Below are 144,179 nucleotides of genomic sequence, written 5' to 3'. Positions count from 1 at the left end.
TAATGTCCGTATATGAGCAGTGGAGATTGTCCCACTGAGATTTTGTGCTGGATTCGCCGCTGAGTACAAGAATAAAATAAGAGAAAAACTAAAACAGAGTGGTGGGTTTTGTTTCCAGGGTGGTGAAGGGATAAGAAATGTTGGGGCAAAAGAATCGGTGATAGAAAATCTGAATAAGAAGATAAGAATCAAACAAATCCATCCCAATTCCATTGTTGGATTCATTGTGTAGGAAGATTAGGTTTGCAAGTAGTTCGAATTTTATTGAGAGATTTTGGTGATAAACGTGTGCTATTGCTGTTGATTTATGGTTGTAAAATTTAGGATGAGGGTTGATGGGTTGTTTCCCAATTAGTAATTGCAGGGAAGGAGAACGCTTGGAAGGGTTAGAAATCAATGTCCAAGATGCGCCTTCACCCCAAGTTTCACGCCTACAAACTAACCTGTCAGATTGACCTAAACTTTGACTAACAGGTCAACGACCCAAACACTATAACGGACTATGAGATACCAAAACCTAGGACCCAAATGCTAATTTGCGCTATAGCTGGTAATTTTATCAGTTTAGACCTAAGTAGTGAGTTACTGATGGATATTGATTGGATGTTACATGGATTCACATTAGGTACAAACAAATTTAGAATTATGAGAATCTGGTATTCATTGACTTGGTATGGGACAGAAAGAAACCGAAAAGTCATTAAACAGAAGAAAAATACATTACTTACTTAGTCTTAGAGGGGAAATATAATTTCTGTTTCGCTGGCTTGAACATATCTTCCCTTAAATTTGACCCCCTTTTCCAAATCTTGTACGTGTTTGAGGGTGCAATTCATGATATCAATGGAATGACAGAGCTATCGAAATGGAAAGTAATATCCATGTAGAAATCCCTCATTCTCTTCATAGCTCTTACTAATATTCGAGGCAAGCAACGGCACCATTTACCCAATGCTGGCCTATTATGATAGCAATAGAATCTTGTCGCTCCAACCATTTTCATTCTGCAAGCTCCAGTCTGCCCCTGCAACCATTTTCATCCTCGAAGTTGTATCGCGCAATTTGACAGCCAAGAAGTGTTTTCTGACCAGGGACATCCCGACAGTCGATTAACCTTGTATAATCTCTTGTGACCTTATGCAACTGACTGTGTGCATATTTTGAAATTGCTTTTCAAAATGCAAATCCAATTAACTCAAAATGAATAAAAGAAAATTAAAGATCTTTCTTCTTTTTTATGTTGTCCCTAAAATCAAGCAAACTAGTAAAAGAAGCAGTCCAATTCTACTCAAAATGGTAGTATATTCAGAGTAATAGTATTAAGCTTATGTTAAGGAGTCTGCAAGGGCTAGGCCCCTCTATAACTCAAAATCACCTGAAACATCTAATAGAGCAATTCAATCCAGAGCTAAAACAAAAACCATATTAAGGATTCCTTGTTGTGATTATTTACACCTTTGAATAGTATATGGTGTATCTACGTACTGCAAGCGGCTACTGGCCATTATTCTTGTTGGTTGTTTCACTTTAACCAGATTTCACTATTTATTCACTATTTATTCACTATTTGTTCCTTGCATCTATCACCTTACGCTAAGTTTTATGGGAGAGATATCTAGCTGCTAGATTGGCCATCCACGTCAGCTTGGACGACTTCCTAAGTCCTATAGGAGAGATATCTAGCTGCTAGATTGGCCATCCACGTCATCTGTGAGCGCCGAACCATTCGGTGTTTTGGTTACTTTTTGAGCGCCGAATGATTCGGCGCTTTACGTCTCAGCCGTTAGATTTTGTGATTCTTCTGAGCGCCGAACCGCTCGGCGTTTTGTTTTACTTTTTGAACGCCGCACCATTTAACTTTTTCCCCACACTTTTTTCATGATTTGCAACACTTTTTGGCCAATTTAGCCATCCAATCTCTCCCATAGGACTTAGCCTTACCAGCAACAAGGTCCTCAGGGGTTACAACCAGATCTTTTAGCCAAAGGGTAACTAAACTCTCCAAGAAGATAGAAACCACACATAACCACTCTCCAAAAAAAAGAAAAAGGTGACCCTTTTCATTGCATCTCAATACTACGAGTATCTGCTTGCACATTCAGAAAATCATTAAAAGAAAATAACAATCACTGAAACAAAAACAAGAGTAAAGTTCAAGTTCAGTAGTAAATGCTAATGAAGAAGCTCACTTAAAGAAACAACCAAGTCATTAGATAGCATTCAAGTTTAGTACGTAGTAAATGCAATATATGTTTAGTAATAACAGACTAAATACTATAGGAACTTGTCGTAGTTTGGAGTTTAGGAACTGTGCTAGAGAGGATATGAGACTTGAAAGGTTGAAGGAGATGATTATTCCAAACCTGAGACTAAAGGGTGATGAGAAGATAGACATACTATGGTCAGAGGATCTTTGTACTCCAATGTCATTGGATAAAGAAGAAGAGTTCAAGACTTTGTGGGATGCTGCTGAGTTTGATGAGAATGGTTGGAGTCAGCTGTATATGCAAGTGTGGGATAGTAGTGATGATGGTAGTAAAATTCCTCCACACAAGTACTTCACACCAGTAAAGAAGACACCCCTAAAGAACCTTGTATCAAAAATAGCATCAACAATATCTGAAGAAGTACAAGAACAAAGTCAAGAAGAAACTCAAGCAGATTCTAGTACACCAACAAGTTCAAGAAGAAGCCCAAGTCTAGCAGCATTGTTCAAGAAGCAAATAGATGTAAAAGCTAAGAAGAAGTTGTTTGTTGATATTTCTGATGATGATGAAGAATCAGAAGAAGTTGTATGTGAAGAAACTCAAGCAACAAAGTCAAATGCGCTTAATGAAGAACCAGAAGTTTATATTCCTCAATTCTGTGAAGAACCAACACATGCAAGTGTAGCTGACAACATGCCACATAGTCACAAAGGCACTTCACAAGCAACTATGGCAGAAGAGAATGTGTTTAATCATGATTTCTGGGTTGAAGCTGCAACCCAAGAAAGTGCAGTTGAAGATATTTACAAGTTGAGTCAAGAGTATCAGAAGAGTGATGAATTTGTAGTTCAACTTCCAAATATTGAAGAGGATGAGTGTCATCCTGATGAGGATATTAACAATGTCCCTGGATATGAACAAGAGTAAAAAGAGGAAATGGAGTATAGTAAGTTTTTGAAGAAGGTTGATAATGGGTATTTATCAGACAAGGGAAGTGACAGTGAGAGTGAAGGTCATAATGATGATGACAGTGTTGATGGAGATCCAGAATTTGGAGAAGTTGAGGTGGAGAATGACAAAGAAGGTAATATGTTATGTTTGTTGTTACTAACATTTAGTTTATGTTACTAATATGTTTTTGTTTTCTTTGTCTAATTGCAGAGGACCATTATGGGGACTTGCTAGAGTTTGATTCTGAGAAGGAACCTGGTGACCATTATGGGGACTTGCTATATCTGTTTATTATCCTAATTTTTGCTTACATACCAGGTTTGATGCATTGTTTACTTTTGTATTTGTATTTATATGTATTTTTTTCATGATAATTCAGATGAAGATGAACATGTTGGGGTGGAGCAGATTTCAGTTCCACCTGAGTGCAGTGGTGTTACTCATGAGAATTCAGAGTTTGAGAAGGAATATGCAGATCACTTAAGGGAAGAAGATGCTCAGGAAATGTTCCCAGCTGAATATGAAGAGTCATTGGATCCAAATGACCTCAAAGTTGGAAGTAAGTTCATGAGTAAAGATTCTTTCTACAAGCATGTGAATAATTACTGTATCATAAACAAACACCAGACATTTGCTACTAAGAGTACTACAAAACATCTAAGGGTCAAGTGCATTCATTGGAGGACTCAAGAATGTCCAATGTTCATTTATGGCATGGTCAAGAAAGGTGAAGGTAATACTTTCACACTTAGAGGCTTCAATGTCACCCACACCTGCAATGGTGACAAAGATGACTTAAACAAGCTTGCAACACCAAAATATGTTGTTGACTGGTACTATGAGAAGATAAAGACTGAGCTTGGAATTAATCAACCATTACCATGTCCAGATGACTTAGCAAATCAGTTTAACAAAGCCAGAAAGGTTAAAATAAGGTACCATACTGCATGGAGAGCAAGGGTGAAGGTGTTGGAGAACCTACATGGCAGTTATTAAAAGAGCTACTCAATGGTGCTTGCATTATTTGACATGGTAAAGGTATGAGATTTTTTTCTTTAAGTTAATGTACTTTTGTAATTTAAGATGAACAACCATTTCATGTCATATTGTTTGTAGGAGAGAAATCCAGGGAGTATAACAACTTTTTCTTATGGAATTACAGACAACACTTTTTTGTCCGTGACAATCTGCTTCAAAGCCACTATAATTGGATTCCTGTTTGGTTGCAGAAAGATCATTGGCCTTGATGGATGTCATTTTTCTGGGAAGATTGGTGGTGTGATGCTACATGCAACTGGTCTGGATGGACAAAATGGTTTAGTCCCATTAGGTATAATGATATGCAGACATGAAACAATAGAGAACTGGAAGATATTCTTGGATGATTTAAGCAAGCTTCTTGGTTATGATTTTGATTTTACCTTCATCTCTGACAAGCAGAAAGGGATTTTAGAAGCTGTTGACTTTTATTATACCTTGTTTGAGCACAGACAATGTGTCAGGTGAATTGTTTTTTAATCATTTTAGTTTATTTGTGTTTTGTTCTGTTTTAATCATATTGTTCTGTTCTGATGGTTTTGCAGGCACTTGATGGCAAACTTTAAGAAGTACTACAAGGGGTACAGTATCCAGACTCATCTTTGGAATGATGCCAAGTGTTATAAGATCAACCACTTCAATGTAAGGATTCTTTCTTACTTAATGCTTACATCTTCCAGTTTAATGTAATAATAACTTATCGTTGTAATGCTTACATCTTCTAGTTTTTTTAACAGAAACATATGGACTTGATGGCAAATGAGAGTGTTGATGCTACAAACTTTCTCATAGATGAAAGGCCTGAAACCTGGTCAAGATCTCATTTTCTAGATACCAGCAAGTGTGATCACATCAACAACAACTTTTCAGAATCCTTCAACAATATGGCCAAGAAGATTAGAGACAAGCCAATTTTCAAGATGTGTTTGATATATGGACAACTGGTTATGGGGATTTTTGAAAAGAGAAGGAATGAGGCTGCAAAGTGGAAAGATGGTGATCTGGTGCCAAAGGCAATGAAGCTGATTGAGAAGATGTGTGACTTGACTACCAATTTTCAAGTGGGTCCTGCTGTTAGGGGAGGGTATATGAGGTTACAAGTTGTCATGGAGCCATCTTTGTAGTGTATTTGCCAAAGAGGACCTGTAGCTGTAGGCAATGGAAGTTAAGGGGTTTTTTCTGCCAGCATGTTGTATGTGCCTTAAAGCCATTTAGACCTGTTTGGGCTGACTAAGTTGTCCTGCATTTGTTTTCAATTTTTTGTCTATGTCTGTCTTTTTATCCTTATAATATTTGTTTTATATTATGTGTTCTAACTCATTTATTTGTTTACATGTTGGGTATTGTTGTAGGTATTGTGACCAATATTATTGGGTTGATAGCTACAAGAGAACATATGCTCCAAAGTTCAACCCATTGTTGGGCCTAGATGACTATGAAAAGGTACAATTATATATGATTTTAAAAGATCCTTATTTTTTGTGCAATAAATATAGTATCCACATTTGATTCTTTTAGTGTTTCAGTCTTTCATTTATATATAGTATCATTATCTTTTGGTTTTGATTCCTTCTTCTTATCCAGACAGCCAAGAAAGAAATGATAAAGCCTCCAGTATACATCAGGAAACTAGGGAGGCCAAGGGGAAAGAGAATTAGAGCACATGATGAACCTCCACCAATAGGAAAGAAGACTAGAAAATGCAAGAGATGTGGATTATCAGGTCACTATGAAAAGACCTATGCTGGAGGAGCAGTTGGTTCAAATCCAAAGGTACCAAAGGATAGAACCTGTGTTGATGGTGATACTTACACAACTTATGAATTAGCTCCATCAAAGAGGAACAAGAAAGATGTAAAAGTTTTTCATGGTTCATCTGCAGGTCAAAGTACCAGTGTAAGGGTTGGATCTAAGACCAAATCCAATAGCCAGAGTATTGTTGGTGAATCATCTAAGCAAGTTGCTGCAAGATCTGAAAAAGGAGTCAAGGGAAAGGCAACAACAAAGGCTGGATATACTCAAACCAACTGTTTGAATCAGAATTTCAAGAAGGTTGGTTCAGTAACAAACAATGTCACCTTTACAGTGTCAGATCCAAAGGGAAAGAAGAAAACAAAGAAGTACATGAAGATATGACCTGGTATTGTTGATTGTGTTTCATTTTGTTTAAAAGAACAAGTTATGAATTGATTAAGTTTGGAACTTTGGATAGATGTAGTTTCATTTGCAGAACAAGTTATGAATGGATTACATTTTCAGATTACAACTTCTGATTTCATTACATTTTCAGATTTTTCTTGAATTCATTACATATTTCTAGTACTTTCCCTTTCAATGTTTCTTTTGTTTCAATTACAAGTGCATCTGATGCCCATCTGAAAGCATCACAGTCTTTCTTTTTGCATACCAAGTAAGTTATATTAAGATTGTGTTGATTCTTGCAAACCTTTAGTTCTAACTTTGAATTGCAGTTATGTTTGAAGCAAGGTTGATTGTTTAGTGGACAGTTGTTGAAGAAATGGTTTTCTTCTCCACAGGCAATGCAGCAATTTGGACTTGGAAGCTTGCTTTGAAGTGCTGTAGTTGGATAAGAAGCAAGATCAAACCACTCAAAGTAATTGTAGGTGGGATTCAAGCATTTGAAGAAAGCCCTTCCATTTGTTTGATCTGTTTTAGATCTCAACAATGCTCTAACTCCATTACAAGGTATATGTTTGCACCTTGAATATAGCCATGGACAACTCTTTGTTTCATGGTCTTCTTTGTCACACATATCACACTGCACCTTGAAGCTGCTGCTGCTACTGCTACTGTCGCAAATTGATGAAAGATGAACACCACCAACCATTTTTAGATATGATTGAAAAAAGAGAGAAGAAGATATGATTTTATTGAAGATTATCCTGCCGTTGGGTATTGAGGGGCCCACAATTTTATCCGCCACGTGGCAGAAATAAAGACGTATTCATGTCCACATGTTTACACAGTCAGCGACGAGTAGTTGCATAGAATTGGCGATTCAAAGCGAGTTTAATGAGTTGAGGGGCTAAAAAGTCTTTTCTTAGCACACTAACGGTTCCAAAAAGGTGGATAACCACCGTTAGCCGTTTTTTGAAGAAAAAAAACGGTCAAAACAGGCCTAAATTTGTAACTTTCCAAAAAACAGGCCTATGGTTGTAATCCTGAAAAAAAAATGGCCTACATTTGTTTATCACCCTTAATCTTATTACCTTGTCTTTTTTTGCATGCACCAACGAGCGATTGACGGACTCAGATTGTCTTCCTCCAATTGCAACCAGCGGAACATTTTCAAACCACGGTTTATGTTGATATCCCAACGGGTAAATAATTTCAGAACTATCTTCTTCGCTACACGGCGTAGTAGTAGCCAACAATGCTTGATTTTTCATACGCATCTTCTCCCTTTTATCCTCCGAAAATTATCCAACAGATGGAATTCTTTGAGAATTTTCCAATACAACTGCCATTGGAAGGATATGTAAAACTGAAATCTGCGAGACATGATAGAAAGAAACAGGTAACAAACTATTCCTTGGGGAAAAAGTGAATCTCCAGAAACATCGCATAATATTGCGTCAAACACAGGGAACATCTATCTGATTTCGAAGAGATGACAAAAAATAGTACTAGCAGTTGGATAAAATACTATCAAAATCAATAAGTACCATGAGAGTTAACTACTGTACCAAGATAAAAAAAAACTCTATATGCTAGTATTAGAAACAGTTGGCTTGCAGCAGCGACACACATATATGATTGTCTGATCTAGAAGTCTTGTGTTTTAATTGAAGTGCTTATGTTAGTAAATTAAGACAGCGATTGAGAAAATAAAAAAGAAGCAGATGATCAATAACAATTGTATCAGTTTCCTCTTATCTATTAGCTAACCGTGTTGCATAATATTATTTTGAATAGAAATTCGAAACCCTATATCAAAAATTAGGGGAAATAAAAGGGATTTAAGAAATTAAGATCTAAACAAATAGCATATTCGGGATTCGTATCGAACATACCTAAAACGTTGATCAGAAGAAAAAAATCTGATTTTTATGATCTCCTCTCCCTCTCAACGGAGCCTTAAAACCCTTCTTTCTTCGGTTGTTGTTTTTTTTTATTTTTATCAAAGCACAAGGGACACCAAAAAAAAAACTCTTCCTTTTAGAAACATTGTGGATACTAAAAACAATAAAGATTTTGTTTGGTAATATTGTGAAAAAGTGAAATTTACTTATGAGCCTATCTTCTTTTTGGATAATGTCTATAATAAAAAAGATTTCCTAAATAACCATAAAAAATTTCATCAATTTTATTATTCTAGGTTGGGGCCTATATGGATTATTTAGGGTTTATCACTACTTAACAAAATTAGGTAAAGCACTAAGGTATCCTCATTCTTAAATTCATTCCTAATCTATATTTTTCTAAATCTAAAACCATTTCAAAACTAAAACCTATTCAAATCAGTTTTATCATAAATTAAAATTCAAAATTCAAATTCATCAATTAATTCTAACAATGTTGATCGATTAAATAAAAAAATTCATCATCAACTTTTTCAAAAAAAAAAGAATAATCAAACCAAACATTGATAATTGTAACCTATATCTCTTTATTATACTTGTGATTTATTTTTCTATTCATAATTAGAAACTACGAATAATCTTGAATTATTGGGTTTAACTTAATTGGTCCACGTTCACATTTGTGAATTCCACACCCTTAAATTTGTTTATCTTTATCTTTATTTTTATTTTTATTTACCCTTCCTCTTTTCACCTTCGGATCGAATCACTTCATTTTTCATTTTTACGTCTGAATTTTGTTATTTCTTTATCCTTCTCTTTCGACCACCTCCATCACCTGTGCAACTACCACCACCACGTCCTCCACGATTAGCATTATTTTGGGATCATTATTCCTCTCCTTCTTCATTTTGTTTTCGGTATCAGATAAGATTTAGAGAGATCCAGAGGTTCAATTTTTAGGGTTCGGTCTTCTGATAGTTTTTGATTTTTAGGGTTCGTACTCTAATGGTTTTCGATTATTTATTGAAGATCGTGTTGATTAGGGATTTTGGTCTTGAACAATCGCCATAAAGATTAAACAGGTAAACAATCGATTATGTGTTTAAGCGAGTTTACATATCTTCTGATTTTAATTTTGATTTTGATTCAATCAATTCCAATAAATCAGTCTCCAATCTTCCATAATTTCTATATGATTTGTGTTTCAAATGTTTATTGTTAATGATTTAGTTGATTGTGTTCATCTTGTTTTATTTAGTTTTGACAATGATTTTGTTATATATTATTAATGGTAAAATGACTTGTTCCAGTTAATACTGGTGGAGGTGGAGGAGGAGGAGGAGATGGGTATAACAGAGATGAGAGCGGTGGAGATCATGGTGGTGTAGGAAGAGGTGTCTGTTAGTAGAGAAGATAATGATGAGGTAGAGCTTGTAAAGATTACTATATTCCTAATAAATTTTGCATTTTCAAATGCAAACGATAACAGGTGAATGGGTACGACTTGGTTTTTCTTGATTTTGGCTTTGATTTGTGTATTGATGTTGATTTTGTTTGAGACGGAGTTTGTTTTATGCTACTGCTATTGGTGATGAGAAGTAGTTGATAGAATAAAAAAATAACATTCTATGTAATTTAGTGTTCCTTGTCTCATTTGTGGTTGTAGTACGTATCATCCAGGCTAAAATACTGGAACTGGATTCAACCGACCTTGCGCCTTCGGCGTGTTTTTAGAAAGTATCTAGTTGCATATCAAAATGGGGATCGAAAAACGGGGTATTTGTGGATGCATGCATTAATGGATATTTGCATTTTGTTCATATATGAATTGCAGGTTACTATATATTATTGATATTTGAAGTTTAGTTTTTCAATTAAAAAACTTGCATCAATACAGTTAAATCCTCCCAATCCGGCATTCATATATAAGATTTGTTTTCATATAGTAATTCAAGTAACTACTATACCCAATATGATCGGTTCTTGCCATATTATGTAGTTGATTGAATGAATAAAATGATGTACTTGATGTCAGTTCTTGCACTGCATATATATATATATATATGTTCTAATTGAAGCTCAAAAATGTTGAATTTTCGACGCTAACAGTCATGTAAGTTGCTGAGGCTTGATGCTTCAGACAAAAGGTGATTTATTGTAGTCTCAAGGACCAACCTTGTTGCTTTGAATTGTTTTGTAGATTCTCATAGCTCTGACTCGTGGCTGTTTCGTGCAATATTTAGGGAGGAATTCAATCTTTTTTATTGTGAAGTCATTAGATTTGGAGACCTCTGCAAAGACCCCCAGTGGCACCAGCTGGGTCAGTGTGTTACATTAGTAAATTCAAAAGCTGGCATTTTACTGATGATGAAATTTTATTTTCTGGAAATGCTTGTTTGTCATTTCAGTTTAGATACAAATTTTGATGTACACAGACAACACTGAGACGAGGCAGAAAAGAGGATAAAAGCTCTTATGACATTAGCTAAGCATACTTTTGAAAATATACTTTTAATTTTCATTTTTGAAAATTTATGCTGGATCTGTACACGATTAATCTCACAGAAAATGTAATTTTGATTTTGTACCCATTAATTGTGGAATCTATGAATAATATTAATCATTTTCCTTTGAATTTCATTTTTGTACTTCCACGGTTGGGTTTCTATCTTTTATTAACAGTCTATTGAATCTAAAATTTATATGAGAGGGTGTGATGATATTATGTGGTGAGCTGATCTAAAATTCAAATGAACAAAACAAGTGTTTAGAGGTTCAGAAGTTCATGTCTCATTGTCTCCACAGAAATAAATCGGACATCATGCTGAATACACTAGAATTCGCAGCTATAGGGTTTAAAAGATTTGTGCAAATACAAGGTGGTTCAAGTTTTAAAAGACCATTTACAAATAAAATTGTCAAGAGCAGTTACAAGGAGGTAAAAATTGTTCAGGGAATCCTAATAATGGAGCGCAGGTATTACTATTGCCAACTTTGATTCTGATAGAACTAATTCATTTCAAGTGCAAAATTGGTACCAGAATACTCCAAGTCGTGGTATTATACCACAGCAATAGCCAACTTAAAAGTTACAAGTCAAAATCGAGCAAAATAACACCTAACTTAGCACAATTTCAGCGTGATAACAAAGCTGATTAGAACTAAATGATGTAAGTGCGGTATAAGCCAGCTACAGAAAATTCTGGTGGTCTCAAACAAAGACTATAAACTGTTGCTTAAGATGGATCAATAATCAGGTTGAGATGTCTAGTGTCTACTCAACAATTTGTAGGAACAGTTCAAAGCTAAAACTAGTTGTAGACTGTTGAGAACATATTGGGTGAAATACGTGGGTCAATGAATAAGCATCATCTATCTGGACATTCTTCGATGATCTTTGATATAAGTAACGCTCCCATTCCTGATCCAGTACCTCCTCCCGAGGAATGACATTTAAAACCCTACAAAAATTCAAGAAAAAAGATCATGAAATTTTGAGTGTTTCTAGTCGATATAAAATGAAAATCAGAAAATGAATTTTACCTTGTAAGCAATCACAATTCTGAGCTTCTTGACAAACAACATCAAGAACAGAATCAATCAACTCAGCATCTTTCAGTGTAATGACCTTCAGTCGGCCCAGATCTAAAGATTTTACCAAAAGGACCAGATCTAAGTGAATCCGTATATATTACCAGGTTCAAGATCTATTAATACAGCTCTTGATACATATCTACCAGAACTAGCTTCATTATTATAATAAACATCAAGTTTTTCTAACTGAAGATCAGAATCTCCATGATGCCATCTTCCTGTTTCATCATCTAAACCATGTTCTGCACATATTACTTCTTAGAATTTCCAATAAATGTAGATGACATCCACTGTCCTTGTAAATTGCTCATTAACTCTACTGAACATCACTTTGATAGATGTGGAATTTCCAAAAAATGTAGATGCCGTTTATAACCCTGTTGGTGGAATATCACAGACAGTAGACTTCACATCGTTAGGAATCCATTCAACAAAGTACAACGAATTTTTCCGAGCATTGATCATCTCCTAACCAACTTTTTTAGTGCTCATCTTTCCGCGGAACATAGCTGAAGCAGCTAGATACCGACAATGGCGGGGATCAGCATTGATTATGTTCTTGGCATCCCACATTTGTTGAGTAAGTTCAGATATTGTTAGGATTCTGTACTGCTGCGACCCCAGAGAGGTAAGGGGTGCAAAACCAACCATAAAGATATAGAGACGAGGGAACGGAATTACAGCTAGCTTGGGAAGATAAAAGTTACGTTGATCAGGCAATTGAAGACAGCAAGTTACCCCACTCATGGGAGATGGTTCTGCAACTGATCATATCCAAATCAACCAAACAAATCATCAGTTCCCAGAAAGGAAAATGTTTATAAGAGTTGTAGAAAAAATCAGGTGGCTAAGCAGTTCATATCACCCCAGAAAAAATTCAAGTCATAATCATAGTGTTGAGTACATTCGAATTTACAATTAAGATGTTAAAAATGTTTTTACCCATACAAGGTGAACACTCCTATCAAAAAGAAAAAGTCTCAAATGAACATAACTATAACCATTCCAGCAATGGAATGTACAAAAAAGTGTTCACGAGTTGAGAAGTTCATGCCCCCATTGTCTTCGCAGAAATAAATTGAACATAATCCTGGGGACACTACAATTCACAGTTCCAGGGTTTAAAATTTTGTGTGCAAATACAAGGTGGTTCGAATTTCAAAAGGCCAAAACAGAGACCATCCTATAACTATAACAGCGGTCAAGAGCAGTTAAAAGGAGGTTAATTTGTATTGCCAATTTTGATTCTGATAGAACTTAGTTCAATTCAAGTGCAAAATTGGTACCAGAGTATTCCAATTCATGTGTTATTAAGGCCCAATGGTAATCGCCAACTCAAAAGTTGAAACTTGTAATCGATCAACCAAATTTATTACAATTTCAGTGTCAAAAAAAATTGATTAGAACCAAATGATGTAAGTGGGGTATAAGCCAGCGGAAATGAGGCAGCAAATTCTGAATATCACAAACAAAGACTACAACCCTTAGTACCCAGGAGCGGGAACGGTGAGCGAGGACGAATACGAGAATCGTAAAATTTTAAAAAAATGAAATTCGAGGAGCGAATCAGGAGCTTAGACTAAGTTTCGTACATATATTAGTTTTCAGTGCCAATTTTTTTTTTATAGACGACTATTTTGTTAGTTTTCATGTCAGGTATACAGTTCTCAATGGCCAAGGTTTCTACTGGGTGGACTTAGTATATGTTAGGTTAAACTTTGTTGGGCACAATATAGGCTAAGATAGGCCCACAAGTAACTAATAGTCCTTCTGTCTTCTACAAATTCCGCCTCCTCCCTCAAGCATCCTACACCATTGATATCACAACAATGGAAAAAAGATGAAACTTCAACGTTATTTTTTCTTTCTTCTTCTACTTCCTCTCTAATCTTAATCCTATCTTTCTTTATTTCTTTCTTCTTCTATTTCCTTTGTTTTCTAATTACAAGTAATACTAAGCAAAAAAAACTTGGAGAAATTGACGGCTATTCTAAGTGACACGATTTTTGTTAAAAATGTAAACTTGATTTTTAGTTTAGAAGTGTCTAGAATTATCTAGGCCCAACTAGTCTATTGTAGATTAGTCCACAATACTCTAGCCCATCTAGAGACTTCATGGCTATTAGGGCCCAATCTTACTAGAATATTCATGAATGTACAAAAGCTTAAAATCTAAACTATCTAGAAATATCTAGGACATGTTGTAGTTAGTTGGGATAGATATTTCTCTAGGGAAATCCAGAGAATTCTTAGGTTGGTTATATCACCTATAAATAGGGAGGTAGTGCAACCAAGTGAAGGTGTAATTGAGTGAAAACCAAAGTTAGTGGTAAGGTGAGAATAAAAGTGAGTTTATGTAAGAAGTTGTATGTACAACTATAGTTTTGAGAGAGAAATAAAAATTCAGTTCTTTTTCATTGAGTGTTGTGAGCACATTTTCAAATCATTCAATACCCATTTAGCCCATTAACTCCAAAATCATTTCCAACAAAGTGGTATCAGAGCCATAAGATTCTAATGGCTAGTGAAATGTTTCCGTTTCATGTTCCTAAACTCACCATAGATAACTATGAAAATTGGAGTATCCAAATGAAGGCGTTATTAGGCTCGCAAGGTGCATGGGAGATTGTAGAGAAAGGTTATGTTGAACCGGATGATGAAGTGGCGCTTCCGCAAAATGAAAAAGATGCGCTACGCATTTCAAGAAAGAGAGACAAGAAGGCTCTTTACCTCATCTATCAAGGAATGGATGAGTCGTCGTTCGAGAAGATATCGAGAGCTGTTAATGCAAAGAAAGCATGGGAGATTTTGCAAAATTCATTCAAAGGCGTGGACAAAGTAAAGAAGGTGCGGTTGCAAACTCTAAGAGGTGAGTTCGAATCTCTCTCCATGAAAGAGTCCGAATTAATATCGGATTATTTTTCAAGAGTTTTAGTTGTTGTTAATCAACTAAGAAGAAATGGCGAGGTCATGGGTGATAGTCGTGTGATCGAAAAAATACTACGATCACTTGTTCCAAAATTCGAATATATCGTCGTTGCAATCGAGGAGTCCAAAGACGTTGAATCCATGACCGTGGATGAGCTCATGGGATCTCTTCAAGCCCATGAAGAAATAATGAGAAAGAGAAATAAAGAGGGAGCGGTAGAACAAGTTCTACAAGCTAAGCTTACTTTAAAAGAGAAAGGAGAGAGCTCTAGTAATAATGCTAGAGGAAGAGGACGCGGCTACTACGGAGGAAGAGAAAGAGGCAAGCAAAATAACGATGATCAGAGAGGCCAGAGGTCAAGCTCCACAAGAGGTCGTGGCAGAGGAAATAATTCATGGCGCAACAATAATAGGACAAGGTATGACAAATCTCAAGTTGAATGCTATAATTGTCATAAGCTTGGTCATTATGCTTCGGACTGTCGATCTTCTTCAAATAATGTCGAGGAGAGAGCAAACTACGCTAGTAAAGAAAATCAAGAAGACCAGACCTTGTTGGTGGCATGCAAAGGAGGTGACTATGATGAAAACTGTACATGGGTGCTTGATACGGGAGCAAGCAACCATATGTGTTGCACGAAGGAAAAATTCGTGGAGCTTGATGAATCAGTTTCCGGCAATGTGACGTTTGGACGTTTGGAAAGGAGGTGACTATGATGAAAACTGTACATGGGTGCTTGATACGGGAGCAAGCAACCATATGTGCTGCACGAAGGAAAAATTCGTGGAGCTTGATGAATCAGTTTCCGGCAATGTGACGTTTGGAAATGGAGCGAAAACTCCGGTGAGTGGTCTTGGAAAAATTTTGATTCGATTAAAAAATGGAAGCCATCAATTTATTTCTAATGTTTATTATGTCCCTAACGTAAAAATGAATATATTAAGTTTGGGACAACTCTTAGAAAAAGGCTATAGGATGAATATGGAAAACCTTAGTTTATTCATAAGAGATAAGAGAGGAAAACTGATTGCCAAAGTGCCAATGACGAGAAATAGGATGTTCTATCTGAACATTCAAAATGACGTCGCGAGATGTCTGACTGCTTGTGTGAAAGACTCGTCGTGGCTCTGGCATCTTAGATATGCACATCTAAATTTTGGAGGATTAAAGTTACTGTCCAAAAAAAATATGGTTAGAGGTTTGCCAAGAATAGACCACCCGGATCAATTGTGCGAAGGATGTTTACTTGGAAAACATATCAGAAAAAGTTTTCCTAAGGAAACACTGACGAGAGCCACAAAGCCACTGGAGTTAGTTCACACAGACGTTTGTGGACCAATAAAGCCAAGCTCGTATGGTGGAAATAACTATTTCCTCATATTTGTCGACGATTTTAGTCGAAAAACATGGGTTTATTTCTTGAAACAAAAATCGGAGGTTTTCTCCAATTTCAAGAAATTTAAATCCCTTGTGGAGAAAGAAAGTGGCTTCGAAATTGTGGCTATGAGATCAGACAGAGGAGGTGAATTTACCTCAAAGGAGTTCGAGTCTTACTGTGAAGACAATGGAATCCGTCGACCTCTTACGGTTCCATATACACCTCAACAAAATGGAGTTGCTGAAAGGAGAAACCGAACAATTCTCAACATGGCCCGGAGTATGCTGAAGACAAAGAAAGTGCCCAGGGAGTTTTGGGAAGAAGCGGTTGACTGTGCGGTTTACCTGATAAACCGATGTCCCACAAAAAGCGTGTGGTACATGACTCCTTTAGAAGCATGGAGCGGAGTGAAACCCGGCGTCTCACACTTACGAGTATTCGGAAGTATCGCATATGCTCATGTGCCGAGTCAGCTGAGAACGAAGCTGGATGACAGGAGTGCCAAGTACATATTTATCGGTTATGACTCTCGATCCAAGGGATACAAGTTGTACGATCCAATCAATAGAAATGTCATCACAAGCAGAGATGTGGAGTTCGATGAAGAAGGCATCTGGGATTTCGGTGTTCAAGAAAAGGATTACAATTTTCTCCCTATCGTAGAAGAAGAAGAAGAAGAACAACCACCAGTACCAGAATCTCCAGCTAATACACCACCTACATCTCCTCCAGCGATGCACCAGAATGATCCATCATCAGCAGATGAAAGATCAAGCGAGAGGCCCTTACGGACGAGGAGTTTAAATGATATCTACGGAGACAATATATCTCTATTTTGTCTCTTTGCAGATAGTGAACCAATAACTTTTGACGAAGTCGTGTAAAGTGAAAAATGAAGAAAGGCGATGAATGAAGAAATTAAGGCTATTGAGAAGAATATCACCTGGGAGCTTGTAACACTTCTGAAAGGACAAAGAGCAATTGGAGTAAAGTGGGTGTACAAAGCCAAGAAAAACGCAAAAGGGGAGGTTGAAAGATACAAGGAAAGATTGGTAGTAAAAGGCTACAACCAAAGAGAGGGCATCGACTATGATGAGGTGTTTGCTCCTGTTGCTCGTCTTGAAACTATAAGATTAATAATCTCTCTAGCTGCCCAGAATAGATGGAAAGTCCATCAAATGTACGTCAAGTCTTCCTTTCTAAATGGGCATCTTGAAGATACGGTATACGTCAAGCAGCCGCCGGGGTACGAAGTAAAAGGACAAGAAAATAAAGTCCTGAAGTTGAAAAAGGCTTTATACGGCCTAAAACAAGCACCAAGAGCATGGTACAGCAGAATCGACAAGTACTTCCAAGAAATTAATTTTAAGAAATGCCCGCATGAACATACTCTCTATGTGAAGGTGAATGAAAACGGAGATATGTTGCTCGTCTTCCTATATGTGGATGATTTGATCTTTACCGGCAATAATCCAATAATGTTTGAAGAATTCAAGAAAGAAATGACGAGACAATTTGAGATGACAGACATCGGTCTTATGTCATACTATCTCGGGCTCGAAGTAAAACAATGGAAAAATGGAATTTTTATATCTCAAGAAGGATATGCGAAGGAAATCCTTAAGAGATTAAAATGGAGGAGTGTAATCCTGCAATTACTCCCGTGAAATGCGGAATCAAGCTATCAAAGATCGATGGAGGCGAGAAGGTCAATCCGACTCTTTACAAGAGCCTTGCTGGAAGTTTGAGATACTTAACTTGTACAAGGCCAGATATTCTCTACGGAGTAGGACTAATCAGTCGCTACATGGAATCACCTACGGTTACCCATATGAAGACTGCCAAGAGAATTATGCGCTACTTAAAAGGTACGCTTGATTTCGGTTTATATTACTCGTCGTCAGACAAGTACAAAATCTTTGGATACAGTGACAGTGATTGGGCCGGGGATTTAGATGAAAGAAAAAGTACTTCTGGTTTTGTATTTTTCCTCGGAGATACAGGCTTCACTTGGAGTTCGAAGAAGCAACCAATCGTCACACTCTCCACTTGCGAAGCTGAGTATGTCGCAGCAACATCGTGTGTTTGTCACGCGATATGGTTAAGGAATTTAATGAAGGAACTAAAATGGAGCAGGAAGAACCGACTACAATATTTGTGGACAACAAGTCAGCAATAGCTTTAGCAAATAATCCAGTGTTCCACGACCGCAGCAAGCACATCGACACACGGTACCATGTTATCCGAGAGTGCATATCGGAGAATAAGGTACAACTGAAATATACAAAGTCTCAAGACCAAGTTGCGGACATATTCACGAAACCTCTAAAGCACGAGGTCTTTGTCAAATTACGAGAAATTCTTGGAGTTACTTCAAATCAAGTTTAAGGGCGGCTGTTAAAAATGTAAACTTGATTTTTAGTTTAGAAGTGTCTAGAATTATCTAGGCCCAACTAGTCTATTGTAGATTAGTCCACAATACTCTAGTCCATCTAGAGATTTCATGGCTATTAGGGCCCAATCTTACTAGAATATTCATGAATGTACAAAAGCTTAAAGTCTAAACTATCTAGAAATATCTAGGACATGTTGTAGTTAGTTGGGATAGATATTTCTCTAGGGAAATCTAGAGAATTCTTAGGTTGGTTATATCACCTGTAAATAAGGAGGTAGTGCAACCAAGTGAAGGTGTAATTGAGTGAAAACCAAAGTTAGTGGCAAGGTGGGAATCAAAGTGAGTTTATGTAAGAAGTTGTATGTACAACTATAGTTTTGAGAGATAAATAAAAATTCAGTTTTTTTTCATTGAGTGTTGTGAGCCCATTTTCAAATCATTCAATACCCATTTAGCCCATTAACTCCAAAATCATTTCCAACAATTTTGCCTTGTTTGGAGCACGGTTTTTTCTTGCTAGGACGTGATCCCATCACGATTTTCAGTGAGGAGTGCAAATTCACGGTTCTTACTGAGATTCGTGGAGGCTTTGCACGTTCCTGGCTACTAAGCTACAACCTGTTGGTTAGGATGATCATCGATAAAATGCCATCTATGGATCAAAAAACAGGTTGACATGTCTACTCAAGAATATGTAGGTCCAATAAAAAGGTAAAGCTAGTTGTAGTGTCAACTGTTAAGAACATATTGGATGCAATAGGTGGGTCAATAAATAATACTTGCACTTGCATGTGCTCCCCATGAACATATTGGCTAAAGAGAGCAACCAATAGACACCCCTTATATCAGTTAGGTTCATACTTCATACGTATACTACTCACACATGATCAAGGTCCAATCTATAAAAAGATTGTAATATATAATAGACTAATAGCTACTGAACTTCTCTGTCTTTTGCTTAGTGTTTATATAAATTGGAGGATTAACCAAATTTTTATTCCTAAATGAGGCAATCATTCAGATAGAATTTCACAAACAACCAACCCCTTGCTAGTACACTAAAGTATGTTCACAATAAAATACCCTCGAAATCAATACCACTTAATCCTATACACAAGTATCTAAACACTAAAGATCGCATCAACAAGCACCAAATAGTAATACCAACTACTGAAACTAAAGGGAATGCATTAATGTCATTTCCCTAATTTCCTTCTCAAACTGACAGTAATAATGGAAAATAGCTTTGGTCTAAAAAGCAATTTGAAACCGCCATTAGAGAGATGATACTTACAGATCGTAGCAGTAAGTCGATGAACGGAAATAGTAGCACCACAACGGTTGGGTGATGGAAACACCGAGAATTATTCTATCTTGATATTCTTCTCTAAACTTTGATACAGGTAACATTTCCATTCCTGATATCATATACCTCCTCCCAACCAATGACACTAACAACCCTAAAAATTCCAAATATTTTGAGTCTTTCCAATCGATACAAGATTGAAATAAGTTATATCTGGTAAGCAATCACAATTCTGAGCTTCTTGACAAACAATTCAAGAACAGATCAATCAACTCAGCATCTTCACCATAAGGACCAGATCTAAGATAGTAGCAGGATCAAGATCATCAATTACCATAAGGACCAGATGTTCATCCTCCATGATATCTTCGTGGACATACTATTACTAGCCATAATTTTGCATTACCACATTGACCTTATTGGATGTGTAAGATTTCTCTCATTTTTGATTAATTTCTAGGTTTTTCTTTTGAACCATATTTTGGGGATCCTCGTATTTTTGCACGGACCATGGTCTTATTAGGCCACGTTCTCCATAGTTATAAGGGTGATCTAAATTGTGGAAATGACTAATATATCTTTAACCTAATTTAATTTAAAACTAACGTAATAATCATATATATATATATATAAAAGACCGAGAAATTTTTTTACATTTTTGGTAACTAATCATAAGAATCATTAAGTTGTCAAAATTTTGGGAAAGTTTTTAGTGGTAATTAACCATTACCAATCATATTCTTCATTACTAATCATTAAATTCGGTTCTTGGTAATAAATTTGGGAAACCAAACTTTAAGTTCGGTCTGATTTTACAAAGTTTTAAATTTTTATTGTAACCGAACTATACAGTTCGGTTTGATCGGAAGGAAAATTTTCAAATTTTTGTAGCCGAACTTCTTACTGGTAACTAATCATTAAATTCGGTTCTTGGTAACAAATTTGGGAAACCGAACTTTAAGTTCGGTTTAATGTAAAAAGTCTTAAAAAAAATTTTAACCGAACTATATAGTTCAGTTTGATCGCAAGGAAATTTTTTAATTTTTTGTAGCCGAACTTCTTACTGATAACTAATCATTACTAATAATACTAGTCATTACTAATCATTAAGTTCGGTTCTTGGTAATAAATTTGGGAAACCGAAATTTAAGTTCTGTTTGATCGTAAAAAGTCTTAAATTTTTTTTATAACCGAACTATATAGTTCGATTTGATCGGAAGGAAAATTTTCAAATTTTTGTAATCGAACTTCTTAATGGTAACTAATCATTACTAATCATTAAGTTCGGTTCGTGGTAATAAATTTGGGAAACCGAACTTTAAGTTCGGTTTGATGTAAAAAGTCTTAAATTTCTTTTTGTAACTGAACTGTATAGTTCGGTTTGATCGCAAGGAATTTTTTTTTAATTTTTTGTAACCGAACTTCTTATTGGTAACTAATCATTACTAATCATTAAGTTTGGTTCTTGGTAATAAATTTGGAAACCGAACTTTAAGTTCGGTTTGATCGTAAAATGTCTTAAATTTTTTTGTCACCGAAACTATATAGTTCGGTTTGATCGCAAGAAAAAAATTTCAATTTTGATAACCGAACTTCTTATTGTCAACTAATCATTACTAATCCTACTAATCATTAACTAATTTTTTGTAATTGAGTAACTAATTCATACTAATCATTACTAAGCATTACTAATCATTAACTAATTTTTTGAATAAAATAACTAATTATTATTAATCATACTAATCACTGATCATAACCTAAAATTAAATATGAGGGTAGTTTAGGTATTAAATAAATATGTAGATATGGGAAAATAAAACCATGATCCCAAAAAAAAAAAAACATGGTCCCAAAAAAACGGTTCTTTCTTTTCCGGAAATGGGGAGATTTCTTTACTCTGTGTGGAGAGAGAAGGAGGAAATTAAATTCCATGAGATTAGATATGAAATCTTGTTTTCTCTTACTTGTGCCACGTGTTGAGAGTCTCTCCGTTATACGAGAGAGATGGATTAATCAAACCGAACCAGGTACATAGAATAGCGTTTTTAGTTGTTACAACACCTTTTTTCGTTTTTGTCCCTTCGCAAGGACTATTTGGTCTGGTCTTTCTCTAGAAGCGATAAACACTAAAAAAATTTCGGGTTTCATTGAAAATTGGGTAAAAAGAATGGACTACGGACCAAGATTTCATTCAACTATTGGATAGAATAGTTATTATATTTTGGTTCACTTGGAAACACAGATGTTCGGTAATTTTTGAGAAAATAAACCCGAACCCGATTCACCTCATGGAGCAAATCAAGAAATTTTGGAACCAGAATACTTAGTCAAGGATCCAAAAATCAATAAAGATATAAAGAAGAAATATCCTCAAAGAGAAATCGTCTGACTTATCTTCGGATTGGATAATATTTATTAATGCGGCTTTCAAAAAAGAGGATTCGACCATCGGATACGCTTTTAACTTTATTTTGTGGACACTAAAAAAATTATGTATATTGAACCTGGTTCGGAGTGGGCTTCCTCAGCCTTTCATGCAGAATAAAAAGCCTTTCTAAAGGCATCTGATTGGTTAAGTAGAAATATATTATTCACTGTCTCAATAGTTATGGACTGCAAAAATATGGCGGAGACGATCAACAAGTCATGCAAAGATTCTCCTTGGAGCGCGGATAACACCATACAAGAAGTGAACTCAATACTGGAAAAACTGCCGCAAGCCCAGGTAAGGTATATAAACAGGAAATATAACTCTACGGTAGACTACATTGCTAAAGAAGCTCGAGTAAAACATCTTCGGCACAGATTTTCCCACGTTCAACACTGGATTTTAAAATCTGGTGTTATTTCCAATGTTTTTGATAAAAATGAGCTCATAAGCATTTTGTACTATATTTCTAGATTAACATAAATCCTTTTTACATAAATAAAATAACGCTTCCATATTACGAAGTTTAATTTATAATAAAATTTGACTATGTGCTAAAAATAAATAAACAAGTGTATTAACACTTTTGAATCAAGATATTCTTTATCATACAATATTTTTGATTTTTATCCAACTAAGTGACACGAAAACTTACAATTAGTAGGAACTAATGGCGATGTCAATGTCTTGTGCGTTAATCTAGAGACTCCGCATGATGCTTGCTCTAACCCTGCAGACCCAACTCTTGTTGTTGAAAACTGTTCTTCCAGAAAAGCTTTCTCGGTTGCCTTATAAAAAGAAATGTGATGCCTTCCGGCTCGTTATTGATCAACTGAACCAAAGTGATATTGTGGTTGATATAGCTTAGATGACAACATTGACAAGGCATATGAGGGTTACACTTATAAGTTTACATTGTCAATGGCGTGTTTATTCTTTTTTTTCGATTATGTTCTGAAATTTGTTGGTTGTAGTTGATGGTTTATCAAAAGTGATTGTAATAGTGGTAAAAAAGGTCTTTTCAGACTTGTGAAAAAAACTATTTTTTTTAGATTTAATTTTAAAAGGAAAATAAATAAAATAATTCAATTTTAGAGAAAATTACCAAGACTAGGATTCCCATTGACCAAATAAATGATAAAATTCTAAATAATATTCATGCAATTCTTCTTTAAAAATAATTCTAATATTTGCCTCAAATATGTATTTGAAGTAATAATTATAATCAAAAAGTATAAAACATCAAAAGTTATTAAAACCCAGCATGCTTCATCAAGTTAATTCACAATTATTCAATAAAAACTAATAATTCAAATTCAATTCATGCAAATAATTAAGTAATAATATTGCAAATAAATAGTAAAATTAGAATTATACCAATTAATGTGGAACAATGGCTTCCTCCGTTGCCTTGGCTAATGGGTTTAGCTCCTCATCCCAAAAACACACTCATAAGATAAATTCATGGCTAAAATTGGTGTTTTTATTGATGAATATAAGATGAAACAGAAATTTGCAACGCTGTAAAAGTGTTACAGCGTCACTGTTACAAAGTGGAAAAAGCGCTGAGAATAAACGACATCTGCTTGCTGCGGTAAAACAACGACACTCGGTATTTAAATAAGACTGCTAAAGAACGACGGACAGCACAGCAACAACATTGTTTTCTCTGTAACTCGATTTTTCCTTCTCTGCAGACCTCTAAACTCTCTCCTAAAGGTTTCTACCCCTTCTATGATATAAATCCAACTATTAATAGGCTTTAAATCCCCTAGAAACTCGATCAAATCCGAGAATAATCTAATTATTCTTCTCGGGCAGTTTGGAGAAAAATCACTTTCCTGTTGATTCACGTGGTTCTGTTGGCTATTCTGTCGTATCCAAACTGTTCTATGACTTGGAATGAGCTGAATCGGTATATATCCACGCAAGAATATCCCATAAATCTTTCTGACCAATCCCAAACCCTAAACAAAGAAGTCGTTTCCTGTCTTGGCTTTGTGTGGATTTTTCGACTTACCCAGCCCAATTGGATGGGTCTAGATGGTTGCATTAGGCCTGTTATATCTTCTAGAGTCCGTAGGTACCAAATATGCCCATTGAATCTCCTCAAATCTCTCTCAAAATCCAACTCCAAATCTGTCAGACGATAAGCATATTTTTCCGCCAAAAACCAGTTTTGAAACTTTGAAGATGACCTCCCCCTATCCAATTCTGGTGTGTGAATAGCAAGTGGTCACCCCTTATCAAGTGGGTGCCCCTTATCCATTTGAGGGGTGTAAATAACACATATCTTGGATGTTTTCCGCACTTTTTCGGGGTTCCTCCGGGGTATTTCTGGGGTACTTCCGGTACACTTCTGGGACGCTTCCGTTACGTTATCAACGGAGGTCCAAATGATGCATTTTTAGCCAAATTCGCCGAAAGACTTTATTTTTCCAAAAACACCTACAAATACAGAAAATAACCAAATAAGTACAATATCGAGCACTAACAATATATACAAATGAGTTATATTAGACACATAAATACATCTATCAGCAGTAATATTTTATTTTTGTTCCGGTATCAATTTTCTTACAAAATTCAAACGATGATGGATTTGAAGCTGGTTATTAGGTGATATGTTCCTCTTACAAAACTCCATCGAAAGTTAGTGCATATTGTAAGAAATACATAACACTAAATATATATATATGTATAATAATTTCAAATGCATTGTTGTTGGATTATCTAACTTTTGGATCTTATAAAAGTGATCAGTGACACCATAAATAGGTCCAAGTCTAATTAGTGACTTATCAAATGCCCTAACATATAGGCTAAATCATAACTTATGCATAATAAGAAAATGTTAACAGTGCGTTTGGATACCAGAAGCAAAAGTGCTTCTATTTTTGCATAAACAGAAGTTAAAAGAAAAATTTTATTGCTTCACAAAAACTTAATTTTTTGACTTCTAAAAGTCGTTTTAAAAATCCAGTATCTTAACTAACAAAGAAACTTCTCATGTGTTACAAATGCTAAAGTTTAAACTTTTTATGTCCATTTATTACTGGTCGAGATCATATGTTCCACTTGGTAGAGTACCGACCCCAACTCTTCATAAGCCCATGGATAGAACTCAATTCTAAAATTGGTCTACAAGTTAAGGGATCACATTGACTTATAAACCACCCCATTAAGCCCCGTCTAACCAATGTGGGACTGACGAGATATCAACTCGCAAATAATATTTCTCTACTTCTCTTTAGACTAGCAAATAATATAATGAAAGCAGATTCTTCCCAAGGGAGGTATTGAGCAAAAGTTGTTATGGAATTACTCTTAGAAAAGATGATTGTACTGTAAAGTTCTGAAAATTATAAGATTGTATTCAAATATGAGATGAAATTGATTAAGGATTCATTCTCGGCCACGAAATATAAAAAAAATCGATATATAGCACGTTCTTCGCAGTATCTCGTTACTAACAACCCTAGGATAATTAGCACGCTCAACTATCCCGTTACTATTTCCTAAGATCACCGGACACGGAAGCGCTCGACTACCGAATTCTACTTATTCAAGTTACCTAAAGGTACGCTTACTAGGTATGATTTAAACAAGTGCTCTAAGTTTTGACAGAAAAGGTTGCTTCTAGTGATGAATTCAAAATCTTGAATCACCTAATAGTGTTGAATTTTACATACGGGTACTTAACAAAGTCTGATCATCCATACCCATATATTGCTACTCGTGTTTATTTTCTCTAAACAATTACGGGTCGAAAGAAAATCTAAACTGGCAATAGGATTATGAATCAACTATTTAATTTTAAACTTAAAAAGTTAACACATAACTCATAAACATTATTATCATGGTAGAAATCGAAAAGTAACGAAAACAATTGCGAAAGAAGCTTTTTCATATCATTGAGTTCATATTCGAGGCTTTGAAATCGCCCCTAATCAAAAGATAATTTAGCTACTCATAGCAAACATGTTTTTCACCATAAGATATATGGTTTAAAGGTTGTTTAAAATAAAGAAAAGTTGAGAATAAACCAAAGCAGCAAACTGCAGTTGCTGCTGGAAGTAGTTGAGAACTGGTGATATAAAAATTCTGAAACCCAAGCTCTCTGGAGACTTTCTCTGAACAGGTCACAGGCGTCTTCTCTGGTGATCAAAAGTTAGGTTTTTCTCCTGTATTTCTACGCCTCCATATATCGCTCCTTGTTCAGCTTGTCCTGCAATATGGTAACCTCCCAGCAATCCTCAACATTAACAAACCCTATTGACTGCCAAATCTGGATCCAAACTGTACCCAATATCAAGACAAATTGGTACCCAAATCTCCTTATCCAGTATCCTCTAAGTCACGTCCCAGCTACTGCCAAACCCTAGTTAGTAAGTTCGCCAATGATTCGCGAATCATTCGCGAATTTTTCCGTATCACGAATTTTACCGTCTTATTCGCGTACGTTTGCAACTCCGAACCCAGGTCGCGTATTATGTGGCATTCTCGGATTATTCGCGAATCGTTCACGAATTTTACGTATCCCGAATGATACGTCCGCTTAATTCGCCATAAATTCTTTAGCTTTTACTTTTCAAAGACTCCACTTTTTGGGCTTTACTGCCTCCTGAACATACACAACCGAATATTAGACGTGTTGTAATTTTTATGAAACAAAAACGACTGAAGAGATTTGAAGGTGAAGGTGAGAGAGATCTCAAACTCACTAACCAAGCATCTAAACCACCATACGGCGTCCTTTTGGATAACTAATGTTGTATATATTATTAATATCATCATATTGAGTTTATTTTTTCCTTAAATAACTCACACATATGCATAAAAATTGGTCTATGACCTTATAAATACAAATTATTTGTTATATATAGATACCGAATTTTCAGAGCTGAACTCACATTTATAAATCGAGTTATACACGTACGTATGCCGTTCCGAATTAATGACGAATCACGTCCCGTTGACCGAATTTTGGACCGAATCTGGATTTTACAAAACCGTATAATACTCGTACGTTTGTCGTTCCGTACGTTGCCAAATCCCGAATTGCTAACTAGGTGCCAAACACAAATCATTCACTGCTCACTGGGCCACGACAAATAGCTGCACATAACTTAATGATTAGTATTATTAAAAGTAGACAAATTGGTACCCAAATCTCCTTATCCAGTAGCCTCTAACTCATGTCCCAGATATTGCCAAACACAAATCATTCACTGCTCACAGGGCCACGGAAAATAGTTGCACAAAACTTAATGATTAGCTATTTTCCCCAAAATAAATACATGCACATAACTTAAGACTTTTTATGATCAAACCGAATAAATACCTGCACATAACTTAATGATTACCAAGAAAAGGTGAAAAGTTGGGTTTGTTTATTTTGGGGAAAAAGTAAGAATGATGAGAACAATAGGGAAAAGTTGGGCTTATAATAGGGAAATTTGTAAGAACAATGAGAGAACAATTGGAAATTCATTGAAGTATAATTTAGTTTGGATCTAAAAAAAAATAGGGTTTATATTTTGATGAAGAAGTAGAATTATTAGTAAAAAAAATAAATAAGACGCGTTTGGTAATTTTGATTTTTCATTTTAACTTAAGCTTTTTTGGATATAGTTAATAAAAGTGTGGGCTACATTTAAGAGAAGCCAAAAACTCTCCACCACCACCACCATTAGAGCTTGCTGCTCAGATCTAGTCCATTTTGGGCTAGATCTGAGCAGGTTTCTTTTCTTTTCCATGTTTTCTTAAATAGTTAATAGTTTAGGTTAGATTTATTTAAGTTTTTGTTTCATTCTCCATTGTTTTTAGGAGATTTTTATGAGGTTCTTGTGGGTGTTTTGCCCTCTTGGTTTGTGTCTTTTCCTTTATGGAGATTTTTTATGCTCTCTCATGGAGTTTCTTTGTGATCTTAGTAGAGATTTTACGTGGAAGTTCAAGTGTGGTGATCAAGATTCAAGAATTTAGGCATATTACTCTCATATGTTTATGAGTAGATCTCTTTTTCAAGAAGAAGCAACCCTTTCAAAATGGTTGAATTATAATTCCAAAACCATTCTCTCAATCTTAGGATTTCTTGGTACTCTTGTTGATAGTTTGTTACTTCTCTTCACAAATTACTCTTTATTAGTACCTTTTAATCGTAATTTGATCTTTGATCTTGATGTACTTGAAGTCCATGTAATCTTTATCTTACCATAAATGAAATTTTATGAGATTTATCAAAAAAATAAAATAATAATATCCAACATGACCAACACAGTAACTTATGTAGACCCCAAATTGGGCAATGCCCATAAAATCCCTGATTGCAAAATTCTTTAGACATAAATTAATACGACTACAACTGTCACTATTTAGTACTTAGCGGTTAATAATACGACTCAATTTACTCCTGCAGAGAACTTAGCGGTTAATAATACGACTAAATTTACTTACTGCAGAGAACTAATGGTCTAAGAAAATTAAACTATATATGAAATCAAGTAACTTCCAGTGGTTCAGAGACGGACGTGTCGGGGAAATTACCGATCTGAAACGTTGTGCACGATATGGAACCTAAATAAGCAATAATACGCAATACAGCGAAAATAATACCAATCACACAACACCAACGCTTAAGGGAAACTTCCACTATAACAAATAATGGGATTTAACGATATCTCCCAAATTGGGGTTTCCCAAAACTTCAAGGTACATATAGCACTTGGATAACAATGTCGTCTTTCTCTACTCACTCACCGCTAACACCGCTAACGATGGATAACCAACTCTTTACCAAAAACTTAGGTAGATTCAACCAATAACAAAACAAAGGAAGATGAGAAACTTACAACTATTAGGATTTGAACAAAGCCTAGAAACCTTATTAAGAGATGTAGGATGTGGTGAATAAATCTTCACCAACCAAACCAGTTCTTCGCTAGAACACCCTTCTTCTTCAAGCTCACAAAATCTTAACCAAAAAAATCCCTTATGGCGGCTGCACATCTTTTCACTTTTCTTCTTGTTTTTCTTCACGGTAATAAATACCTGTATCTATCTTTTGATCGCGAATTGATGCTTCCTTCTTGTTCTTACGGACAAAAGATTATATAAAAAAACTTGTTTCCTTTTCCTAACCTAACTTGGAAGCTCCTAGTTAGCTCCCCCTTATTTGATAAGGGTCACCGACTGTTGGGTCATAAGGGCGTGAAAACCCAACAATCTCTCTCTCACGACTTATGGCAAGGTACCTATCACTATCGCATCTTCCTTCCTTCAGAAGTGTACATGCTTGTACGTTGGTAGCGACTTTGTCATCATATCAGAATCATTTTCATATGTATGGATCTTATCAACTAACTCTCCCCGCTCCTTATCCGCTTTCATCATAACATTGCAATCAGACATTAAAATAATATCGTCATCATCTACTGCAACACCTATGGCTTCCTTGTCTCTATTATTTTCATTCTTAGGTTCTTGCTTCGGCTTATTGCATTCAGTTGCATAATGGCCTTTCTTGTGACAGTTCCAACATTCAACGTATTTTCTGTTTTTTCTTCTCCCCCGCTTCTCTGTAACAAGAGCTTCTGAATGAGACGAGTCTGATGACTTCCTTCTAACTTCTTCATTCAACAAACTGTTTGTTGCAATAACGATAGTTAACTTCTTGTCTTCAACGGTATAAGTTGGAACTGTATTATTCTTATGGTAGCTTTGTCATATAATTAGGTTCTTCATCAATTGGATGTTCAGAATGCGTTTCTACATGGAAAACTTGAGGAGTAAGTTTGTATGAAACAACCACCATGGTATATTGATCCTAACTTTCGAACTCATGTCTGTAAACTTCAAAAATCTCTTTACGGACTTAAACAAGCACCGCGTGCATGGTATCACAGACTTAATGCCTTTTTACTACAGCTTGTTTTCATTACTTGTAAGTGTGATTCTTCTTTGTTTATTACACGAGATGATATTGGAATTATTTTCCTACTAGTCTATGTTGATGATATTACCCTCACTTGTTAGAGCATAGCTCAGTTGAACTCACCAAGCGTTGGTATGTTAAGTTTGGTTGTCATATTTTAGTGACTCAAAACTCATCTAAAGTCGCTTGATGGTATACTAGATTCAATTTCGTTTAGGTTAGAATAGAAAGTCTAGGAATGTTAAGAGATACAAGTATTACTCCGAAGATCTGAAGAAAGTGAAAAAGAAGCAAACTACAACGACAACATCATCCTTCCTCTTGAGGTTAGTAATATTGACATGAACTGCTTTCATTCCTTGAGGTTAGTAAAATAAAAATCTACCGAATATCTGAAAATGGATGACTACCAAATGGAAAGAGATTAAGATGCCCAAAGACTACGAGGCGTGTGTCCAAGTCAAAAATCTTAAACGCGCCACGGGACGAAACCATGCCACACCAAATCAAACGTAAAGAAACGCCTGATGCGTAGCACATGCATAAATAAATATATCGGCCTCAACTAGATCTTAGGGGATCTGCAATCCAAGTGGAATTTTAAAAGAGATACCCTGCAACTGTATTTGTGTTGGGAATATCTTCAACAATAGTAATCTGGAGCACGTCTTTCTGTTTTTTTTTGTTGATCGAGTAATTTTGAACACGTCTTAAAAGAATTTGAACATTTTTTTCGAGTGTTGTCTGATCAAGATATGTTTTGAGCAGGTACGAGTTTCTTTGATCCACCTCATTCTGTATTTGTTTTGGTTTCTTGGCAACTTGACATCCCTGTGAACATTATCGACAAAGTTTTAATTTATTTTGATGTTCAGTGTGATGTTTTTTTGTTTGTCGGACGAATTATTGATGTAACAATCAGTTAAGCGATATGTTCAAGCACTCTTAAAGTAATCAAGTTAAGCGATATGGATTCAAGTTTAAGAGATGGATTGCAGAGAGTTTGGTGACACAAGGATACAAGAACATAAACAGATGAATTAGGAACTAAAGGTGTTGTTGATGAAAAAAATGACAAAATCAAGGTGTTGTTTTGACGGATTTACTTTACCCTTCGGAATTTGAACACACCAAATTAAAAATCTTAAGCATGCATCTGGACGGGGAAAGAAGAATTCGAGCCTCCACACCAAATAAATTTTCTTAAGGGACGGGGTGGGACGAAGCCCCGCAACATCAAATCAACAGTGCACGACAAGGCGCGAAGCCGCATCACACCAAACCAAAAAATTTGTCAAAAAAAAAAATGATGGTGAATGGTTTTCGGGTGCGCCCGGTGCGGAACACGGGCGTAAAATCTAGTTGCATTTAAACGTGTTCTAGCTGGATGTACAAGGTACTAGCCCTGCGTTGTTTCTTCAAACGGGTACTGTCTATTCACGGGTTTCGTTCAATTGAATATGTTTATGTACTAGGTACAATCCTTTTTTATCTTTATTCAATATGTCCCGAAAATAATTTTGCGTATGCCCTAAAACGGGGACAATAAAGTTTATTATTCACTCTGTCCGATCCCTAAAGTCTTTAGGCATGTAGTGCATAGAAGAATCTTAATTCAAAGTAGTGGTTAATTTTGAAGCTTATTCGACACTAGTAATGACGAACATATACAAGACCCCGACCAACTTTGAAATTATATGCATTGCAATTATACATGTTCTAGCTGGATGAATTAACCAAGCGTTGTTTCATCGAAGGGGTACTGTCAATTCACGTGGTGTATCAGTAGTTGTATAATTTAACGTACGGTAATAATAGTGCTGCAAATGCCTTGTCACGTTGGGCCTACGAACAAAGAAAAGTTACTGTTCCATCACAGTTTCTTCTGTAAATACTCGTCATGTCAAGTCCACGGACAGCAATTATACTATGCCAATGTCCTTTACCTAAGAGTTAGTATGCAATGAAAGGCAAACGTTGGAACAGTAAATAGTTATCTAGGAGGGTCTCTGTGCTGATGCAATGCATGAGTTAGGTTTTTATCTAAAAAGTCCATCACAACACGGAAACGCTATTCACCTCTCTATTCTTCACCTCTCTATTCTGCTCCCTCCGACCCAAACCACGTATCTTGAATTTGATTCACATTCAGGTTTAATTGTGGTTCACCTTTTTCTAAATGTGCGGTTTAGATTGGAGAGAGCGGGAGCTGAATAGCTTCACCGATCAGTAAAATCATAGAACTAACAAAGAAAAGACTTATCTAAACTCGTTATATGGGTCTAATAACTTTAATGAGTATATCCAGAAAGAACGACGATATGTTGAAAAAAAAAAAGAGAACAACCGACGATGTTACAGTGCGGGAATTAAAAGGACACAGTGTTGCATCCTTAGTATGAGGACAGAGAAGGGCAAAAACTGGGCCGGCCACTCAGAATTGGTGGAACTCGTTTCTAAGAAGTGGAAAATGTAAGAGAATAATTTTTTAATGTTTTTCTTTTATAATGTAATGTATTTTAGAATTGATATATTTCGCAAAATAAGAGGTGGGTATTTGTAAATATGTTGTTGTTGGAAGCCTTTCTTAAAAACCTGTCTAAATAAGAACGAAAATGGGTAATGAATTATTTATATTTTAGTTCAACAATGCTACGAAATAACTTGTTTGGAAATATATTATATAAAAATGAAAAATGTCAAGTATTTTGGAAAAACTAAAAAGTATCAATAACATTGGCACAGAAGGAACATAATCTTAGGATTATCGTTGTAATTTTTCAACATATAAGTGCGACAATTGCGTAAAACCTAAATTTATAAAGTTAATATAAGAAGTTGTAAATTCTAGTAGTCATTTATCTTACTCTTTATAGAAATCTTGTTAAATATTTGTTATGATATAATTAAAATATGAATGGGCTATTTTTTAGATATTGGATAAACGATATTAAAATTTAGATAAATTAGGCTTGGTTTGGTAATGCTGTTGTTTTTGTAAAAGCTTTTTTCTGATGTGACGTGGTTTATTCTAAGAAAAAAGCAGTTAAGTGTTTGGTAAACTCTAAATGTAATTAAAGAAATGATCAAAATTGTGTTTGGTAAAATAAACTTATTGTAGTTTTAACAAATGACAAAGACAGACATAATCTTTTAATATAGTATTATTATTTTATATGGAATTTAAACATAATTATATTTTGAATAACTATTTTTTATAGATATAATTGGAGAAAAAAATCATACTAAAATCAAACATTTATTTAATATTGACTCTTATGTTTATTTATTTTTTATTAAAATGGTACATAAAAATATAATTTTTTTTTAAAAAAAAAGAAAACTTCAAATGGTCATTTTCTATTTTATTTTAATTTTACAAGAAATTGGATAGGAGTCTGGCCACAAGCTGAGCTCCAACACCCTTCTGAACGGCCACACTATTATATGAAAAAGAAAGCTGCTAGAACTAGCGTTTGATACATTATTCGCTGAAAAAATCTTTTCAAAAATATAATAGTATCATCGCCAAACTCCCCTAACTAAAAGGTCATGATACCAAAACCATAACCATGATCCACACACTTGTTCAGATACTTAGTGCGCTTGCGTTGAATAGCCAGAGAAATAACTTGACCGGGAATAAAAGATCTGATACCACCCCCTATGAAAAGTGAGAGCCAGTGACGTCTAAACAAACATCTTGAAAATAATAATATGTAAACAATGTTACATAAATTTAAAATTACAATCTTTAAAGAATATGATACGAAGAATAAGAAATTGATTATGATATTTAAAGACAATTTTAGTCAGTTATAGAACACAGTAAGGATATAAAAGAAAAATCATGCATATATGTGGTCAATTTTAGTCATTTTTTGTTGACAAAACAATGTTATCTAATTTTATTTATGTTAGAAAAACGATTAATAAAATAGTTTCTAAAGATTTTAATTTAGTGTTTCTTTTGTGAATGAAAAACTTATTAGTCTCACATAGTGGAGTTTCCACTCTTTAGTTGTTTTAAGAGACTATATAAGATTTTTAGTCCCACGTAGGGGAGGAGCTCTTCTTAAGTTGGATTTGTCAATTATATAAACAATTCACTGTTTTTTTTTTAATGTGTGAAAAAAAGGGGTTGCTCTATATTTTAGAGGGACCCCTAAGGGAAAACATGGGAAAGGGGTTTCTCTATATTTTAGAGAGACCCCCAAGGGGATTCTCTATATTTTAGAGAGACCCCAGGGAAAATATTTTGTATTGCTTTAGCATTCGCAATTTTCCTTAATGTTTTTCAGAGTTGCCAAGCTCAAGTTGAGCATCTACTACATATGCTAGTAGTAGGTGTATTAGGGTGTTTTATCCTGGAGTTATCCCTCCTGTGAGGGCTATAGCATCACTCTTGAGTGTAGCCGGGCGCTAATGTCTTAAGGACAGCGTGTTGAACACGCGACTCACTTTGTTTTCCAAAGTTTTTCCATGTTGTTGTTGCGGAGATATGGGGAGCTTGTTCGTTTCGTCAAAGAAATCACTTCCATTATAAAGGAGCTACGTATCAATAACTTTTGCTTATTTGATTTTTCTTTGTTTTTGATTATTGCACCCAACAATCTTAAGACATTATTTATTTGTAGTAATCGAAAATGGTTGGTTTTGTGAATCATGGATGTTAATTGTGGAGTGAAAAACAAAAACGAATTTTTGGTCAGCTGTAGAGTTTCCAGTATATCTCTTAACCTAGTAGGAATTTCGGAGAGCCCTTTTGACCAACTCAGAATTTTGGGAGTTGTAAAAATATTTTTTTGATATTTTACAAAACAGAGAAATTGTTCTGAAAAATTCTGACGAGCAGAAATTTGTTATTGACAAAATTATTATTTATGGGGTAACCATGAGTTTTTTGAAATGGTGATTCAAACGAAGTTTGTAAAATTTAGATGTTATCTTCAAAACCCATATTTTACTTTCTGATTTGGAATTGTGATTTGTGAATAAAGGTGTCATCTCCGAGGGACATGGCTAATAGCCGCATGTGGTTGGAAACAAATCTTCCAAAGATGGCAAAGGTGAGAACATCGAACGCAACTCTAAGCGTGGTCTTCATAATAAAGGTATGTTTCGTAAACCTGAATTTAGCATTACTTTAATTAAGAGTGATTTTTATGTTTGTAAATTCCTGGCCATATGGCAGTAAGTTAATGCTAATTTAGTTGAAACAAACTAGAACGAGTTTAGTGGCATGATGTCGGAAGTTATTTTAATAACCAATGTGAGAGATTTGTGGGTGGACTCTAGAGCCACCAAGCATGTTTGTTGAAACAGAGCCATGTTCACCTTCTATCAGAGGATAAAGGATGTCGAGAAACTCTATATGAGTAACTCATCTGCAACAGAGGTTGCATAAAAGGGAAATGTCGAGCAGAAGCTCATATCTGTAATATTCTCACATTGAATGAAGTTTTCATGTTCCGGGCATATACAAGAATCTTGTATCTTGTTCTGTTGTAGATGGTAAAAGATTGAACATCATAATTGAATTTAGAAAACTTGTTGTAACTAAGTGCAGTGATTTTTTAAGCGACGGTTATAAGACTTAGGTCTTTATAAGCTTAAAGAAAAATCTGATAAATTGAACACAGTTGATTCTTGTGCGTTGTTTTGTGTATTTGAATGTTTTGCATGGTATACTTGGAACCGTAAACTTATAAGTCAATGCATAAATGATGTATTTCAAATTGTGATTGTAGTAGTAGTGGTAAAAAGGGGTCTTTTCAGACTTGTGAAGAAAACAATTTTTTTTTAGATTTAAATTAAACACACAAATAAATAAAATAGTTCAAACCTTTAGAGAAAAACACCAAGACTAGGATTCCACCAATGACCATTTTAATAGTAAACTCTAAATAGTTCTTATGCAATTTTATCTTTAAAATCAATTCTAATATTTGCCTCAAATAAGTTTTTGAAGTAATAATTGTAATTAAAAAGTATAAAACATCAAAAGTTATTAAAACCCAGCATGCTTCATCAAGTCAATTCACAATTACTCAATAAAAACTATTAATTCAATTTTAATTCGTGCAAATAATCAAATAATAATATTGCAAATAAATATAAAAATTAGAATTATACCAATAAATTTTGTACCAATGGCTTCCTCCGTCGTCTCGGCTAATGGGTTTAGCTCCTCATCCCAAAAACACACTCACAAGATAAATTCATGGCTAAAATAGGTGTTTTTATTGATGATTATATGATGAAATAGGAATTAGCAACGCTGTAAAAGTGTTACAGCGTCACTGTTACAAAGGAGTAAGTGCTGAAAATTAAACGATACTTTTCTGTTGCTGTAAAACAACGACACAGTTTCTGGTTTTAAGACTAATGAAGAACGACTGCCTTAGCCGGTCTGTTCTTCGTCTTCTTCTTCCTCCTCGAACAGCAGCAGCAACAATAACTCTCTGTAATCGCTTCTCCTCGGCTCTCCTGGACTCTAAACTCTCTCCTCCCGGTTTCTCCACTTTTCTATGACTTGAAACCACTCTTATATAGCCCTCAAATCCCAAATAACTCGTATAAATTCCGACTTTTTCTTCTCTGCGCTGTTGAGAGAATAATCCCTTCTGTTGAGCTTTTTCACGTGTTGTTAGCTATAAAATAGCTACCAAACTCTTCCCTAGACTTGAATAAGACCATGTACATGTTAATCCATCGTCAAATTCCTCCAGAAATCTCTCAAAAATCTTTGAAAGTGCACAACAGGACACGTCTCTCTGTTTTAACTTTGATTGCTTCTCCCGGATATTCTAGCCCAATTAAGCCCATGAAATCATCCATACTAGAATTTTATATCCATATCACGTCCAGCCCAATCAATTTCCGGTGTTTAATCTCCCTAAAACAACTCCAACAATCGGATCAAAAATCAACAGCGAAATGCATGGCCTTTCCCGCCAAAACCAGTATTTGAAATTTGAAGAAGACCTCCCCCTATCCAGTTCTGGTGTCTGATGAGTGCTAAATAGTGCATATTTATATATATTTTTGTTGGCATTTAACTCATCTTTTGTGCATTAATTCTACATTTTATCCCATATTCTGTATTTTCATTGTTTTCAAGAATAAATATTTTTCTTACTTAATTTTATATTTTTAGGTAATGAATAAAGTCTGGATGAATTGCGGAGCAAAAAGAGCAGAAAAGTAGTAAAAAGCCGGGAGGAATTACGCGAGGAAGCCGCGAAGAATGTTGTGCACAAGACCAAGAGGGCAGAAATGGGCTCAAGAAGGAAGAATTGTTCTTAAAGAAGTTATGGGCCTGGCACACCCAAGGCCCAAAATCCTTTCTCAAACCCATTTCCATTACCCAAGCCCGTCTCGGATTTCAGCCGTCAGATTGAAGCCTCTCAGCATCCTACGGTCGCTCCATCGTCGCACATCAATCTCCGAAGCTCCTGCTTTACATCGCAACGCCGATCTCCATCTTGGGCCGTCCATTTCGTTGTATTCCTCCATCCGACGGTCGCTACCCATAGCCTCCCATCTCATCGTTGGATCCACCTACCATCGTCACATCCTACAGATCAGCTCGCCAAACATCGAATCAGATAATCCCGCCTCACACCCTAGCACCAAAGCCTATACTACCACCCAAACACCCCCTTCTTCCCAAAACTCGATCTCATCTTCCTCCACCCGACCACTTCCAGAACCACCATCACCTGCAACTCTCTGCAACACCACCAGACCTCGAGCTCCACCACCACCACAGACACCCGACAACACCACCATCTCCATCAACAGACAACAAAGACCATCCCCCTATTTCACCCATTTCATTAACTCTACTCACTGTTAGGGTTCTGAAATGAGAGAAGTAGGGTGATGGTAACTGAGTTCATAGCAGAAGGAAGTATGGGTGATTCACAGCAAATAGCAGAAGACAGCATGGGTCGAGCAGATTTTGGGAGTCTGTAAGTCCAATTTTTTGTATTTCTAGAAAACCTAATTTTCTGTTTTTGGGATTCACCATGAGATTGAGTGTCTGATATAAAATGGTGCACTGTAACATTGTAAGGGAGGAGGAGAGAGAGGAGACCCAAGTGGAATTTCAGTAAAAATTTCTCTATCAAGTAAAATTGTTCTGTGTCCTGTTACTATGGATTTCACCATGAACACCATCACTCTTAGTATCATGTTAGGCTCTCTAATTATGAACTAAGCATCTTAATTAGGGTTAAGATGAAACCCTTAGCCTTAATATTAGAATGTGTGTCTATTGCTACTGATGTATGATCATTATCACTGTGTAGGACATAATTTTTGTGTTGAACAACATGTTGCTTTCACCTAGAATGTCAAGCATCCTAGGTAGTTAGAATTCCCCTATGTATGTTCACTGACTCTAAATTGCTTGCTATTGTGTTTGATTAGTTGTGCTTTAAACAGACAACTAATGCTTGCCTTGATTGAGTGATTGGAGGTAGTTTATCCATTTAAAGAAGCTGAGTAGTGCATTGGTTCACATGCTAGTAAGGGCTGAGAGGTGAATTCTGAACCCTAGTTTCCATTCATCTGATTCACCCTATCTTTATTACTGTTCAGAATTTTTACCCTCTTCTTTTGCTTGTTCACTTCAGTTCTCTGTGTAACTTTGCTTCAATCTCAATGATTGAATTAGTGTAATGTTTTGCCTCCAATTCTGTTGCTCAGTTAATGTTAATGATTAGTATTAATGATTGATGATTAGTTCTCCAGAAATAAATGTTAATGTTAATGATTCAGTTAATGTTAATGATTAGTAGTTAGTGATTAATGCTTAAGGAATAAAGACTGTGTTGAATTTGATGCTAACCTGAAATCATTGCATTGAATGTTAATAACTGTTAGTGGAAATTTAATGCTTGTTCTGTTACTTCTGTTTGAAATAAATGTGAGTTATGATTAATGATGAGCAACTGTTAATGATTGAGAAGTTAAGACTAATCCTGTTTGAAGTTAGTGGAGAAGTTAATGCTAGCTCAGTTAATAAATGTTAATGGTTGTGAATTTAATGCCTGTCTGTTAATGGTTGTTAGTGAAAAATAAATGCTAGTTCTGTGTAATGATTGGGAAGTAATAATTGCTAATGATTAGTTCTGTTGAATGCTAATGATTAGTTCTGTTTAATGTCACAATAAGAAAGATCACACTTGCTCCCCCTTGTCCCTGTGGAACTGACCTGTGCTTGCCCTGTGTTGCTTGCCGACACTGTGCACTTGCAGTAGAATTTTTAGGACTACGTTTCTTAGCTCCAACAAGTTTTTGGCGCCGCTGCCGGGGACTCGGTTGCGGCGCAATTGATCTTTCTTTCTTGTGGGTTGCTCCTAAACTGCTCCTGCTGCTGCTCACTGAACTGTGCTGTGGTGCTGCTCCTCTTTCTGCTGTTGTGCTAAGCCTGTTGCTGAACTGGGCTGCCAAGCTGCTGTGCTGCTGCAGTTTTCTTTCCCTGCCAACCTACTCCTCCTGCTGCTGTTACTTTGTCCTGCTGCTGCTTTGTGCTTCTGACCTGCTAGCCTCTCCCAAGCTGCTGCTCCTGCTGCTGTTGTGTTGCTGCTGCTGGTGCACTTGCAGCTTTGCTGAACCAAAAGCCCAACTGGGCTGAAAGCTGCAGAAGGTGCAGAAACTGAACAAAAGCCCATCTGGGCTGTAAGCTCGTAAGCTGCAGAGTGAATCAAAGCCCAACTGGGCCTCAGAAAAACCAAAGCTGTGTAGGACGATCCAAGCCCAACTGGGCTTTTGCAACTAAAACCGAACAGCTGGGCTGTGCTATTCAGGTAGGCCTAACCCATGAGATAACCCAACTGGGCCTCATTAAATTCATTTGGGCTTGTGTTTAAGTATTAATCTGGGCTTGTAATAATTTTCAATTTTTCTTTTCTTTCTATTTGGGCCTGTAATAATTTTAATTTTTTCTTTTTTTTTTCTTTTTCTTTTCTTTTATGGGCTTGTATTTATTGTTTGTGATTATTCTTTTTCTTATCTTTTGTGGGCTTGTCTTTTAATTTGGACTTTAGGTGTATATCCCATCCATTAGGCTCCCAACTTTATACAAAACAAAAAAAAAAAAAAAAAAATTTTAGGGCTCTACATTTTATAAACCAAAACCCATTGTGAAACCAAAACCTAAACAAACCCATTTTAAACCAAAATATTGGGCCTTTTGTGGTTCAAAAATTGTTTCCGACTGCTCTGACCAACATGTTAGTTGAGGTACCTGCTAGGACATGATTGTGACCTACAGAGACCAAACAAACAGACTCGTTAGAATTAACCCGGACGATCCAATCGAAATCCTTAGTTCTGAGGTAGACAGTCCAGATCAATCAGAAACAATGGGAGAACCCCGTACACTCAAGGATTATATGTACCCAACTAGAACTAGTCAACCATCTTGTATTGTGCTACCCGAAGCCAATGGCCATTATGAGCTGAAATCGAGCACAATACAAATGCTTCCAGTTTTTAGAGGTGTAGAAAATGAAAACCCGTACCATCACGTGAGAGAGTTTGAGGAGATTTGTGGAACTCTGCGTTTCACTCAAATGTCTGACGAAATCCTAAAGTTGAGGCTTTTTCCTTTCTCCCTTAAAGATAAGGCTAAGGCCTGGCTGTATGCTTTACAGCCTCAATCCATCATGTCTTGGGATGATCTCATCAAGGAGTTTTTCAAAAAGTTTTTCCCAAATCACAAGACTGCGACAATTCGTCAAAGTCTGAATAGCTTTGTGCAATTAGAGGGTGAGACCCTAGCTAGATACTTGGAGAGATTCAATGAATTATTGCTCCAATGTCCCCATCATGGTTTTGAAAAATGGAGACTTGTGCAAATTTTGTATGAGGTCTAGATGTGTCCACCCGAACAACGGTTGAGTCAATGTGCAATGGTCTTTTTGTAAACAAGACTGCTGATGCGTCTTGGGACTTCCTGATTGAAGTAGCTGAGAAGACGCAACAGTGGGAATCCATTCGTGAACCTAGAAAGACTACACCTGTAGCTAGAGTCCATAGGATTGAGTCTGATTTTGAAGGAAGTGCAAAGATGGCTGCGCTAGCAAGAAGAATAGAAGCGTTAGAACTACAGAAAAACGCAAACCCTTCTCCCACTACCTTTTGTGAACATGTCGAAATGGCTATCTGTGCTCTATGTAATGGATCTGATCACCAAGTCAATGTGTCCGGAAATGCATGCATTCCAGGAATCTAAGCTTGAGCAAGCAACGCTATGTTTCAAAAACAAGAGCACAACCCATATTCACAGACCTATAATCCAGGATGGAGAAACCACCCCAACTTTTCATGGTCCAAAGGCCCTGCCCAAGGAGGACCATCTCAACCAAATCAAGGCTATCAAAACAACCAAGGCTATCAATACCCGAGAAATCCTCAACAGCAGTCGTACCCTCAATACACTGCTGACAAGAAATTGTCCAACATTGAAGAAAGTATCAATCAATTGACCCAACATCTGATGAAAAACGAGAAAGCAACTGATCAGCGAGTCACCGCTCTAGAACTACAGATGGGTCAAATTTGCGATGCATTGAATACAAGAGAAAAGGGTAAACTTCCTAGCCAACCCCAACAAGAACCAAAGAGGATATTTCAAGCAGGCACAACATCATCATCTTGCGAAAGAACCTCACCCGATCAAGTCCATTCCATCACCACTCTCCGAAGTGGTAAAGTTGTTGAGAACAATGTAGGCACCACAAACAAGTGAATCCGAGCCAAACTTAGCATTGCCTACACCACCTAAGGAAACCTCCAGTCCAGAAAAAGAATCCGAGCACATTAGTGAAGCCGACAAACCTACTGCTAGGAATGTCCCTCTACCTCCTAATGTTCCTATTGCTCCTTTTCCTCAGAGGTTAGTTCGCCAACAGATAAGCACCCACTACAATGAGATGTTAGAACTGTTCAAAAGAGTCAACATCAACATTCCTTTTCTTGAGGCAATTAAGCAAATCCCTGCATATGCCAAATTCCTCAAAGATTTGTGCACTCAAAAGCGCAAGATTAATGTGCACAAACGTGCTTTCTTAGCTGAACAAGTGAGTTCCATTATTCTCAACAAAACTCCACCCAAGTTTAAGGACCCAGGTTGTCCAACAATCTCTTGCACTATCGGAGAACACACGGTCAATAGAGCTTTATTAGATCTAGGTGCAAGTGTGAACCTCCTGCCATATTCTGTTTATGTGCAGTTAGGTCTTGGAGAGTTGAAGCCTACACCTATAACTCTCCAATTAGCAGATCGATCTGTCAAAGTTCCTCGTGGAGTGGTAGAAGACGTTTTGATTAAGGTTGAAAAATTCTATTTTCCTGTAGACTTCATTGTCTTAGACACCCAACCTGTCCAAAACCCAAATTGTCACATTCCTGTCATTCTAGGACGTCCATTCCTGGCGACGTCCAATGCGATCATCAACTGTCGGAATGGAGTGTTGAAACTCTCTTTTGGAAACATGACTGTAGAATTGAATGCGTTTAATGTTAGTCAACAACCTGTGAATCTGATGATGAGGAGGTACATGAAGTCAATATGATTGAGAGTTTGATACAAGATTCATTGACTAGCATTATGTCAAAAGATCCCCTGCAAGCATGTTTGGAAGGTGTTAACTTGGAGTTGTATGATGATGAATACACTAGTGAAGTCCAATCTTTGCTCGAGTCTGTACCTCAAATGGACATCACTAAGTGGCAGAATACAGTGGAACAACCCCCACTTTCTGAGGAGTTTGTTATATCTTCGGATGAGTCGCCTAAGGCCAACCAGGAATTGAAACCATTACCTGAGACTTTGAAGTATGCATTTCTAGGTCCTTCTGATACTTTACCTGTTATCATTTCTTCACAATTAAACATAGAACAGGAAAACAAGCTTTTAGGAGTCCTTGAGGAGCAGAAAGAAGCCTTAGGATGGACCATCTCAGATCTCAAAGGGATAAGCCCCACCATTTGCATGCACCACATTAATCTTGAAGAGAATGCCAAACCATCTAGGGAAATGCAAAGGAGACTTAACCCTAACATGAGAGAAGTCGTTAAGAGTGAGATCTTGAAGCTACTTGATGCGGGTATCATATATCCGATTTCAGATAGTAAATGGGTTAGTCCCATTCAAGTTGTGCCTAAAAAGTCAGGCATTACTGTAGTTCGGAACGAAAAGAATGAGTTAGTCCCCTCACGTACAACCACAGGATGGCGAGTATGTGTCGACTACAGGAAGTTGAACACAGTAACAAGGAAGGATCACTTCCCGCTCCCTTTCATAGACCAAATGCTAGAACGTGTGTCTGGACACAGTCACTACTGTTTTCTAGATGGCTTTTCCGGTTATAACCAAATCCATATAGCACCAGAAGATCAGGAAAAAACTACATTCACGTGTCCATTTGGGACATTTGCTTTTAGACGTATGCCCTTCGGGCTGTGTAATGCACCCGCTACTTTTCAGCGGTGCATGATGAGCATTTTTTCAGACATGATAGATAGTTTTCTCGAGATCTTTATGGATGATTTCTCTGTGTTTGGTTCCTCTTTTGACGAATGTTTGGACCATCTAGTCCTTGTGCTATCAAGATGTAAGCAAAAGAATCTGATTTTAAACTGGGGGAAAATGCCACTTCATGGTGAACTCCGGCATAGTTCTAGGACACATCGTATCGGAAAAAGGAATTGAAGTAGATAAAGCTAAAGTCGACCTCATTCAGCAATTACCTCAACCCCACTCTGTGAAGGGGATTCGATCATTTTTAGGTCACGCTGGGTTCTACCGGCGATTCATCAAAAACTTTAGCCAAATCTCAAGACCTTTGTGTAACCTACTTGCCAAAGATGTTGTCTTTAACTTCGATGCTGCTTGTGTGAAGGCATGGGAAGAACTCAAGACTCTCCTCACCACCGCTCCTATAGTCCGACCACCAGATTGGAAACTGCCGTTCGAGCTCATGTGTGATGCCTCTGATTATGCCGTTGGCGCTGTTCTAGGGCAACGTGTTGATAGACTACCATATGTGATATACTATGCTAGTAAAACTCTTAATGATGCTCAACTCAACTATTCGACTACCGAGAAGGAGTTACTTGCCGTGGGTTTTGCATTAGACAAGTTTAGATCGTATTTGATAGGTCTAAGATCATCATATACACAGACCATGCGGCTTTGAAGTATCTTCTTTCAAGAAGGATGCTAAAGCTCGCCTTATTCGATGGATACTCTTATTACAGGAATTCGACTCGAAATCCGTGATAAGAAGGGGTGTGAGAATGTGGTTGCTGATCACTTGTCTAGATTAACTTAGAGTCTATTCATGAATCTGAGCTGATTAGAGAATCATTCCCAGATGAACAGCTGATGTCTATCTCAGACCTTCCTTGGTTTGCTGATATCGTTAACTACCTTGCTGCAGGTAGGATGCCCTCACATTGGTCGAGACAAGACCGCTATAAGTTTTTGGCTGAAGTTAAACACTTCATCTGGGATGACCCATATCTGTTTAAGTATTGCCGGGACCAAATCATTAGGAGATGTGTCCCCAACACCGCACAGAAAGATGTGATATCTTTTTGCCATGACCAGGCATGTGGAGGCCATTTCAGTGCCAAGAAAACCGCTGCAAAGATCTTGCAGTGTGGATTCTATTGGCCATCATTGTTCAAGGATTGCCATGATTATTGCGTTGCTTGTGAACGCTGTCAAAAGCTAGGAAGCATTTCGAGGAGAAACATGATGCCATTGAACCCCATTCTGATTGTGGAGATTTTTGATGTTTGGGGGATCGACTTCATGGGTCCATTCCCTATTTCTGACGGTAGATTGTACATCCTAGTCGCAGTTGATTACGTTTCTAAGTGGGTAGAAGCCATAGCAACCAGAACAAATGACCACAAGGTGGTACTTTCATTTCTAAAGGAAAACATATTCGCACGTTTTGGTACCCCTAGAGCTATCATCAGTGACGGCGGTTCACATTTTCGTAACAAGTACTTTGAGTCTTTAGTACGCAAGTATGGCATAACTCACAAGGTTGCTACTCCGTACCACCCTCAGACTAGTGGACAAGTAGAAGTTTCTAATAGGGAAATTAAGCACATTCTGGAGAAGACGGTCAACCCGTCTAGGAAAGATTGGTCATTAAGATTGAATGATGCTTTGTGGGCCTATAGAACAGCTTATAAGACACCAATTGGCATGTCCCCCTATCGTCTAGTGTATGGAAAGCCGTGCCATCTACCTGTGGAATTAGAACATCGTGCCTACTGGGCAATCAAGGAGCTGAACTTTTCTCTGGACGAAGCTGGAATTCAACGGAAACTTCAACTCAACGAGTTGGAAGAATTGAGAAATGAGGCTTATGACAGTGCCAAGCTGTACAAGCAGAAGATGAAGATGTTTCACGACAAGCGTATTCTACGCAAATCTTTCACTCCTGGTCAGAAAGTCTTGCTGTATGACTCCCGATTACATCTTTTTCCAGGAAAACTGCGTTCCAGATGGAAGGGTCCGTACCTAGTACGCACAGTTTTCCTCATGGAGCTGTAGAGTTGGAGGATGTCTCCAACAAAACGTTTTCAAAGTCAACGGGCAGAGATTAAAGCCATTCCTTGAGCCATTCCCACCCGACATTGAAACAACCAACCTGGAGGACCCGGTCTATGTGGACTAAACTGGTCCACTCTTTCCCTAAATAACCAAAAAGTTTTCGAAATGTTTTTCCCCCTAAAAACCAAAATTTTTCTTTTTCCCATCCAAACCAAATGTCGCCCGACAAAACCAAAATTTTCCAAAAAGTCCAATCCCATTAAAAACCAAATTTCTTGTAGATAATGTGTTAGTTAAATTTCCTTTTGTATATATTTTGTGCTCATCCATTGTGACTCTCAATATGATGGATTTTTGCCTTGAATAACGGAGTTTTAATCGAGCTTTCCCGTACAATCGGGTATTCTCTCTCCTTTTACTCTACTCAGCATGTTCCTCTTCATATATTGTTTTATAATTCTTTCCATGTTTGAAACATTGAGGACAATGTTTAGTTTAGGTTTGGGGGTATAGAGTAGATACCATGATAAATTGCCATAATAGAAAACGAACTCCATCTTTTTGAAAAAATTCAAAAAAAAAAAAAAAATCAAAATTCAAAAAAATTAAAAAATGAAAAATCATAAAATGGAGCTCATTTACCTTGAAATGTTGACTCTTGTGCAAATATGTATTATTATTAGGAGTCTTAGTCTAGATATTTAGGCACCCTGATTCTAGCACAATTCACATAGTGATAAGAAATTTGCACGCGCACGATCTACCAATACATGTATGGCCTCGATCTTCAAGGTGTTGGATAGGAAGTCACGATTGCCAATCACTTTAGAATACTGAACGAAACTTGACTAGCTTGTTCTTTGGTTGGTTGGGATAGAAGATGGAGGTTACATTAAGAAAACAACCATCGAATTTAACTGGGTGCATCAAAAAGGGCTACCTCTTGCAAAGTGTCATGTAATTTTTGTTTCCTTTTTGTATGTATCAAAAGTGCTACCATATGTAAAAATCTATCAAAAAAAAAAAAAAAAAAAAACGATGTATATATTCAGAAAAAAAAATATCAGAAAAATACCAAAAAAATCAAGTATTTATCAATTCCATCATCTCTTGTTCCAAAAATAAAAAGAGATTTGTCAATGTAAATAAGAGTCATGTAAATAGTTATTTTTGTTGTTTCATTGTAATAAGCAAGGAAGGGTGTATGCCATTGATGTACAACGCGAGAAATTGTGAAATACCTCCAACTCATTCACAATTCTCGTAAAGTCCGGACAGCTAGCTAGATTTCGACCTCAGTTCTTAGCCTGAGAAACTATCTCTTGGTGATTAGTAGTCATAACTTCAGATCTTTCTTTACACATGTGTAGATACACTTTACACTCTTATCACATGTCCTTATTTGTTATCAGTGCTAGGATTGTGCCTTGATAGCTAGATTGACATCTCCATTTTGCTGTGAGCTTAAACTGTTTTGCACATGTCACATTTGACGGAATATGAGCTTATATTTTGTCCTTAGGTTTTGTAGGCACACCTCTGGTAAACCTTCACGAGACTTCAACTCGTCCACTAGGGACACTCTGTGGTTTAAAAGGCTTAGTGCATACGCTAAATGCATTCGAGAGACCAGCGACAGTGGTATAGGTAGGATTTCCTTAGTCTTGTTTTACTTGAGGACAAGTAAAATTCAGGTTTGGGGGTATTTGATGAGTGCTAAATAGTGCATATTTATATATATTTTTGTTGGCATTTAACTCATCTTTTGTGCATTAATTCTACATTTTATCCCATATTCTGTATTTTCATTGTTTTCAAGAATAAATATTTTTCTTACTTAATTTTATATTTTTAGGTAATGAATAAAGTCTGGATGAATTGCGGAGCAAAAAGAGCAGAAAAGTAGTAAAAAGCCGGGAGGAATTACGCGAGGAAGCCGCGAAGAATGTTGTGCACAAGACCAAGAGGGCAGAAATGGGCTCAAGAAGGAAGAATTGTTCTTAAAGAAGTTATGGGCCTGGCACACCCAAGGCCCAAAATCCTTTCTCAAACCCATTTCCATTACCCAAGCCCGTCTCGGATTTCAGCCGTCAGATTGAAGCCTCTCAGCATCCTACGGTCGCTCCATCGTCGCACATCAATCTCCGAAGCTCCTGCTTTACATCGCAACGCCGATCTCCATCTTGGGCCGTCCATTTCGTTGTATTCCTCCATCCGACGGTCGCTACCCATAGCCTCCCATCTCATCGTTGGATCCACCTACCATCGTCACATCCTACAGATCAGCTCGCCAAACATCGAATCAGATAATCCCGCCTCACACCCTAGCACCAAAGCCTATACTACCACCCAAACACCCCCTTCTTCCCAAAACTCGATCTCATCTTCCTCCACCCGACCACTTCCAGAACCACCATCACCTGCAACTCTCTGCAACACCACCAGACCTCGAGCTCCACCACCACCACAGACACCCGACAACACCACCATCTCCATCAACAGACAACAAAGACCATCCCCCTATTTCACCCATTTCATTAACTCTACTCACTGTTAGGGTTCTGAAATGAGAGAAGTAGGGTGATGGTAACTGAGTTCATAGCAGAAGGAAGTATGGGTGATTCACAGCAAATAGCAGAAGACAGCATGGGTCGAGCAGATTTTGGGAGTCTGTAAGTCCAATTTTTTGTATTTCTAGAAAACCTAATTTTCTGTTTTTGGGATTCACCATGAGATTGAGTGTCTGATATAAAATGGTGCACTGTAACATTGTAAGGGAGGAGGAGAGAGAGGAGACCCAAGTGGAATTTCAGTAAAAATTTCTCTATCAAGTAAAATTGTTCTGTGTCCTGTTACTATGGATTTCACCATGAACACCATCACTCTTAGTATCATGTTAGGCTCTCTAATTATGAACTAAGCATCTTAATTAGGGTTAAGATGAAACCCTTAGCCTTAATATTAGAATGTGTGTCTATTGCTACTGATGTATGATCATTATCACTGTGTAGGACATAATTTTTGTGTTGAACAACATGTTGCTTTCACCTAGAATGTCAAGCATCCTAGGTAGTTAGAATTCCCCTATGTATGTTCACTGACTCTAAATTGCTTGCTATTGTGTTTGATTAGTTGTGCTTTAAACAGACAACTAATGCTTGCCTTGATTGAGTGATTGGAGGTAGTTTATCCATTTAAAGAAGCTGAGTAGTGCATTGGTTCACATGCTAGTAAGGGCTGAGAGGTGAATTCTGAACCCTAGTTTCCATTCATCTGATTCACCCTATCTTTATTACTGTTCAGAATTTTTACCCTCTTCTTTTGCTTGTTCACTTCAGTTCTCTGTGTAACTTTGCTTCAATCTCAATGATTGAATTAGTGTAATGTTTTGCCTCCAATTCTGTTGCTCAGTTAATGTTAATGATTAGTATTAATGATTGATGATTAGTTCTCCAGAAATAAATGTTAATGTTAATGATTCAGTTAATGTTAATGATTAGTAGTTAGTGATTAATGCTTAAGGAATAAAGACTGTGTTGAATTTGATGCTAACCTGAAATCATTGCATTGAATGTTAATAACTGTTAGTGGAAATTTAATGCTTGTTCTGTTACTTCTGTTTGAAATAAATGTGAGTTATGATTAATGATGAGCAACTGTTAATGATTGAGAAGTTAAGACTAATCCTGTTTGAAGTTAGTGGAGAAGTTAATGCTAGCTCAGTTAATAAATGTTAATGGTTGTGAATTTAATGCCTGTCTGTTAATGGTTGTTAGTGAAAAATAAATGCTAGTTCTGTGTAATGATTGGGAAGTAATAATTGCTAATGATTAGTTCTGTTGAATGCTAATGATTAGTTCTGTTTAATGTCACAATAAGAAAGATCACACTTGCTCCCCCTTGTCCCTGTGGAACTGACCTGTGCTTGCCCTGTGTTGCTTGCCGACACTGTGCACTTGCAGTAGAATTTTTAGGACTACGTTTCTTAGCTCCAACAGTGTCCCTTTAGCAGCTGCCTGGAAATGGGTCACCCCTTAGTAATTAGGTTACCCCTTATCCAAAATCAAGGATCCGTATAACAAGTGTCCTCTGGGGCATTTTCCGCACTTTTTTCGGGGTTCCTCCGGGGTATTTCTGGGATACTTCCGGTACACTTCTGAGGCGCTTCCGGTACGTTATCAACGGAGGTCCAAATGCCACATTTTTAGCCAAATTCGCCGCAAGTGATTATTTTCCAAAAACACCTACAAATACATAAAATAATCAAATAAGTACAATATCGAGTACTAACAATATATACAAATGAGCTATATTAGACACATAAATGCGTCTATCAATAAACTGCCTAACATAGGCTGCATACCCAAATTTAGTTTGGATTTTGAACACAAAAGTGAAATCTGTGAAGAATCAAAATATGCTATAAAACTTTTTAGCACAAATTTTCAGAGTACTTCTAAGCCTTTAGAATTAATTCAGTTAGGCCTAGTTGACATGAGTTCAACCCAAAACCACTGTGGTAAAAGATGGTTTATAACTTCCGTAGATGATTGTACGAGGTACTATCTTCTATACTTGCTTAGGGATAAGGATGACGCCTTAGAAGCCTTAAGATGTATAAACTTGAAGTTAGAAACCAATTAGAAGCTTGGAACATAACAGCTGTATCCTTAAGGAGATGATAATTGCCATGTTGATTAGTTCTGGATTACCTGCGGCCTTGTGTGTGTGTGTGGTGTGGGGGGGGGGGGGGGGGGGGGGGGGGGGAGGCAGTCCTCTTAACTAGTATATCCTGAATAAATACCCTTTTAAGGATCAAATGAAACTCCATATGGTTTATGGAAAGGTAGATGACCTTCTTATGAATGCGTCAAAGTGTGGGGGTGTTTGACTAAGATTATAATTCCTCTTCCTAAAAGAACTAGATTAAAACCAAAAATGTTGATTGTGTTTTCGTTTAGGGTATGCTGAGTATATATACAAATAGATTTTTGGTTGTGTGTTCTGATTTTTTCTGACTTTGGTGTGAATATTATTACGGAATCTAGGGATGTTGAGTTCTTTGAACATGTTTATTCTAAACCTGTACCTCATTAGAGATGTGTTGTTGATCCCCTAGATTTATTTTCAAATAGTCAGAACTTATTTTAAAATAAGATGAAGTTGATGTTGAGCCTAAGTGAAGTAAAATAATTAGACTTGAGACTTCTTATGAAACCGACTTCATAACATGCCTAGCTTATTCTGAGCCCCAGACTTGTAAAGAAGCCTTGATATCTACTGAAACCCCACTCTTCTAAGAAGCTTCATTTAGTGAAATGGACAAAGTTTGTCTGAACCAGACTTGGGATCATGCTAGTTTACCTCCGGGGAGTAAGACATAGGATGTAAATTAGTCTTTAAGAGAAAATGTAAGGTAGAGGGAACTGCGGAAAAATATGAGGCTAGGTTGATATCTAAAGGATATAAACTAAAAGTAGGTGTACATTTCCTTGATTCTAATTCGCCTGTGACAAGAATTACTTCCGTTGAGATGCTAATTGTTATTACTGCCATAAAGAACATAGAGATACATCAGATGGATGTTAAAAAAGGTTTTCTAAAACCGTGAATTAGATAAGGAAATTTACATAGATCAACCTGAAGATTTTGTAGTGAAAGATTGTGAAGACAAAGTTTTTAAGTTGAAAAATCTTTGTATGGTTTTCAAATAAGCACGTAAATAGTGACATGGAAAATTTAATCATGTGATAAATTAAATTAATGAATCTGACAAGTATATTTACAAGTAACTTGTTAAGGACGCCTGTGTGATTGTATGCTTATATGTTGATGATATTCTTGATACAAACATAAATGTGATTAATTCCACTAAAAAACATGTACTGAATGAGAACATTGACTTGAAAGACTTGGTCCCTTTTGATGTAATCTTAGGGATAAGGATTAGAGGATAACCAAACATTTATAGTCTTAGTCATTCTCATTATATTGAGTTGTGCTTAAGATATACAATCAGTCTGATTGTAAGCATGCTTGTACTTCGTACAATTATTCTTGTAGTCTCAAGGAAAAATAAGGGTAATGAAATACCTTAACTTGAATACTCAAGAGTTATAGGATGTCTGATAAATTTAATGAACTGTAAGAGTCCAGACATTGCCTATATTGTGATTAAGTTAAGTATATATATTTGTAGTCCAGAACAAGAGCACTGGGATGCGCTTAGTAGAGTATTATGGTACCTAAAATACTCTATTACCTTTTGATTTATTTATGAAAGGTATCTTGTTGTCCTTGAGGGAATTCGTGATGCAAACTGGATAGTTGACTCAGAGGAGTCTATGTCTACGAGTGAATATGTTTTCACTCTAGCAATAGAGTTTGGTTTTGGAAGATTTTCAGACAAACTAATATTATTCAATTTATTATGGAATCTGAGAGTATTGCGTTAGATAAGGGCCGAGTGCCTAAGATTCTTTTTAGAAGACATTCCTCTCTGGCATAGGCCTGTGCCAGCTATATCTATACATTGTGTTAGCCAAGCTATAATAGTTAAAGCTAAGAAATAACTAATCTCAATCGGCGTTATTTCCATTGATTGGATAAAGTCCAAGGGGAATATCGCGCAACCTTTGACGAAAGGTTGGTACAAAGAGATAGTTAAAAATGCATCGAGGGGGTTGGGGCTTAAGCTCATATATTAAAATTTCCATGAAGGATACTCAACCTTGCTGACTGGAGATCCCATGATCAAGGTTTCGAATGAGAAACTAATTTGTGGTGGGTAAAGGTAAACACTGTCAGAGAAATTCATTCTCCGTCGCTTCCCTATGGTGTAGACGTGATAGTGTGACTGCATTTGGAGGATGACTTTTTAATAAGTCTTAATGAGTTTTATAGTTTCAATTTAAGATTGAAGTGGGGTGTAGCAGTAAACACTCTTGATGGAATTCACCTATCTGAATGAGGAAGTGGGTCGCTTCCTATGAGAATATGAGTTGATTCTCTAGAGCATTATGAGAAACAGGATACGTCCAGGGCCAAAACGGACACAGCGGCACGAGCTTGGCAGTAACCTTGGAGATATCATGCGTGGTTATTATCGCGGATTACACCAAACGCTAGCAGTGCAAGACATCGCGTTCACTGTCTAGTAAGTAGTTCCGGTAATCTCTCACTAAGCAAAGGTTCAAGACCTCGTTGACACCTTTGCCTATAGTGGCATTTCCTGTTTTTCGTTTTTATCTATTTTTAATTCATTTTGAGAAAATGAGTTTTATGTTGTCTTTTTATGGTCTTGGTATTACTAGTTCTTAGGACCTAAGGGTGCACTAGTTCATGATTTTTTCACTTTGGTGAAAGAAACCTTTAGTCTCACTTGTGAGAAACTAAAGATGAAAGCTCTCTATACTATTATGATTTATGCAATCCATAATATGACCCTGGGATCAACACACTGTCGTGTGAAGGAGAGGACGTTGAAATGACTAGTATGACTTCAACATGCACGATCTGTCCGTCTTTTCAGTCAGTTCGGGTCGTGAGATTGGGTTGTTGATTTACCAAGATCTATCTGTGTTTTTCACGTTTTACTGAGTTTTCATTCATGTGGGGGATTGTTAGAAAAACGATTAATAAAATAGTTTCTAAAGACTTTAATTTAGTGTTTCTTTTGTGAATGAAAAATTTATTAGTCCCACATAGTGGAGTTTCCACTCTTTAGTTGTTTTTAAGAGACTATATAAGATTTTTAGTCCCACATAGGGAAGGAGCTCTTCTTAAGTTGGATTTGTCAATTATATAAACAATTCACTATTTTTTTTTAAATGAATGGAAAAGGGGTTGCTCTATATTTTAGAGGGACTCCTAAGGGAAAACATGGGAAAGGGGTTTCTCTATATTTTAGAGAGACCCCAGGGAAGATATTTTGTATTGCTTTAGCATTCGCAATTTTCCTTAATGTTTTTCAGAGTTGTCAAGCTTAAGTTGAGCATCTACTACATATACTAGTAGTAGGTGTATTAGGGTGTTTTATCCTGGAGATATCCGTCCTGTGAGGTTTATAGCATCACTCTTGAGTGTAGTCGGGCGCTAATGTCTTAAGGACAGCGTGTTGAACACGCGACTCACTTTGTTTTCCAAAGTTTTGCCATGTTGTTGTTACGGAGATATGGGGAGCTTGTTCGTTTCGTCAAAGCAATCACTTCCATTATAAAGGAGCTAAATATCAATAACTTTTGCTTATTTGATTTTTCTTTATTTTTGATTATTGCACCCAACAATTTAATCTTTTTTACGTTTCAGTAATAAATATATCTGGATATGATAATAGTCTCTACTTGTTTATGTCACCGCGTGTATATAAAAGGGGTTAGCAATCAAAGGAAATCACATTCCAAGGATTGGTAATAAAAGTAAATCACACTCCAAAGATTCTCCCTCTATACTCTCATGTTGATCACTGCTTTACCTTTTGGTTGTGTAAAAAGACTGTTGGAAAGTCTTTAACTTTTACATCCATAAAATGGATTCTGATACAATGCAACCAAAGATGATAGGCGACGGTGGAGCATCCATTTCAATTAGAATGGAAAATCGGATAGCTAGTTCTATCATGGAAAAGCTTGAAATTCGTGCACCTTCGGGACGATGCTCTATTCATAGGGTTCCTGAAAGATTTCACAAAATGAGAAAGCCTAGTGCATACAAGCCTGGGGTTGTCTCTATTGGTCCTTATCACCGTGCAAACCAAAGTTTAAAAGCAACAGAAGACTTGAAGTTGTTGTATGCACGCAAATTACTTACCGTAACCGTAAGAGCCAGAAGAGAAAGTTCCAAGTTGTATGCGCTAACAGTTGAAGAAGAAGAAGAAGATTTGTTTGCAATAGTAGATGAGTGTGTTTCATCTGTTACAGAGATGGAAACAGAAATTCGTATGTGCTATTCAGAATCAGTTGAACCCGACAGTAACAAATTTGTCGAAATGATGATAATCGATGGATTGTTCATAATTAAGATGTTAATAAGGTACACTTTGGGGAGTTATTATATTGCAGATGACCCGTTAGATGGCAACGATTGGCTCTTGATGATTGTCCAACAGGATATGTTCCTTCTTGAAAACCAAATTCCACTGTTTGTCCTTCAATGCTTGGCCAAGATCATCATCAATGTAGAAGAGTCGGGGCATACGTACCTGAACAAGGTTATTCACAGTTTTATTATCAACGGAAAGTTGTCGTATATATCGCCAGCTAATCAGATACTTCTTGAAGAGCTTCTGAATCGATGTGAAAATGCTTACCATTTACTAGATTTCTTTATTAAACTTGTCCAACCTCCTGATCCTGTGGATTCGGCATCCTCATTGAAAACAGTACAGATTCCTACGAGGTTAAAAACCAACACGGTAGTCAAGTTCACAATTTCGCAGTATTCATTTTTGAAATCATTTATACATAATCTATTCACGAAGCTAAAACGTACTTGTATTACCGATGAGGAAAGGGAAAATCCTTCAGATACATCAACCGATTTCTTTTTACCAAGTGCCACAGAGCTAAGCCTTGCAGGAGTCAGGTTCAAGAAGGGGTCTGCACAAGGAAGTTTTTTGGATATTAAATTCAATCGTCGTACAGGCATTCTGAAAATTCCTCCATTATGTATCTATGACGAAACTGATCCATTGCTTAGAAATGTCATCGCTTGTGAGCAATCATGTGGTGGAGGTTACCATATAACTTCATATGTTACTATGATGGATTTTCTTATAAACTCTGCGGATGATGTCAAGCTTCTTCGTAAAGAAGAAATAATTTCTAATTATTTAGGCTGCGATGAAGACGTCTCTGAAATGTTTAACAAGCTTTGCGTTGGGATAATATTAGACAGTACTTATTATTCTAATTACATAAATGACATAAACAAGTTTTATAAGAAGCGCTGGCATAGATGGAAAGCGACTTTGAAGCGTGAGTATTTCAACAGTCCATGGGCGATTGTGTCGGTCCTTGCAGCAATTCTAGTTATTGCACTCACGATCATATCCACTGTATTTGGAATCCTTTCATTTGTTTTCCATAAGTAGTGATCAAAAGCTCCCTATGCCTTGGTAGTTTGTTGCGGGTGTTGCATATCTTGGGTTCTATCCTTATCTGTTACGCGTGTGTTTGTTAATTAAGCTGCTTGTCTTGTTTGGTAGTTGTTTGCACATGTGGTGGTATGAAATCAAATTTTATGTCTCTAATGAATCTTATCATCTTGTCTGATATTTGAGATTATTATCTTCCCTCTTTTAAAATGCTAAGTCATGTAAGTCACTTTGGAAAAAAGCAATCTAGTGATGACAAATGGCGGAATTTTATTGGTCGAAACATTAAAACATGCTTATTATTTAATGGAAAGAACAGACAAGTTTACAAATTGAACATTGTTTTGAGATACAACATTTATATATCCAATTTGTGTTGTAGTCCCCTTATTAATCCATGCACTTAACAAATTGTTTTTCCCTTTTGGCCACGTCTAATGCTTTCTTGAAGAATACAACTACAGGACAAGAAGATTAGCTGCTCCTTCAAAACAGTTGATCCAGCCACCAACTGCAGGCGTTTCAATCAGCTTCGTGATAAAACAGAAGAAACCCCGTGGAACATTAGGATGTGAATATTTCGAATATGGGAGGAAGTAGACTTCATGGGATAAAATGAAGTTAGCCTGGATGGTTCTTTGTAGTTTCAGTGAAAATGCTTTGGCTGAATTTGGGTAAAAGTTCAAGAAATGCCAAAGATAAACATTTTCTACTTAATTTTTTGTGTGTTCAACAACTGTTTCATGTGTGGTTTGGGAAGCTTAATAATTTTATATATGCATGCAGCTACTTCAAAAATAATCCCTAAGTTGCTTTCCAAGTTTTTGTATATTTAAGATTTTAACAACTAGCTTTGACAGTTCACATAAGGTTAGGAAGAAATTTAAGTTGATGCAGTGAATTAATGGATGAACGAAAGAGAATAAATGGGGATTTTGAGTTCTGGAATGTCGAGAACATTGGGTTGTATCTTAATTTGATGGCCGAGAAGTATGGATTCAGATGAAGAAGGTTGCAGTTAGGGTTGTTGGTGAGATGAAATTGAAGATGGTGGTTTCGATGCTGCTGGTGCTGGGTTCTATTGATTCATTCGCTGGATTAATGGGTTTCGCTGGATTAATTAGATGAATGTTAGAAATTGAAAAATTCCTAAGTCCAGCCATACCAAATCAAAAATCCAAAACGACCGGCGAAGCCAAGTCACACTAATCATTAACCAATAATCAGAATTATTTTAACCAATCATTAGTATTAACACTAATCCTAAAAAGGTAAAGTTGTTATTACCAAAAATATTTGGTTAAGGGGCTTTTAATTTTTGCTATTTACAATCTTTTGTTATCTTTATTGGGTATGTCCTGAAAATAATTTTACGTATACCCTAAAAAAGGATTCCAATAAAATTTACTTTCCACTGTGTCCAATCTGTAAAGTCTTTAGGCATGTAGTGCACGGGAGAATCTTAATTCAAAGTAGTGGTTAATTTTGAAGCTTATTCGACACTAATAGTGGTGAAAATGCCTTGTCACGTTGGGCCTACGAACAAAGAAAAGTATCTGATATGTTTAACAAGCTTTGCGGTGGGACAATCACAGGCGGTCATTATTATGATTCCATCACAGACATAAATAAGTTTTATAAGAAGAGCCGGCATATTTGGAAAGCAACTTTGAAGCGCGAGTATTTAAAGAGTCCATGGGCGATTGAGTCGGTCGTTCTACTTTTTTTTGAGCATATTGTCATTATCTATACACTTTGATCACCTCTTCTTCTCTGGCTCCTCTTACTTTCTCTGCTTCCTCAAAGGCTTGTTTTTCTGCCTGCAATGCACAATCCCAACATGAAATTTATAATGGTCACTATGGAATGGGATTTGCGAGGAAGATGAACTAAAGCTACAGAAATAGCTGACTGCTCACCTCCTTATTCTTACCAAAGACTTCCTAATACAGCGTCGTCGCTAAACCGAACCAGCTTTCACCTACATCGCATTAGACCCCAAATACATCAAACATATGCATATATGTCACTGCATGTAAAACGTGATCCACTTTGCTAGAGCTGGAAAAGCAAGCTACATTAAGTCAACTAGCCATAGTAAATGAAGAAGCAAACATGTAAATAATTTGCAAATCCATCAAACTTCTCCACGAGGAAGGTGCACGTTTTCCTTGATATTTTGAGAAAATATCGATAATTAGGAGAAAGGGCCAACAAATTATCTAATATGCATCTGAACAGTGAACATAAAACTTTTCATTGAATTAGTGATAAACATAATCAGTAGTCTAACCTGTCAAACTTCAATCCCAACATGGTAGATTGGATTTATCACGTTAAGATCAGGATCGTCTTCAAATCCTGCACACACATATATATATATATATATATATGTATGAAAATGGTTTTCCTTCAATGTTTCTATTTGAAGTAAATCCCTATCAGCAGTCACCAAAATTGTTAATGACCACTCTAATTTATTCACTCAATATGGCAATATACCTGGGTAATCAATCCACTGAGTCTTCAACTACCCCCTTTGTAATTGGGGTTCTTAATTTTCTGTTACAGCAATTGCACCATTAATGAGAAATGTTATCTGCATAAGTAATTAACCTTAAAGTTCTTGTTAGCTTTCAAAGAAACATAATGGGCATACCTTAAGCTTCCATGGTCCTTTGTAAGATTAGGTATCTTAGGTACTCTCCATATACCATCTTCTTCGTCATCCCAGTCAGGCTGATCAAAGTCCAGCATACAAATTTATGTAGTGAGACATATGTTTGGAAACAGAGAGACTTACAATGAAAGACTATAAGATAATTATCAATGTGATATTATGAGCAATCAACGGACCTCTTTAGCTTTCGGGCAGGAACTTTGGCTGGAATGGAGACACATCCCTGGATATTTCAGCAGAGATTAGTATAGCCACTTGACAAAAAAAAAGTGTAATCTGCAAAATAATCAAACAGATATACAGCTTCACACCTCAGGTTTAACATCCTTAGGATCATCGATAGACTCCCTCTCCTCCAAGTTTTTCAGCTGTGAGATTAAGACAAGTAGTAATAAGAGAGTAAACTACACTAGGCGTTAAAACGATGTATGCAACAAAAGAGTAACAAGAGATAAAATTATGTTATTAATGAATCGGATATCAGACCTTTTTCGCAGTGAGGTCTTGAATGGAGACGAGGAAGTATATCCCAATCTGTGTACATGCTTCCAGATTCTCTTTCTTGATTATCAACCAAACTTCACAATAACTAGCATCAGGCCTAAGTAAAAATGTAGTAACTCCTCTGTTTCACACTGTAAATCCTTCTTCATTGGATAACTCTTCCCTTGGTAGGACAGTATAGCATGGAGCTTCTTCGTCTGTGAACCACATACATCTGGCACAACCTTTAAACTACAGAAAAAGAATTATTTAGAAGAGCTATCATCAAATATGAGAAAGTGTAGCTACATCCCAAGTACAGAAAACAACTTCTACATCCCAAGCGAAGGTTAAGGAGCTTTTTGCAGACTAAAACATGGTGTACCGCTGTCCAATGTATACTAGCAAATGGTGTTCCCATTCTTGTCAAATTTAGTAATGTTTTACATGGACAAATATGATAAATATTTCAACAACGATTAGTCAAATCCGTGACCAGATAACAAACATCCAAGAGCTTTTAAGCTGCAGGAAAGAAAAGTGACTGTAAACACCAATATGTGCCATTTCAGCTTTGCATCCAAGGAAGCTTTTCCTACCCATTGTGTGCATGGCTTTCTGGTGGCTTTTACTTTTGATAATGCGATCAGAAAGTACCTTACGAAGTCACAAGTCAGAATTAATTAGACATGGATGTAAAGATGAAAATTACTAGGTGAACATGACAGAGTTCTTATATTCTTTACCCGATTCTTTTTAGTAGTCCAACATTTCACAAGAAAGCTTTTCATTTGTATTGCGGGATGTGTACTGACGTCTTTTCGGTTTAGCTTTCTTGTCCCTAAATATCCCACAGGCAATAGACAAGGTAGCTTTTTTATAAACCCTGAAATAGATAAATCAATAAACTTGTCATTCAGTGCACAAGTCGCACAAACGAATCATATGGCACAAAAATCAAGCAAATGATTAATCATGTCATTCAGTGTTAAATCACATATGTCCTGTCATATATGCAGCTGTCAAACGTACATGGACTGCATATGATTAACTCAATTACTTTCATTCACATATGTCCTGTCATTCAGGAAGAAAAAAACTTACTTTTCGATTTCTGAGCATAGGTTGATTGTAGATGGTAAATGAGCTGAAGATGGTTTTTTTTTATCGTTCGGTAACATCATCTTTATCCTGATCGGTGTCCTATCCTCCCCATATGGGGTGGTTCGTTTTCCTAGTGACTAAGTTTTCCAAGTTATTCACATTAACATTGCCAAGCTCCAATGACAAATAAAATCAATAAAGACTAGTATAATAAAATCAATTTTATATAACATATTTGTAATTCATTAAAGATGACAAAAGCTGAATAAACCAGAAATGAAAGAGGTGATAAATTACCTGTAATCCCGCACATACCAAATTATTATGAAACACCATTGTTGGTTCTTTTTCCTTCTCTTCTTCTTACTCATTTCCAAGTTTGATGAACGAAGGGTTAGAGGGTTTAACAGAAAGGCTTACAAATTACAAATTCCTGAAACTCGACCAAGCAGTTCGAGATTTGGAGGAATATGAATCGATCTCGATGGATTTGATACCTAGAAATCGTAGAATGTGATTTAGGGTTTCTTTTTCTTTCTCAAGAAATGTGATTTAGGATTTTATCAGCCCAAGAAATGAGGTAAGTACAGAACGACTCTTGGTATAGTGGACCTCGGTTCCTTAACCGACTTAGTTCCTTCGTTGTCGGTTCTAACTAACCGACAAGGTACTTTTGTATGCCTGTATGTTGTGTGTGATTATGATATATATATATATATATATATATATATCGGACTCCCAAGGCTGATGATTAACTTTGGTCTCATTTCCGATTTTTCAAATCGGGAGAAGCTAAAAAAAAAATACTTGTTTTAATCAAGACAAGGAAAAACTTGACGTTTTCTCTATCATTTTAAGAATTCTAAATCTAATGTAGTTAGCTGGATGCTACTATGTTCGGAGGGGTCACTTTTACGATTCGACAGCAGTCTTTGATAATAAAATAAATAAAATTCTCAAAAGATTCAACCACTGGAATGTTGTAAGGAGAGATTTTCCTTCTGCATCCATGAATTGATCGAAAATCATCCATTGATGAAACCGTTTTTGGAAAAGACAACTGCTGTGCATTATTGACGCAATGCGGTAGTGTGGTGAGTTTATGAAAATTATTTAGGAAACGAGGTTGGTTAATTGAAGTGAGGCTTTGATTAATTAAGGAAATGAAAAATATTTACAAGGGAAATTAGTATAGCACTTTAGCTCGCTATACTTACAAAGGTTATTTAGCTCTTTCTACTAGCTCTCACTCTTACTAACTCTAACACTCACTCTTACTTCATTCACTTGAGTTTTGATTGGATGCTCAAAATGAACCCATTGATTGCCTATTTATAGGCATTACTAACCAGCCACTTATACTCTAGACCTTTCTAGAATGACCTACTAACACCATGTAAAAGAAAGGTCTAGAAAAAGAATTCTCTAGCGTTGTTGACTATGCTTGGAGGACCTAGATTAGTCTAGGTGACTAGTTTATCTAGATTATATTATAAAATCACAAATTAACCAATATATTAACACTCTTTATTAATTTGTGATGTTAAGCTTTTCTCTACAATGGTTGAAATTATCCGTCGTGACTGTTTTTGTGAAAATGTCCATATTTTATTCTTGTGTTGGACAGAATTGGAGCTCGATTTCTTTGTTTTCCACTAGTTCTCCGATGAAGTGGTGTCGTAGCTTTATATGCTTCGTCCGTCCGTGGAAGACTGGATTTTTTGTCATTGGAATTGAAGACATATTGTCACAGTATATAGTTGTCGGCTGATTTTTCTTTTGTTGTAGGTTGGTCATTATTTTTCTCAACCATACTGCTTCACATGATGCACTTGTTGATGCTATGTATTATGCTTCAGCTGACGATAGTGCCACCGTACTTTGTTTTTTATAAATCCAAGAGATAACTTTTGTTCCCATACAGAAAACATAGCCTGATGTGCTTTTTCGGTCTTCAATAGAACCTGCTCAATCGCTATCGGTGAAGCCAATTAAATAATTATTTTTTTCTCTTGTATACTTGATGCCAAAATTCTTTGTTCCCTTGATATATCGAAGAATTCTTTTTGCGGCGGCATAGTTTAACTTGCTTGGCTCGCTTATAAACCGAGAAACAATGCTGGTTGCATTGACTATGTCTGGCATTGTATTTGACAAGTAGATCAGTGAGCCGACTAGACTTCTGAATAAGGTTGGATCAACTTTTGTCGCTCCATCATTTTTTGCCAACTTCTCATTAGTATCCATTGGAGTTGCAACTGGTTTGCAATATATCATGTTGAACCTTTTCAGTAAGTCTTTTGCATATTTTTCTTGGGAAATGAATATTTCTTATGGAGATTGTTTTACTTGAATCCCAAGAAAATATCGCATAAGTCCTAAATCTGTCATCTCATATTCTTTCATCATCTCCTTCTTAAACTTTTCTGTCATCTCTTGTTTTGTGCTAGCGAAAATTAAATCATCAACATAGAGACAGACAATTAGGAAATTCGTACCTTGTTTTCTGATGTAGAGGGATGGATCACTTGGACTTTTCTGAAATCCATTATCTCGGAAATACTTGTCGATTTTGTTGTTCCATGCACGCGGTGCTTGCTTTAGGCGATATATTTCTTTTCGGAGACGATAAACCAATTTTTCTATTCCTTTTCGGACATATTCTTGAGGTTGTTCAACGTACACCTCTTCTTCAAGTTCTCCGTTCAGGAACGCTGAATTTACGTCCAACAGGTAGACTTTCATTTTTAGTTGAGTTGACAAAGCTAAATCCATCCGGATTGTTTCCATGCGAGCGACTGGGGCGAATGTCTCGTTGTAGTCAATTCCTGGTTGATGTGAGTATCCTTTTGCAACTAGCTTTGCTTTGTTCTTTTGAATCTAACCATCTTCGTTGTACTTTTTCTTGTAGATCCATTTCAGACCAATTATTTCTTTGTCAATTGGATGATTAACAAGCTCTCATCTCTTTTTTTTCTCGATTACTCGCATTTCTTCGTCCATGGCGTTTCTCCATCTTTCTTCTTTTGCCGTTCCACATATTTTTGAGGCTCCAATGCTATAAATCTCTTAGGGAATGCACCTTTCTAGGTGGGTACTTGATTCAGATGAACTTGGACTTTGTTGTGTTGGACTAGGAGATCTCTGGCTTGCTGGTGGAGTATAATCTTCTTGACGTGGCTGATATGGTTCGTTTTCGATGAGTAGTGGAAACTCATGGTTTTCTGGTTCATCATTCCAATCCCATGATTTGAATTCATCAAAGATAACATCTCTTGAAATTATCAGTTCCTTTGTATCTGGCTTTAGAAGTCTATAGGCTTTAGACTCTTCGATGTATCCGATGAATATTAGCTTTTCTCTTTTTTCATCAAATTTTTCTCTATGTTGGGATGGTATATGAGAATATGCTACTCAACCAAAAATTCTTAAAGAAGTTACCTCGGGCTTTTTCTTATGCCAAGCTTCATATGAAGTTTTGTTGAGAACTGCTTTTGTTGGCGAGCGATTAAGAATGTAGACTTCCCAGTTGACTGCTTCCGCCCAGTAGCTGTTGGGTAGCTTCCTTGCTTTTCAACATACTGCGAGCCATTTCTACAATTGTAGGATTTTTCCTTTCAGCGACACCGTTTTTGTGTGGAGTGTATCGGACGGTGAGGTCATTTTTAATTCCATTTTCTTTGTAGTAGTTGATAAATTCATTTGAATTAAATTCTCCACCACGGTCTGTACGGAAAACCTTCAATTGATGGCTACTTGCTTCTCTGCCAACGCCTTGAACTCTAGGAATTCAGTGAATGCTTCAGACTTTCACTCGAGAATATACACCCACATCATCCTGGTATAATCATCAACAAATAGGAGAAAATATCTTTTGTTGTTGATTGAATTTGTTCTTGTCGGACCGCAGATATCGGCATGCACCAATTCGAGGGGCCTTTTTTCTCTCCACGATTTATTTGTAAATGGGAGTCTATGAAACTTCCCAAGAATACAACCTTCACATATTTTATCTTCACCGTTGATATTAGGAAGACCAATTACCATGTTCTTTGATTTTAGAACCTTCAAGGATCTACAGTTGAGATGCACGTATCTCAAATGCCATAACTTGCATTCATCCATATGATTGGTACTGATGGTACAATTTTCAATTGATGGCATATATAGAAGGAAGACAAAATTTTCTGACATTTTTACTTTTGCCACCAATTGCTTACTGATTTTATCATAAATTGTGCATTATCCGTCTTCAAAATGTAGTGAGTACCCTTTTCTTATAAGTTGTCCAACACTTAATAAATATTGAGCTAAGCCAGGAACATAAAGAACATCAGATATTCTCCTACTTTGACCGGTGGAATCTCTTGCTCCTCAAATTTTATGAAATATTTTTTATTTCCTGTCATATGGATGTTGCACACGCTGTCGACATACCATATAACTTGCGATTATTGTTGCGAGGTGAGGCAGGAATAAATACTTGATTTTGAGAATTTTTTTCTCGGAATAGTTAGATTCATTAAGCCAACAATCTTTTTCCATGTGATTTAATTTATCACACTTGGTGCACTTGTACTTGCCATTTTCAGTTGCATGGCCAAACTTTTTGCAGATATTTCAACAGAGATTTGAGAAGTAATATCTTCCGTATCTTTGGTTGTTGTTTTTATAACCTCCTTTTCCTCTTCCACGTCCGCGGTAGAAATTCCTGGGCCATTGATTTGATGTCTACCCTTTCTCGTGAGGTGATGTTGATGATGATCCCCCTCTGGAGCTTCCTTTTCTGGCTTCCGAATTTTTATTTTCACTGAAATTTATTTTTGATTGAAATCCCGCTCCAATGGTTGCTCCGCGAACCTATTTATCCTTTTCTCGTGCGACTCAAAATGAACCCATTAATTCATGTACCGAGAGAGTCGATAAAATTTTTGACTCCTCAATGGCAGCGACGATATGGGCGAATTTGAATGGTAAGCTTCGTAAAATATTTATTATAACTCTTTTGTTTTCAATGGTATCTCCATAACTACTAATTTAATTTACTATATCAGTAAATATTGAAAAAGAAATTCTGGATAGTCTCATTTTCTTTCATAAGTAAATTGTCAAAATCTCGCCATAAGTTTTGTAGTTTAATGTATATTACCTTTTCTGAACCTTGGAATGCTACTTTGAGAATATTCCAGGCATCTTTCGAAGTTTTCGCCAGAGAAATTCTAGGCAAAATAGCTTTGCTTTCCCTTTGTGTTATGAACATTAGTGCTTTAGCATCTTTCTTCTTATTTTCCTTGTACTTCTTTTTCTTTGCATCCGTCCATGACGATAAAGTTTCTACCGACTCGAGTACATCATAACCTTCTTCGACAAGATCCCAAAGGTCTTGTGAAATAAATAATGTCTTCATTTGTAGACTCCAATAATCATAACTCTCACCATCAAAAATTGGAATTAGACTTTGGGCATAATTGAAACCTTGAATACCTTGGTTAATTTCCATGGGTAGAGTTTTAGGATTACTGGGTTAGGTTGGCTTTGATACCAAATTTGCTGCCGCAATGCGGTTGTGTGATGGGTTTATGAAAATTATTTAGGAAGAGAGGATTGTTAATTGAAGTGAGGACTTGATTAGTTAAGGAAATGAAAAATGTTTACAGGGAAATTTAGTGTTGCACTTTGACTCACTATACTTACAAAAGCTCTTTAGCTCTTTCTATTAGCTCTCACTCTTACTAACTCTAACACTCACTTTTACTTCGCTCACTTGAGTTTTGATTGGATGCTCATAGTGAACCCATTGATTGCCTATTTATAGGCATTACTAACCAACCACTTATACTCTAGACAATTCTAGAGTGACCTACTAACACCAAGTAAAAGAAAGGTCTAGAGAAAAGATTCTCTAGAGCTGTTGACTATGCTTGGAGGACCTAGATTAGTCTGGATGACTAGTTTATCTAGATTTCTCTAGATTATATTATAAAATCACAAATTAACCAATATTTTAACATATACAATTCATAGTGAAAAGAGTTGTCCAATTTACAGCAAAAAGCCAATTAAGGATGACATCTTCAATGTGGAATACTTTTGATTTGCAGGTTCAGAAATTTTTTGGTCTCAAAAGCAGGTAAGTAAAAAATGCAAGAATCAGGGGGATTTTCTTTACATTACCTAACTCAAATCAACTCCTTTTATGTTGTGATGTAACATCTAGAGGGGATCTTGGAATTTCAGGATATGGTTTCATTGGAAGGAGAGGTACAAGTGAATTCTTGATAGCTGTTTCAGGTGGTCTGGGAGTATGAACAAACTACTATGCAGAAGTGATTGCAGTCTTAAATGCAGGAGAATGGGAAGTAAGTCGAGGATTCTTATATATATTGTTTAGAACAGATTCAAACTCAGTGATCACAGCATCTCAGACCCAGAAAATCCCATGGTTTGCACTGGCCAGATGGAATAAGATTTGCTCAAGCCTCCTTTCCTAGTGCTTCATCCATAGTTACAGAGAGGTAAATTTCTCTGCTGATAAACGTGCAAAGAAGGGAGCTAAACTGGCCAGAGGAGAGGAGATCATTTTTGATACCAGACCAACATTTCTAGGCAATCTGGAGATTCCAGATCAACCTTATTATAGATTCTACGAGAGCAAAAGTCACAAGGCATGTTTATTTTTGTTTTTCTGCTTTGAGTTCTTGAGTTAATCCCTTGGGATATTTTGTATTCTTTTGTATAACGCTTCGGTTTTAATGAAAATTATTCTTTAGCAAAAAAAAATACAAAATAATTCGGTTAACCTTACAAATGCACAGGTAATTCAGAATGTGAAAAAGTTCTCCTAATTACAATCCACATACCGTTACTGGGAGCAAGGAAACCTCCATATATCTGTAAATAAAAAGTTCAAACTTCATCCATGGCCAACACCCTACGATAGACATCCATTTTCACGAATACTAAGCCGTTGGAGTGGAATCTTCACTATACCACTATCAGACCTGCAATTGAAGCAAATCTAGTATGTGTTTGAATGCACGGTTCCAAAAACAGTTGAATTTGCCAGCACTTCCGTAAGACTGTAAACAGGCACAAACAAGGACATGGATCAAGATACTTGGATAAGAATGAAAACACAGAACTTTTAAATGCTTACGGCCTGGACACTCTATTTGTCTTGTCTAGTATGTGGAAATCATATCCTAAATACTAGAATACATTCGACTCATACGTGAAGAGAATGTTTCAGGTAATATAATAGCTACCCAGAATTGATTAGCAACTACAGTATATAACACCAAAGTCCATCAAACTGATAAGAACCAAAACAGAAATATTTCGGCCGTTGCACAATAAAAGTTGGAAGACAGAAAAATAAGTGACTAAGTAATTGAGGAACAACCAGATTAACTAAGCATAAAATCACTTATTTATTGAAATTATCATATACACCAAGAATCGCTTGGCAAAGGTCACTTCATTATTGAGTTGGACGATTTTGCTCTGCCAATTGGCTAATAAAACCAGTATCTGTCGTTAAATCTAATCATTAAGCAATATGCATATAATAAGCCAACTAGTAATGTCCAATACACTTGCCCATCTTTTGTAACCAAACAGTAATAAAGTTATTTCTTAAGCCTGATAGATGCCAGATAACTTTCCACATAAATGACTCGCAACCCTGGATTAGAGCAGCTAATTCAAAGCATTATTACGGGATTAAAAATATAAGCATTGTTAGAGAACTATTGTGAAGTTGCAACTCTTAACTATTATTACAAATTTGAACCCCAATGTGACCGATACCAGCCAATTTGGCTAACATATAACCCTGTTATTCATTTCTTATCAAGTCTACAAGTGCACTATATGCAGCTGTCAGAAATGCTGAAGCACATGAATGTGTCAAATCGAAATGAGATCCTCCACCAGTAAACTCTCTGAGATTGATTTGGGAATGAAACCTTTGATGGGTTAAGATCTCTCTTAGTTTTACTCTTGCATGTTCTATATATAGTACAGCATTAATATGACCATTTTTACAAGACACTTTTAAGTAACATTATTCATAAAAAGTAACTCATTTCTAAAATTGATTCCAATCAAACAGCTTCAATGAGATGAAAACAAGTAGTGTTAATGAGATCTAGAGAGAGCGGGAATAATAAGACAGATAACTGGGACTGAATAAGGTTTATCACAACAGGGGGTGGGTGGATGTGTTGGTCATGGGATATTTGAAGAGGGACCCTGACAAACCGTCTAGGTCAGACTTTATCGACAAAATTGCATTGCAGGACTATCACATAGAGAGGTTGGTGGGAATAAACAATGGAAGAAAATGTAAAACAAAAAACATTCTTACAAAATAAGGTTTCTTCCACCTTTTCAGCCAAATCAACAACGAGATGGCTTGTAGCATAGTTATCGGGGGGAAATAGAGAGGCTTAGCTCCAGATGTGATGATATTATTGACACTCATAGCAACCTGGAAAGACAAAAGATTGTGATGCCAGTCCTAATTTCAAATTGTGAAGTTAAAAGTTCCGTTTGGAATATGGAAAGTCTATTCCAACGGTGTCATGGATTCAATCAGAATCTCTTGTTCAGTGAAAGAAGATGAAACTTGAAAGAACTGAATCAAATGACTAGACCAGAATGAAACTATCATTTCACAGCTGAATTCTCAAGAGTAAAGAAGCAAACTAATGTCAGCAAGGTTTGGACCAAAGCTCCTTCATAGTTGCATAGGCAGCAGTAATCCAGATCTCTTTAACAATATGACTTTTGTGCTTGGAAAAATTCAAAATATCTTCAAAACATTTAGGATCAAGAAAACCAATTACACTCCCTAACCAACTTCAGACTACTTCACTGAAATTGCAATTCCAAAGGAGATGGTACATTGTGTCCACATCCTAAATTGTTGTCTAAGCTTAAGTCTACAAAATCCTAGTGGGGGTTCCAATCCTTGACTTGGCTGTGGTTCCTTTGTAAGTAAGTTTGTTGCAAAACACCAGAAAAGGAACAAACAGATAAAACTTGACTCCTAATGCTAATCGAAGGCATTAGATAAGTGTTACCGATCAAGCAATACATCTCTGGCAATAAATTGTTCATAAGTTAAGTCCATATTTATTTATACAAAGGGATACGGTTTATCTACAACATATTTTTTACATAATCATTGTAAGCATACCTAGCATCTAACCAAGTAACTAAACAATGAAGGTTTTCATTAGACAATGTGAATAAGCAAATGCATATATGAATGAAGCAAAAAAGACTATAAATGGTTAAGACATGAGGGTCAATTAGCTGACTTACCTGTATTTGTTTGTAGAATATAAGATAGGTGTCACCAAGCAACATTTTGTCCTCACTCGCACCAGTTACAGACTCATTGTCGCACCTCCACCATTTTCCATCGCAACCGCGCCTGTCGGTGGACTAATGTCCCTGAGTAGACTCAACGCCAGCATGAATGATCGATTGACCCTGTAAGCAAAAGGAAACTAAAGTGAGGGACTAGACAGACTCACCAAAATATTGCTACCTGTAAGAAGATAAAACATTATGAAAATATATTTGGCATAGCATAGAAATACAGAAGAAGGTTACCTCGGGCAATTGAGAAGAAGCAACCAAATCACTGGGCAGTACTAGCATCCTGACATGCTTATTGATTTTGACAGATGTACCGCTTTCAAATATAAACTTCCCAAGATGTAACATTAGTACCTTCTTCGATAACTGCATCTTTAACGTCTAGTTCTTCCTACCAGTCACAACCTGAAAACTCATACTTTAAAGAATGTAGGAGCACTCAAATGGAGAACAACACCTTGCTAGGTTCAGGCGTCATTATTTTGAATAACTACTCTACGAACCAAACCCACAAATTTGCCTCAGTGTTTAAACTAGCATACATTATTCGGCCAAGGGAAACAGCCATAGGGATACATGTTATCTACAACATATTATTTATAGGATCACCGTAAACATACCTAACATCAAACCAAGTAACTAAACAATCAAAGGAACGACATCACAGAAACCAAAACCAGACTAACTGAAACTTGAAAAATTTCAACCCCATAAATTCTCAAACAGGAACATCAATGTCATTACCTTGAGAAGTGCTGAACATATACATCAAACAAACTGTCTACTATTAACCACAACCAGAGATTCATATTCAAACCTTGACAAACTGATCCTAGCAAATCCTTTTAATATCCACCCCGACCATCCCATTAAACGCACATAATTACATATGAAGAAAGAAAACATAACAGGCATATACTCTTAAGACTCCATTATTAGGATTAGAACTCTCAGCAAAACAACAACAAATTACACAGACAAATATGAGAAATATTTCAACCATGAACAGTTAAATCCAAGACCAAATAATAAACCTCGATTAGGTTTCAAGTTGCAGGAATGAGAAGTGACTATAAAGACCAATATATGCGTGTGCATACCATCTCAGATTTGCATCGCGAAAACTTTACTCCCCATTGCACGTGCCTGGATTTTTGATGGCTTCTACTCTTGATATTGAGATCGGAAAGTACCCTAGAAATATGCAAGTCAGAATAAAATTTGACATGAATGTAAAGAAAAAAGTTACTAAGTGAACATGACAGAGTTATGGATTTTTGAGCATAGGTTGATTGTAGATAGTGCCATTGTGCCCCATTCGAAAAGACTTTTTTCCTAAACACCTGTTGGCTGTTGCCCAACAACAAAGGAAGAAATCAGATCAGAACTCACTAAGATTCTTCTCTCTGAATTATCGTAATTCAGCAAGCCTAAAATTTGAGTCCCTTGTTGATAAAGCTTGAACAGTTTAGCTTAATTATGAATTTTAAAAGATTGTACTGAATTATCAGTTGCATATCTGTCAACTCAAGTTTCATAACTTTAGTTCATATCTTGTTTTGAATTGAGTTTTTATCTTCTCTCAAACAACAAGACCGATAATTCTACAACTACCGCGGCATGAATCCCGTGAGATTCACCGCAACACATAGACCACGGTGGGACCCATAAGCTATGTTGTAAAAAGCGCTAGGCAAGGCAAGGCGAGGCGCCAAACCTAGCACCTTTGGCGTCTAAGGCGTCCCAGACGAACGTCCGAAATTTAGAGAATGACAGAAAGAAATATAACTTGGCTCCTGGACGTTTTTTTTCTGCCAGGCGCCAGCCCAGCGCTTAATGCGCCTTTGGCGCTCGCCTTTTACAACATAGCCCATAAACCCACCCCTGCAAGCTCCAGCGGGTCCCAGGGCTGTGATTTGCGGCGAATCTCAAGGGATTCCACTGCGGTAGCTGTAGCATCGTTCCAACAAGACTGGTGGTCACTGTCGAGTCAAGGAGACTTAAGTCAAAACTATTGTAACTGTTGTATGTGTTCAATTAGTTTGGTTTTGTTCCTGCTTTGTATTATTTTTCATTCTATGAGCAATAAAATTACTCTTTAAGATTCCCTAAGTTTTCAATCTTCTTCTCTATATCGTATCATTCAATTATGTGGTTTAGCTGTTGGGAAGCCATATGTTGATGCAGGTAAGTTTCTCTTTAGTTTTCATGTGCTTTTAGATTCCTGATACATAGTCTCTTTCCCTCTCCCGCAGATTCTATTAAGTAAGTTCTCTTTTTGGATTGCAGATTGAAAATGATTATGGAACTATCAATAATGCTTACAGGCTGCTGCTAAATCTTACACAGGTCTGTGAAGCAGCATAATTTGCTCTCAACTTTTATTTCCTACTCTCTTGACCAAATTAGTGCAATAGTACAGGCCTTCCAGTGGAAGAAAGGAAACGGTTACTACATTGGATAGTGGTAGGGGGTGGTCCTACTAGGGTAGAGTTTAGTGGCAAACTGAGTGATTTTATTATTAAGAGCAGAAGGATCTCGTCGTTCTGATCCTAATCATAAAACAAACATCCAGAACGATGTTGAGTTTTGAAAACGAGGTTTGGAAGTTGTTTCCTGTATAAGTGGAGAACTGGAAAATGCCAAGAAATCTGCTACAATGGATTCTGACATTCTCAGTAGTGACATCTCAGAACTTGCCAGAGGATTGTCAAACATTGGTGAGGTCATGAGATAGGGATTATCAAGCATTGGTGAATTGGCTTCTACAATGAATTCTGCTAAAAAGGTCATTAATTCATTAAGCACTTCGTATTTGTGTATCTCCCATTCCTATATTATTCTGGTTCTAGTTTTTATGTTCATGTTTTCCATTTATGTAGTTGAGGGAAGAAGTTGAAGAGGTTAAGGTTCAACAAATTGAAAAGACTAGTCTATTGGAGATGAAACTGGTACTATCAACTTGTATACTTCTGTGAATTTTGCATTTTGTTCCAGTATATTTTTTTAAACGTGTAACTAACAACTTTTTCCCTTGACTTTTCAGACTATGACAGAGATTCAAGTTCAACAGTTGACAGAGCGTATCAATGGTCTGGATTTAGAATTGTTGTTTATTTCAGGCGGTAAAACATCTCCTTAGATTGGACGCGGGTAACCCTGATACGCACCTTTGAAGCTAGTTCCCTTGCTTGATGCTCAATACTGTGGAGCAAAGAATATGCAACCTTATACTGCAAAGTTCTCTTTTTATTCCAGTTCATAAATATTTTTTGTTATTTTTGTGGCAGACTCGGTTTTTTCATAGAGTGGATAGTACCTTTTGTCTTTTGTAATCTAGGATTGAACGCCTAAAAAAGCTTTATGGATTGGTGGTATGTGCTTGAATTTGAATGAGACAGAGTGGGTCCTTGTTGTGTTTTATTTGAAATGCAGCACCAGGTCCTGTGAAGCAATGGAGGCTCAAATACTATGTTGTAGTCCACAAGTTGCTCGGAACAGTTCTAGGTGATTCTGATGCAGCTTCCAGTAAGTTACTCTACTTCATTCCCTTCTCTATGATTCTGTCTTGTGGTGGTAAACTAATTCCCGTTTCCGTTTGTGTGAATGATGAATCAGAAAAAATTGTAGAAGGTTACAACCATGGAATACGGTTTTTCCTGTGAGGAGTGTCCTTGCAACAACCGTCCATCACGTATTCCTGTGGATGCCACACATACTCGAAGCAACATCACCATTTCAATTCCTATAACTGAGCAGACTAAATCACAACCAGTCACCGAATATCTGGATCTGGCGACCACAATTTGTCTTGCCACTACAAAATTTTAACGGAAAAATTTCAGATTTGCTTCGTATTCATTTAGATAACGAACCAATTTTTGTCTGCATAAATAGATATAAGGACAAAAGTTACACGTTGTCAGCAATAAATTTTCTGAGACCAATTTTTTTTTTGTCGGTAGAAAACACTCCATTTGCGACAAAAATTTGTTTAGATACTAATAGTTCTAACAACAAAATCTTTGTTTGATGGGTATTCATTTTGGAGACAAACTAATTTTGTCGTTGTAAGATATTTTCAGGGACAAAAGTCTTGGATCGGTAGCAATAATTTGTTTGGAGACTATAATTTTCCTTTGTTGTTAGAAACCAATTCCGTGACCGAAATAATTTGTCACAAAGAAAACTTTAGAGACGAAGACAGGATTGGTCACTATGTTTGGTCGCAAAAAAATATTTAGAGGCGGAGACAGGATTGGTCACTATACTTGGTCACAAAAAATTTCAGTGACAACTTTAAAGACTAAGTTTACCACTTGTCATGGAAAAAATATATATGGTGACCAAAAAATATTCCTCCCTAAACATTAGATTTGTAGACAAAATTTTAATGGTCACATAAAATTTTGTCACTAAACGTGTGTTTTGTTGTAGTGAGTTCATGATTGGCTCAATTTTTTTCCTGTTAAAGGGTAACCCTCCTTCTTTTTCATCCTCATTGAAGGTTATGTTTAAATCATCAATTAACACCCATGGAATTTGGTTAAGGTTAACCCTTTGAGATATATCTTCTAAATATCCCATCACTTATAATTTTAAATCAGTTTTAGGTGATCCATAAAAACAAGTGAGTAACTATTCCTTGGAGTGGAAATTGTTTTTTACAATTACATTAATCATGTTTAGGTTGGATTGAACCACTTCAAAGTGAAACTCATCTACCCGGGCAATTGCAAGTCCCCCCAGCTATTCCATCTGGGTCTACAATAGAATGAAAAGGAATGGAAACAAGAAGGGGATTTTAAGAAAATGCCACACTTCCATTATCTGGTTTAATAAAGTGTCACCATTTTTTTTCAATATTAATGAAATGCCACAACCGTTAGCTTTCCTATTAGGACCCACACACTTGGTCTTTTTCATTGACCCGGTCAAAAGAATCTGTCACAATTTACATATATACCCTTGAAAACCCTATTATACTAGTCAAGTATTCACAATCTTTATCACCGGTAAAAAAAACTACCTCTCTTCTGGTGTTGTTGCATGTATAGCTTTTCCATTAATGAATTTAGAAGATTGGGAGTGTTAGAGGGGAAAATTGATTGAGTGATGAATTAAGGAGATAAATTTGGTTATTGGGTTTAATTAAGATTTTTATTTGTTCATGTGTTATCAATTAGGGTTTATAATCGAAGAAGAAGACGAATTAGGGGTAATTTAATTTGGGTTCTTCACTGGTGAATAAATCAGAGATAGGGTTTGAACGTGATTTAGGGTTTTGAAAAATGGGTATGAATCAGAGAAAGGGTTTGCACGTTATTTGGGGTTTTATCCAAAATTAAAGAAGGTGATGAGTTCTGGTAATGGACTTAAGATGTGTTTGTAGTAGTGACTGATTGAGGGTTGGAAACAGATGAAGAAGAAATGGAGTTATCATGTGATAGACGCATTTATATGTCTAATATATCTCAATTGTATATATTATTAGTACTCGTTGTTGTATTTATTTGGTTATTTTATGTATTTGTAGGTGTTTTTGGAACAATAAGGTTTTGCGGCGAAATTGGCTAAAATGTGGCATTTGGACCTCCGTTGATAATGTACCGGAAGCATCCCAGAAGCGTACCGGAAGCACCCCAGAAATACCCCGGAGGAACCCCGAAAAAGTGCGGAAAACACCCCAGAAAAATCGCTAAAGGCACCTAAGAGAAATTGATGAAGGGACCCATAATTTGGATAAGGGCACCCTAGGGCAACCCCTAGGCACCTTCTATCGGCACCCCTACTCTGGATAGAGGGCATTCCTTCTCAAAATTAAAATATTGAAAATGGCGGGAAAAAGAAGTGTATCGCTGGCAGATTGGCATTCGAATTTTTGAAGAGTTTCAGAGAGATTCAACTGCAGATTTCTATTGGGCTGGACCTGTTACATTATAACAAGGATGGTATACGTGAGTGGATCGAATTATTTGGGCTGGATAAGCCGGAAAAAGGAATACAGGGAAGCTCTAAGTCATTGCAACCTGATGTGATTCCATGAAACGTCATCAACGGAACCTCTCTACATCACAATCCCCTGCATGACTGAGGAATTTCCTATCTTCACCAATCACATCCAAAATAGAGACTGTCGTTGTTATCTGCCACAAAAACATCGATTTCCCGACGAAGCTGCTTCACAGTAAATTCATATTCAATGGTTGAAATCCTAGTACACCTTCATCTTAGAAATGCTCAGCTCACCAATTAGTTCGTGCATGTAAAGCCTCACTGGATGGAGGAGCAAAGACTATCATCTACGGTCTCCGTAGTAACTCAAACCATGGTAACGACATCAACAAGGATATATGGAGGAACTCCATTCATGGTGTCAGCATCAACAAGAATTTCTTGAGAAAATTCAATTGTGATCTCAACATCAATCTCATGCGCAACATCCGGCTTGTTTAGCTATCCATTCTCTGAAGCATTACTCTACAGGTTGTACTTCTTCAAGCCCTAATGATTCATATCACGATGTGTAGACATGAAAACGTTCTAACATACACGTCTTTCCAGAGCTTGCACGACAGACAGGCACAAATCAAAGTCTTCTCCAAGATGTTCTCATCGCCTCTGCAAATGAGATACGACATGCTTCAGGCCATGGGTTTAAAAAAACGTACAAATAGTGAGGAATGGGACAATGCTTCCTCAACGAAAGATGTTTGTCTATGTCTCTGCTAAAACATACCAAAAGGGCACATCAATCATACGTACGAGCAGCAAGATATGACTTCGACATTCAAGTTTATGGAATCTGAAATTGGCACGGGATTACAAGTTATGAATGTGCACGCGTTATTGAATGCTCTAAACATCTCCAAGCTGAAGGATTCTTTTTTGCATATGATTCCTAAATCTCTTAGCTTCGAAAGTTAGGGTCAAGCATTGAATTCCGACGTCGTATGAGTTTCCTACAGCTTCTAGAGCACACAACATGCAAGCAACAATTCTTAGACGAGATTCATAACCTCCACAGTCGATCGATGTCCACCAGGTTCTTCTGCTAAGTCCTTCATCAAGGTACCTCCAACTTCGACCACCTAGGTCCTTACATCAATTTTTCTACCTGGGTCCTCTATCTAGGTCTCGCCAGAAGAAGGGAAAACGAAAGGGAGAGATTTAACAAAATACTGGGGACTGACGGTCCACTGGTCATGACGATCAATTTCACGTCCAAGGCAGGCTCATGTATCAACCTAGGGATTCAGGTTGCAAATTAATCAACGCCATCTAAATCCTTCATCAGTCTTTCAAGCGTTCAAGACACAAGCAAATGGTCTAAAGACACAATAGAGACGTTTACAGCAAGTCCTTCTAAAGTAATTTTACACTGCCCTGTACAAAGCAACGAGCTGGGAGCAATTTGTAAGGTATCTAAGTTGAGTCATATGTCATTATCTTTGTATGGATGTCCTCTATAAAATATCCAAAATTCACATTAATAGGATAAACGAGAAAAGAGATGTATCCAATACATTGGACTACATGTTTCGCCTATTTAGGCACCTAAACATGCTCAAAACTCAAACTATTCTTTGATAAAGCTTGGAAATCTCCTGGGCATGAAAAAACATGGGTAGATCGCGAAAATCCGACATCGTACGAAGATTCTACAACGTTTTTATTGAAAGACTGAAGTCTGGATTTTTCTTATTCTATCTCCTATCAGAGGTGAAACTTCCTGATACTTGGATGACCATTTTCATCTAAATTTGAGCTCAGATAGCACATTCAATCATTAAGTCAGCAAACCTTGTATGTCACAGTTTCTGTCATCCATCTTTGCTTGCGTAGAATACGCGTATGTTTCTACCATCTAATAACTGAAACATTGTAAACATTCAGTTAAAACCAGAGCCTCCTAGTCCAGATGGAACTATTTTAGTGTTTTCGAAAATCTTACCTGACCGCTCAATTCTTCTAAAGCTGTGCTAGCTGACTTTTCAGACAGGAACTGCACAAACCATACCCTTTTGATTCCCCACTCCGATGATCACATATAACCTTAACTGATTGAGCAAATAACGTTCATATCCTTAAAAGTATAGTCTCAGTCATTTAGTAGCTTCAGAAAATGCAGACTTGGGAATCAAAATGGAATACCTTCAATGATTTCTCCGTGTTGCTCAAAAGCTTCCTTGAGTACAGGTTCGTTGTCTAATTATCAACAATCTTGCAAGAGGGAATGCTTTGAAAGCAGTCGGAAGATTCGAACACTGCATTTCTTTTTCTGATCAACTAGCAGCCATGCACGCAGAATGAGCCTGAGGAAAAAGCTAAGGATAAATTTATACATGCCGTTGCAGATGTCAATATGTTTAAGCGTCAAACTCTACTTAATACATAGTTGCGTACAACTACAACTTAGTCTGCTTTTGAATCAATCAAACTCTATTTAGAACATAGTTACATACAAGCACATATAGAAGTGCTGGAGTTCATAGCTGCAAAACATGATAGACCAGCGAAAGAAACTTTCCAAACATTCATCATCAGAGTACTAATTACCACAAATTCATTCAACTTCTAAAACAACTTCACACCCGGTCTTATAACCAGGAGAAATACTCCACAAACCTGAATGGGTTAAAAAAATTGATGCTTCGACGACCGGTTCTCACAACATTTTAGGTTTGGAATTCGTACTTTATGATTCTGCAGGTACACCTATGACTGCCCAAACAACCACCATGAAGGGCAGAACTATGGTTTGGAACATCATAACCAAAACCGCATCCACTGTTAAAATCTGATGGTGATCACCCATATCATGAGAATGACTGCCAAAAAAAAAAAAAAAGGCTGAAATGACAAACTCTTTGAGTTCAAACTCGTCAAAAAATCGAGAAGCTTAAGACACTATCAAGCTTGCCTAAGGCCCTAAGAACACTTTCTAGTTTTGAAGTGTTGACCTGCAGACAGTGTTTCAATTTTTCTATTGTGTTTCTCCTACAGAAGTTCTACATACTTAAGGTGTCGAACTACACTGAGGCAAGCTTGAATATCGATCCTAAGCTAGACCGGTTAGTAAACATGATAAGCAGGACCAATTTCACATTTAAGCAACCGCAAGCTACACTCAGTTCTGTAAGTCCTCGTGACAAATTATTTTAGCCAAACACAAAAAGAATAACATCTCTGGACCGAAATGACACTTAAAACCTTTTAATCCACCACAATAAACAAAGAAGACCATCAAGCAGGACTAAATTGCGGTTTTCTGAACCAGGGATCTAATTTATCACTTCCAGTCATTTTACCAAACAGATGATGCGCAACTGTTTAATCAGACAAGTGAATGTCTTTGCTAATAAGATGATAACCTATCTTCGAAATCTCACAAAATAAACAAGACCCATAGTCAATCCGACTTTAATGCACAAAAACATTTGATCAAATGGTACAGAGAACGACACTGGGTCGGATTCCTATCAGGTTTCATTATCTTATATAACATTGAAATAAAAGAATAACATTTCATTGTTGAAATTGAAATTGATAGCAGATTGAATGTTTTAATAGCGGCATTAAGCGCGCAAGAGATCATACCTTGATTTGTTTCGTTTTCAAAAAGAATTTGGATTCTATTAATTTGATTAGTTAGTGTAGTTGAAGTTTTCATTTTGGTCGGATTGAATTCATGGACTCAAAAAGTAAGTTCCTTAGAACTGTGATGGAAAGAAGATTGATTTGGTAAGTGGTGTATTGTTTGGTGAATGCCCTTTCCATTTGACTTGGGGGTTCCTTTCAGCTATCCGCCATCATTATAAACAATTCACAACAGAAGCAATCCCTCTCTTCAACCGGGTCTGATGATATTAATAACAAACCTAATAACAGTGAATCATATTTTGACTACCTATTGACCTTGTGATTGACTTTCTTAAGTAACTAACCAACTTATCCAGGTTTCAAATTCTTGTGAGAATTACTTAAAAGAAATTTGCTGGCTAGTGCAAGAACTAACAACAACGAGCAGAAAACCCAAAAATCAAGTTTACCACCATTACAACTCCCGCAAACTTCCAATACCATGATCATGTTCATCACTTAAAGACGCTCAATTTCAGGTTTCCAAGATTACTTTTTTTACTAATTTAACAATAAAGATTTCAACAATTTGGGTAAACTTCATAGATATCTTTCTCGATCAACTGCAGCAAAGGGTTTAGCAAGAAATCAGAAGTTCTCTTCAAGAACAATGCAAGAAACCAAGAACAGCCAATTCGCTTCTAGTAATGAATGAAGAAGAGAAAGAAGAAGAAGAAGAAGAAGAAGAAAGAAGAAGAAGAAGAAGAAGACGAAGAAGAAGAGAAGAAGAAGAAGAAGAAGAAGAAGAGAAGAAGAAGAAGAAGAAGAAGAGAAGAGAAGAAGAAGAAGAGAAGAAGAAGAAGAAAGAAGAAGAAGAAGAAGAAGAAGAAGAAGAAGAAGAAGAAGAAGAAGAAGAAGAAGAAGAAGAGAGAAAAGAAGAAGAAGAGAAGAAAAGAAGAAGAAGAAGAAGAATAAGAAGAAGACAGAGAAAAAGAAGAAGAAGAAGAAAGAAGAGAAGAGAAGAAGAAGAAGAAGAAGAAGAAGAAAGAAGAAGAAGAAGAAAGAAGAAAGAAGAAGAAGAAGAAAGAAGAAGAAGACGAAGATGATAGATTTGACAGTTTACCCGATGATCTAATTCATCTCATCCACTTCTATTTCAATGACACGAGAGATGTAGTGAGAAAATTTATTCTCATCTCTAAGCGATGGTTAAACTCTGTAAATCTCTCCCCTTTCTTATATTTGACAGAGATTCTTTTCCTCAAGATGAGGAGTTGCATGATCAGAATTTTATCGACTTTGTGGACATGGTCCTCCTTCATCATCAGGATTCCCCTATTCAGTTTCCTTTGCATTGGTCTACTCTTTGATGATGGATGCGGTTATCAGAAATAATAATAGGTGGATTCATGCTGCCCTGCAGCGCGATGTTCAAGAATTAGTTATAAATAACAGGGCAGAATGAACACTTCACATACAAATTCCATACAAACTCTTGATGCGAAGCAATTGAGGAAGTTAAGAGTTAATTCTTTTGCGTTTCTGGGTATGCCCATATGTTCTGCCAGAATAGAATCCATTTGGCCAAATCTTAAGTATCTCTGGCTTGCTGGTTTCGATTTCTGATGAATCACTTAACAAAGAAACTGTTGTCGAGCTGTCCCTTGCTTGAAACTTTAGAGCTGCATGACTGTGATAGCGCACAGATAACAAAGAACTTTGACAGTGGATTGCCCAAACCTTCAGAGGTTTGAATTTGTTCATCTCTTTCCGCATGTGTTGTCGTTAAACAACACAATGGCCAGAGTACTAAGGTTAACAGCGCCGAATCTCCAAAAGTTTACTTGTCGATCTTTCTTCGACAGGCTTATTGTTTAGAAATTGTTCTCCTCTGTCAGATGTTAGTTTCGAAATGGTATTAGAAGACGAGGATGATGCGAGCTATAAAGCATTGACAAGTTTTCCCGTGGAGATAAAGGAAGTGTATGTGAAAAGGGTGATGCAGTTTATGAGAACATTTGCAGGTCAAAAGCATGACATTGTCTTCGGGAATCCTTGAGGTACGAATTCCTTTTGTTTCAAAGCCTTGTAGATTTTCCTGCAATGATTTTTATCAACCCTTGGTATATTAAATTTGATAATAGTGTTCAATGTTTATTTAGGTTCTCTCTCTAGCTCTTGACATGCCTGATTTGCAACCACCTGGCTTGTGTAATCTTCATGTTTGAAGATGAAATGGCGTTCACAAAAGTAGCGCGGGCATTAGCCTACTTACTCAAAGATCACTCCCATCGTCGATTCATTTTTTCCTTGTATCGGAGGAGGTAACATATCATCCCTTTGTATGTGATTGAATTAGGTATCGCTCCTGTTGTCACTTAATGACATTTCATAATTATTGCTTTATATAGTCGAACCTAGAAGATGCTGGAGATGAGTGGGGATAAGGAATGGTATTGCCACACGGATGCTGTCTCACCTCAAGTTTATTCAAATTGAAGGAATGGAAGGATGTGATAATGAGCTCAGAGCTCTGCAATATTTGCTACGAAATGCAAAGGTTTTGATGGAAGTTCAGCTTGTTTTTCTGCTCTTTTGTTGGTGCACCTGAAGTAGAGCAATTTGTGAAAAGGTAAGAGGACTTCCTACACATCTTCAAATGTGACATCACCAAGAAGCAAGATTTCGAGGAAGGTCAAATGTCTGGGGCAGAATGAAGCATGCAAAACAAATCTTACTTGCAAAGTCACATATCAACTTGGTTTTTTCCCCCTTTTAAAGCAAATGTTAGACTGATTTTAGTTATTCGTAGTTGGCATGGTCCTGTAATCTTGTAGTCAGTTCTCTTCTATACAATGTTTTCCTTTATTTTCAAATTGAAGTGGTTACGTTCTTCTGATCTGTTATTAACATGAATAAATGGACCAATGAGTTACCAAAATACGAAATAGCAAGTAGATGTGGCATTTTCAATTAAGCGAATGTGCACCAATCGAATGACTTGATTCAAACCCAAGATGGAGAACCCATGCACCTTTGGTCGTATCAAGTATATTTGAAGCATTGGCACTTGGCAGAGTGTTGTGCCACTCTTGTCAAGGTTGAGAAAAACACACTTAAGCCGACAGACATTTAGACAAGTGAAGGTAAAGACTCTTTATTCTCTTTTCTTTTATCCCGACCACTTCCACTGTCGTCATATTGACTGCCAAGTTCTGTTTTCACCTCCTCCTCTTTTTTCCCCATCGGGTTTCTTCCTAACTCGAGTCACATGACTTGATTTCCCCATCTAATTCCCAATTCTCTGGTTTATGAGAGCTGGTCACTATTCAAGATGAAGTAAATAGAGTCTTCAACTTCGCTGTGGAGTTGGTGTTGAGATTATTAGTACCACATTGTTGGGAAATCTAAGATCCTGCGATTTATAATCTCGTAGGGCCTCTCCACTCATTGCCAATTGGTTTTGAGTTGGATGCCCGTATTCTAACATGGTATCAGAGCAGGCTATTTGCGACGAGTCATCATTGACCGCGCCTTTACTCCGCGTCACCCGATTTAATTGTCCACGTGTTAGACCCAACGAGGCTACACGTGAGGGGGCGTGTTGAGATTATTAGTCCCACATTGTATGGGCATCTAAGATCCTGCGATTTATAATCCTAAGGGCCTCTCCATTCATTGCCAATTGGTTTTGAGTTGGATGCCCGTAAACTTTAACATGGTATCAGAGCAGGCTATTTGCGACGAGTCGTTTGACCGCGCCTTTACTCCGCGTCACCCGATTTATTGTCCACGTGTTAGACCCAACGAGGCTACACGTGAGGGGGCGTGTTGAGATTATTAGTCCCACATAGTATGGGCAATCTAAGATCCTGCAATTTATAATTCTATGGGCCTCTCCACTCATTGCCAATTGGTTTTGAGTTGGATGCCCGTATTTTAACATGGTATCAGAGCAGGCTATTTGCGACGAGTCATCATTGACCGCGCCTTTACTCCGCGTCACCCGATTTAATTGTCCACGTGTTAGACCCAACGAGGCTACACGTGAGGGGGCGTGTTGAGATTATTAGTTCCACATTGTATGGGCATCTAAGATCCTGCGATTTATAATCCTAAGGGCCTCTCCATTCATTGCCAATTGGTTTTGAGTTGGATGCACGTGTTAGACCCAACGAGGCTACACGTGAGGGGGCGTGTTGAGATTATTAGTACCACATTGTTGGGAAATCTAAGATCCTGCGATTTATAATCTCGTAGGGCCTCTCCACTCATTGTCAATTGGTTTTGAGTTGGATGCCCGTATTCTAACAGTTGGGACTACATTTTGGTCGTAGGGAACAAACTGCCAAAAGAAGAAGATTTTGGTATTACAAATCTCCCACTCGACCAGCAGTACTCCATTCAAGTGCATGACCCAACTAGATCTTCTTTTTTTTAATTTTGTTTTTATAGGTGAAAGTCGGACTCAAATTCCTTTCCGAATCCAGCCAGTTGGACTGGCTCAACTGTCAGACCCAACACGACTAAACCCACTATACAACTAATTTAATACAAATATTTGTTGGGTACAATAATCAGAAACAAAGAAAAATCAAATAAGCAAAAGTTCTTGATACTTAACTCCTTTATAATGGAAGTGATCGCTTTGACGAAACGAACAGGCTCTCCATATCTCCGCAACAGCAACAAGGCAAAAATTTAGAAAACAGAGTGAGTCACGTGTTCAACACGTTGCTCTTACGACATTAGCGCCCGACTACGCTCAAGAGTGATTCTATAACCCTCACAGGACGGATATCTCCGGGATAAAACACCCTACTACACCTACTACTAGCATATGTAGTAAATGCTCAACTTGAGCTTGACAACTCCGAAAAAACTATTAAGGAAAATCTCGAACGCTTAAGGAAGCAATATAAAAATATTTTTCCTTGGGGGTCTCTCTAAAATATAGAGAAACCCTTTCCCATAGATTTTACAAAAAGTAGTGAATTTGTTTATATAATTGACAAATACAATTTAAGAAGAGCAACTCTCCGATGTGGGACTAAAAATCTTATATAGTCTTTTAAATGAACTAAAGAGTGGAAACTCCACGATGTGGGACTAATAAGTTTTTCATTCAAAAAAAACAATTAATTATTATTTTATTAAAACCTTTAAAAATCAATTTTATTAATCGTTTTTTCCAACAATCCCCCACATGAATGAAAACTCAATAAACGTGAAAAATATAAATAGATCTTGGTAATCAACACCCCAATCCCACGACCTAACCTGATCGAACAGGAAGAAATGTCTGCGTTTGTTGAAGTCATCAAGCCATTTCAACGTCCCCTCCTTCACACAACATGTGTTGATCCCAGGGTCATACTATGGATTGCATAAATCATAATAGTATAGAGAGCGTTCATCTTTAGTTTCTCACAAGTGAGACTAAAGGTTACTTTCACTAAAGTGAAAAATCATGAACTAGTGAACCCATAATGACCCTTTGGTCCTAAGTTCCAATAATAGCAAAACCATAAAATCGAAAACCACATAAAAAGCGCAGGAAATACCATTTTAGGCAGAGGTGTCCATGAGGTCTTGAACCTTTGCTTAGTGAGATATTACCAGAATTACTTGCTAGAGACAGTGAACTATGTCTTGAACTTCTAGCGTTTGATGTAATTCGCGATAACAACCACGGATGATATCTCCAATGTTGCTTCCAAGCTCGTGTTGTATTATCCAATTTGGCCCTGGACATATCATGTTTCTCAGAATGCTCTAGAGAATCAAAGCTCATATTCTCATAGGAAGCTCATATCCTGTTTTGAATGATTTTCAGGCCGATTCAATGGCTGAAACTCATTGGGTATCTTCTTATGGAATAAACAAGGATGTTGTGGAGCTTCGTTTCGATCCAGTTGGGCTAGATTCAGAGTATGAAGAAAATCAGGGAAGTTTGTGCATGGGTAAATATTTCACGGGATTGATCGAATTCAGGCGTGTACTGCACGAGTTTAAGGGAGTCGAGATGCATTATAGATTGTGTACAATGTATAAAAGGATACTACACCAGAAACAAACACAAGCAGACACGTGCAAGGGAACAAAAATGGAAAATATTCGAGAATATCTTCTTTCACTGCCGAATACAGAGAGGATTATTCGCTTTAACCTCAAGGGATTTGGGTACTGCTTCGATATAAATAGGTGTTATGGATCACAGAGAGCGGTGTGGAGAGTTGGGAGGAGAAGAGAGGAAGCTGCAGAGGAAGAATCACCAATTCTCTCTGTTGTTGCTGTTGTTCGTGATGAAGATGAAGAACACGAAGAACAGACTCGCATAGACAGTCGTTTTTCAACAGTTTCTACGACTCACATACGAGGGTCGTAGTGTGAGTCGTAGTTTGGGTCTTGCAACAACATTTTATATTATCGTTCTTCTTGTAACAGTTGAACAGCGCCTTTGCAACAGTTATTTCTGTTGCGATTTTTCTGTTCAATTGTTTTACCCTCTTTAATCAACTTTTGAGCTTTCTACATGTATTTTGAGATTATGATTAATATGAGGAGCTAAACCCCAACACTGGGCGATGGAGGAATCCTTATTTCACACTTGGATAATTATATTTAATTCTTTTCATGACTTTTACATTAATTTTAATTGAAATTATGATTTAAATTAATTAGTTATGATTTGATTTGATGAGTCATGCTTAGCTTAGATGATTTGATGTCCCATGCTTAACATTTACACCTAATTTTTTGAGAATCTATCTTGGCAATAAATTAGAGTCAATATATTTAATATATTTTTCGAGCTATTATTGATAAAAGAATTATTATTTGAACCTTAAGAAATGAATTTGTCCGAATCATAAGCCCCAGTAACTCTCACCATTGTTAATATTTTTATTGTATATATATATTTTTTAATTAAATCTAAAAAATTATCCTTCACAAGTCCGAGAGTTTGAACCTCATTACTACAACCCCAGAAAATCCTTAATCAATCTCCAGTCAGCTATGTTGAGTATCCTCCATGGCAAGTTTAATATATGAGCTTAAGCCCCAACCCCCTCGATGCATTTTTAACTATCTCTTTGTACAAACCTTTCGTCAAAGGTTGCGCGAAATTCTCCTTGGACTTTATCCAATCAATGGAAATAACACCGATTGAGATTAGTTATTTCTTAGCTTTAACTATTACAGCTTGTGGTGTGAAGAAAAGATTGCTCACAACTTGCCTGCAAGTATACAGGGACAAGTTGTAGCTAGTGGGTAAGAAGGGTCAGTTCCACAGGGATTAGGAGGGTGTAATTGAAGTTAGACTAAGCTGGGCAGTGGATGCAAGACAAGATGAAAGTTCACTAAGTCACAGTGGCAGCGAAACAAAGATGGCAATGAAGTAAACCAAGGCTGTGAGCCATGGGCAGGGGTGAGATTGTGCACTGATTTCAGTGCACAACAGCTACAAATTGCAAGGAAAACAGGCAAGAAAAACAGTAAATTTAGCAGGGAACAAAATATAACTGAAATTAAGTGACTGCAAAGGGATTGGTGGTTAAGCTAAGACTTAAGATCCACCTTGTGTCCTAATCAAACAACATGTTTCTAGGTTGAGTTAAAATTCCTATGCATACATCTAGAAATGGAAGAATACTAAATTGCTCAATAGTTTTCCCCTAGCATTGGCTGTCTTTTGACAGAACAGCCAATCACAGGCACTATGAGCATTGGTATCTCTCATTTGCTCAATCAAAACATACATCAGGCTAATTATCCTAGCAACTTGTCAATTTACAGTGCACAAGGCTTCAACTGAGCCTTAGCTTAGTGCTACTTAGCTCATGCTCAACATGTTACTAACAGCATACATAGATAATGCAAACATAACTTCAAAAATCAACTGATAAACAGGATACACACATACACACTGTTGCTAAACAGAAATTGGAAAATTGATTCAAAAATATTCTTCACTGGCTAGCCCAGAGAGCTTTTCTACCACACCCATATCCTCAATTTATAGTTTTTACAAGAGAACTAGATTTCTACAAACCCTAATTGGAAAATCCCCAAATTAGCAGGATTAGGGTTTCGAGAAATAATGAAATTAACTCACCCTCTGATGCAATTAGACTCGACCCATGCTTTGAATCGTCCTTATGCTCCCTCCTGAATCTTCTGCTACCATTAATTTCCCTAAATCGAGATGTTTTATCAACCTCACCTAGGACAGTTGATGAGAGAGGATAAAACAGCTAGGTTTAGGGGGATTGTTTGGGGGTTTGTTCTGTCGGGTGATGGTGGAGGTTATGGTGATGGTGGCAGAGGTGTGGGGATGGCAGAGTGTGGTCGAGATGGTGGTGGCGACAATGGCAGGGGGTCAGAGTTTTTGGGGAAGAAGATGGTCGACTGATTTTGGGGAGAGGGGGGCGTTTGGTAGAGGTGTAGGGTGTTTGGTACTGTAGTGTTGAGCGGTTTCAGCGAGGGATGATGTTTCGCGATCTGGTCCGTGGGATGTGACGATGGTAGGTGGATCCAACGATGAGATGGGAGGCTGTGGGTAGCGACCGTCGGATGGAGGAATGCAACGAAAAGGACGGCCCAAGATGGAGATGGGCGTTGCGATGTAAAGCGGGAGCTTCGGAGTTTGATGTGCGATGATGGAGCGACCGTAGGATGCTGAAATGCTTCGATCTGACGGCTGAAATCCGATACGGGCTTGGATAGTGGAAATGGGTTTGAGAAAGGGTTTGGGCCTTGGGTATGCCAAGCCCATATCTTCTTTAAGGACAATTCTTCTTCTTCAAGCCCATTCTAGCCTCTTGGTCTTGTGCACAACTTCTTCGCGGCTTCCTTGCGTAATCCTCCCGGCTTTTCACTACTTTTCTGCTCTTCCGCTCCGCTTCATCCAGACTTTATTTATTACCTAAAAATGCAAAATTAAGTAAGAAAAATATTTATTCTTGAAAACAATGAAAATACAGAATATGGGATAAAATGTAGAATTAATGCGCAAAAGATGAGTTAAATGCCAACAAAAAGGGATAAATATATACAATATTTGGCACTCATCAAATACCCCCAAACCTGAATTTTACTTGTCCTCAAGTAAAACAAAACTAAGGAAATCCTACTATACCACTGTCGCTGGTCTCTCGAATGCATTTAGCGTATGCACTAAGCCTTTTAAACCACTAAGTGTCCCTAGTGGACGAGTTGAAGTCTCGTGAAGGTTTGCTTAGAACGTACCTACAAAGTTCTAGGTCAAAATATAAGCTCAGATTCCATCAAATGTGACATGTGCAAAACAGTTTAAGCTCACAGCAAAATGGAGATGTCAATCTAGCTATGAAGGCACAATCCTAGCACTGATAACAAAAAACATGTGATAAGAGTGTAAAGTGTATCTACACATGTGTAAAGAAAGATCTGAAGTTATGACTACTAATCACCAAGAGATAGTTTCTCAGGCTAAGAACCAGGTCGAAATCTAGCTAGCTGTCCGGACTTTACGAGAATTGTGAATGAGTTGGAGGTATTTCACAATTACTCGCGTTGTACATCAATGGCATACACCCTCCTTGCTTATTACAATGAAAAACAAAATGACTATTTACATGACTCTTATTTACATTGACTACTCTTTTATTTTTGGAACAAGAGATGATGGAATTGATAAATACTTGATTTTTTTGTATTTTTCTGATATTTTTTTTTATTTTTTTTTTTTTTTTTTTTTTTTTTTTTTTTTTTTTTAAAGGAAACACTTTTGATACAAAAGGAAACAAAAATTACATGACACTTTGCAAGAGGTAGCCCTTTTTGATGCACCCAGTTAAATTCGATGGTTGTCTTTCTTAATGTAACCTCCACCTTCTATCCCAACCAACCAAAGAACAAGCTAGTCAAGTTTCGTTCAGTATTCTAAAGTGATTGGCAATCGTAACTTCCTATCAACACCTTGAAGATCGAGGCCATACATGTATTGGTAGATCGTGCGCGTGCAAATTTCTTATCACTATGTGAATTGTGCTAGAATCAGGGTGCCTAAATATCTAGACTAAGACTCCTAATAAAATACATATTTGCACAAGAGTCAACATTTCAAGGTAAATGAGCTCCATTTTTATGATTTTTTTTATTTTTTTAATTTTTTTGAATTTTGATTTTTAATTTTTTTGGAATTTTTCAATTTTTTCAAAAAGAAGGAGTTTTGTTTTCAATTATGGCATAATCATGGTATCTACTCTATACCCCCAAACCTAAACTAAACATTGTCCTCAATGTTTCAAAATATGGAAAGAATTATAAAACAATATATGAAGAGGAACATGCTGAGTAGAGTAAAAGGAGAGAGAATACCCGATTGTACGGCGAAAGCTCGATTAAAACTCCGTTATTCAAGGCAAAAATCCATCATATTAGGAGTCACAATGGATGAGCACAAAATATATACAAAAGGAAATTTAACTAACACATTATCTACAAGAAAATTTGGTTTTTAATGGGATTGGACTTTTTGGAAAAATTTGGTTTTGGGGAGACATTTGGTTTTGATGGGAAAAAAAAATTTTGGTTTTTAGGGAAACATTTGGAAAACTTTTTGGTTATTTAGGGAAAGAGTGGACCAGTTTAGTCCACATAGACCGGGTCCTCCAGGTTGGTTGTTTCAATGTCGGGTGGAAATGGCTCAAGGAATGGCTTTAATCTCTGCCCGTTGACTTTGAAAACGTTCTTGTTGGAACATCCTCCAGCTCTACAGCTCCATGAGGAAAAACTGTGCGTACTAGGTACGGACCCTTCCATCTGGAACGCAGTTTTCCTGGAAAAAGATGTAATCGGGAGTCATACAGCAAGACTTTCTGACCAGGAGTGAAGGATTTGCGCAGAATACGCTTATCATGAAACATCTTCATCTTCTGCTTATATAACTTGGCACTGTCATAAGCCTCATTTCTCAATTCTTCCAACTCGTTGAGTTGAAGTTTCCTTTGAATTCCAGCTTCGTCCAGAGAGAAGTTCAGCTCTTTGATTGCCCAGTAGGCACGATGTTCTAATTCCACAGGTAGATGGCACGGCTTTCCATACACTAGACGATAGGGGGACATGCCAATTGGTGTCTTATAAGCTGTTCTATAGGCCCACAAAGCATCATTCAATCTCAATGACCAATCTTTCCTGACGGGTTGACCGTCTTCTCCAGAATGTGCTTAATTTCCCTATTAGAAACTTCTACTTGTCCACTAGTCTGAGGGTGGTACGGAGTAGCAACCTTGTGAGTTATGCCATACTTGCGTACTAAAGACTCAAAGTACTTGTTACGAAAATGTGAACCGCCGTCACTGATGATAGCTCTAGGGGTACCAAAACGTGCAAATATGTTTTCCTTTAGAAATGAAAGTACCACCTTGTGGTCATTTGTTCTGGTTGCTATGGCTTCTACCCACTTAGAAACGTAATCAACTGCGACTAGGATGTACACATCTACCGTCAGAAATAGGGAATGGACCCATGAAGTCGATCCCCCAAACATCAAAAATCTCCACAATCAAAATGGGGTTCAATGGCATCATGTTTCTCCTCGAAATGCTTCCTAGCTTTTGACAGCGTTCACAAGCAACACAATAATCATGGCAATCCTTGAACAATGATGGCCAATAGAATCCACACTGCAAGATCTTTGCAGCGGTTTTCTTGGCACTGAAATGGCCTCCACATGCTTGGTCATGACAAAAATATCACATCTTTCTGTTCGTGTTGGGGACACATCTCCTAATGATTTGGTCCGGCAGTACTTAAACAAATATGGGTCATCCCAAAGGAAATGTTTAACTTCAGCCAAAAACTTATAGCGGTCTTGTCTCGACCAATGTGAGGGCATCCTACCTGCAGCAAGGTAGTTAACGATATCAGCAAACCAAGGAAGGTCTGAGATAGACATCAGCTGTTCATCTGGGAATGATTCTCTAATCAGCTCAATTCATCAATAGACTCTAAAGTTAATCTAGACAAATGATCAGCAACCACATTCTCACAACCTTTCTTATCACGGATTTCGAGATCGAATTCCTGTAATAAGAGTATCCATCGAATAAGGCGAGCTTTAGCATCCTTCTTGGAAAGAAGATACTTCAAAGCCGCATGGTCTGTGTATATGATGATCTTAGACCCTATCAGATAAGATCTAAACTTGTCTAATGCGAAAACGACGGCAAGCAATTCCTTCTCGGTAGTTGTAATTGAGTTGGGCATTAAGGGTTTTGCTAGCATAGTATATCACATATGGTAGTCTATCAACTCGCTGTCCTAAAACAGCACCAACAGCATAATCAGAGGCATCACACATGTTCGAACGGAAGCTTCCCGGGTGGTCGGACTATAGGAGCGGCGGTGAGAAGGTTTTTAATTCCTCCCAGCTTCACACAAGCATCATCGAAATTGAAGGCAACATCTTTGGAGAGAAGACACAGAGGTCTGAGATTTTGCTGAAATCTTTGATGAATCGCCGGTAAAAACCAGCATGACCTAGAAATGATCGATTCCTTCACAGAGCGGTTTGGTAATGTTGAATGAGGTCAACTTTAGCTTTATCCACTTCAATTCCTTTTTCTGAGATGATGTGTCCTAGAACTATTCCTGAATTCACCATAAAATGGCATTTTTCCCAATTTAGAACAAGGTTCTTTTCTTTACATCTGGATATCACAGGGCAAGATGCTTCAAACATTCGTCAAACGAGAACCAAAACGAGAAATCATCCATAAAGATCTCGAGAAAACTATCTATCATGTCAGAAAAAATGCTCATCATGCAACGCTGAAAAGTAGCAGGTGCATTACACAACCCGAAGGGCATACGTCTATAAGCAAACGTCCCAAATGGACACGTGAATGTAGTTTTTTCCTGATCTTCTGGCAATGTGAATTTGGTTATAACCGGAAAAGCCATCTAGAAAAGTAGTGACTGTGTCCAGACACACGTTCTAGCATTTGGTCAATGAAAGGGAGCGGGAAGTGATCCTTCCTTGTTACTGTGTTCAACTTCCTGTAGTCGATGCATACTCGCCATCCTGTGGTTGTACGTAGGGACTAATTCATTCTTGTCGTTCTGAACTACAGTAATGCCTGACTTCTTAGGCACAACTTGAATGGGACTAACCCATTTGCTATCGGGAATTGGGTATATGATACCCGCATCAAGTAGTTTCAGGATTTCTCCTTTGACTACATCTCTCATGTTAGGATTAAGTCTCCTCTGCATTTCCCTAGATGGTTTGGCATTCTCTTCGAGGTTAATGTGGTGCATGCAAATGGTGGGACTAATTCCTTTGAGATCTGAGATGGTCCATCCTAAGGCCTCTTTGTGTTCCTTAAGTACTTCTAAGAGCTTACTTTCCTGTTCCGTGTCTAAACATGATGAAATAATGACAGGTAAAGTATCATAAGAACCTAGGAATGCGTACTTCAACGTACTAGGCAATGTTTTCAATTCAAGCTTGGGTGGATCAACAATGGATGGAATGAGCTTGGAATCAGAGAGTAAGGGTGGTTCCACTTCATATCTTCCTTCAGTGACGTCCATTTGAGGTACAGATTCGAGCAGAGATAGGACGTCACTACAGTATGCATCATCATAGGAATCTGAGTTAAAGTTCTCCATACATGCTTGAAAAGGGTCGACGGATAGAATGTTAGTCAATGAATCTTGCATTAATCCCTCAATCATATTAACTTCATGCACATCATCATCATCAAGATTCACAGGTTGTTGACTAATATCGAACACATTCAATTCTACCGTCATGTTACCAAAAGACAGTTTTAACACTCCATTACGACAATTAATGATCGCGTTGGACGTAGCCAAGAAAGGACGTCCTAAGATGACAGGAATGTGACAGTCTGGGTTTTGTACAGGTTGAGTGTCTAAGACAATGAAGTCTACGGGAAAATAGAATTTGTCAACCTTGATCAAAACGTCTTCGACCACTCCACGAGGAATCTTGACAGATCGGTCTGCCAGTTGTAGAGTGATAGATGTTGGCTTCAACTCTCCAAGACCTAACTGCTCATAAACAAAATATGGCAGTAGGTTAACACTTGCACCTAGGTCTAATAACGCTTTATTGACCGTATGTTCTCCTATAGTGCAAGAAATTGTTGGACATCCTGGATCCCTAAACTTGGGTGGAGTTTTGTTCAGAATGATGGAACTCACCTGCTCAGCTAAGAAAGCACGTTTTTGCACATTGAGCTTGCGCTTTTGAGTGCACAAGTCTTTGAGGAATTTAGCATAAGCAGGGATTTGCCTAATTTCTTCAAGAAAAGGAATGTTGATGTTGACTCTCTTGAACAGATCTAACATCTCATTATAATGGGTACTTTTCTGTTGGTAGATCAATCTTTGAGGAAATGGGGCAACATGAGAATGAGTTGGCAAAGGGACATTCACAGCAGTAGAATTGTCAGGCTTTCCAACTTGCTCAGATTCTTTGGTTTTCTGGGGTTGTGGAGACAGCATGGAATTTGTATCAGATTCATTAGGTTCTCCTACGTTGTTCTCGATGATTTTACCACTTCGGAGGGTGGTAATGGCATGGACTTGATCGGGTGAGGTTTCAGTGCAGGATGTTGTGCCTGTTTGAAATATCCTCTTTGGATTTTGTTGGGGTTGGCTAGGAAGTGTACCCTTTTCTCTCTCACTTATGGAATCACAGATTTGACCCATCTTTTGATCAAGACTTTTCTGACTTTGCACTAGACTCTGGAACATCTCCTCTAGGGTGGATAGTCTCTTGTCGGTATTGTGCTGAGGATATGATTGTTGACAGTTCGATTGTTGTTGAGGGTTCCTCGGGTATTGATAACCTTGATTGTTCTGAGATCCCTGATTGTTTTGATAGCTCTGATTGGTTTGAGATGGTCCTCCCTGAGTGGGTCCTTTGGACCATGAAAAGTTAGGGTGGTTTCTCCATCCTGGATTGTAGGTCTGTGAATAGGGGTTATGCTCTTGTTTTTGAAACATGGCCTGTGCCTGTTCAAGCCTAGATTCCTGGACTGCAAGCAAATCGGGGCAATTTTGGAATTGATGGTTGGGATCGTTACAAGCGGCACATACAGACGAAGCGACATGTTCTCGGAGAGTAGTGGTGGAAGGTTTTGAATTTTTATGTAGTTCTAACTCTTCTAATCTCCTAACTATTGATGCCATGTTTGCTCTTCCCTCGAAATCTGCTTCAATCCTAAAAGCCCTAGCTTCGGAAGTAGTCTTTCTGGGTTCACGGATGGATTCCCACTGTTGTGTCTTTTCAGCTACTTCAATCAAGAAGTCCCAAGACGCATCAGCAGTTTTGTCTACGAATAGACCATTACACATTGACTCAACCGTTGTTCGGGTGGACACATCTAGACCCTCATACAAAATTTGCACAAGTCTCCATTTTTCAAAGCCATGATGGGGACATTGGAGCAATAATTCATTGAATCTCTCCAGGTATCTAGCTAAGGTCTCACCCTCTAATTGCACAAAGCTATTCAGACTTTGACGAATTGTCGCAGTCTTGTGATTCGGGAAAAACTTTTTGAAAAACTCCTTTATGAGGTCATCCCATGTCATGATGGATTGAGGCTGTAAAGCATACAGCCAGGCCTTTGCCTTATCTTTCAGGGAGAAAGGAAAGAGCCTTAACTTTAGGGTTTCGTCGGACATTTGAGTGAAACGCAGAGTTCCACAAATTTCCTCGAATTCTCTCACGTGGTGGTAAGGGTTTTCATTCTCAACACCTCTAAAAATAGGGAGCATCTGTATTGTGCTTGATTTCAGCTCATAATGGCCATTAGCCTCGGGTAGCACAATACAAGAAGGTTGACTGGCTCTAGTTGGGTACATATAATCCTTGAGGGTACGGGGTTCTCCCATTGTTTCAGATTGGTCCGGTGTGTTTTCCTCGGAAGTTGTGGGTATGTCAATTGGGTCTATTTGATTTACTCTAACTAGTCTATTTGATTGGTCTCTAAAGGTTACAATCATATCCCACTCATGAAATAACAAGCCCACAGATAAGGAAGAAAACAGGGCCCATAAGGATTTGGTTTTGAAAGGGTTAAGTGGAATTTGGTTTTAAGGAGTGGAATTTTGGTTTTAATAAGGGATTTTGTTTTTGGTCTAAAATTGGGCTTTGGAAGAGTTTTTTTTTTTTTTTGAACTAAACCTAGCATAAATTAGCACAACCCATAAAAGAAAATAAAAACAATAATAATAATTACAAGCCCATAAAAGAAAATAAAAGAAAAAGAAAATAAAAATAAAAACAAAAATAATTATTACAAGCCCAAATTAAAAATAAAATAATTATTACATACCCAAATTGAATATTTAATGAGGCCCAAGTGGGTTACTCATGGTTTTAGGCTTACTTGGTTAAGGAGGGAAGCCCAGTTAGGCTTTTGTTCCCTTTTAGTTGCACAGCCCAGTTGGGCTTTAGGATCGTCCTACACAGCTCTCGCTCAAGCCCAGCAGCAGAAGGCAGAACCAGTAGTGAAGCCCAGTTGAGTTGGGTTCAGCTCAGTAACAAGAGACCAGGAGCCCAGTTAGTTGAGGAGTACAAGCCCAGCAGCAGAAGATGGCGAACCCCAAAAGTAGTTCAGCTGAAGCAGCAGTGAAGCCCAGCAGACGATTTCACAGCCCAGTTGGTTAAGGTGCAGCAGGCCTGGCTGGTGATTTGGCCGACAGGCTTCAGCAGGGTAGCTGGCAGAGAAGCAAGGGTGCTGGCAGCAGGGTGGTTGGCAGGTGCAATGGCAAGGTGCTGGGAAGGTTGGCAGGCACTTGGCAGGTGCAGAAACTGGCGAGCTACAGCAGCAAGGGAAGCAAGGCAGGAAGAGGGAGCAGCTGGCAAGTCAGGTGCTCAGCAGGGAAGGGAGCAATGACCAGCAAGGGGAAAGGCAGGCAGGTACAAGGCAAGGCAGGTGAGGACAATGGCAAAGCAATAAGAGAAAGAAGCTTCTAGTTCACAACAACAACAATAGAGTCATCTAAAATGCAAGAGGAGCTAAGATGCATGAATAGTTAGGAGAACTTCAAAAACAACACAACCAAATCCCCGGCAGCGGCGCCAAAAACTTGGTGTGAAGAAAAGATTGCTCACAACTTGCCTGCAAGTATACAGGGACAAGTTGTAGCTAGTGGGTAAGAAGGGTCAGTTCCACAGGGATTAGGAGGGTGTAATTGAAGTTAGACTAAGCTGGGCAGTGGATGCAAGACAAGATGAAAGTTCACTAAGTCACAGTGGCAGCGAAACAAAGATGGCAATGAAGTAAACCAAGGCTGTGAGCCATGGGCAGGGGTGAGATTGTGCACTGATTTCAGTGCACAACAGCTACAAATTGCAAGGAAAACAGGCAAGAAAAACAGTAAATTTAGCAGGGAACAAAATATAACTGAAATTAAGTGACTGCAAAGGGATTGGTGATGAGTGCCAAATATTGTATATATTTATCCCTTTTTGTTGGCATTTTAACTCATCTTTTGTGCATTAATTCTACATTTTATCCCATATTCTGTATTTTCATTGTTTTCAAGAATAAATATTTTTATTAATTAATTTTGCATTTTTAGGTAATAAATAAAGTTCGGATGAGTCATGGAGCGAAAAGAGCAGAAAAGTAGTGAAAAGCCGGGAGAAATTATGCAAGGAAGCCGCGAGGAATGGTGCGCACAACCTCATTTTCTACACACAAAAGCGCTTCCGTTCTCAGCCATCAGATCAGTTCTCGGGAGCATCCGACGGTCGCTCCTTCATAGAGCATCAAAATCGGAAGTCTCTGCCAAGCACCACAGCGCTGAAATTCCAAGCCTTCAGATTAGATGGTAGTTGAATCCAACGGTCGCTCCTATGCCTGTGCATCAAATCCCGATGATTCCGCCCAACACTATAGCACCTAACCTAATCTAGCACCATTGACTTCGTTGTGTTCCACATCCAACGGTCGCTACAAACTGCTTCTCTCTTAGCCGTCCGATCTACCTACCATCTCCATATCCAGCAGCTCAGCTCGCCAAACATCGAACCAGATGCTCCCGCCTCACACCCTAGCACCAAACACACCCCCTATCCCAAACACAGCCGAGCCCCTCCTTCATCTCCTTCACCCGACATTTGCAGAGCCACCTCTCTGCCACCACCATCGCCTGCAACCCACTGCCACCACCAGACCTCGAGCTTCCTTCACCACCACCAGTTCCATCACTGCCACTACCATCTCCAACACCCGACAACACCCTAGCCTAGTTATTTTCTTCATCTCACAACCTCTGAAACCCTAGGTTTTGGGGTGAGTAAAATAACTAGAAATTAGGGGACAATAGGAGCAGGAAGAGCATCAGAGGGACATCAACAAGTATGGGTTGAAGCTATTTTGGTCAGTGTGTAGGTAAATTTCTGTTAATTTACAAAACCCTAATTGTACTGTTGAGTGAAGATTTTTGGGGAAAATGGGTGTAAACCCTAATTTGATAATTTGGGTATAAAAGGGAAGTGATGTGAGATGTAAAAACGTTTCTTGGACTAGCCAAGTTTCCACCCAATTTGGGTTAGGTTAATTCCAATGTTAAATTGCACTGTTAGTTTTTGATGCTCCTGTTAACTTTCATTGCTCCTGTTAGTTGCATTTTCACTCTTAATTGCATTTGTTGTCATGTTAGTTTGCCATGTTATGTTAGTTTGCCATGTTACTCACTGTTATGCTCAATGTTAGTTTGCCATGTTACTCACTGTTACTCACTGTTATGCTCAATGTCATGTTCTAAACTATCATGCTAGGGACTTGATAAATCACTAATATCTTATTGTGTAGTACATTGATTATATTGCTTTAGAAGGCTAAACAGGTTTAGGAAAAACTTGAACTTAGTTCATCATCACCTCACTTTCACAATGTATGCCAAGTATACTTTGTAGTTAGGTTCATGAGCTGGTGATAAGCTGCAACTCAAGCTGAATTCATAATCCCTTGACTAGTTGTGCTGTAGAAAGACAATTAGTGCTTTGGAAAGAATACCATAGTTGTGTTTAACTTTCTATAGGAGAATACATAGTAGAAGTTAGAGTGAATTCAACCCCTAGTTCACATCCATAATCTACTTCATTCTCATCCACAATTCCATCTTCTACTGTTTAACTTTGCTTTCTTGTTTTCTTTCATTTGTTTTGCTTTCACTGCTCACTTGTTTGCCCTGCAACTCTGTTGCATTTCTGCTTTGCATTTTCTTCACTGCTTGAGCAGCTGCAGCTGCTGCTGCAGCTCTGTTGCTACTGCACTGATGTGCATTTTCTGTTGCTGCTGCCACTTCTTCTGTTGTGCTGCTGCTGGTGCCTGCTGCTCTGCCAAGTTGCTGCTGCTGGTGCCTGCTGCACTGCTACTTGCTTCTCCTGCTGCCTTCCTTGGCCAAGCCAAAGACTGCTGCTTCAACTGAGTCCAAGGCCCTAAGCCCAATTCACAGTTGAACTGTTGAGCCCAAAGCTCAAATCAGTTCACTGAAACCAAAGCCCATAGTCCACAGTTCCTGCAGCCCAAAGCTCAATCAAAGGCCCAAAGCCCATTTGCACTTCAAAGATAACTGAGCCCAAGCTCAGTTCATTTCATTTTTAACAAACCCACTAAGCCCAATTCATTCAAAGGGCATTCAAACCCATTAGTACTCAAAGCCAATTTAAGCCAAAAGGCTTCTAATCCCAAAGCAAAACTAGGAACCCAATTAGCTAAAACACTTCCAAAACACACCCGATCTCTGTGGATCGACCCGTACTTGCACGAGCTACAACTGACGACCGTGCACTTGCGGTATTACTGTAGGCCCGTTTTCATCGCATCATTTCTATACACCTTTCCGTACCTGCCAATTGGTGGTTAAGCTAAGACTTAAGATCCACCTTGTGTCCTAATCAAACAACATGTTTCTAGGTTGAGTTAAAATTCCTATGCATACATCTAGAAATGGAAGAATACTAAATTGCTCAATAGTTTGCCCCTAGCATTGGCTGTCTTTTGACAGAACAGCCAATCACAGGCACTATGAGCATTGGTATCTCTCATTTGCTCAATCAAAACATACATCAGGCTAATTATCCTAGCAACTTGTCAATTGACAGTGCACAAGGCTTCAACTGAGCCTTAGCTTAGTGCTACTTAGCTCATGCTCAACATGTTACTAACAGCATACATAGATAATGCAAAGATAACTTCAAAAATCAACTGATAAACAGGATACACACATACACACTGTTGCTAAACAGAAATTGGAAAATTGATTCAAAAATATTCTTCACTGGCTAGCCCAGAGAGCTTTTCTACCACACCCATATCCTCAATTTATAGTTTTTACAAGAGAACTAGATTTCTACAAACCCTAATTGGAAAATCCCCAAATTAGCAGGATTAGGGTTTCGAGAAATAATGAAATTAACTCACCCTCTGATGCAATTAGACTCGACCCATGCTTTGAATCGTCCTTATGCTCCCTCCTGAATCTTCTGCTACCATTAATTTCCCTAAATCGAGATGTTTTATCAACCTCACCTAGGACAGTTGATGAGAGAGGATAAAACAGCTAGGTTTAGGGGGATTGTTTGGGGGTTTGTTCTGTCGGGTGATGGTGGAGGTTATGGTGATGGTGGCAGAGGTGTGGGGATGGCAGAGTGTGGTCGAGATGGTGGTGGCGACAATGGCAGGGGGGTAGCAGAGTTTTTGGGGAAGAAGAAGATGGTCGACTGATTTTTTGGGGAGAGGGGGGCGTTTGGTAGAGGTGTAGGGTGTTTGGTACTGTAGTGTTGAGCGGTTTCAGCGAGGGATGATGTTTCGCGATCTGGTCCGTGGGATGTGACGATGGTAGGTGGATCCAACGATGAGATGGGAGGCTGTGGGTAGCGACCGTCGGATGGAGGAATGCAACGAAAAGGACGTCCCAAGATGGAGATGGGCGTTGCGATGTAAAGCGGGAGCTTCGGAGTTTGATGTGCGATGATGGAGCGACCGTAGGATGCTGAAATGCTTCGATCTGACGGCTGAAATCCGATACGGGCTTGGATAGTGGAAATGGGTTTGAGAAAGGGCTTTGAGCCTTGGGTATGCCAAGCCCATATCTTCTTTAAGGACAATTCTTCTTCTTCAAGCCCATTCCTAGCCTCTTGGTCTTATGCACAACGTTCTTCGCGGCTTCCTTGCGTAACTCCTCCCGGCTTTTCACTACTTTTCTGCTCTATTCCGCTCCGCAATTCATCCAGACTTTATTTATTACCTAAAAATGCAAAATTAAGTAAGAAAAAATATTTATTCTTGAAAACAATGAAAATACAGAATATGGGATAAAATGTAGAATTAATGCGCAAAAGATGAGTTAAATGCCAACAAAAAGGGATAAATATATACAATATTTGGCACTCATGAGCTTGGCTAACACAATGTATAGATATAGCTGGCACAGGCCCATGCCAGAGACGAATGTCTTCTAAAAAGCATCTTAGGCACTCGGCCCCCTCTCGTGCTTTATCTAACGCAATCCTCTCAGATTTCATAATGAATTGAGCAATATATATATGTTTGGAAATCTTCCAAAAATAAACCCTCCTGCTAGAGTGAAAACATATCCACTCGTAGACTTAGACTCCTATGAGAAACTATCTAGTTCGCTTCACAAAGTCCCTCAAGGACAACAAGATACCTTTCATAAATCAAACAAAAGGTCATAGACTATTTTAGGTACCATAATACTCTACTCAGTGCATCTGAATGCTCTTGCTCTATACTACAATTATATCTACTTAACTTACTCATTATATAGGCAGTGTCTTGACTCTTACAGTTCATTAAATTCATCAGACACCCTATAACTCTTGAGTATTCAAGTTATGATACTTCATTATCCTTATTTTTCTTGAGTATACAAGAAGAATCATACGAGGTACAAGCAGGCTTACAATCATATTGATTGTATCTCTTAAGCACAATTCAAGACGATGAGAATGAGTAAGACTATAAAAGTTTGTTTATCTTCTAATCCTCATTCCTAATATTACATAAAAAGGGCCTAAGTCTTTCAAGTTAACATTCTCATTCAGTTCATGTTTTTAGTGGAATTAATCACATCTATGTTTGTATCAAGTATAAGCATATCATCGACATACAAGCATACAATCACACAGGCATCCTTAACAAGTTACTTATAATATACTTGTCAGATTCATTAACTTAAATCCACTACTCATTATCACATAATTAAATTTTACATGTCATTGTTTACGTGCTTATTTTTTAAAAACCGTACAAAGATTTGTTCAACATACAAACTTTGTCTTCATAACCTTTCACTACAAAGTCCTCAGGTTGGTCTATGTAAATTTCTTTATCTAATTCACGGTTTAGAAAAGTTGTCTTAACATCCATCTGATGTATCTCCAATTTGTTTATGGAAGCAATATCAAATAGCATCTTGACAGAAGTAGTTCTCGTCACAAGCGAATATGAATCAAGCAAATCTACGCCTTATTTTAATTTATAGCCTTTTTGGATCCTAATATTTTTCCACAGTTCCATCTACCTAACGTTTACTCTGAAAAACTCATTTACATCTCATGGCCAAGTCTGGTTCCGACGGACTGAGTCCCTTTCACTAAATGAAGTTTTTTACCAGAATGGGGTTTCAGTAGATGTCAATGATTATTTACAAGTCTGGGGCTCAGACTAAGATAGGAATGTTATGAAGTCGGCTTCATAAGAAGTCTCAAGTCTATTATTTTACTTCTCTTAGGATGAACCTCAACTTCATCTTCCTTTAAGATAAGTTCTGACTATTTGAAAATAAATCTAGGGGATCAACATCACATCTTTAATGAGTTACAAGATTAAGAATAAACATGTTCAAAGAACTCATCATCCCTAGATTCCGTAATAATTTCACACCAAATCAGAAAAAATCACACCAAAGTCTGAAAAATCAGAACGTACAACCAAAAATCTACATGTAGAACTATGTTCAGCATACTATATATGAAGATACAATCAACATTTTTGGTTTTTATCTAGTTCTTTTAGAAAGGGGAATGAAAATTTTAGTCAAACACCCCCACACTTTGACGCATTCATAAGAAGGTCATCTACCTTTCCATAAATCATATGGAGTTTCATCTGATCCTTATAGGGTAATCTATTCAGGATATACTAGTTAAGAGAACTGCCTCCCCCCACAAGGCCGCAGGTAATCCTGAAATCAACATGAAAATTATCATCTGCTTAAGGATATAGTTATTAGGTTCAAGGCTTCTAATTGGTTTTGAACTTCAACTTTATACATCTTAAGGCTTTTAAGGCATCATCCTTATCCCTAAGCAAGTATACAAGATAGTACCTCGTACAATCATCTACGAAAGTTATAAACCATATTTTACCATAGTGGTTTTGGGTTGAAATCATGTCAACTAGGCCTAAGTGAATTAATTCTAAGGGATTATAATTACTTTGAACATTTGTGCTAAAAGGTTTTATAGCATATTTTGATTCTTCAAAGATTTCACTTTTGTGTTAAAAAATCCAAACTAAATTTGGGTACGCAGTCTATGCTTGCCAGTTAAGCATTGACTTATCAGTTTACGTTTCCAAGTATACCATGCAAAATATTCAACCACACAAAAGAAAGCACAAGAATCAACTATGTTCACTTCATCAGTTTTTTTCCATTAAGCTTATATAAACCCCAAGTCTATTAATCGTTTCCTAAAAAATCACTGCCCTTAGTTACAACAAGTTTTCTAGATTTAATTTAAATCTTTTACCATCTACAACAGAATAAGATACAAGATTCTTGCATATGCCTGGAACATGAAAACTTCATTCAATGTGAGAATATTACAGATATGAGCTTCTGCTCGACCTTTTCCTTTTATGCAACCTTTGTTACAGATGAGTTACTCATAAAGAGTTTCTCAACATCCTCTATCCTCTGATAGAAGGTGAACAGGTCTTTGTTTCAACAAAACATGCTTGGTGGCTCCAGAGTCCACCCACCAATCTCTCAAATTGGTTATTAAAATAACTTCCGAAATCATGCCACTGAACTCGTTCTAGTTTGTTTCAACTAAATTAGCATTAATTTTCTACTTATTAAGGTTTTTATGTTGTCTAAAATTTAGTTTCGTATGGATAGGATTTTACACACATAAAAATCACCCTTAATTAAAGTAATGCTAGATTCAGGTTTACGAAACATACATTTCTTAAGAAGACTACGCTTAGAGTTGCATTTGATGTTCCCACCTTTATCAGCTTTGAAAAATTTGTGTTCATCCACATGCGCCTGTTAGCCATCGTGAGTCACGTGTTCAATACGCTTCCCTTAAGACATTAGCACCCGGCTACATTCAAGAGTGATGTTATAGCCCCCACAGGACGAATATCTCAAGGATGAAACACCCTACTACACCTACTACTAGCATATGTAGTAGATGCTCAACTTGAGCTTGGCAACTCCGAAAAACCATTAAGGAAAATCTCGAACGCTTAAGGAAGCAATATAAAAATATTTTCCCTTGGGGGTCCTTCTAAAATATAGAGAAACCCCTTTCCCATGGATTTTACAAAAGTAGTGAATTTGTTTATATAATTGACAAATATAACTTAAGAAGAGCTACTCCCCGATGTGGGACTACAAATCTTATATAGTCTTTTAAATCAACTAAAGAGTGGAAACTCGACGATGTAGGACTAATAAGTTTTTCATTCAAAAAAGAAACAATTAATTATTATTTTATTAAAACCTTTAAAAATCAATTTTATTAATTGTTTTTCCAACAATCTTCACGGTGACCGGGATTAAACCCCTGACTTCCTCCTTACTGGTATTTGTTGAGACCTTGATGTATCAAGTAATGCATCCTCCAACTAGATCATATATGGAGGATGCACTACTTGATACACCAAGATCTCAACAAACTAGCAAGGGTTCAACCAAAAGAGCTGCACTTAAATTCATGAGTTATTCTTTCAAAGCCAAAAAAGAAAAAAGAAAAAGGAAAAAAGAACGACCTTCTCATATGCACTGTTTTAATAAATAATACTTTCTTCGTTTCAGGAAAAATGATACTTTTACGTTTTCAATTTGACCCATCCATTTCAAGAAAAATGAAACTATCACTTTTCCTGAAATGGAGGTAGTAATATATAACCTTATTTTTCTTGATGATGGCATCCGAGCACATATACAGTAAAACTTCGATAAACTAATAGTCTTGGGACTGCTAAATTCTACCAATTTAGCGAAGTATTAATTTATCGATAAATTAATAACTTATTATTATATCGAAACATACCAAATGTAACTTAAATTTCTAAAATAAGTGTGTAATATCAAATATTTAGAGATTTTATTTTTAATTCAAATTATTTTATGACATATTGTGTGTATAGATGTATATGCTTTAACATTAAAATTAAAACAAAAAAAGAAAAAGAAAAAAAAAATAATATCATTTCGGAACTTCTCAAGGAAGTACAAAAAATTAAAGATGAAGTACGATGTATAATAAATGTGAACAAAAACAAATAACCTTAAACGCCTATTTTAATAAACACCATGATATAATTGAACACTGATTATCAATTAATATATTAGTTGGGCCCTATTGGAAACATAAAATTCTTATTATATTACAAATTTAGCGGGATTATTAGTTTAGCACACTGGCCCAAATCGGGACCGACAAAAAAATTTATGTTAGCGAAGTTATTAATTTATCACATATTAATTTAACGAAGTTCTACTATACATGCAACCCGCTAGAATCGAATGCTAAATGGTTAACAGCCTTAACATGCAATAGATTCTCGGAGAAAGGTGTAATAGAATAGCTCTTAGCGGAGGAAGCAATACGATCTAATAAAATCTCAAACGGATTTCTACAATATTTCTTTACTTTACGGTTGTAATAATGGATTAGTTTACGTTATTGCTCAAGAAGAAAGGAAGCCACGGATTCTCGTAAGACTATCCGTATTTACTTTACGCGTAGGCACTTTAAGTTTCTTTAATATCTTTTGAAGGAAATAAAAAACTCACCATACCAAAGGCTTTTCATGTTTTTAGTTTTATCGAGATGTACCACAGGCTACCTTCAGCATCTGAAGAAGTACGGATCAACGATTGGATAAAGGTGTGACAGGCTGGTATAAAATATTACTTTTCTTTGATTGATAAAGAATTTGGTGCTGACGAGTTTCGAGCTCAGATCACTGGTATCATCAACCAATAACTTTACCACTGTATTACAGTGACATCGGCTAAAAATTTACTTGTCACTAGGTGACCAGAGGATTGTAGCCAAAAATTACATTATCAGACCAAAACCCGAGTTTGAGGTAAGTTGTGTGTATCTTATATATCATGCCAAGTCCTAAGAAATAAACATGTTTCACGGGGTATCATGGAAATGTTGAAAAGATCCAAGATGTGCATCGGTGCGTCATAGTATACATCTGGCATTATGGCTACACTCAGTATTCACAAATGTTTGCATGATGATATGAAGATAAAAAATGTCTCAACTTTTATTTTTAAATCGAAGGTTATATTAAAGTTTAAACCTCAAAGAGGTCTATTATTTATAAGTCCGGATAGCTAGGAAAAGAAAAATAAAATCCCCCACTCGAATACTAACGAGTTTCGAACTCAGGTCTATGATATCATCACCGAATAATTTTATCACTGTATTACAATGATAACTGTCAAATTATTTATTGTTAATTCTGAAAGCTACTTTAACTTCGATCATAGTTTATTAATTTTGTATGAGTACAGTAAGAAAGAGTCAAAAGGATTTGTATGTAGTTTTGCTATTAAGTGTGAAATATATTCCATGCCTCTTTACAGCGTCCTTTCAATACATTCCAACCCCAAGTCTCAAAAACTTAAAAATTGTATCCATTAGAGACCAAAGAAAGAAAAAAAAACCTTCTCATATGCACTGTTTTAATACATAATACTTTCTTTGTTCCAGGGAAAATGATATTTTTAAATTTTCAATTTGACCTATCCGTTACAAGGAAAAAGGTGAAACCATCACTTTTCTTGCAACACAGGTAATATAGTCGGATGGTTGACAGCCTTAACAGGCAATAAATTCTCGAAGAAAGGTGTAATAGAATAGCTTTTAGCTGGGGAAGCAATACGATTTAATAAAATCTCAAACCGATTTCTACAATATTTCTTCTCTTTACGGTTGTAATAATGGATCTCTTCACGTTGTTGCTCAGGAAGAAAGGAAGCCGCAGATTCTCGTAAGATTTTTACGACTATCATGTCTAAGCCGCTAATGGCTTTCAAATCTACATATTTTATGTCACTCCAGAGACAAGGCATCTGGATCGTTTTTTTATCCCAAGTACCACTAACGACACCGATATCATTATAAATCCACATGTTGAGGCAGTCATCTCCTTCTCGGACTGAAACACTTATGTGTCCATCCACTTCTACTAACTTATGAACCAACTGTACTTGTATATTCGAGCGCCAGAGATCAAGGATGAAACTAGGGATTACAATCTCTCTAAACGTCTCGCTTCCAAGATCAAATACCATTATGACATCATTCTTGTCTTGCCCCGCCTGGCAGCACATCCAATATATAGAACCATGCACATGAACAGTTTCGCTACTAACTGCAATGTTCGATGGAACTCGGTTACCATCGATCTTTCTCCATATATTATCACCTACTGTTAAGACCTCACAAACGAATTCATGGCTAACAATCATGAAAGGAAAGTACCTTACAGAAATATCATATGCGGAAAACACTTTGTGTTGCTTAGTGGCTGGGTCAATTCCAAATCCAAACATATACTTGTAAAGTCCAGTTATCTTTTTGCGACGAAATTGTACTTTAGGATCAATACTGAGTTCTCGAGTACTTGCTGGTTTAATCCATGGTGTTTTTTGTCTGGTGCAGGGATTATAGATGATAACAGAACCATGTTCATCTAAGTTGACAAAACAGATCAAACCGCCCACAGGTTCGAGCATTAATATGCAGGACCGGACATAAAGTGTTATGTCTTCACTGGAATAATAACTCGGAGTAATTTTGGTGGTGTCTGGTAGTTCACTTGGACGATCATCAAACACCAAGTCCTGTTCGGAGAATAAAATACGACTGATTTGTATGGATACAGAAGCACGATGGGTTGGATATATAGCAGCACGGTGGGTTGGATAAATAACGAAGGTGCTGGTGTTAGTACTATTCGATGATGTAAAGTGTAGATCAATGAAGTAACAATCTTGTGTAATCATCCATCTCCAACGTTTAGATACAGACTTGAATCTCATCAAGGATTTCGGAGGAAGTCTGCGTAATATGTCAATTAAAACTAAGTTGTTTCCCTCAACCCAACAACCACTATCCTGAGACATTGAGAAAAAAACACCTAAGAGATTGTTAGCTGAGCAACTTTCTCTGAATCAATCTGATTGTTAGGAGGATGAGAAACTGTGGTTCAACAGAGAAGCCAAGAGTATATATATATATATAGAAGAGAGGGAGCCTAAGAATCCTAATCCAAAACAAATGCTAATTGAAAGCAAACGCACAAGTGTCTGACGAACGTCCGATAGGAGACAACACAAGAAGGCGTGTCCTAATACAGCTCGGCTTTTAAAAAAAAAGAACATCCTTCTTATTACTTGCAGAAAAAAGAAAACTAACTAAATTAACTGGATTCCAAATCCGTGTGTATCTTTGTGCACCCTGAGGCATAGCTTTTCTTTCCCTTTTCTCCTGCTCTTCCCCGATCAGAAGGTAATATATCACATGATAAACTTCATCCCTGATATGACCTTGATACGAGTCACTGGTATAGCACATTTTGACCATACATCAAAATAATTTACTTGGTTATTTCCATTAGAATTGCTCTCATTCCTCTCAAGCCGAACCGGAATGCTTTTTATCGCTCATTATCTTCTCCCATCTCCGTATGTATATCCATCACCCACGATTTTTTTATAACTACCCGCGAAAGGCATCAAAATCTCCGTAGCAGTTTTACATTGAAGAAATAAGTACACAGAACTGTCCTTACTTTGAAAACCCAAAGTAACAAATAATTAATCACCACAGGTTGCCCTCATTAGGCAAGTGTAAATTTGTGGCGTAGCTCCTCAGTGGCAGGCTTGGCACACAAACATTGAGTCTATTGATTGCAGCGGCCAATATGAACGCACATAGACTTCTTGAATCTGGACGCCTGGTCGTCTGCAGCACGTCTTTTAAGGCACCAACTTACCAAACCAGCTTCATTTGTACACATTTGCAATTTCTTTGCAAATGCTCTAAAGTCTAAATCTTTAAACATGAGAACCCGTACGTAATAAGAGTGAATCATGTACTATCAGACACAAAGAATAAATGATGTCAGCAAATAAAGAAAATACAACCAGACAGCTGAGCTGAGATTTCAAATAATTGAAGGCATCTAGCGATTAGACTTCTTGGGGGTGTACTATACCCAAAGACTTCTAAGTCTGTATTTTCTTTTTTTGTTTCTAATTTTTAGAACACTCGTAACTAGATCAAGTTTGCTCAAGCTTCTAGCCTTCTATACGTTGTTATGTCTTACTATATTGTGAAGTCCTGCATTTAGCGGCTAAGAAATATAGAAGATGCATGCAGGATTACTGTTATGGAGATGCATGGAGGATTATTATTATGGACCTTATAGTTATATATGGATAACATAACTTATTAAGGTTGACTAAAAACTAAAACTTCATTCCATATTAGTTTACTTCTCAAAATCGTTAACACCAGGATGTGAAAATTTTATATTAGTTTGTTTTATATGTATCAACATACACCGATGCATTGATTTAAGGGCATTTTAATTAACTACAGCCCAATCATCCTAAAATTGATTAGCTGAATTTATTATTTCTTAGACCTTTATGTACGATCATGCGATTGAAATTATTTCCTAAAATCAAAAAGCTACAGACACATTCGTTTTTCTTTAAATCAACTAATTATTAGGCATCTTTTTCTTTTAACCATATATTGACCGATTTGGCCCAAAAGTCGACCAACTATTACACAGTAACTATGCTTATCTCTGAGTTACTTGAGATTGAGAGATTCTAAACCCAATCAACAATGTTCCTCTTATTAAGGGATTCCCTATATGAAATCTTAGGTTAGAAGATATTGCAAAACAGGGACACATTTTTGATGCACTCCTAAAGAGGCACCATTAACATTAAAGACAACAAATTCAAGGCGTCAGCATCAAACATATTCCATTCATATCTTAACACAGTATGAAACATGTTTCAAGTATTCTGTTGTGCAGCGGGCATTGGGCATCTTCTTTTTTGAACCATATTTTTTGATTTGGTAAAGCTCGGTTTCAGCTTTGCCTCGCCTCGCCCCATCCCGAATTTATTTGCTAGAGTTCGGCTTCCACTTTGCCTCGCCACGCCCCATCACGATTTGGTTTGGTGTGACTCAATTTCACCTCGTCCTATCCCAATGAATTTTTTTATTAACCATGTAAACTCCTTCCCTGCATTGAATACCAACGTGCATTGTGTCAACTTTAAGGTGAATCCATTGGTTTATCATCAGTAAAGAGAAGGTGAAACGGCAAGCTTTACGGTACTGCAAACGTGAGCCTCCACTTTTTGCTTCTTGTGCTTTTGCGCTACTTCTTCTTCTTTCACTTCCGTGTTCAACGGATTCTGAAATTACCACCTCCTCTTTGCAGTAAAAGCGTACTGTTGTTGGAGCTAAGTAAGCTGCTAGGAGATTTAGAGCTAGACCAGGATAAGCAAATATTTTAATGTACTGTTGTTGGATTTTAAGAATTTAAGAAGCCGTACATGCCATGAAACTCGATAAAATTCATATGTGAATTACTGTCTCATAGCTTCTTTTTTTTTTTTTTTTACATTTTAGGAGACAAATCCACTAAACCAAAAGTGAAGGAACCACCAAAATGGCTTATGAATGAGCTCGTATTGCCATAGTGCCCGTACTCAAATCCTACATTGATTCAGGACGTCTACCTTATTTCCCAAGTTATCTTATTTCCTTTGAAGTATTTTATTTAGAACTCTAGTTATTTTAAGCATCTAATGTTGGCGCGTTGCGGAAGTGTGATGGATATATGGAAATGATTTAGGGAATGAGTAAAGGAAAAGAGGTTGATTAATTGAAAAATATTGGTTTAAGAAAAATGAGGCTTTGATTAATTTTGGAAATGGAAAATATTTACAAAGAAATTTAGTGTAGCTTTTTGGTTCATTATGTTTACAAAAGGTTTTTTGGCTTTTACTAATTCTATCTCTCACTCTACCTAACTTTTGCACTCTGGTTTTTAGTCCACTCGTTGAGTTTTTGGATTGCCTTCAAACGAACACATCCACTGCCTATTTATAGACATAACTTAACCGACCACTTATACCTCTAGATAATTCTAGAGTGTCCTACCGACTAAGATACAAGATACCTAGAGCAGGAATTCTGTAGAGGCCGTTGACTAACTAGACTAGGAATAATCTAGAGAGAATACTCTAGAGTGCAGATCGAATGTCCTGGATAAGCATGGGGGAGTTTATCCTTCACGTGACTATTTTTGAATAATCAATAATTCAAGATTTACCATCACAAATTACCCAATATTTTTAACACTCCTTCTTAATCTGTGATGTTAAGTTTATCTCTAAAATTTATTGAACTTATCCATAGTGACTGCTTTTGTGAAGATATTGGCATTTTGTTCATTTATTGGACAAAATTGGAGTTCAATTTCTTTGTTTTCGACCAACTCTCTGATGAAGTGGTTTCGTAGCTCTATATGCTTTGTCCGTCCATAGAAAACTGGATTTTTTGTCATTGCAATTGTAGACATATTGTCCCAGTAGATTGTTTGTCAGTTCTTTTTGTTTTTGTTGTAGGTCGGTCATTATTCTTCTCAACCATACCGCTTCACATGCTGCACTTGTTGATGCTATGTACTCTGCTTCGGCTGATGACAATGCCACCGTACTTTGCTTTTTAGAACTCCAAGAGATAACTTTTGTGCCCATTCAAAAAACATAGCCTGATGTGCTTTTTCGGTCGTCAATAGATCCTGCCCAATCGCTATCTGTGAAGCCACTTAAATCATTATCTTTTTCTCTTGTATACTTGATGCCAAAATTCTTTGTTCCCTTGATATATCGGAGAATTCTCTTTGCGGCGGCGTAGTGTAACTTTCTTGGATCGCTCATAAACCGAGAAAAAATGTTGGTTGCATTGACGATGTCTGGCCTTGTATTTGTTAAGTATGTCAGTGAGCCGACTAGACTTCTGAATAAGGTTGGATCAAATTTTGTCGCTCCATCATTTTTTACCAATTTATCATTGGTACCAATTGGAGTTTCAATTGGTTTTCAATCCATCATGTTGAACCGTTTCAGCAAGTCTTCTGCATATTTTTCTTGGGAAATGAATATTTCTTCTGGAGATTGTTTTACGTGAATCCCAAGAAAATATCGCATAAGTCCTAAGTCTGTCATCTCATATTCTTTCATCATCCCCTTCTTAAATTTTTCTGCCATCTCTTGTTTTGTACTGGCATAAATTAAATCATCAACGTAGAGACAGACAATTAGGAAGTCCGTACCTTGTTTTCTTATGTATAGGGATGGCTCACTTGGACTTTTCTCGAATCCATTATCTCGGAAATACTTGTCGCTTTTGTTGTTCCACGCACGCGGTGCTTGCTTGAGGCCATATAGTGCTTTGCGGAGACGATATACCATTTTTTCTTTTCCTTTTTGGATATATCCTTGAGGTTGTTCAACGTACACCTCTTCTTCAAGTTCTCCGTTTAGGAACGCCGACTTTACGTCCAATTGGTAGACTTTCATTTTGAGTTGAGCTTCCAAGGATAACACCATCCGGATTGTTTCCATGCGAGCAACTGGGGCGAATGTCTCATTGTAGTCAATTCCATGTTGCTAGGAATATCCTTTTGCAAGTAGCCTTGCTTTGTGCTTTTGAATTGACCCATCTTCATTATATTTTGTCTTGTAGACCCATTTCAGACCAATTATTTCTTTGTCAATTGGCTGATTAACAAGCTCCCATGTCTTATTTTTCTCAATTCCTCGCATTTCTTCGTTCATGGCGTTTCTCCATTTTTTTTCTTTTGCCGCTTCCTCATATTTTTGAGGTTCTAGTGCTATAAATTCACAATTAGATATACCATAAATATCTCTTAGGGAATGCACCTTTCTAGGAGGGGAACTTGCTTTAGATGAACTTGGACTTCGTTGTGTTGGACTCGGAGATCTCGGGCTTGCTGGTGGAGTATTATCTTCTTGACTTGGCTGATCTGGCTCGTCTTCGATGATTAGTGGTAACTCTTGGTTGTCTGGTTCATCATTCCAATCCCATGACTTGAATTCATCAAAGATAACATCTCTTGAAATTACCAGTTCCTTTGTGTCTGGCTTTAGAAGTCTATATGCTTTAGACTCTTCGTTGTATCCGATGAATATTAGCTTTTCTCCTTTTTCATCAAACTTTTCTCTGTGTTGAGATGGAATATGTGAATACGCAACACAACCAAAAATTCTGAAAGAAATTACCTCAGGCTTTTTCTTATGCCATGCCTTGTATGGAGATTTATTGTGAACTGCTTTTGTGGGCGAGCGATTAAGTATGTAGACTGCTGTGTTGACATTTCCACGATCGTACGATTTTTCCTTTCCGCGACGTCGTTTTGTTGTGGAGTGTATCGGACGGTGAGCTCCTTTTTAATTCCGTTTTCTTTGCAGTAGTTGATAAACTCTTTTGAAGTAAATTCTCCACCACGGTCTTTACGGAAAACCTTCAATTGATGGCCACTTTGCTTCTCTGTCAGCGCCTTGAATTCTAGGAATTTAGTGAATGCCTCGGAATTCTAGGGATTTAGTGAATCTAGGAATTTAGTGAATGCCTTCAATTGATGGCCACTGTTTTCCGAAGAGTTTAATAGTATTCCAGTTTTATTACTTCTTGTTACCAGAAAAGCAGAAAGTTTATTTGCTTACACGAATTACCTGAAATTTGGTGATGCTGTACCACTGTATGTCTATCAAACAAATTTATCTGATTTCTTTTGTTCGATTAACTTTGACAACTACTATGAGAGAGGAAAAACAACGTTGGGCTCTAGTAGGGATTATCTGGTCTACATAATTCTGGAAAGCGAACAACTAAGCAGAAAAGGTGGTACGACATGGGTTTCATTCGTTCATAAGCACTCAGAGATGAAGTACGTTTTGCACTCTTATAACTACCGAGATCATGTAGTCTTTGTATTTAAAGTAACTAGATCTTCGAAGACCGGACATGAATTAGGAAAATCAAGTCCAAGAGATACATTTGGTAATTACTATGAAAGGGGAAAAAAAGTATCAAGTATTATGTGCGATATCTCATTTGCGCAGTACCTCAGCTCAACAATGGGTGCAGTAAACGTGGAACGTGTGCTGGATACTATTATTCTTGCAGAGCTGCTGCTCGGTCTTGATCCTTATTTTTTGTTTCAATTAGTAAATGTCTACTACTTTCCACAACAAGTATGGCTAGAGGCGTTTAAGGAATTGTTACTGGGGAATGTTGGAATATTTTCAACACCGCTTACCAAAGGGGGGTCCTGGGGGGCATCGCCCCCCAGGCTGTGGTCGATTAAGCTTAATTTAAGCTTAATTTAATATGTGTTGTCCAAAAATGGTGTGTTTGTTGGACAAGGATATGCTTGTAATGGGATGATTAAGCTTAATTTAATAAATAATGGTTCTGCTTATATTGTTGACTCTGTTAATTTATGGCATGGTAGATTAGGGCATGTGAATTATGGTTCTCTTAGAAACATGAATCGATTAGGCTTGATTTCTGATTGCAATTTTGATCATGCTTCTAAATGTGAAATATGTGTGCAAGCAAAGATAACTAGAATTTCCCATAAGTCTGTAGTACGAAATTCTTCCTTACTTGAATTAGTACATAGTGATGTGGGTGATTTGCATGGTTCTGCCACTCGTGGTGGAAATAAGTATTATGTCACTTTTATAGAAGATAGTACTAGATATGCTTATACATATTTAATGAAATCTAAGGATGAAGTCTTTGATAAATTTAGGATTTATAAAGCAGAAGTAGAGACACAATTAGAGCACAAAATTAAGATTTTACGTTCTGATCGTGGTGGTGAATACTTTCCTACTGAATTTAATTCCTTTTGTCAAGAGCATGGTTTAGTTCATCAACGTACTGCACCTTACACACCTCAACAAAATGGTATGGCTGAAGGAAAAAATAGAACTTTGATTGATATGGTTAATTGCATGCTTATAAGTTCTGGTTTGCCTAATTCTTTGTGGGGTGAAGCTATGTTGTCTGCATGTTATATTTTGAATAGAATTCCTTTGAAAAAGAAGAGTGTTTCTCCTTATGAGTTGTGGTTTAAGAGGAAACCAAACTTGAGAAGACTTAAAGTCTGGGGTTGTTTAGCATATGTTCGAAAGCCTGATCCCAAAAGACCAAAGTTGGGAAACAGGGCTTATAAATGTGCTTTTGTGGGATACTCACTTAATAGTATCACCTACAGATTTATAAACCTTGACACTTTTGAGATTATAGAATCTGTAGATGTGGAATTCTTTGAGAACTTAAATAGGAACAGTTCTCAAATGCAACCCATGGAGAATCCATTGTTACCTGATCTAGAACCTATGGAGATTGATAACAATGATGAAAATCCCTCTCCTACTCATGACAATGATATTTCAGTGCCTACTGAAGATATCGAACCTAGAAGGAGTAAGGAGGAAGGATTGAGAAAAAGCCTGATCCAAACTTTATTTATTACCTTGTAGAGGCAATAAGAATAGAATTCTTAGTGTTAACCAGTATGTTATGCATACTGATGATGACCCTAAAACTTATGCTGAAGCCATGAGTTCTAGAGATGCAAATTTCTGGAAAGAAGCCATCAATGATGAAAAGCATTCGCTTTTGACTAACGGGACTTGGGTATTAGTAAATTTACCTCCTGGTGCTAAAGCAATGGAAGTAAATGGATATTCAAGAGAAAGTTGAGAGCTGATGGTGAAGTTGATAAGTTTAAGGCAAGGCTAGTTGCCAAGGGTTATAAACAAAGACATGGTATTGATTACTTGATACATATGCTCCTGTTGCCCGCATTCATCCATTCGTTGCTTGATTGCACTTGCTTCTATTCATAAGTTGGTTGTGCATCAAATGGATGTCAAAACTGCTTTTCTAAATGGGGATTTAGAAGAAGAGATATATATGGAACAACCTGAAGGTTTCATATCACCAGGCCAAGAGAAGAAAGTTTGCAAGTTAGTGAAATCTCTCTATGGTTTGAAGCAAGCCCCTATGCAATGGCATGAGAAGTTTGATAAAGTAGTTTTGTCATATGGTTTTGTGGTGAATGATGCGGACAAATGTATCTATAGTAAGCATGATAGTTCTGTTGTGTGATTCTCTGTTTGTATGTTGATGATATGTTAATCTTTGGGTCTGACATATCTGTTGTGGAAGAAACAAAGAAGTTTCTTAGTTCTAACTTTGATATGAAGGATTTAGGAGAGGCTGATGTAATCTTGGGAATTAAGATCCTAAGAAAGGGAGATGAGTTGGTTTTAACTCAATCTCATATATTGAGAAATTTCTCAAGAAATATGGTCACTTTGATGACAATCCAGCACCTACTCCTTTAGACCATACTATCAAGTTAATGAAGAACACCGGCCGTACTCATGCTCAACTTGAGTATTCTAGTGTTATTGGGAGTCTTATGTACGCTATGCATTGCAAGACCGGACATAGCCCAAGCCGTGGGAATATTATGTCGTTTCTCAAGTAATCCAGGATATGAACACTGGAAAGCAGTTTCAAGAGTTATGGCTTACTTGAAAGGAACAATAAATTTGGTTTGCATTACCAAGGCTATCCCGCTGCACTAGAGGGGTACAGCGATGCTAACTGGAACAATGTAGAATCAAATTCCAAGTCAACTTCTGGATGGATTTTTACATTAGGGGGTGCTGCTGTGTCTTGGAGTTCCAAGAAGCAGACTTGTATTTCTGATTCAACAATGTTGTCAGAATTGATAGCTTTAACTGATGCATGTAAGGAGGCAGATTGGCTTAGAAACCTACTTATGGAGATTCCTTTTTGGAAGAAGCCAACTCCGGCGGTCTTGATTAATTGTGATAATCAAGCTACAATCTATAATGTCTCTAATAAGACTTATAATGGAAAGTCTAGACATGCAAGTCTTAGACACTACATGGTTAGGCAACTACTCAAGAGGGGAGTAGTTACGGTTAACTTTATTGAATCAAAGAGGAATTTGGCAGACCCATTTACGAAAAGTCTACCAAGTTCAGTGGTTTCAATAAAAAGGAAAGAAATGGGACTAAGGTCTGTGAAGGAAGTTTGATCTCCCATAGCAGAAACCCAACCTATGTTTTGAAAAGGATAAACAAGGTTCAATGTGGTACCAACAAGTTATGGAAGTAGATTATGGAGCACTAATATAAAAACTTCCCATTTCTTATTAGTGCTGGTTTCTGCAAGAAAATAGGATGGATGTAAATCCTTAATGAGTCTATGATTAGTAAAAGGTGTATCGCAGAAACACCTTCGAGACTTACCTATATGAGTATGGAAATAAGGCCGTTTCCTAAGAGAAGAAGACCGTTCTCTAAAGAAGACTCATGAACAAGGATATAAGCACATGGCCATTAACGTGCTTGGCTACAGAATACATGATTTTATGAAATCAATATGTGTGGAGACTCCGGTTTTATCATAAGGGGTACTTGGTTCAAGACTGGTTTCACCATAGAACCTCGATAAGGCTTTGAGTTTCTTACACTAAGTGAAGGTTCAAATCCAAAAGATACCTATCATTTATGTGTTGATTTCAACGATGATGCTTAGTCTCAATTGTGCTTGAACTACGTTGGCTTGATCCCACTCGGGTACGTAGGCAGTCACTTCGGTGATGCAGTCACTCTGATTTAAAAGTTTTAACTTTGTTTTATGGTTTTTGAAAATAGGGGGAGAATGTTGGAATATTTTCAACACCGCTTACCAAAGGGGGGTCCTGGGGGGCATCGCCCCCCAGGCTGTGGTCGAAAGCATCATCAGAAATCAGAAATCTCTTTGTGTGTTCTTGATTGAATCAAGGGGTACAAACCTTGAATTCAGTTTTCGTTGCAGGGCTTTCATTGTATCCTGAAGGCAATATTTCGCATACCTGTTGTAATCGCCAATTGTTATTGGGAGGGTAGAAATATTTGTCTAAAAGAAATTTATACAAGCCTTGAAAGTTTTGGAGTGCAACACTTTCTTCTCTGATTCATTCATCCTTTGTGAAACCCAATTTTTTCCAACAGGGAATACTATGTTGGAGAAAATGAGTTATTTAATAAATGGATTTTTGATCTTGGTGTGGTTTGATTTCATGACCTAAAGGTCTAAGGATACTCACTCATTTTTAGTGAATGAAATGGAACTTTTAGTCCCACATTGTGGAAAACTAAAGAGGTGCTCCACTATATAACCATGTGCTCATTGATATATTGTAAAACAATGTGGGTGGGGTGAAAAATACATGTTTCGACCCATGCCTATGCGCGTATACCATGCACCAAGTTCTTCTTCTACTCGGTTTTATTTTTGGCGAATTTTTCTTTAGGAAATTAATTCCAAAAATATTTTCTTAAGAGTTTTATTTGTGGGAAATTCCTTTTACGAGTTTTACTTGTTTTTGAAGAAAACAAAAACCCTAACTTGATTTGCAAGTATTTCATCCTATAAATATGACTCGAAATTCTGTTTTCAAAATATACAAGAAGTGAATATCTCTAGGTCTACTTTTCTTCTTCTTCTTATTTTTTGCGGCGTTTTACTTCCATCCCTATTGCTGAGTTCAAGAGTGGGTAACTTGCGTTGTGCTAACTCAAGTTATATCGGGCAGTCTTATCCTGGACACATCTTCGCACGTTGGGGTTTAGCATTACTTCAGAGTATACCCGCGAACTAATGTGTTAAGGACAGCTTGTTGAACCTGTGATTCTGCCCTCATCAATTTATTCGTGGTAGAGTTGTTTGATACCGTTCTTTTTATTTATTGTTTGATACATCTGACGTTTCTTCTATTGTTGCAAGACCCCAACAATCTTAACACATTAAAATTCCTTGTAACAATGGGAAAGAACGACGTTGAAATACCACAGAAGTTTAACGGAAAGGATTTCAAGAGATGGAAAACCAAGATGCTATTTTATCTAAGCCATCATGAACTGGATTTTGTACTTGTTGCACATGATGAATTGATGAATGTTGAAGGTTTAACTGAGGAGGCGATCGAGTATAACAAGAGGTGTAATTTTTTGGCGAAAAATCATATCATGAATGGTTTGGAAGATACGATGTATGATTTTTACAATGCTAAAGAAAATTTCAGTGCTTATGATTTGTGGACTGCATTAGAAGCAAAGTATCAAGCGGAGACTGCAGGGAGCAAGAAATTTCTGGTGGCGAAGTTTATGGACTTCAAGATGACGAATGATAAGCCTGTTGTTGATCAATTCCTCGAATTTCAACAGATCATTAATGAGATTCTTGCTGAAGGTATGGTCATTGATGAGACGTTTCAAGTATCTGCGGTAATTGAGAAGTTACCATCTTCTTGGTCTGAGTACAAGAAAAAGCTAAGACATGAAACTGGCGAGATCAACATGGTTGAATTAGGTAAGAAAATTCAAGTGGAAGAGATGTTGTGCACCAAGGACAAGAACGTGTCTTCTGCAAGGGACATGAGTAACAAAGCTCATATGACTGAACACAGATCTTCCAAAGCTGGAAAAGGTGAGAGTAACAATCGTAACTTTAAGCGTGGTCCTCCCAATAAAGGTATGTTTCGAAAACCAGAGTCCAGCATTACTAAAATTAAGGGTGCTTGTTATGCATGTGGAGTTACTGTCCATATGGAAGTTCACTGTAGACATCGTAAGGACAAAAAGAATAATGCTAACTTGGTTGAAAAGAACAAGGACGAGTTTTCTGCTGTAGTGTCTGAAGTAAATTTGGTGACCAATGTGATGGACTGGTGGGTAGACTCTGGAGCTACCAAGCATGTTTGTGGGAACAGAGATCTGTTCACCTCCTACCAGAGGGTAGGGGAAGGCGAGAAACTCTATATGGGTAACTCATCTGCATCAGAGGTTGCAGGAAAAGGAAAGGTCGGTCTGAAACTCACATATGGCAAGACTCTCACATTGAATGAAGTTCTTCATGTTCCAGACATCTGCAAAAATCTCGTTTCTTGTTCTGTTTTAGATGATAAGGGTTTTAAAGTTTCAATTGAGTCTGAAAAACTTATAGTAACTAAGGGCAATGATTATGTGGGTAAGGTTTATAAGACTGGGGGTCTTTATAAACTTAATGTAACCTGTCCCGAAGTGAAATAGAATGATTCTTCTGCTTACATGTGTGTGTCATCGAATGTTTGGCATGGTAGACTTGGTCATGTAAATTACAAATCAATGCATAAACTGGCCAGCGTAGGATGCATACCCAAATTCACTTTAAATAAAAGTCATAAGTGTGAGGTTTGTGTAGAATCTAAGCATGCTAAGAAATCATTCAGTAAGAATGTCCAGAGAAACACTAAACCCTTAGAGTTAATCCATTCAGACCTTGTTGACATGAAGACAGTTCAAACTAGAGGTGGTAAGAAATGGTTTGTCACTTTTATAGATGATTGTACGAGGTATTGTCATGTTTATTTGCTTAGAGGGAAGGACGATGCCTTAGAAGCCTTTAAGATTTATAAACGTGAAGTTGAAAACCAATTGAATGTTACCATTAAAACTTTTAGGTCTGACCGTGGTGGTGAATATGAAATTCCTATTGGAAATTTCTGCGAAGAACATGGCATAATACATGAAACTACAGCCCCTTATTCACCTCAATCCAATGGTGTAGCTGAACGTAAGAACCGTACTCTTAAGGATATGATGAATTGGTGTGAAAATGGGGAGCACACAAAACACTTGCAAGTATACAAGGCCAAATTTTATAGTATAGGGATGAGTAGGGGTTTGTCCACAGGGAGTGGGAGCATACAAGAAGTCTTCCTAGCTAAAGTTTACAGTGAGCTAAGGGCAGTGATTATGGTGACAGTGACAAGTTTCTAGAGTAGTAGTGAAACAAAGGCAGCAGCCTAAGGCAAGGGTATTGAGCAATCAGTGACAGAAAAGGAGAAAGATGCAGAATTGTGTGAAGTTACTAAGGCAATTGAATCCACCTTGTGCCCTAATCAAGCAATGCAATCTAGTTTGAGTTGGAAATCCTATGCATACATCTAGAATGAGATGAAAATCAGCTTGCTCACTGATATGCCCCTAGCATTGACTGTCTTTTGACAGCACAATCAATCACAGGCATGCCAGAGCACTGAGTACTTCTCATTGCTCAAGCAAACAGGAATTAAGAAAACTACCCTAACCATGCATCATCTAACAGTGCACTAGGCTTCATCAGAGCCTTAGTTGCAGTGAATTAGCTCATGCTAGACATGAGTATAACAACAGCATTCATCCAACAAACTAAATTAAAATGCAACATGCATACAGGATACACACAATCAACTGTTGCTAAAACAGAAATTGGAAAAATGAGAATTGATTCAAAATATTGTTCACTGGCTAGCCCAGAGAGCTTTTCTACCACACCCATAACATCAATTTATAGTTTGTTACAACACCCTAAATTTCTACAAACCCTAAATTGAAAATCCCCAAATTTGAAAACCCTAATTTTTAAATTCCAAATTAAACTCACTGATTTCTGAATTTGTCTCCCCTGTGCTCGACCCATGCCCTGTTGATGTTCCCTCTGCTCCTCCTCAGCTTTACAGCTCCCAATTGCGTCTACTGATGCCCTAGCTTTTCTCTTTCTTATCTGTAGCACCTAGGGTTGATGCTAAGAACAAGAAAGGGAAATACTAGGGAGCTGGATGATGGTGAAGGCTCTGATTTGGTCGAGAGAATGGAGATGGTGAAGCTCGAGGTGGTGATGGAAGAGATGGTGGTGGCAGTGGAGTTGCAGGCGGTATGGTGGTGGAGAAGAGGTTTTGGGGAAAGAAAATGATTTGGGAAGAAGAGGGTGTTTGGCTTGAGGTCGATGGGTTCGATGGCTAAGGTGTTGAGCGGGTTCATCAAACTTTGATGTCTAGCGAGGAGACGCGTTGGATGTGAAGATGGTAGGTGGATCCAACGGCGATACGGAGGTAAGCGTGGAGCGACCGTCGGATGAAGGGATGTAGCAAAACGGACGGCCCAAGATGGAGATGGGCGTTGCGATGTAAATCGGGGGCTTCGGAGTTTGATGTGCGATGATGGAGCGACCGTAGGATGCTGAGATGCTTCGATCTGACGGCTGAAATCCGAGACGGGCTTGGATAGTGGAAATGTGTTTGAGTAAGGGTTTTGGGCCTTGGGTATGCCAAGCCCATATCTTCTTTAAGGACAATTCTTCTTCTTCAAGCCCACTTCTAGCCTTTTGGTTTTGTGCACACCATTCTTCGCGGCTTCCTTGTGTAATTCCTCCCGGCTTTTCACTACTTTTCTGCTCTTTTCCGCTCTGCTATTCATCCAAACTTTATTTATTACCTAAAAATGCAAAATTAAGTAAGAAAAATATTTATTCTTGAAAACAATGAAAATACAGAATATGGGATAAAATGTAGAATTAATGCACAAAAGATGAGTTAAATGCCAACAAAAAGGGATAAATATATACAATATTTGGCACTCATCAAATACCCCCAAACCTGAATTTTACTTGTCCTCAAGTAAAACAAAACTAAGGAAATCCTACCTATACCACTGTCGCTGGTCTCTCGAATGCATTTAGCGTATGCACTAAGCCTTTTAAACCACTAAGTGTCCCTACTGGACGAGTTGAAGTCTCGTGAAGGTTTGCTTAGAACGTACCTACAAAGTTCTAGGTCAAAATATAAGCTCATATTCCATCAAATGTGACATGTGCAAAACAGTTTAAGCTCACAGCAAAATGGAGATGTCAATCTAGCTATCGAAGGCACAATCCTAGCACTGATAACAAAAAAAAGACATGTGATAAGAGTGTAAAGTGTATCTACACATGTGTAAAGAAAGATCTGAAGTTATGACTACTAATCACCAAGAGATAGTTTCTCAGGCTAAGAACCGAGGTCGAAATCTAGCTAGCTGTCCGGACTTTACGAGAATTGTGAATGAGTTGGAGGTATTTCACAATTACTCGCGTTGTACATCAATGGCATACACCCTCCTTGCTTATTACAAAAAACAACAAAATGACTATTTACATGACTCTTATTTACATTGACAATTCTCTTTTTATTTTTGGAACAAGAGATGATGGAATTGATAAATACTTGATTTTTTTGTATTTTTCTGATATATATATACAAAAAGAAACAAAAATTGCATGACACTTTGCAAGAGGTAGCCCTTTTTGATGCACCCAGTTAAATTCGATGGTTGTCTTTCTTAATGTAACCTCCACCTTCTATCCCAACCAACCAAAGAACAAGCTAGTCAAGTTTCGTTCAGTATTCTAAAGTGATTGGCAATCGTAACTTCCTATCAAACACCTTGAAGATCGAGGCCATACATATATTGGTAGATCGTGCGCGTGCAAATTTCTTATCACTATGTGAATTGTGCTAGAATCAGGGTGCCTAAATATCTAGACTAAGACTCCTAATAATACATATTTGCACAAGAGTCAACATTTCAAGGTAAATGAGCTCCATTTTTATGATTTTTTTTTTTTTTTTTTTGAATTTTGATTTTAATTTTTTTTTTGGAATTTTTCAATTTTTCAAAAAGAGGAGTTGTTTTCAATTATGGCAATTATCATGGTATCTACTCTATACCCCCAAACCTAAACTAAACATTGTCCTCAATGTTTCAAAATATGGAAAGAATTATAAAACAATATATGAAGAGGAACATGCTGAGTAGAGTAAAAGGAGAGAGAATACCCGATTGTACGGCGAAAGCTCGATTAAAACTCCGTTATTCAAGGCAAAAATCCATCATATTAGGAGTCACAATGGATGAGCACAAAATATATACAAAAGGAAATTTAACTAACACATTATCTACAAGAAAATTTGGTTTTTAATGGGATTGGACTTTTTGGAAAAATTTGGTTTTGTCGGGAGACATTTGGTTTTGATGGGAAAAAGAAAAATTTTGGTTTTTAGGGAAACATTTGGAAAACTTTTTGGTTATTTAGGGAAAGAGTGGACCAGTTTAGTCCACATAGACCGGGTCCTCCAGGTTGGTTGTTTCAATGTCGGGTGGGAATGGCTCAAGGAATGGTTTTAATCTCTGCCCGTTGACTTTGAAAACGTTCTTGTTGGAACATCCTCCAGCTCTACAGCTCCATGAGGAAAAACTGTGCGTACTAGGTACGGACCCTTCCATCTGGAACGCAGTTTTCCGGAAAAAGATGTAATCGGGAGTCATACAGCAAACTTTCTGACCAGGAGTGAAGGATTTGCGCAGAATACGCTTATCATGAAACATCTTCATCTTCTGCTTATATAACTTGGCACTATCATAAGCCTCATTTCTCAATTCTTCCAACTCGTTGAGTTGAAGTTTCCTTTGAATTCCAGCTTCGTCCAGAGAGAAGTTCAGCTCTTTGATTGCCCAGTAGGCACGATGTTCTAATTCCACAGGTAGATGGCACGGCTTTCCATACACTAGACGATAGGGGGACATGCCAATTGGTGTCTTATAAGCTGTTCTATAGGCCCACAAAGCATCATTCAATCTCAATGACCAATCTTTCCTGGACGGGTTGACCGTCTTCTCCAGAATGTGCTTAATTTCCCTATTAGAAACTTCTACTTGTCCACTAGTCTGAGGGTGGTACGGAGTAGCAACCTTGTGAGTTATGCCATACTTGCGTACTAAAGACTCAAAGTACTTGTTACGAAAATGTGAACCGCCGTCACTGATGATAGCTCTAGGGGTACCAAAACGTGCAAATATGTTTTCCTTTAGAAATGAAAGTACCACCTTGTGGTCATTTGTTCTGGTTGCTATGGCTTCTACCCACTTAGAAACGTAATCAACTGCGACTAGGATGTACAATCTACCGTCAGAAATAGGGAATGGACCCATGAAGTCGATCCCCCAAACATCAAAAATCTCCACAATCAAAATGGGGTTCAATGGCATCATGTTTCTCCTCGAAATGCTTCCTAGCTTTTGACAGCGTTCACAAGCAACACAATAATCATGGCAATCCTTGAACAATGATGGCCAATAGAATCCACACTGCAAGATCTTTGCAGCGGTTTTCTTGGCACTGAAATGGCCTCCACATGCTTGGTCATGACAGAAAGATATCACATCTTTCTGTCGGTGTTGGGGACACATCTCCTAATGATTTGGTCCGGCAGTACTTAAACAAATATGGGTCATCCCAAAGGAAATGTTTAACTTCAGCCAAAACTTATAGCGGTCTTGTCTCGACCAATGTGAGGGCATCCTACCTGCAGCAAGGTAGTTAACGATCAGCAAACCAAGGAAGGTTGAGACAGACATCATTGCTCATCAGGAATGATTCTCTAATAGCATGGACTCATCAATAGACTCAAGTTAATCTAGACAAATGATCAGCAACCACATTCTCACAACCTTTCTTATCACGGATTTCGAGATCGAATTCCTGTAATAAGAGTATCCATCGAATAAGGCGAGCTTTAGCATCCTTCTTGGAAAGAAGATACTTCAAAGCCGCATGGTCAGTGTATATGATGATCTTAGATCCTATCAGATAAGATCTAAACTTGTCTAATGCGAAAACGACGGCAAGCAATTCCTTCTCGGTAGTTGTAATTGAGTTGAGTCATTAAGGGTTTTGCTAGCTAGTATATCACGTATGGTAGTCTATCAACACGCTGTCCTAAAACAGCACCAACAGCATAATCAGAGGCATCACACATGAGTTCAAACGGTAGTTCCCAGTTGGGTGGTCGGACTATAGGAGCGGCGGTGAGAAGAGTTTTTAATTCCTCCCAGCTTTCACACAAGCATCATCGAAATTGAAGGTAACATCTTTGGCGAGTAGACTACACAGAGGTCTTGAGATTTTGCTAAAGTCTTTGATGAATCGCCGGTAAAAACCAGCATGACCTAAAATGATCGATTTCCCTCACAGAGCGGGGTTTGGTAATGTCGGATGAGGTCTACTTTAGCTTTATCTACTTCAATGCCTTTTCCGAGATGATGTGTCCTAGAACTATTCCTGAATTCACCATAAAATGGCACTTTTCCCAATTTAGAACAAGGTTCCTTTTCTTACATCTGGACAGCACAAGGGTAAGATGTCTTAAACATTTATCAAACGAAGAACCGAACAGAGAAATCATCCATGAAGATCTCGAGAAAACTATCTATCATGTCAGAAAAAATGCTCATCATGCATCGCTGAAAAGTAGCAGGTGCATTACACAACCCGAAGGGCACGTCTATAAGCAAATGTCCCAAAGGGACACGTGAACGTAGTTTTTTCCTGATCTTCTGGTGCAATGTGAATTTGGTTATAACCGGAAAAGCCATCTAGAAAACAGTAGTGACTGTGTCCAGACACACGTTCTAGCATTTGGTCTATGAAAGGGAGCGGGAAGTGATCCTTCCTGTTACTGTGTTCAACTTCTGTAGTCGATACATACTCGCCATCCTGTGGTTGTACGTAGGGACTAACTCATTCTTGTCGTTCTGAACTACAGTAATGCCTGACTTCTTAGGCACAACTTGAATGGGACTAACCCATTTGCTATCGGTATTGGGTATATGATACCCGCATCAAGTAGTTTCAGGATTCTCCTTTGACTACATCTCTCATGTTAGGATTAAGTCTCCTTTGCATTTCCCTAGATGGTTTGGCATTCTCTTCGAGTTAATGTGGTGCATGCAAATGGTGGGGACTATTCCTTTGAGATCTGAGATGGTCCATCCTAAGGCCTCTTTGTGTTCCTTAAGTACTTCTAAGAGCTTACTTTCCTGTTCCGTGTCTAAACATGATGAAATAATGACAGGTAGTATCAGAAGAACCTAGGAATGCGTACTTCAACGTACTAGGCAATGTTTTCAATTCAAGCTTGGGTGGCTCAACAATGGATGGAATGAGCTTGGAATCAGAGAGTAAGGGTGGTTCCACTTCATATCTTCCTTTCAGTGACGTCCATTTGAGGTACAGATTCGAGCAGAGATAGGACGTCACTACAGTATGCATCATCATAGGAATCTGAGTTAAAGTTCTCCATACATGCTTGAAAGGGGTCGACGGATAGAATGTTAGTCAACGAATCTTGTATTAATCCTTCAATCATATTAACTTCATGCACATCATCATCATCAAGATTCACAGGTTGTTGACTAATATCGAACACATTCAATTCTACCGTCATGTTGCCAAAAGACAGTTTCAACACTCCATTACGACAATTAATGATGCGTTGGACGTAGCCAAGAAAGGACGTCCTAAGATGACAGGAATGTGACAGTCTGGGTTTTGTACAGGTTGAGTGTCTAAGACAATGAAGTCTACGGGAAAATAGAATTTGTCAACCTTGATCAAAACGTCTTCGACCACTCCACGAGGAATCTTGACAGATCGGTCTGCCAGTTGTAGAGTGATAGATGTTGGCTTCAACTCCCCAAGACCTAACTGCTCATAAACAGAATATGGCAGTAGGTTAACACTTGCACCTAGGTCTAATAACGCTTTATTGACCGTGTGTTCTCCTATAGTGCAAGAAATTGTTGGACATCCTGGATCCCTAAACTTGGGTGGAGTTTTGTTCAGAATGATGGAACTCACCTTCAGCTAAGAAAGCACGTTTTTGCACATTGAGCTTGCGCTTTTGAGTACACAAGTCTTTGAGGAATTTAGCATAAGCAGGGATTTGCCTAATTGCTTCAAGAAAAGGAATGTTGATGTTGACTCTCTTGAACAGATCTAACATCTCATTATAATGGGTACTTTTCTGTTGATAGATCAATCTTTGAGGAAATGGGGCAACAGGAGAATGAGTTGGCAAAGGGACATTCACAGCAGTAGAATTGTCAGGCTTTCCAACTTGCTCAGATTCTTTGGTTTTCTGGGGTTGTGGAGACAGCGTGGAATTTGTATCAGATTCATTAGGTTCGCCCACGTTGTTCTCGATGATTTACCACTTCGGAGGGTGGTAATGGCATGGACTTGATCGGGTGAGGTTTCAGTGCAGGATGTTGTGCCTGTTTGAAATATCCTCTTTGGATTTTGTTGGGGTTGGCTAGGAAGTACCCTTTTCTCTCTCACTATGGAATCACATTTGACCATCTTTTGATCAAGATTTTTCTGACTTTGCAGACTCTGGAACATCTCCTCTAGGGGGATAATCTCTTGTCGGTATTGTGTTGAGGATATGATTGTTGAGAGTTGATTGTTGTTGAGGGTTCCTAGGTGTTGATAACCTTGATTGTTCTGAGATCCCTGATTGTTTTGATAGCTCTGATTGGGTTGAGATGGTCCTCCCTGAGTGGGTCCTTTGGACCATGAAAAGTTAGGGTGGTTTCTCCATCCTGGATTGTAGGTCTGTGAATAGGGGTTATGCTCTTGTTTTTGAAACATGGCATGTGCCTGTTCAAGCCTAGATTCCTGGACTGCAAGCAAATCGGGCAATTTTGGAATTGATGGTTGGGATCGTTACAAGCGGCACATACAGACGAAGCGACATGTTCTCGGAGAGTAGTGGTGGAAGGTTTTGAATTTTTATGTAGTTCTAACTCTTCTAATCTCCTAACTATTGATGCCATGTTTGCTCTTCCCTCGAAATCTGCTTCAATCCTAAAAGCCTTAGCTTCGGAGTAGTCTTTCTGGGTTCACGGATGGATTCCCACTGTTGCGTCTTTTCAGCTACTTCAATCAAGAAGTCCCAAGACGCATCAGCAGTTTTGTCTACGAATAGACCATTACACATGACTCAACCGTTGTTCGGGTGGACACATCTAGACCTTCATACAAAATTTGCACAAGTCTCCATTTTTCAAAACCATGATGGGGACATTGGAGCAATAATTCATGAATCTCTCCAGGTATCTAGCTAAGGTCCACCCCTAATTGCACAAAGCTATTCAGACTTTGACGAAGTTGTCGCAGTCTTGTGATTCGGGAAAAACTTTTGAAAAACTCCTTTATGAGTCATCCATGTCATGATGGATTGAGGCTGTAGAAGCATACCCAGGCCTTTGCCTTATCTTTCAGGGAGAAAGGAAAGAGCCTTAACTTTAGGGTTTCGTCGGACATTTGAGTGAAACGCAGAGTTCCACAAATTTCCTCGATTCTCTCACGTGGTGGTAAGGGTTTTCATTCTCACACCTCTAAAAAATAGGGAGCATCTGTATTGTGCTTGATTTCAGCTCATAATGGCCATTAGCCTCGGGTAGCACAATACAAGAAGTTGACTGGCTCTAGTTGGGTACATATAATCCTTGAGGGTACGGGGTTCTCCCATTGTTCAGATTGGTCCGGTGTGTTTCCTCAGAAGTGTGGTATGTCAATTGGGTCTATTTGATTTACTCTAACTAGTCTATTTGATTGGTCTCTAAAGGTTACAATCATATCCCACTCATGAAATAACAAGCCCACAGATAAGGGAGAAAACAGGGCCCATAAGGATTTGGTTTGAAAGGGTTAAGTGGAATTTGGTTTTAAGGAGTGGAATTTTGGTTTTAATAAGGGATTTTGTTTTTGGTTTAAATTGGGCTTGGAAAAGTTTTGAACTAAACCTAGCATAAATTAGCACAACCCATAAAAGAAAATAAAAGCAATAATAATAATTACAAGCCCATAAAATAAAAGAAAATAAAAGAAAAAGAAAATAAATAAAAAAATATTATTACAAGCCCAATAAAAAATAAATTAATTATTACATACCCAAATTGAATATTTAATGAGGCCCAAGTGGGTTCTCATGGTTTTAAGGCTTACTTGGTCAAGGAGGGAAGCCCAGTTAGGCTTTTGTTCCCTTTTAGTTGCACAACCCAGTTGGGCTTTAGGATCGTCCTAAGCAGCTCGCGCTCAAGCCCGCAACAGCAGCAAGCGAAGCCCAGCTCACAGAAGACCAACAGCCAGCAACAAAAGGAGGCAGACCCAGCACACTTGGCAAGCCCAGTTCAGTTGAAGTTGGTGAAGCCCAATTCAAGAAGTACAAAGCCCACCATAGAAGGCAGAGCCCAGCAGCTTCATTGGCAGCCAGCAGCTTCACACTTGGCAGCAGCAGTTGCTTTTGTTCACCATCAACAGCAACAGCAAGCAGCAGCAAGCAACTCAGTAGCACCAGTTTCAGGAACTTCAGCTTCACTGCAGTTCCAACCAACAGCACAGCTTTGGCAGCAGCTTGGCAGGCACAAAAAAATACTGCACAGCTCCAGCAGCAACAGGTGAGTGAACAAGAGCAATTAGCTCAGACAACTCTGCAAGCACAGCAAGGCCACAACAGCTATGAAAACTTCAAAAATTGGCAGCCAGCTCCCCGGCAGCGGCGCCAAAAACTTGGTGTGAAAATGGGGAGCACACAAAACACTTGCAAGTATACAAGGCCAAATTTTATAGTAAGGGATAGTAGGGGTTTTCCACAGGGAGTGGGGCATACAGAAGATTTCCTAGCTAAAGTTTACAGTGAGCTAAGGGCATGACATGGTGACAGTGACAAGTTTCTAGAGTAGTAGTGAAACAAAGGCAGCACCTAAGGCAAGGGTATGAGCAATCAGTGAAGAAAAGGAGAAAGACAGAATTGTGTGAAGTGAATAAGGCAATTGAATCCACCTTGTGCCCTAATCAAGCAATGCAATCTAGTTGAGTGGAATCCTATGCATACATCTAGAATGAGATGAAAATCAGCTTGCTCACTGATATGCCCCTAGCATTGACTGTCTTTGACAGCACAATCAATCACAGCATGCCAAGAGCACTGAGTACTTCTCATTGCTCAAGCAAAACAGGAATTAAGAAAACTACCTAACCATGCATCATCTAACAGTGCACTAGCTCATCATCAGAGCCTTAGTTGCAGTGAATTAGCTCAGCTAGACATGAGTATAACAACAGCATTCATCCAACAAACTAAATTAAAATGCAACATGCTACAGGATACACACAATCAACTGTTGCTAAAACAGAAATTGGAAAAAATGAGAATTGATTCAAAATATTGTTCACTGGCTAGCCCAAAGAGCTTTTTCTACACACACCCATAACATCAATTTATAGTTTGTTACAACACCCTAAATTTCTAAAACCCTAAATTGAAAATCCCCAAATGGAAAACCCTAATTTTTAAATTCCAAATTAAACTCACTGATTTCTGCTGAATTTGTCTCCCCTGTGCTCGACCCTGCCCTGTGATGTTCCCTCTGCTCCTCCTCAGCTTTACAACTCCCAATTGCGTCTACTGATGCCCTAGCTTTTCTCCTTATCTGTAGCACAGGGTTGATGCTAAAACAAGAAAGGAAATAGGGAGCGGGATGATGGTGAAGGCTCTGATTGGGTCGAGAGAAGGAGATGGTGAAGCTCGAGGTGGTGATGGAAGAGATGGTGTGGCAGTGGAGTTGCAGGCGGATGGTGGGGGAAGAGGTTTTGGGGAAAGAAAATGATTTGGGAAAGAGGGTGTTTGGCTTGAGGTCGATGGGTTCGATGGCTAAGGTGTTGAGCGGGTTCATCAAACTTTGATGTCTAGCGAGGAGACGCGTTGGATGTGAAGATGGTAGGTGGATCCAACGGCGATACGGAGGTAAGCGTGGAGCGACCGTCAGATGAAGGGATGTAGCAAAACGGACGGCCCAAGATGGAGATGGGCGTTGCGATGTAAAGCGGGGGATTCGGAGTTTGATGTGCGATGATGGAGCGACCGTAGGATGCTGAGATGCTTCGATCTGACGGCTGAAATCCGAGACGGGCTTGGATAGTGGAAATGTGTTTGAGTAAGGGTTTTGGGCCTTGGGTATGCCAAGCCCATATCTTCTTTAAGGACAATTCTTCTTCTTCAAGCCCACTTCTAGCCTTTTGGTTTTGTGCACACCATTCTTCGCGGCTTCCTTGTGTAATTCCTCCCGACTTTTCACTACTTTTCTGCTCTTTTCCGCTCTGCTATTCATCCAAACTTTATTTATTACCTAAAAATGCAAAATTAAGTAAGAAAAATATTTATTCTTGAAAACAATGAAAATACAGAATATGGGATAAAATGTAGAATTAATGCACAAAAGATGAGTTAAATGCCAACAAAAGGGATAAATATATACAATATTTGGCACTCATCATGAATGCCATGTTTATTAGTTCAGGATTACCTTCGAATTTGTGGGGGGAGGCTATCCTCTCAGCCAATTACATCTTGAACACAGTACCCTTTAAAGGATCAGATAAAACTCCATATGAGTTGTGGAAAGGTAGACAACCATCTTATGCGTACTTCAAAGTGTGGGGGTGCTTTGCAAAGGTGGCCATCCCTCCACCTAGGACAACTAAGATAGGACCCAAAACCGTTGATTGTGTTTTTATATGGTATCCTGAGCATTCTAGTGCTCATAGGTTTATGGTTGTGAGTTCTGAAATTTCTGACATAGGGTTGAATACTATCATGGAGTCTAGGGATGCTGAGTTTTTTGAGAATGTTTTTCCTTTAAAACATGATTCTCGTAAGAGATTATTGATGATTCCCTAGACTTGCATTCAACTAGTAAGTCTTTACCTTTAAGGGAAGATGAACCAGAAGTAGAACCCAGAAGAGGTAAAAGGGCTAAAACTAAGAAAACCTATCCTGGTTGCATTACATACCTAGCCGAGTCTGATCCTCAGATATATAGAGAAGCCATGACTTGGCCAGAAGCTCCATGGTGGAAAGAAGCTTCCATTAGTGAAATGGATTCCCTTCGAGAAAACGGTACTTTTGAACTTGTAAATTTACCTCCAGGGTGTAAGGCCATAGGTTTTAAATGGATTTTCAAGAGAAAACGTAAGATAGATGGAACTATTGAAAAATACAAGGCTAGGCTGGTAGCTAAAGGCTACAGACAAATAGAAGGTATAGATTTCTTTGACACATATTCACCAGTGAGTAGAATTAGCTCCATTAGGATGTTAATTGCTATAGCTTCTGTCCATAATATAGAGATACATCAAATGGATGTAAAGACAGCGTTTCTTAATGGTGAGTTAGATGAAGAAATTTATATGGAACAACCTGAGGGCTTTGTAGTTAAAGGCTGTGAAAAGAAAGTTTGTAAACTGGTTAAATCTTTGTATGAATTGAAACAAGCACCTAAACAGTGGCATGAGAAATTTGATCATGTGATGATTTCTAGTGGTTTTAGAATTAATGAATCTGATAAGTGTGTTTATACTAAACTTGTCAAGGATGCCTGTGTGATTGTATGCTTGTATGTTGATGATATGCTTATACTAGGTACAAACATGGATGTTATTAACTCCACTAAGAAACTGTTGAATGAGAACTTTGACATGAAAGACTTAGGCCCTGCTGATGTCATATTAGGGATGAAGATTAGAAAAACTTCTAATGGCTATAGTCTGAGTCAGTCTCATTATGTTGAATCCATACTTAAGAAATATAATCAGTTTAACTGTAAACCTATTTGCACTCCCTATGATTCTTCTTGCAAACTCATGAAGAATAAGGGTGTAGGTGTTAACAAACTTGAATACTCGAGAGTCATAGGAAGTCTGATGTATTTGATGAATTGTACGAGACCATACATTGCTTATGCTATGAGTAGGTTAAGCAGGTATACTTGTAATCCAGGGAAGAAACATTAGGATTCACTTATTAGAGTGTTAAAGTACTTGAAGTACACAATGACCTTTGTTTTGAATTACGAAGGGTATCCGGCCGTCCTTGAGGGATTTTGCGATGCAAACTGGATAGCAGACTCAGAGGAGTCTAAGTCTACGAGTGGATATGTATTCACTCTAGCAGGTGCATCTGTGTCTTGGAAGAGTTCCAAACAGATATGTATAGCTCGCTCAACTATGGAGTCGGAGTTTATTGCGTTAGATAAAGCAGTAGAGGAGGCCGAGTGGCTAAGAAACTTTTTAGAAGATATTCCACTCTGGCATAGGCCTGTGCCAGCTATATCTATACATTGTGATAGCAAATCTGCAATAGCTAGAGCTAAAAATAGCTTATACAATGGAAAGTCTATACATATGCGTAGAAGACATGATTCTTTGAAATCACTAATCTCAACAGGCGTTATTTCCATAGATTGGACAAGGTCCAAGGATAATATCGCGGACCCTTTGACGAAAGGTTTGTCCAAGGAGATAGTTAGTAAAGCATCGAAGGGGATGGGGCTTAGGATCAAATAATTAAACTTGCCATGAAGGATACTCAACCTTGCTGACTGGAAATCCCAAGATCAAGGTTTCGAATGAGACAACTAGTTTGTGGTGGTTAAAGGTAAACACTATCAGAGAATTTCATTCTCTGTCCCTTCCCTATGGTGTTAATGTGATAGTGTGACTGCATGTGGAGGATGACTTTTAATTAAGTCTTAATAAGTTCTATAGTTTCAATTTAAGATTGAAGTGGGGTGTAGCAGTAAACACTCTTGATGGAACTCACCTATCTGAATGAGGAAGTGGGTCGCTTCCTATGAGAATGAAGCCGATTCTCTAGAGCATTCTGAGAAACAGGATATGTCCAGGGACAAAATGGACAAAACGACACGAACTTAGCAACACTTGGAGGATATCATGTGTGGATATTATTAGAATTACACCAAACGCTATCAGTTCAAGACATAGCCAAATAATGTATATATTTATCCCTTTTTGTTGGCATTTAACTCATCTTTTGTGCATTAATTCTACATTTTATCCCATATTCTGTATTTTCATTGTTTTCAAGAATAAATATTTTTCTTACTTAATTGTATATTTTTAGGTAATAAATAAAGTCTGGATGAATTGCGGAGCGGAATAGAGCAGAAAAGTAGTGAAAAGCCAGGAGGAATTACGCAAGGAAGCCGTGAAGAATGATGTGCGGAAGACCAAAAAGGGTAGAAATGGGCTTGAAGAAGAGATTTGTTCTTAAAGAAGAAGTGGGCTCAAGATTTTCCAAGCCCAAACTCATTTCCCAAACCCATATTCTATACCCAAAAGCCTAAAACCCAAATCCATACCCGCTTGTGTCTTCAGCCGTCAGATTGATCTCAGAGTCATCCTACGGTCGCCCCCTTGTTGTGCATCAAAGTTTGATACATCCGCTTTTCACTACAGTTCCTAACTCCATCGAGTGCCGTTGGTTTTGTTGTATCACTTCATCCGACGGTCGCTCCTCGCTTACCTCCGCATCGCCGTCAGATCTACCTACCATCTTCACATCCTACGGCCCAGATCGCATAACATCTTCACTCGCTGCAACTGCCCAACACCCTAACATCCGAGCCATATACCCCTACCAAACACCCCCTTCTCCTTCTTCCATCGACCTCTCCTCCTCTATGCCTGTTGCAGACCACCACCATCTTCTCCACCTGCTCTGCCTTCGCAACCACCACCTCACCTGCCTCAACTACCCAAACCAACCACACCCATCCTTATCCCATCAATCCCCTACCCCTCTACCTATCTAATTCACTAATTTCTCTTCTCATCATTCACTGAAAACCTAGAAGAAAAATTGATGAATTAGGTTGAGTTAGTAGAGTAATTGGAGCGTGAGAAAGCAGCAGTAGAGTCAGAAGAAGATTGGGTTAGCATGCATGCGATCAATTCCAACGAATTAGGTGAGTTTCACCAAACCCTAGTTCTACTGTTTTGGGGGAAAATTGGGGGAAAACCCTAAATGTGTAATTGGGTATAAATTGATGTCTCTAGTGATGTTAAGGGGGATCTCTGGACTAGCCAGTAGAAAATAAAAGAAAATTTATTTTTTGCAGTTTCAATTTCAGTTATTGCATGACAGTTGATAGTGAATGTTATATGATGTTTTGATTTTTATCTTCAATGTTGGATATTGTGTTGAATTCATCATATATAATGAATGTTATTGCTATTCACATGTTTAGCATGAGCTAAACTGCTTTAAGCTGAGGCTCAGTTGAAGCCTTATGCACTATCAATTGACATGTTGCTAGATAGTTAACTCCTTGCCCTGTTTTGCTTGAGCAATGGGAAGAGACTAATGCTCTTAGTGCCTGTGATTGATTGTTCTGTCAAAAGACAGTCAATGCTAGGGGAAAACTAGTGAGCAAGTTAGTTTTCCTCCCATTCTAGATGTATGCATAGGATTTTTAACTCAACCTAGAAATATGTTGTTTGATTAGGACACAAGGTAGATACTAAGCCTTAGCTTAGCCACAATCCATATTTCAGTCACTCAACTTTAGTTCTGTTGTGCTTTCAGTTCAGTTTATTTCATTTACTGTTTTTCTTGTTTGATTTCCTTGCAATTTGTAGCTGTTGTGCACTGAAATCAGTGCACAATCTCACTCCTGGCCTTGGCTTACAGCCTTGGTTCCTTGCTGTTTTTATTACATGTCATTTTCTTGCTTGGTTAACTGTTTTCCCATCTTTCCCATCTGCCATATTGTTTGCTTCCTTCATTGACAGCTTAGGTTAAACTTTTAAGCACTCCTACTCCCTGTGGACTGATCCCTTTCTTATCCCTATATTATAAAGCTTGACCTTGTATACTTGCAAGAGTTTTTGTGTGTCTTCCATTCCATACCAAGTTTTTGGCGCCGCTGCCGGGGAGTGGTGCTGTGTGTTGAATTTCATCTCCTTGCTGTCTTTCATCTACCATTGCATCTCTGTCAAGATCATTGCAGAGTTGTCTAAGTTGCTGCAGAGCTGTGTTGCTGAGTTGCTGCAGAGCTGTGTTGCTTGGCCACCTGAGCTGCTGCTGCTGTTGCTGCTGCTGCTGCTGCTGCTGCTGCTGCTGCTGCTGTTGCTGCTGCCAAGCCAAAGCCTGCTGCTGCCAAGCCTGCTTCCAAGCCAAAGCAACTGGGATGCTACCTGCTGCTGCTGGGCTCTTCCTTCTACTGGTGGGCTTTTACTTCTCTGAACTGGGCTTGCCAACTTCAACTGAACTGGGCTTGCCAAGTGTTACTGGGCTCGTCCAACTGAGGTGGGCTTCGTTGCTATTGCTTCTGCTGAGCTGCTAAACCCAACTGCTGTTGCTGGGCTTGAGCGTGAGCTGCTTAGGACGATCCTAAAGCCCAACTGGGCTGTGCAACTAAAGGGAACAAAAGCCTAACTGGGCTTCCCTCCTTAACCAAGTAAGCCTAAACCATGAGTAACCCACTTGGGCCCCATTAAATATTCAATTTGGGTATGTAATAATTAATTTATTTTTAATTTGGGCTTGTAATAATTATTTTTATTTTTATTTTTATTTTCTTTTTCTTTTATTTTCTTTTATTTTTCTTTTATGGGCTTGTAATTATTATTATTGTTTTTATTTTCTTTTATGAGTTGTGCTAATTTATGCTAGGTTTAGTTCAAAAAACTTTTCCAAAAGCCCAATTTTAAACCAAAAAAAAAAAAACAAAATCCCTTGTTAGTCCAACACCCATTCAAAACCAAATCTTCGTAACCCTTGTGGGCCAAATTGTTTCCGATTGTTCTGTCTGACCATCATGTTAGTTAAGGTACCTACTAGGACATGATTGTGACCTACAGAGACCAAACAAACAGACTTGTTAGAATTAACCCAGACGAACCTATCGAAATTCTAAGTTCTGAGGGAGACAGTCCAGATCAACCAGAAACAATGGGAGAACCCCGTACCCTCAAGGATTATATGTACCCAACTAGAGCCAGTCAACCTTCTTGTATTGTGCTACCCGAGGCTAATGGCCATTATGAGCTGAAATCAAGCACAATACAGATGCTTCCAATTTTTAGAGGTGTTGAGAATGAAAACCCGTACCACCACGTGAGAGAATTCGAGGAAATTTGTGGAACTCTGCGTTTCACTCAAATGTACGACGAAACCCTAAAGTTAAGGCTCTTTCCTTTCTCCCTGAAAGATAAGGCAAAGGCCTGGCTCTATGCTTTACAGCCTCAATCCATCATGACATGGGATGACCTCCTAAAGGAGTTTTTCAAAAAGTTTTTCCCGAATCACAAGACTGCGACAATTCGTCAAAGTCTGAATAGCTTTGTGCAATTAGAGGGTGAGACCTTAGCTAGATACCTGGAGAGATTCAATGAATTATTGCTCCAATGTCCCCATCATGGTTTTGAAAAATGGAGACTTGTGCAAATTTTGTATGAAGGTCTAGATGTGTCCACCCGAACAACGGTTGAGTCGATGTGTAATGGTCTATTCGTAGACAAAACTGCTGATGCGTCTTGGGACTTCTTGATTGAAGTAGCTGAAAAGACGCAACAGTGGGAATCCATCCGTGAACCCAGAAAGACTACATCCGAAGCGAAGGCTTTTAGGATTGAAGCAGATTTCGAGGGAAGAGCAAACATGGCATCAATAGTTAGGAGATTAGAAGAGTTAGAACTACATAAAAATTCAAAACCTTCCACCACTACTCTCCGAGAACATGTCGCTTCGTCTGTATGTGCCGCTTGTAACGATCCCAACCATCAATTCCAAAATTGTCCCGATTTGCTTGCAGTCCAGGAATCTAGGCTTGAACAGGCACATGCCATGTTTCAAAAACAGACATAACCCTATTCACAGACCTACAATCCAGGATGGAGAAACCACCCTAACTTTTCATGGTCAAAAGGACCCACTCAGGGAGGACCATCTCAACCCAATCAGAGCTATCAAAACAATCAGGGATATCAGAACAATCAAGGTTATCAACACCCGAGAAACCCTCAACAACAATCAAACTCTCAACAACAATCATATCCTCAACACAATACCGACAAGAGATTATCCACCCTAGAGGAAATGTTCCAGAGTTTGATGCAAAGTCAGAAAAATCTAGATCAAAAGATGGATCAAATGTGTGAGAGAGAAAAGGGTAAACTTCCGAGCCAACCCCAACAAAATCCAAAGAGGATATTTCAAACAGGCACAACATCCTGCACTGAAACCTCACCCGATCAAGTCCATGCCATTACCACCCTCCGAAGTGGTAAAGTCATCGAGAACAACGTGGGCGAACCTAATGAATCTGATACAAATTCCACGCTGTCTCCACAACCCCAGAAAACCAAAGAATCTGAGCAAGTTGGAAATCTGACAATTCTACTGCTGTGAATGTCCCTTTGCCAACTCATTCTCCTGTTGCCCCATTTCCTCAAAGATTGATCTATCAACAGAAAAGTACCCATTATAATGAGATGTTAGATCTGTTCAAGAGAGTCAACATCAACATTCCTTTTCTTGAAGCAATCAAGCAAATCCCTGCTTATGCCAAATTCCTCAAAGACTTGTGTACTCAAAAGCGCAAGCTCAATGTGCAAAAACGTGCTTTCTTAGCTGAGCAGGTGAGTTCCATCATTCTGAACAAAACTCCACCCAAGTTTAGGGATCCAGGATGTCCAACAATTTCTTGCACTATAGGAGAACACACGGTCAATAAAGCGTTATTAGACCTAGGTGCAAGTGTTAACCTACTGCCATATTCTGTTTATGAGCAGTTAGGTCTTGGGGAGTTGAAACCAACATCTATCACTCTACAACTGGCAGACCGATCTGTCAAGATTCCTCGTGGAGTGGTCGAAGACGTTTTGATCAAGGTTGACAAATTCTATTTTCCCGTAGACTTCATTGTCTTAGACACTCAACCTGTACAAAACCCAGACTGTCACATTCCTGTCATCTTAGGACGTCCTTTCTTGGCTACGTCCAACGCGATCATTAATTGTCGTAATGGAGTGTTGAAACTGTCTTTTGGTAACATGACGGTAGAATTGAATGTGTTCGATATTAGTCAACAACCTGTGAATCTTGATGATGATGATGTGCATGAAGTTAATATGATTGAAGGATTAATGCAAGATTCGTTGACTAACATTCTATCCGTCGACCCCTTTCAAGCATGTATGGAGAACTTTAACCCAGATTCCTATGATGATGCATACTGTAGTGACGTCCTATCTCTGCTCGAATCTGTACCTCAAATGGACATCACTGAAAGGAAATATGAAGTGGAACCACCCTTACTCTCTGATTCCAAGCTTATTCCATCCATTGTTGAGCCACCCAAGCTTGAATTGAAAACATTGCCTAGTACGTTGAAGTACGCATTCCTAGGTTCTTCTGATACTTTACCGTCATTATTTCATCATGTTTAGACACGGAACAGGAAAGTAAGCTTTTAGAAGTACTTAAGGAACACAAAGAGGCCTTAGGATGGACCATCTCAGATCTCAAAGGAATTAGTCCCACCATTTGCATGCACCACATTAACCTTGAAGAGAATGCCAAACCATCTAGGGAAATGCAAAGGAGACTTAATCCTAACATGAGAGATGTAGTCAAAGGAGAGATCCTGAAACTACTTGATGCGGGTATCATATACCCAATACCTGATAGCAAATGGGTTAGTCCCATTCAAGTTGTGCCTAAGAAGTCAGGCATTACTGTAGTTCAGAACGACAAGAATGAATTAGTCCCTACTCGTACAACCACAGGATGGCGAGTATGCATCGACTACAGGAAGTTGAACACAGTAACAAGGAAGGATCACTTCCCGCTCCCTTTCATTGACCAAATGCTAGAACGTGTGTCTGGACACAGTCACTACTGTTTTCTAGATGGCTTTTCCGGTTATAACCAAATTCACATTGCTCCAGAAGATCAGGAAAAAACTACATTCACGTGTCCATTTGGGACGTTTGCTTATAGACGTATGCCCTTCGGGTTGTGTAATGCACCTGCTACTTTTCAGCGTTGCATGATGAGCATTTTTTCTGACATGATAGATAGTTTTCTCGAGATCTTTATGGATGATTTCTCTGTTTTTGGTTCCTCGTTTGACGAATGTTTGAAGCATCTTGCCCTCGTGATATCCAGATGTAAAGAAAAGAACCTTGTTCTAAATTGGGAAAAATGCCATTTTATGGTGAATTCAGGAATAGTTCTAGGACACATCATCTCAGAAAAAGGAATTGAAGTGGATAAAGCTAAAGTTGACCTCATTCAACATCTACCACAACCTCGCTCTGTGAAGGAGATCAGATCATTTCTAGGTCATGCTGGTTTTTACCGGCGATTCATCAAAGATTTCAGCAAAATCTCCAGACCTCTGTGCAGTCTTCTCTCCAAAGATGTTGCCTTCAATTTCGATGCTGCTTGTGTGAAGGCATGGGAGGAATTAAAAACCCTTCTCACCACCGCTCCTATAGTCCGACCACCCGATTGGAAGCTTCCGTTCGAACTTATGTGTGATGCCTCTGATTATGCTGTTGGTGCTGTTTTAGGACAGCGAGTTGATAGACTACCATATGTGATATACTATGCTAGCAAAACCCTTAATGATGCCCAACTCAATTATTCAACTACCGAGAAGGAATTGCTTGCCGTCGTTTTCGCATTAGACAAGTTTAGATCTTATCTGATAGGGTCTAAGATCATCATATACACAGACCATGCGGCTTTGAAGTATCTTCTTTCCAAGAAGGATGCTAAAGCTCGCCTTATTCGATGGATACTCTTATTACAGGAATTCGATCTCGAAATCCGTGATAAGAAAGGTTGTGAGAATGTGGTTGCTGATCATTTGTCTAGATTAACTTTAGAGTCTATTGATGAATTTGAGCTGATTAGAGAATCATTCCCAGAACAGCTGATGTCTATCTCAGACCTTCCTTGGTTTGCTGATATTGTTAACTACCTCGCTACAGGTAGGATGCCCTCACGTTGGTCGAGACAAGACCGCTCTAAATTCCTGGCTGAAGTTAAACATTTCCTTTGGGATGACCCATATTTGTTTAAGTACTCCAGACCAAATCATTAGGATGTGTCCCCAACACTGAACAGAAAGATGTGATATCTTTCTGTCATGACCAAGCATGTGGAGGCCATTTCAGTGCCAAGAAAACCGCTGCAAAGATCTTGCAGTGTGGTTCTATTGGCCATCATTGTTCAAGGATTGCCATGATTATTGTGTTGCTTGTGAACGCTGTCAAAAGCTAGGAAGCATTTCGAGGAGAAACATGATGCCATTGAACCCCATTTTGATTGTGGAGATTTTTGATGTTTGGGGGATAGACTTCATGGGTCCATTTCCCATGTCTGACAGCAAGTTGTACATCCTAGTCGCAGTTGATTACGTTTCTAAGTGGGTAGAAGCCATAGCAACCAGAACAAATGACCACAAGGTGGTACTTTCATTTCTAAAGGAAAACATATTTCACGTTTTGGTACCCCTAGAGCTATCATCAGTGACGGTGGTTCACATTTCGCAACAAGTACTTTGAGTCTTTAGTACGCAAGTATGGCATAACTCACAAGGTTGCTACTCCGTACCACCCTCAGACTAGTGGACAAGTGGAAGTTTCTAATAGGGAAATTAAGCACATTCTGGAAAGACGGTTAACCCGTCTAGGAAAGATTGGTCATTAAGATTGAATGATGCTTTGTGGGCCTATAGAACAGCTTATAAGACACCAATTGGCATGTCCCCCTATCGTCTAGTGTATGGAAAGCCGTGCCATCTACCTGTGGAATTAGAACATCGTGCTACTGGGCAATCAAAGAGCTGAACTTTTCTCTGGACGAAGCTGGAATTCAAAGGAAACTTCAACTCAACGAGTTGGAAGAATTGAGAAATGAGGCTTATGACAGTGCCAAGTTATATAAGCAGAAGATGAAGATGTTTCATGACAAGCGTATTCTACGCAAATCCTTCACTCCTGGTCAGAAAGTCTTGCTGTATGACTCCCGATTACATCTTTTTCCAGGAAAACTGCGTTCCAGATGGAAGGGTCCGTACCTAGTACGCACAGTTTTTCCTCATGGAGCTGTAGAGCTGGAGGATGTTCCAACAAGAACGTTTTCAAAGTCAACGGGCAGAGATTAAAGCCATTCCTTGAGCCATTTCCACCCGACATTGAAACAACCAACCTGGAGGACCCAGTCTATGTGGACTAAACTGGTCCACTCTTTCCCTAAATAACCAAAAAGTTTTCCAAATGTTTCCCTAAAAACCAAAATTTTCTTTTTCCCATCAAAACCAAATGTCTCCCAACAAAACCAAATTTTTCCCAAAAAGTCCAATCCCATTAAAAACCAAATTTTCTTGTAGATAATGTGTTAGTTAAATTTCCTTTTGTATATATTTTGTGCTCATCCATTGTGACTCCTAATATGATGGATTTTTGCCTTGAATAACGGAGTTTTAATCGAGCTTTCGCCGTACAATCGGGTATTCTCTCTCCTTTTACTCTACTCAGCATGTTCCTCTTCATATATTGTTTTATAATTCTTTCCATATTTTGAAACATTGAGGACAATGTTTAGTTTAGGTTTGGGGGTATAGAGTAGATACCACGATAATATGCTATAATTGAAAACAAAACTCCTTCTTTTGAAAAAAAAAAAAATTCAAAAAAAAAAAAAAATAAAAAAAATTAAAAAAATAAAAATCATAAAAATGGAGCTCATTTACCTTGAAATGTTGACTCTTGTGCAAATATGTATTTTATTAGGAGTCTTAGTCTAGATATTTAGGCACCCTGATTCTAGCACAATTCACATAGTGATAAGAAATTTGCACGCGCACGATCTACCAATACATGTATGGCCTCGATCTTCAAGGTGTTTGATAGGAAGTTACGATTGCCAATCACTTTAGAATACTGAACGAAACTTGACTAGCTTGTTCTTTGGTTGGTTGGGATAGAAGGTGGAGGTTACATTAAGAAAGACAACCATCGAATTTAACTGGGTGCATCAAAAAGGGCTACCTCTTGCAAAGTGTCATGTAATTTTTGTTTCCTTTTGTATGTATCAAAAGTGTTTCCTTCTCAAAAAAAAAAAAAAAAAAAAAAAAAAAAAAAACGATGTATATATTCAGAAAAAAAAAAAAAAATCAAGTATTTATCAATTCCATCTCTCTTGTTCCAAAAATAAAAGAGAGTAGTCAATGTAAATAAGAGTCATGTAAAGAGTCATTTTGTTGTTTCATTGTAATAAGCAAGGAGGGTGTATGCCATTGATGTACAACGCGAGTAATTGTGAAATACCTCCAACTCATTCACAATTCTTGTAAAGTCCGGACAGCTAGCTAGATTTCGACCTTGGTTCTTAGCCTGAGAAACTATCTCTTGGTGATTAGTAGTCATAACTTCAGATCTTTCTTTACACATGTGTAGATACACTTTACACTCTTATCACATGTCTTTTTTTTGTTATCAGTGCTAGGACTGTGCCTTTGATAGCTAGATTGACATCTAGGTACGTTCTAAGCAAACCTTCACGAGACTTCAACTCGTCCACTAGGGACACTTAGTGGTTTAAAAGGCTTAGTGCATATGCTAAATGCATTCGAGAGACCAGCGACAGTGGTATAGGTAGGATTTCCTTAGTTTTGTTTTACTTGAGGACAAGTAAAATTCAGGTTTGGGGGTATTTGATGAGTGCCAAATAATGTATATATTTATCCCTTTTTGTTGGCATTTAACTCATCTTTTGTGCATTAATTCTACATTTTATCCCATATTCTGTATTTTCATTGTTTTCAAGAATAAATATTTTTCTTACTTAATTGTATATTTTTAGGTAATAAATAAAGTCTGGATGAATTGCGGAGCGGAATAGAGCAGAAAAGTAGTGAAAAGCCAGGAGGAATTACGCAAGGAAGCCGTGAAGAATGATGTGCGGAAGACCAAAAAGGGTAGAAATGGGCTTGAAGAAGA

At 37.8% G+C, this 144,179-nt stretch overlaps 2 protein-coding genes and 3 long non-coding RNA genes across 6 annotated transcripts; 2 read left to right on the top strand and 3 right to left on the bottom strand.

Annotated features, from left to right (window-relative positions):
• The first annotated feature begins 8,992 nt into the window (after positions 1 to 8,992).
• Positions 8,993 to 10,882, top strand: LOC113313539. The gene is made up of 3 exons (XR_003341927.1): positions 8,993 to 9,324; positions 9,553 to 9,731; positions 10,443 to 10,882. It is a non-coding gene; the product is annotated as an uncharacterized LOC113313539 (long non-coding RNA).
• Positions 10,883 to 54,249: 43,367 nt separating this feature from the next.
• LOC113307583 (UPF0481 protein At3g47200-like) lies at positions 54,250 to 56,073 on the top strand. Its single transcript, XM_026556026.1, has one exon. It carries the CDS (start codon positions 54,325 to 54,327, stop codon positions 55,885 to 55,887), a length of 1,563 nt encoding a protein of 520 aa, XP_026411811.1. The 5' UTR covers positions 54,250 to 54,324; the 3' UTR covers positions 55,888 to 56,073.
• Positions 56,074 to 58,381: 2,308 nt separating this feature from the next.
• LOC113308703 lies at positions 58,382 to 60,714 on the bottom strand. The gene is made up of 8 exons (XR_003339991.1): positions 60,455 to 60,714; positions 59,800 to 59,939; positions 59,653 to 59,710; positions 59,057 to 59,305; positions 58,882 to 58,938; positions 58,747 to 58,793; positions 58,550 to 58,629; positions 58,382 to 58,452 (listed from the first exon to the last, which is right to left on the bottom strand). It is a non-coding gene; the product is annotated as an uncharacterized LOC113308703 (long non-coding RNA).
• A 16,436-nt stretch (positions 60,715 to 77,150) lies between these two features.
• LOC113308367 lies at positions 77,151 to 79,368 on the bottom strand. Of its 2 annotated transcripts, XR_003339691.1 has the most exons (5): positions 79,148 to 79,368; positions 78,176 to 78,378; positions 77,702 to 77,862; positions 77,502 to 77,607; positions 77,151 to 77,421 (listed from the first exon to the last, which is right to left on the bottom strand). It is a non-coding gene; the product is annotated as an uncharacterized LOC113308367 (long non-coding RNA). The 2 variants fall into 2 exon arrangements; XR_003339692.1 differs by lacking the exon at positions 78,176 to 78,378.
• A 26,863-nt stretch (positions 79,369 to 106,231) lies between these two features.
• Positions 106,232 to 107,197, bottom strand: LOC113313108. Its single transcript, XM_026561828.1, has one exon. The coding sequence runs from the start codon at positions 107,195 to 107,197 to the stop codon at positions 106,232 to 106,234; it is 966 nt and encodes a 321-aa protein (XP_026417613.1).
• Positions 107,198 to 144,179: the final 36,982 nt, after the last annotated feature.

The sequence above is a fragment of the Papaver somniferum genome, chromosome 9 (assembly GCF_003573695.1).
Source record: "Papaver somniferum cultivar HN1 chromosome 9, ASM357369v1, whole genome shotgun sequence".
Lineage (NCBI taxonomy): Eukaryota > Viridiplantae > Streptophyta > Magnoliopsida > Ranunculales > Papaveraceae > Papaver > Papaver somniferum.
Note: the sequence above shows the minus strand (reverse complement) of the source record. Positions and strands in the feature narration are given on the sequence as shown.

What these genes read in the sequence shown, in the direction of transcription:
- LOC113313108 (XM_026561828.1), bottom strand. Translation starts at nt 107,197, where the DNA reads ATGCTCGAACCTGTGGGCGGTTTGATCTGTTTTGTCAACTTAGATGAA.
- LOC113307583 (XM_026556026.1), top strand. Translation starts at nt 54,325, where the DNA reads ATGGATTCTGATACAATGCAACCAAAGATGATAGGCGACGGTGGAGCA.